General features: G+C 38.7%; 1 protein-coding gene and 1 pseudogene across 1 annotated transcript; both read right to left on the bottom strand.

Annotated features, from left to right (window-relative positions):
• Positions 1–39,546: 39,546 nt before the first annotated feature.
• Positions 39,547–132,213, bottom strand: LOC126235087 (uncharacterized). Its single transcript, XM_049943821.1, has 6 exons — positions 132,085–132,213; positions 93,314–93,409; positions 88,467–88,495; positions 57,254–57,428; positions 39,684–39,869; positions 39,547–39,627 (listed from the first exon to the last, which is right to left on the bottom strand). The coding sequence occupies exons 2-6, from the start codon at positions 93,356–93,358 to the stop codon at positions 39,547–39,549; spliced, it is 516 nt and encodes a 171-aa protein (XP_049799778.1). The 5' UTR covers positions 93,359–93,409; positions 132,085–132,213.
• On the bottom strand, positions 99,195–99,312 carry LOC126238706 (5S ribosomal RNA; annotated as a pseudogene).
• Positions 132,214–144,179: the final 11,966 nt, after the last annotated feature.

Here is a 144,179-nt window from a genome sequence, read left to right as displayed (position 1 = left end):
TTTCATTAGAAAACCGTAATTGGAAATAAAATGGTCAGATCGATCAACTCCACCCATCTTTGAAGTATAATCAATAATCACATTTGGTTTCTTTATTTCTTCCCTTTCCTTTCTGTTTCTCCTTTCTATAAGTGACACTGAGTTATTGGCTTTTGTAGAAAGCATGAGAACTGTTCATTTATCTTGCCATGCCAGAACCATCATTTTGTTGTTGTGGAGGCATTTTATTTCATGCTTCCTTAGACGCAGAGCTCCTTTCTTGATTGCAGCTGGAAGGTTTTTGTGATTGGCCTGAATCGTTCCTGTGAGATGCATGTTGTTTCAACAGCTCATCAGCTAATGCAACACTTGTATAAAAATGGCCAGTGTACAAATGATACCCTGATTGCCCTGTAGCATTTCTGATATTAGCTAGCAGGTGAAGAACTATTCTCTCAGAAAAATTCAAGTGTGGACAAATCAATGATTCAGTTATTACAGCGCCAAAATAGGGTATCAAACTGCAGATATAACCATTTGATGAATCTAAAATTAGATAAACTCTGAGTCCCCATTTTATTGGTTTTTGAGGATTGTACATTTTGAATAATACACGACCATTGAATGATACTGTAGATTCATCAGCAGCTAAATACTGATATGGTCGATAAATTTCGAGAAACATGCCAGACAAGTAATTCAGTACATTTGTCACTTTACTCAGACGTGACTGAACCTGACTGTTGACATGTGTAGCACTTGTCGGATTAGAAACATGAAGTGCCAAGAAAATTTGCATAAATCGTTGGTGACTAAAACAGTCTGGAAAGAAGCTGGATGATTGTAACCATTCTCTTGAAAAAAAGTCCTGCAAGTTCTTACACTTTTATAATGCCATATTCAGTAGCACACCATGGAAGCATTTCATTTCTTCCATGGTAACATTTCTACAGTCCCACCATGCAGAATGTTGTGGAAGTGGTGTCACTTTACGTATTTTTGATGTAGCATACCTATTCATTTCATCTGTTATTTGTTGAAATAGGTTATCTGTAAAAATTAATTGAAAGAATCTGATGGGCAATGATGGAACAGAATTACTTTCTGTTATAAAACCACACTTTGATTCATCAAAAGGAAAATCTGTGAAGTCAGTGTCAGTGTCGCTCCACATTCACCACGAATCCTCTGCTGAATCACTAGAAACATGCACATTGTCACTGTTTTCTTCGTTATTGTCACTCGAATTGTTTTGAAATGAATCACTATCATAATCAAAATCACTTTCACTCTCGTTTTCACTTAGAGATTGCTCTAAAAGATCTAAAATCTCTTCCTCAGAAAGGACTGTACGTGAAGAACTAGCCATTTCGAGCGCGTGGACTTGAACGTAATAATTACAAACTTTGACTTAACACAGCTGCTACTGTTCGACACCGAGTTAACACTAGTTCTCCTAGATGGCAGCACACCGCAGCAATAATGCCTAGTAGACTCAAAATACGTCTGAGAGCTTCGAAAAGTCGTGTCGAATGAGGCTCGACATCGGAGCGGAAAACAAATTTCGCGATGTCGAGTGGCACTCGACATTGGAGTGGAAAGGGTTAGCAGAATGGGTGTAGGTAGTATTGGTGTGATCTTTTCCACATTGAGAGCTGTCAGCTGTTCCATGTCAAAAAGTTGCTTCCTTAGAGACTCATCATCCATGATGACTCTGCCATGGAAAGCAGGAGTTGTGAAAATATGCTGATAACCTTACCAGAGCCTTAATTGACATAAAGTATCCTGCCTAGCCCATCCATAAATAGACGGGTGCCTTCTCCTTCTCTGATACTACTAAAACTGTGAACCCCAGCCAACAACTGTCACTCCTCTAACCACCTGGTATTACCCTGGACTTGAAACCCTCACCCACATCCTTCATCAGGCCTCCTGTTACCTCTCATCATGCTCTGATATGAGGGATATCTTACAGAAAATCCTACCCACATCATCAGAAGCAGTGTTCTGCTACCAACCAAACCTACAAAATATCCCTGTCCTTTCCTGCACCACCCCTGCTCCCATTCCTGCACACCATGGGTCATTTCCTTGTGGCCAGGCCTGTCCCATACACCTACCCAACACCTCTTACCACAGTCACCAACTGAAGTAGCTCAATGGTTAGCACACAGTACTCAGATTGTGGAGGACCATGGTTCAAATCCCCATTCAGATGTAGGTTTCCTGTGATTTCCATAAATTACTCCAGGAAAATGCTGAGATGGTTCCTTTGGAGAGGGTATGGCCAATTTCATTCCTCAGCTTTCTTTTTTGTAATCTGAGCTTGGGCTCCATTTGCAATGATCACAGTGTCAATAGGATGATAAAATCTAGCCTTCATTCCTTCCTTTCCTACCACAGTCCAATCATAGGCATTTTCTACTCAGTAAGTCTGCCTCCACAGCATAGCGGTACCGTTACCACCTACCAAGCAGGGGCCTGGATTTGATTCAAAGCAGGGGACTGGGTGTTGTGTGTCCTTCATCATCATTGACTCGCAAGTCGTTGATGTGGTGTCACCTAAAAAGGACTTGCAATACAATGGCCAAACTCCCCCGAATGTGGCCTCCCAGCCAACAATGCCAAATGATCATCATCATCATCATCTACTCAGCAAAACCTAGGGCCACATGTGAAAGCAGCAATGTTATATATCAGCTATGCTGTATTTACTCCTTTCCATTCAATGTGGGTATGACAAGCAAGCAACTGTCTACCTGCATGAATGGCCATCAACAAACTGGAGACTTGACCATCTAGCTGCCAAACATGCTGTGACACCACATCACAAAGGACTTCAATGGCTGCTTCGCTATGTGGGCCATTTGGATCTCCCTTCCAGCATAAATTTCTCTGAATGTTATAGGTGGAAATTCCCTCTCCAACATATACTGCACCCTCACATTCCCCTGACCTAAATCTCCCCCCTATTTCTCTCTCTCTCTCTCTCTCTGCCTCCTGCCTCCTCCAGCCTCCTGCCTCCTCCAGCCTCCTACCTCCTCCTGCCTCCTCCTGCACCCTGCCTCCTATGTCCTGACTCCTGCCTCCTTTCCCTTTCACTCTTTGTCTCCCAATTCATCTCCAACTTCCCCTTCTTTTTCCCTCCCTCCCTTTTACTCCATCTCCATCACTATATACCTCTTGTATGTTCTACTCTGTGAACTCCTTTTGTCTTGTCAAGCAGCCACTGATTCACCTGTCAAAGGAACTCTCTCACTCTATGCATCCCACTACCCCCTCTTTGTCCTGTGCATCGCATCCTTCTCTACTCTTCCCATCTCCATGAGCTCAGACAACTGCACTCAATAATCGATAATCAGTCCTGCCAAATGGCCATGGGAGTGTGCATTTGGGTGTCTGTATTGTTGTGGTTGTGAATGTGTGTACCTTTACTACAAAAACAGCAAGAAATCAAAAGCTAGTCCAAATACTGTTTCCTGTTATGTGTTTCTATACTCCACACATCAGTACATTACAGATGACTGGTTGCCTTTCCATTATTTTACATGCTGCTCTATCCAGGAATTTCTATTGTTATATTATTAGTAGTATGAATATAATAGAGGGAAACATTCCACATGGGAAAAATGTATCTAAAAACAAAGATGATCTAACTTACCAAACGAAACCGTTGGTATGTTGATAGACACACAAACAGACACAAACAGACACAAACAGACACACAAAATTCAAGCTTTCGAAACCCACGGTTGCTTCATCAGGAAAGAGGGAAGGAGAGGGAAAGACAAAAGGATGTGGGTTTTAAGGGAGAGGGTAAGGAGTCATTCCAATCCCGGGAGTGGAAAGACTTACCTTAGGGGAAAAAAAGGACAGGTATACACTCGCACACACACACATATCCATCCGCACATATCTGTACAGATGCAGCAGCTGCTGCAGATGGAGACAGAACCTTTGCCTCCTTCGCCTCCTCTCATCCTACCCATGGAGCTGGACCTGCCTGCACTGCAGCAGTTGCTGCCATGTTCATCTGGTTCATGGCAGCAGGAGGTGGACATGTACCCTTCTGATCATTTTCTGGGGGATGTTTTCACTAGAGCGCAGGCCAGATGGCGGGGTATGGCTGGAAGCTGGTCGTCCCCTGAAGCCACAGCTTCCTGCCCCTCAGAGAGTCCATCCTCCTGCAGCCCCCACTGTTGTCACATGCCATACATGATGACAGTCTGTCACTTTGGCAGAAGGGGGGGGGGGGGGGCATGTTCTGGCATAACCACAAATGCTGGATGCCAGGCACACCCCCTACAACACCTGCATAAGAACACAGCTCCTGCTAGCCTTGGCTGCACATGATCAGCACAAGTCTCGAATGTGTTTAGTGCAATGCTGTCAGTATCAAGTGTTTCCTTGGACTCTGTGCATAGCAAGAACTGTTCTGTTTTCACATGGCCTCTCTTAGTGACATTTGCTGTAAAGAATGTTAAGTACTGTCAGTTTGCTTTCTGGAAATAAAACTACTAATGTTATTTATTTGAAATTATTGTATAGCTTTCTCAGAATGTTGCATCCCGGAGGCACCCTATTAGCGATGAGTGGGCAAGACCCACATCATCTTTCTTGTGTGACACGTATTCAGTTGTGATTTAATACAGTGTGTGCCTTTAAGGTCACTCTTGTTTTATTATGGATGAAGTGGTGAGCTCCAAGATGGTCATGAACAATCAAGAATGCATTAAACACGAGGATACACAGCTGGATACTTGGTGCAATTTGGAGGAAGTGACTTCCATTCCTCCAATAGCAACAAATGCTGGACAAGTACTCCACATAATGGAGATGTTGTGTCACAGGCAGGCACAACAACAAGACTACTAAATAAGTAAGTGTTTGGCCAAAGGGCCTTCTTCTGAATTAGACAACATACACAGACATATATTCATGCAAACACAACTCATACAACTAACAAGACAACTGTCTCTGGCTTCCAAGGCCAGACTGCACATAACAGAGCAGGCAGGGATGGGGGACAGTGATGTGCTACTTCTGGGAGCATACGGGGATGAGATGGGGAAAGGGTAAGGCAGCTAGGTGCAGTAGGGAGGTTAGATGGAGGGTGAGGGCGGGAGCAGAAAATGGAGAGAAGTAGAAAGACTGTGGGTGCATTAGTGGAGTAGAAGGCCGTGTAGTGCTGGAGTGGGAACAGGGAAAGAAGTAGGTGTGTGAAGGACAGTGACTACCTAAGGTTGAGGTCAGGGGCTTACATGAACACTGGATATATTGTAAGGAGAGTTCCCATCTGCTCAGTTCAAAATAGCTAGTGTTGTAGGGAAAGATCCAGATGGCACAGGCTGTGAAGCAGCCATTGAAATGAAGAACACTACATTGGGCAGTGTGCTCAGCAACTGAGTGGTCCAGCTGTTTCTTGGTTACAGTTTGTCTGTGGACATTCATGCGAAAACTCTGCTTGTTGTTTGTCACACCAATGTAGAATGCAGCACAGTGGTTGCAGCTTAGTTCGTAGGCCACATGACTAATTTCACACATAGCCCTGCTTTCGATGGGATAAGTGATACTTGTGACCGAACTGGAATAGGTGGTGGTGGGAGGATGTTTGAGAGATGTATGAGACAGATCTTGCATCTCTGTCTATTACAGGGATATGAGCCATGAAGCAAGGGGCTGGAAGTAGGGGTTGAGAAGGGATGGACAAGGATATTGAGTAGGTTCACTGGGTGGCAGAATACCACTGTGTCGGAAGGGGTGGGAAGGATAGTGGGTAGGACATTCCTCATTTTATGGCACATCAAGACATAGTGGAAACTCTGCCAGAGAATGTAATTCACTTGTTCCAGTTGTGGGTCATACTGAGTCATGAGAGGAGTGTTCCTCTGTGTCCAGACGGTGGGACTTTGGGAGAAGGTGGGTGTCTGGAGAGATAATGCATGGGAGATATCTTTCTGTACAAATTTGGGAGGGTAATTACAGTCTGCGAAGGCCTCAGCAAGACCCTTGATGTATTTTGAGAGGGACTGCTCATTGCTACAGATGTGACTGCTGTAGGTGGCTAGGCTGTATGAAAGGGGCTTCGTGGTATGAAATAGGCAGCAGCTGTTGAAGTGGAGGTATTGCTGGTAGTTGGTAGGTTGGATGTGGATGAAAGTATTGATGTAACCATCTTTGAGGTGAAGGTCAACATTGAGGAAGGTGGCTTGATGGGTTGAGCAGGAACCAGGTGAAGTGATTGGGTAAAAGGTATTGAGGGTCTGGAGAAATGTGGATAGTGTGTCCTCAATCTTGTTCCAGCCTACAAAGATGTCGTCAATGAATTTGAGCCAGGTGAGGGTATGGGATTCTGGGTGGTTAGGAAGGATTCCTCTAGCTGGTCCATGAATGGTTGGCATACTATGGTGCCATGTGGTTGCCCATTGCCATATCCTGGATTAATTTGTAGGAGAAGTAATTGTGGGTGAGGATGTAGATTGTCATGGTGATCAGGAAAGAAATTATAGGGTTGGAATCTATAAAGCATTGGGAAAGGTAATGTTCAATAGCATCAAGGGCAGGGGCAGTGTAAATGGAGGTGGAATCTGTAGTGATGAGTAGGACAACATGTGGTAAAGATACAGGACATGGAGGAAATGGTTGGTGTCTTTTATGCAGAAAGGTAGGATGTGGGTAACAAGCTTAAGATGCTAATCTACAAGAGCAGAGATTCTCTCAGTGGGGGCACAGTAACTGGTTAGAATGGGACATCCTGGGTGGTTGGGTTTATAGACTTTAGTAAACATGTAGAAAATAGGAGAGCAGGGAGTGGTAGGGGTGAGGAGAGAGACAGACTGCAGGCAGAGGTTACGGAATGAGTCCAAGGATTTGAGGAGCGATTGGATATCTGCTGGATTTCTGGAATGGGATCACTGTGGTTGAGTTTGTAGGCAGACAAATTTGACAGCTGGCAAGAGTCTTACCACCAGGTAATCCTTGTGGTTCAGAATAACAATGGTGGAGGCTTAGTCAGCATGTAGGATTATGAAGTCAGGATCAGTTTTTACGTGGTGGATCATAGTTCTTTCTGTCGATGTAAGGATAGCTTGCATATTGAGGGATTTGGGAAATGAAGCATGTTTTGAGGTTAAGAAATTCTGTTAAGTTAACAGAGGGTGATTTGGGAGCAGTGTGGGTGGATCATGGTTAGGTGGAGGGGAGAAGTCAAGCAGGGTTCAATATTGGTTGTGGCCTAAGTATTTTTGGCCAGGTTTGTGGTGAAAAAGTCCTTCTGAAACAAAGATCAGGAGAAGGAGGCTTTAATAAGTCAAGCATGATTTAATTTGGGAATGGTGCAAAATGTAAGGCCTTTGGAAAAGACTGATACTTCTGTGGCACTAAGGCTTCTGGAAGAAAGGTTCTCAACTGACTGTTTTTTGGGTCTGCTTTGGTTCTGAATTCTGTATTTTGGTGAGGGAGTTTTTGAGGGTGGGGTAAATGAAGTAGGTCTGTGAGGCATGGTTTGTTGGCTGTCCGGGGCTTTGGGGAAGGTTTGGAGGTTGTTGTAGAGGTGGTGGATAGTGGTAGTCCAAGGTGGGAGTAGGAGGAGAACGAATTGGAGAGTTTTAGTTCTTTGAGAGAGAGAGAGAGAGAGAGTCTTTCTTTTTCACTAGTCCCTAGAGGGCAAGAGTTTCAAAGTGTGAGTTGGGATCTAGGAATTTGAGACTGCAAAGCAGGAGAATTTTACAGATGGGTAGGAGGTATTATTATGAGGTATGGGCCTGATTGATGTGCTTTTGCAGGACTATGTTGGTGATGGTTAAGGGCTGGACGAATATGAACAGATGGAGGTCATTGTGGAATGAGGGTTAACTTGATGGTAAGGCCATTTTGGGGGGATTCCATGAGCCAAGCAACAATGCAGGAACAGTATGTAGGACTGGTTGTGTCTAGGGATAAAGGAAAGTTTATCCTTATCCCTACCCAACCCCTGCTCCCAACCCCTTGGCTCATGGCACATATCCCCATATAGGCCTAGATTCAATACCTGTCTCATACATCCTCCCACCACCACCTTCTCCACTCTGGTCACAAGCCCCATCTATCCCATCAAAGGCAGTCATGTGGTAAACAAGCTAATCTGGAAACACTGTGCTGCATTTTGTGTGGGATGACAACCAAAAACTGACCACATGAATGGCCACCACAAACTGTGGCCAAGAAACAACTGCGCATGCTACCCAACGCAACATTCTTCATGTTGATGACTGCTTTACAGTCTGTGCCATCTCAGTCTTTCCTACCAACACCAGCTTTTCTGAACTATACAGATGGGAACTGCAATATATCCTATGTTCCTGTAACCCTCTTGGCTGCAACATTTGTTAGTCACTGTCCTTCACCAACCTATCACCTTTCTGGTCCGACTCCAGCACTATTCAGTCTTCTGTTCCACCAATGCACCCACAGTATTTTTACTTCTCTCCTCTTCTGCTGCCCCCCCCCCCCCCCCTCCCAAATTCTGTCTAGCCCCTTGACTTCACCTAGTTGCCTTATCCTTTCCCCACCTTATCCCTGTATGCTCCCACAAGCCACACTTTACTGGCCCCCACCCCTACCCTGCCACCCCACCCCTCCCTTCCCCAGCGTCCTCCTTTCTCCAACCACCCAGATCGCTTCTTTTATGCTCTGTTGCTCACAGTCTGGTCTCTGTAACCATAGACAGTGATCATGTGTGTAGGATTTCTGTTTGGAATGAATGTGTGTGTGTGTGTGTGTGTGTGTGTGTGAGTGAGTGTGTGTGTGTGTGCGTGCGTGTTTGTAAGTTGACTAATTTAGGAGAAGGCCTTTTGACTGAAAGCTTACTTCTCTAGCAGTCTTTTGTTATGCCCATCTGTGATTCAACATCTCCATTATATGATGAGAAGCAATCAATCTTTTTTGATAAACTTATTTAATTGGATAGATAAAAAATCTGATAGCCAAGCAGTGGCAGAATACACACATAAAGACAGTTGTAATTGGCAAGCTTTCAGAGCCGGTGGCTCCTTTTTCAGACAGAAGGGTTGAAGAGGAAGGGAGAAGGATGAAGGAAAAGGACCATAGAGAGCTAGGAAAAGGGGTAGATTTTGGGAAACTCTCCCAGAACTGTGGGTCAAGGGAGACTTACCGTATGGGATGAGAAAGAAAGACTGATTGCTGGGGACTGCATCAGACAAGATTTGAAAACCTGAGAACTTAAAGGTGGAAGACAGGGTAATATGCAGACAGAGATTACTGCTTAAATATCATGCATGAGTTAATAAGAGTTAAATGCTAAGTGCATTGTACATAACAGAGGTGGGTGGGGGGTGGTGAAAAATAGATGGGAATGTGATGTAGAAGGTCAAACAGCGTTTATATAATGGCATTTCCATATTTGAAATTGTGAATTATTTCTAGTTACTTATCTGTGTTGTCAGACATAAAAAATAATTATATATGAAAATAAATTAGTGCATTATAATTTTGATGTCAATGTCACAATTAATTGGAAACATTATTTGTTATAGTGATTAAATTTTTTAAAAATAATGTATAAATTGTACAATTTGATCACCACTATCTACATTTGTGGAAGTGTCAACACTGTCAAGGCATATAGATAGTGAGAGATAGTAATCAGTTGGAACTGTTCTTTAGTAAGAGCAGAATGACTGGTGTGGTACTTGGATCCACAGCTACATGACACGTCGTTTTACACGCGGCTTCCTTTAGTATATGTTTTGCCAGTTACAGGGCTATTATAGGTAGTGGTAGAAGGGTGCACATGGCAAGCCTTGCTATGGGGATGTTCACAGGTGTAGGAGCCACAGGATATGTGTGATGAAGCAAGCTGGGATAATTTTTGCTTCCCCACTTCTTTTGCCATCTGCTGCTTTAAAATTAGTTTTTCCATTTTTAACTAATTACCATTAACATAGGTGAATATAATATGTATTTTTGTAAAAGAGAAAGATTGGCATTTAGTTTTAAGGAATATAACACCAGATCTAATTTTGTACTTAATTTTATGTATGTAATTGATTTTCAAATTTATTTCAACTATTCCTAGTTAGTTTCTTTTGTTATAGGGTGAAATCAGTTATTGTTTCTTAACTTAAATTCTATTCTTGATGTATAAACAAATATAAATTCTATAATAATTATAAACATTTGGAAGACGAAACACTAGCATTCTTTAAGTATTTATCTGGCTCTATTCACAAACATGTTAGCAAAGCCAGCCCTTAATTAATTCCAAAGTAATTAACAGTTTTGTCAAAAGTACTGTTTGTGTAACTATATTTGTTAATTTCATGATTTAAACAAATAAATCAGCCAAACTCTTGTAGAGGAAGAAACTGTTAAAAGGAACCAATATTTTGAGGTATTCGGTTAATTTAATGAAATAAGTTTTAATTGTAATTTGTATAAATTTCACTTTGAACAATGTGTAGTTTCAGTGCCTATTATTGTGAGGATATATAAGGGCCTGATTTTTGGTCACAAGACAGTAAGTCCACAGTTGAGTTTCATACGAGGAACTTGTGTTGGTTAGAATGACAACAACGCATCAACTTAACAGTGAAATAAGTGTTAGACTAATAGGCCTTGTGTTAAAGCAATGGCAGTGTCTGTTCCATACATACCTGATTATTTTGAGAGAACTGTGAATTATATGGTTATGTTTTTATTGCTCGTTGATGTTCAACAGGAAACTCATGTAGCAGTATGTGGATATTTGCCTGTAAACTATTAATGAGGCTTATGGGAAGTTAGAACAATAGTGCACTGGCTATATTAAATGTGTATATGGGGGGTTGTGAGAGGTGAAAGCAAACTGCTGTGAAATGCAACTGTGCCTCTTTTGGCTACATCATTTAAAGTAGTCCATGTTTGACCTCCACAACCCATTTTTCAACTAGTATAGCAACGCAGTACATCAACACTAAGGACAACAAATGAAGAAACAAAGTAGGAAAACCGTTACATAGGAAGATGGGTGCGGGAAGGAGCATAGCGTCTGACAAGAATATTGCAGAGATATGGAGGGTGACAGAAAGCTATTCTAGACACAATGGATCTCATTTCAGGCCATGATTTTAGGAATTCATGGCCCTGTCGAAGTAGCTGATTAACACATTCCATACCAGGATAATACTGAGTGACCAATGATCTGCTCTGAAGCTATATTTTGGAGGGATCAGCAGTATCAGGATTTGATGTGATGGCCCAGGAAATCTGCTTTTTAACTAGGCTGCTGGGGTAATTATGTAAAGACTGAGGTGAGAATTGTGGTGTATCACTGTGAAGAGTCTGCATCCGAACAAATATATTTGCCTCAGTTGCCAAGGCTGTGTGGGAGGGACTGTTTGACATGGGAAGCATGGCAACTGTCAAAATGTAAGTATTGTTATTTGCTGTCAGGTTTAATGTGGACAGAAGCATGCAGCTGGCCTTCAGTGAGGATGAGATCAATATCAAGGAAAGTGGCTGGGATTTGGAATAGGATCATATGAAATTTAATTGGGAGAAGGTACTCAGAAATTCCAGGAATTTTAGCAGGCCAGACTCACCATGAGTCCACATGGTAAAGATGTCATCAATGTATCTAAACAAAACTTGGGGCTGAAGACTTATACATCCCAGGAACCCCTCTCCCAAGCGACCCTTGAAAAGGTTGGTATAGGAAGGAGCCATCCTGGTTCCCATGATCTAACCCCTGATCTGTTTGTATGTCTGCCCCTCAAAGGTGAAGTAGTTCTTGGTAAGTATAAAGTTGATTAAAGTGAGTAGAAAGGATGTCATAGGTTTGGAATCAGTAGCCATTGATTGAGAAAATGTTCAGCAGCAGACAGACCATGTACATGGAGGATGCTGGTATAGAGGGAGGTGGCATCAATATTGACATGCAAGCTGTGTGGTGGGAGTGGGATGGGCATGGATTTCAGATGATCCAGGAAATGGTTGGTATCTTTGATGTGGGAGGGGAGTTTTTGTGCTGTGGGTTGCAAGTGTTTGTCAACTAAGGCAGATATATGTTTGGTAGATGCCTTGAAACCAGCAACTACAGGACAACCAGGATGACTGGGTTTGTGAATCTTAGGAAGAAGGTAAAACGTGAGGGTGTGTGGTTTGGGTGGGGTTAGAAGTTCTATGGACTGCGGTGTTAGTCTTTCTGGTCAAGTACTACAGTGGTAGATTCTTTGTCTGCTGGGAGGATAATGATGGAGTCATCAGCTTTTAGGGAGTGTAGACCCTTGAGTTCTGCAGAGGACAGGTTAGGATCTTGTTGTAGAGACCTGAGGAAACGTTTTGAAGCAATGCTGGATGTGAGGAATTCTTGAGAGGCTTGGAAAGGATGATTTTGAGATGGTGGTGGTGGATCAAGTCAGGATTGTAGTATGAACTGTTCAAGGCAGGGTTCAATGTTAGGTTTGCTGTTGGAAAGGTTTTGGGATTGGGCAGCAAAGTGATATTGCCAATGGATATTACCTGTGAAGGAAAGTAGGTCCTGGAGAAGGTAGGATAGCTTTTTGAGGTGAAGTCAGGCATGTTGCTGCAGTTTGAAGCTGGCTTCAAGGAAACATGAGTGGCAGATAACTGCTCGATTTTGTAGAAGGAGAGAAGTCTGACAGAGTGGAAATTTGCTGACAAGGCATATAGCTCAGAGATTAGCCGAGTAAGAGCAAGAGATTGCTGTTGCAGTTTCAAATACAGCAATCTCTTGCTCTTACCTGGCTAATCTATCCTACCAATAAGCTGAAGTCTGCCATCACTTTACCTACAACTGAGCCAATGTGATCATTTTATTTTATATACCTACAACATTCCAGGTAATTTCATGATTTGACAGATTCCACTTTTGAGTCACTAGATTTCAATGTTTTATGAAGTGGACAGTTCTGCATTTCTAAATGTTTAAGACAAGTTGCTCAACTTTGCGCCATTTTAATTTAATTACAAAAACAAATTGTTGCCACCAGTGTCTATGTGTTAAAGAGTTCCACTCATTCTTCACAATGAAAACATACAAATTACAGATCATTAGCCATGGATGTAGGCAGTTTTCTGCGTGAATGAAACTTTCTACTTATTGGCTGATAATGAAACTGTTAATGATTGATATTTGTGTACGTATTATTTCAGCTTATCACTGCATGCACAGCTATCACAGCATTTTACGCATGATTTGGGCATCTGACAGCCAAATTCTTAGCTGTCTGAGAACAATGACTTGTGCAGAATATAATATAAAGATTTTAGTTTCTGGTATCCAAGCCTTGAGAGCTTTTTCAGGACAAATATCCAGACCTTACTGGTTGTTATCTCAGTATACTGACTGTTCACTGCCAATAGTTCATACTTTCCTTCCTTATTCTCCTGTCTTTAAACTTTTCACACTAATTATGAGTCATATCTAAGAAATGTTACACACACACACACACACACACACACACACACACACACACACACACACACACACTCTGGTCATACCGGACTCTTAGAGTCCATTACCGCAGCAACGTATTTTCGCTATCTGTCCCTGTCTTGGGCTATTTCCTTCCATTCACCTTCAATACCTAGACTCCTCAAACCAGCCTTCACATTGTTCTCCCATCTATGCCTCGGTCTCCCCACAGGACATTTTCCCTCTAAGTGCCCTACCAGTACTCTGCGCACTACCCTGCCCTCATCCATTCGAGCTACGTGACCCACCCATTGCAGCCTACATGATTTAATAATACTGATTAAGTCAGGGCTTGAATAGAGTTCGTGAACCTCTTCGTTATGCAGTTTTTGCCACTCTCCGCTAATGTCATCCCTTTTTGCTCCAAAAATTTTCCTCAAAATTTTGTTTTCAAATACTCGAAATGGCTTTTCATTTTGCACAGTGAGAAACCAAGTCTCACACTCATACAGCATAACTGGCAGAATAATAGTTTTGTATATTCTAATCTTTAAATTCCTAGACAATATCCGTGATGAAAGTAATCTATTCAGTGAGAAGTAGCTCACATTTCCCACAACATACTTCTTTGGTATTCCAAGTTCCAAAAGAATTCTGTACGATTTTGATTGCAATACTGAATCATATGCTTTTGTAAAATCTATGAAAAGATTATGAGCTGGTTTACTGTATTCCCATTTCTTTTCCAAAATTTGATGCAGGGTGAATATTTGGTCAACAGTTGATCTGTTCCTCCAAAAGCCAGCTTGGTAATCCCCCACAATTTCATATGCATATGGAGTAAGCCTGCTTAGCAGAATATTCGAGAAAATTTTGGAACATACTGGTAACAGCGATATCCCTTTATAATTACTGCAATCCATTTCGTCCCCCTTCTTAAAAATTGGGATCAGAATCGACTCCTGCCACTCTTCAGGTACATTCTCTGAGTTCCATACCTTAGTTATCACTTTGTGAACTACTTCCACCAATTTCTGTCCCCCATTTTTAACTAATTCTGCAGTTATGCAATCTGATACTGGTGCTTTATGGTTTTATAATTTGTTGATTGCATCTCTTACTTCCTTTAACATTGGCTCAGGTATCTATGGTTCTGCTGTATGTATTTCGTATGCCTGCTCATTTCCTGCTTCCTGGTGTACATTTAATAGATGCTCAAAATACGCCCTCCATTTACTTAATATAGCACTGGGGTCTGTCAGTATTCTCCCGGCATTCCCTCGAAGTGCATTTGTCCTAGCCTTGAACCCCTTCCTATACCCATTTATGTCTAGGTAAAGTTCCCTAACGTTTTTTGTTTTACCCTTTGTTTCCATTTTTTAAAATTTGATTGTTCAAATAATCTCTTTTCTTTGCCTGTAGCCTACGACCAACTTCCCTTCTCAAGTTCAAGAACTCCTCTCATTTTCTGTCTTCCATTCTATCCCAATCTAATCACACTTTTCTCCTTTCCTCTACCAATTTCTTGCATTCCTTATCAAACCACAGTTTCCTCCTGTTCTTCTTAATTGTACCTATTGTGACCTTCGCTGCCTCTTTGATATTATTTGTCACAGTGATCCATTGTTTATTTACATCCTTGTCTTGATCTTCATGTGTCCTGAGAGCATCAAACATATTTGAAATTTCTATCATGTACCTTCTTCTAAAGTTTTCATCATTCAGCTTGTCAGTGTCGAACCTAACAAGTTCTGCATTGTGACACTTTGATGTTGCTGTAGACAGCCATTGGTGAACTTTGGCAACTACAAGAAAATGATCAGAATCGCAGTCTGCTCCACTGAAAGTCCTAACATTTTCTATACTAGTGTGCCATCTTCGATCTATAAGAACATGATCAATTTGGTTTCGGGTGTGTCCATCTGGAGAGACCCAAGTCGCTTTATGAATGTCCTTCCTTTTGAAATATGTGCTCTCAACAATCATGTCTTTTGAAACAGCAAAGTTAACCACCCTTGTGCCATTATCATTCGAAATGTTATGCAAACTTTCTTTCCTAGTTGTACGCCGGAATGCTTCCTCCTTCCCTATCTTCACATTAAAATCACCTGTGATTAATTTTGTATCGTACAAGGAGAACTCATCCCACAGTTGATCTAGTTCTTCACAAAAGTCGTCTTTAACAACCTCTTCAGTGCCCTCAGTTGGTGCATGTACATTAATTACTACTAGTCTATTCCACCTGCTGGACAACACTATAACTGATAGTCGGTCACTAATGAACCTTATATCTCTGACTGTGTGAAGCACTTTTCTCTGTACTGCCTTGTTGGCTGATGGCTTACTTTCTGACAGTCTTTTGTTGTGCCTGACTGTGGTTCAGCATCTCCACTATATGGTGAGTTTCAAATATCCTTTTCATAACTTTGTTATAAAACAGTTTTCCCGACTACTGAACATGGAGAGAAGAAGGAAAGTTCTGAAATGGTCTGTTTAGCTCTTAAAGTATCATCCTCCTTCCAGACAAGCCTTTGTACTAGAGTCAAGAATTTTTATCCTTTGTTTACCCTGATCCAAACATCAAAATTGGTACTCCCATCACTTGCCACAACACTACAAAGATATATAAAATTTTTCACATTCTTAATTTTCTTCCCTTCCAAATATAGGTTACAAGTGAGTATTCAGTTCATTTGTACTGCCACTGTCTTGTTCTTACCAACAGTTAACCCAAACCCTTTGATCCAATTTTTCTGTACTGTCATGTTGGTTTTATCCCAAATGGCAATATCATTCACAAACAAGAAAATTTATGTCTTCTTTTCCACTTTTTATGTTCTTTTTTATGGTATACATGAGTGAGAGAAGAGTAATGGTGAAAGGGGACTGCACTGTTGCCCATTTCTCTTTGTTCTAAGCCATTTTGACTTTATATGTACTATTTGTACAATTCTCTCATAACTAACATACAACGTAAGAATTTTTGTAATTAGATACTTGAGAACTTTCCATGTTCCCAAGCAGTCTCATATTTTATACCTTGACAAGCTGTGTATGCCTTCTCTAAATCTATAAACACTATTATCAGGTCTTCTCATCTCTTCCAATATTTTTTCATTTTTTTGTCAGAGTGCAAAAATATAGTCAAATATTCCTCTTTTAGTTCTAAATCTACTCTGTTCTTCTAAGATAATTCTCAACAACAGCTCAAAAATCTATTCAAGATCTTTAGGCTGTGTGGCAATAAGGTGATTCCTCTATAGTTGGTACATCTATTCCCGTTACCTTCTTAAATTTTGGTGTTATAATTCCAATATTTCAGTCACTGGGTACCTCATTTTCTTTCCATATTACTCCCAGAATTCCATGCAACTAAGGTGTTTCATTGATCCCCAAATCTCTTATCACATCTACAGTTAACTGATCATCTCCAGGAGACTTAGAGCAATTTCTGTTTCTGTGCAGGTATTTGGTGATTTATCTTCCTTAAGTATATCAGTGACTTGGGGTTCATTGTCATTACTCATCCGTTAAACAATTTTTCAAGTAAATCTTCATCTCTGTTGTTGTTTCTTTCATGATTCTGATCACTGTTTTCTCTTTCTATTACCCTTATCTCTTCTCTTTCTGATTTCATACTTTTCAGTAAGCCATAAGGTATTTTTTTATTTCTCCCATTGTCTACTTTGTTTCTGAGTGAAAGCATCCCGTCCTTCTCTTTTTCTTCACTCATGCCCCTTTTAACATGGAGTTTCTTATCTCTGAATCCCTTCTTAAGTCTCAATATTTGTATTTCATCCTGTGTCACAAAGCCATTTATTTGACTTTGTTTGTCTATATCTTCTTTTTCTCTTTGCCATAATTTGGTTCTTACAACATTTTTACTAATTTGTTCAACCAATTTGTTTCTTTTTCATTAATTTCCCTTTTGTTTGGCCACATAATGTGCTAGCACATCTGAATATTGACGCTTTTAATAAATTCCATTCTTCTTCGAAATTTTGTCTCATTTTATGTCACTTTTTGCCCCATGAAATTCTAGAAGCTCTTCAATTTTCATCATCTTTCAACCACCACTCCTTTCTTATGGGCCTTATCCTTGTTAAAGTAGTATATTTCACCACACAATTTACATGTGGTATTAGAAGCCCGAGGTCAGTGTCCAAACATTCCCTTGAAGAATGTATTCTTTATGAAAAAGCAAACAATGGAAACTCCAGGTTCAAATTGAAAAATGTATGGCAAAGATACATTGCTACTTACTGTGAAGTCGACACACTAAGTTGGAGATAGGCACAACATTTCACACAAGCAAGCATGCCACATGACTTCAACCTCCAGCAGCTTGGTCCAGAATGCATTCTGGTATGAGCTGCCGGAGATGGCAGTGATGTGTGCTTGAGGTGTGCTTGCCTACGTAAATGCATGGATATGTGTTTCTCTTTCTTTTCCTGGTGAAGGCTGTGGCCAAAACCTAATGTGTAAGTGTTTTAGTTGTGCCTGTCTGCAACTTAATGTGTCATCTTTACAGTAAGTAGCAATCAGTCTTTCCTTACATTGTTGATTGCCTTATGAAAAGTTTATTTCTCAGGCAAAAATGATATAACATGCCCTAAGCATATTTAGGTACTTTACCAGCAAGAGCAGAATTAATGGTAATTAATTTGACTTGGTTTGCTATAATTAACTACAATTCTACACACTTACAATACTTCGGCAACTACTTTTAATTATGTCAGCAAAAATTATCTATTGCTGCATTATTACTGTTATACAATCTTGTGTTATTTGGCAAGTAATTCAACTTGTTTAGCTGTAATAAATTAACTATAGTTCTACACAATTATGCTAATCATGACAATGCATTTTACTTAAATTAGCAAAAACTATCTATGGCTACATTATTAGTGTTCTATGCACTTGCGTTATTTTGCTCAGTGGTGTTTGTGGTGCTTCTTTTGCACATTCCCTCTTCCTCATCACAGTAACTGTGTGCAGCATCCTAAGAAAAGTGTAAACATTGGCTTTTTAATACAACATTTAAAAATCCTGTTTTCAAGATTAACAATATAAAAGTAAAAGTTAAGTCTGAGGCACAAGACCATGACCAGGCATTGGTATGATTATAGGCAGAGTACAGACTTTTGTTGCTGCGACTCTATGGAGGGGGAAGTGGTGATCCCATCGCTCAGCCACTTTTTACCCTAAGGAGGTCCCTAGTACCCATTTGACAAAAGGCTGTGTGGACTTGGGACTTTCCTAGAAGGATTTAAGTGAAGCAATATCACCAACCCTATCTAGGATTGAACCCAAGACTTTCAAGTCAGGAGTCTAGTGCTCTACCTACTAGGCCATCATGGCCAAAAAGATTAACTATACACTATACTTAAATATATGTGTCATGACACTGCAACAAAATAATTGGAAACCTTTTAATGATTCATTAACATATTTCAGTATAAATTCTTTCACTAATATTATCTCTGATGGATACAAATATTTTTCCAGTATGTTTTGCCTGTGTACTGAAACAAAATTTTCAATTCTTGATTGATGAATTATGCCTTTTAAAACAGTTTTACTGTCAATAAATGTTCTGCTAACCTACAGATCAATAGATCCTGAGTGTCTCAGGAAGAATGGTCAGTATTCAGAGATATAACAGGAATGCCCATCTGAAGCAAAAACCTTCACTGGACAATAGCCTATTCTGAATGATTCCAGAGATAGAACACATTTAATGTACATTTGTTTCTAGGCAAGTGGTGCACACTTTGTGTCATACCCACATAAACCTTGATATTTTACTCTAGACCAATATACCTCACTGCCTTCAACTTCTTTGTTTACAATGGCTTTCTGTCATTAAACTCACCCTTTGAATATGTACTTGTCTGTGGTGTGTTGTGAGTGGTGTAATGTGTGGGATTTGGAGTGTATCAGCAAGAAATGTCAGTTAACTGTGTTTATACAAGCACTGGTTGAAATGTCACCACCTACACTAATAAATATGTGCAAATATCATGTAGGTGTACAGTTCCAGTGATGTTGATGCACCTACTACTGTTGAATTCCTGTTCGTAGAGTACTCATCTAAGTTTTCAGCTCATTGCATGAACCAGGTATTCATCCAAGTTCCTGTTCTTCCTCTGAACATGTAGTACAATAGCTTGTGGGGAACAGCAACACATTGTTTATATGGAGCAAAGTCCAACTACCAGTACATGGTGACTTTCAGAATTTATTAATGTCCAATAAACATGTATATTTTGAACATTGTATGCAAAAACTTGTACCCATTTCATGTATAGTTTATCCACAATCTTCATATCGGTGACAATGCCACATGACTTCAATTTTGTCACTGGTTCAATGACTGTTACCATTTGCTTCTGTTAACACTATTCACTGATGAAGCCCCTTTTACATAGCATGCAATTGACAACACATATAATAATCATTTTTTAATCAATGTTTGGTCCACCATGTTGGTAACATATTGATAGTCCCAGTCATTTTAGAAGAGCAAATAACAGGATAGATTTACTACCATTTTTTTGGAAAATTTGTTTGTTGAATACCTTGTTGAACACCTTTGGCCACATGAACTGCAACGTAATTCCAACATGACAGAGCCCCTGCAGATTTACCTGACGTGTGAGGAAACATCTCAACTGCTCTTAGCCTAATCTCTTGATTGGTTATAGTAGTACAATTAAATAGCCACCAAGATCTCCACACCTCACACTATTAGCCTATTATTGATAGTCTGAGTTGCACAGACAAAAGCTGATATGCAAGATGAACTGCTTGGACACATCATAGATGCTGTCGCCCTTGTTAGAGAATGTGCAGAAGCGCTCAGACAAGCAACACAACATGTTCTCCCAAGAGTGCACAAATGCACTTGAGTTAACAGTGAGATATTCAAACATTTATTGTGAACTGCACAACAGCTGTAATATGATATGTATGATAATGCTTAGAAATGAGTATGTTAAAAATGTATTTCTCAGTTCATTCTTTGTAAAATGCATGTTATAACATTTACTAACTACTGCCCATGTGTAAATCTGACAATGTGTTGAATAACACAGAACATAAAATAACAATGTACATTAAATGTGTACTAACTCAGCAAGCATTCAGAATATGAAATATGTCCATATGAAGTTTTAGCTTCAAAATATTTCACAAATAAAAAGTTAAAGTACAGAAAGTTAACAATGGTATAATAAAAATACGGAAAGGTTAGATTTCTCTCACCAAATAGAGGGTGCAGTGAGTCACAGACAGGCACAATGAAAAAGACTGCTGAAATATTAAAGCTTTCAGACTACCCAGTCCTTCTTCTGCAGTAAAAAAATAAAAATACACATTCACACATGCACAATTCACACACACACACACACACACACACACACACACACACACACACACACACACTGCTGTCATAGAGTGCTACAGCCTGACTGTCTGTGATGGAACAGCAACCAATTAAGGGTAGCGCATGTAAGGAGATGACATGAGGCAGCCAGGGGGGGGAGGGATAGCAGGGTACAAATGGGGAATATGTTAGTGCTACCTGGCGGAGTGTTCACAGACTTGGTGTTGGCAGGATAAGGCTGTTAGCAGCAATGTTAGAAGGCTGTGCTAGGGAGGAGGCAGGGAGGGAGAGGACAGAAGTTGAGAAAGTGAAAAGATTGAAGCTGTGTCAGCAGCAGATACAACATGTGTAGTACTGGAGTGCAAACATGGAAGAGGAGAGATAGGTGGGAAACATGAACTAGCAAAAGTTTACATCAGGGGTGGGGGGGTTACAGGAATGGAGGACATGGAAAACCTATCCTGCCAAAGTATTTACAAGTCCTTTCCCCTCCTCTCCTCTCCCTCCAACATATCCTTTGTTCCCACGACCTCCATGGCCTAAACCTTCACTAGTTCCTGTTCCTGTCTCCCACCTACCTATCCCCTTCCTGGCTCCCATTGAGATACTTCACATGTGATCTATCCTGCCAATGCTGCCACAATTGTTTCCCTCTTTTTACTTCTCTCTCTCTCTCCTTCTCCCTCCCTCCCCAGCACAGCCTTCTGACACTACTCCTCAGTGCTCATAACAGCCTTATCCTGTCCCTCCACCAAGTCCATGCATGCTCCACCAGGCAGCATAAGCATCTTCCCCCATGCACCCATTCGTACCCTGTTATCCCTCCCCTTCCCCAACCTCATGGTTCCTCCTTACCCCACCACTCATCCTGCTGGATTGCTGATCTGTTAGACACAGTCAGGCTCTAGCATCCTGAGGTAGTGGCCACATGTGTGTGAGTTGTGTAAATGTGTGTGTATTTTCTACTGCAGAAGAAGGTCCCTGTCTGAAAGCTTTAATATCTTACCAGTTTTTTTTTTTTTTTTTTTTTTTTTTTTTTTTTATGCCTGTCTGAGAGTCAATGACAACAATAAGTTGAGTAGTAATTTATCCATTCTTTATTCTTGTTACAAACAAAAGTTTGGTAGCTTCACTCATTTTTCTTGTAAAACTGGAAGATGGAGGCCTTTAGTGTCATAACAAGGTAATTAAAATACTGAAATATGGTGTACATTGTTAAAGAAACCTCAACTTTATTATAAAGAAATTTCACATAAAAAAATGATAATTACATGTGATGGTGGGAAAATGATTAGTTTTATTGTTTCTAAATTATTTGCAAACTTATGGTACAATTTATCATACAAATCTGAAAACTTAAATATGTCAGCATTTCCATATATGAAATTGTGAATTATTTCAAGTTACTTGTCTGAGTTGTCAGACATAATCAAAATGATTATATATGAAAATAAATTAGTGCACTATAAACTTGATGTCAATGTTACAATTAATTGGAAACATTATTTGCTATAAGCTTGAAGTCTTATGATAAGTAGATATATTTTTTTTTTTAAATCGTGTATAAATTGTACAATTTGGTCACCACTATCTAAATTTCTGGAAGTATCAACACTGTCAAGGCACATACATAGTGAGAGATTGTAATCAGTTCATACTGTCCTGTGGTAAGAGCAGAATGACTGGTGCGGTAATTGGATCCTTCTGTCAAACATCACACTCACCTTCTGACGTAACCAAAAAATTAAGAAATAGAGAGAGAGAGAGAGAGAGAGAGAGAGAGATACCAAGTAGAACAATTCATAATGGGAAGGACCCTCCATGTTACACAGTCACTCTAAAGCAACTTCTGAAGAAACAGAGACTACTGCATAATAGGTGTAAAACAAAGCATATGGCTATATATAGAGAGATTCTGAATGAAATGCTGTCCAGAGCATAATGCATGAAACCTTCAATAACTACTATAGCAGAGTGTTGTCAAATAATATTTTACAGAACCTAAAGAAATTCTTGTCATATTAAAGGCTGTTAATGGCACCAAAGTTAGTGTCCACTCACTTGTGGATCAGACAGGAACTGAAATTGATGGTAGCAAAGCAAAAGCTGAAGTACTAAACTCCAGTTTCAAACATTCCTCTATAAAGGAAAAACCAGAAGAATTGCTCCAATTTGATCCTTGTACCACTGAAAACATAAGTGAAATAAGTGTTAGTGACATTGGTGTTGAGAAACAGCTGAAATCATTAAAATTTAGCAGATCTTCAAGGGCTGATGGAATCCATAACACCTTCTATACTGAATTTGTGGCTGGGTTAGATCCATTCCAACTGCAACTTATCATAGATCACTTGAACAAAGAACTGTGTGGTAGTTGGAAGAAAGCAGAGGACACATCCATTTACAAGGAGAGTAGTAGAAGTGATCCACAAAAATACCATCCAATATCCCTGACATTAACTTGTTTTAGAGTCTTAGCACATACTTTCATCAAAAATTTAATTAGATACCTTTACAAAATGACCTCCTCCATGCCAGCCGCCATGGATTCTGAAAACATCAATCATATGAAACACAACTCACATTTTTTTCACATGACATATTGAAAGCTTTGAATCAAGACATGCGGGTAGATACAGTATTTCTTGATGCCCGAAAAGCGTTTGACTCAGTACTGCAATTACACTTACTATCAAAAGTACAATCATATGGGGTATCAACTGAAAATTGTGACTGGATTTCAGAATTTTTGGGAGGGAGTACTCAGCATATTATCTTGGATAGACAGTCATAAACAGATGTAGAAGTAACTTTGGGTGTGCCCTGAGGAACTGTGTTGGATCCCATACTGTTCGGGTTTTACTCTTCTATTAATGAGATTGCAGACAATATTAACAGTAACCTCAAACATTTTTGCAGATGATGCAGTTATCTGTAATAAAGTCCTGTCTCAAAGAAGCTTCTTAAATATTCAGTCAGTTCCTTATAAGATCTCAAAGTAGTGCAAAGACTGGCAGCTTGCTTTAAATGTTCAGAAAAATAAAACAGTGCACTTCACAATACAAGCATAGAATCCTATGCTTAATACCAATGAGTCACACAACTGGAAATGTTTAACTGGTGGAAACACCTGGATGTAACGCTTTGTGGGGATATAAAATGAAATGATCACATAGGCTCAGTTGTGGGTAAAGCACGTGGTAAACTTCAGTTAAATGGTAGAATAGTGGGGAAATACAATCAGCACACACAGGAGACTGTCAACAAATCCCATCTCAGAATATTGCTCAAGGGTGTGGGACCCATACCAAATAGAACTAATAGCAGGTATTGAATGTATACAATGAATGGCAGCACCAATGGTCATAAGTTTGTTTGATCTGTGAGAGAGTGACACAGAGATGCTGAAGAAACTGAACTGGCAGACTCTTGAAGATGTAGATGGATGTAAGCTATCCTGAGAAAGCCTGATCACAAGAACCAGCTTTAGATTATGATTCTAGGAATACACTACAACTCTGTACGTATTGCTCCAGCAGGGATCGTGGGGACAAGATACGATTAATTATAGCACACATGGAAGCATTTAAACAATCGTTCTTCCTGTGTTTCATATGTGAATGGAATGGAGAAAAACCCAATAACTGGTACAGTTGGACTTCTGCCATACACTTCAGAGTGTTTTGCTGAATATGGATGCCGATTTAGCAAGTAACCACGATGTAGTCTTTTACAGTTCAGTCTGTGAATAAAATATTCTTTGACCTTTGAAGCCAGTAAAAACCTTTTTATTTCACTACTAATTGATGCTTGTAACAACTAGACATTCAACAAAAAGAAGAAGCAACTGAGTGAGCTTTGACAATACCACTGTTACTTTTGAAACTCAGTCACAACTGTAATAAAATTTTACTTCTCAGCTGGCCGCGGTGGCTGTGCAGTTCTGGCGCTGCAGTCCGGAACCGCGGGACTGCTACGGTCGCAGGTTCGAATCCTATATTTGACATACATGTTTCTGATTCTGAGCTGCATTACTTTTGAAAATTCAATTCTATTCAGACTTTGCCATATCTCTTTGCTTCTAACAGTGTTGTAAGCCTTTTGTATGTTTATCAGTGCAATTATGTCTTTCACATATTCCCATTTCTTTTCAGCTACCTGTCTAGCTGTAAATATGGTATCTGCTGTTGGTCTTCCAGGCCAGAATCCTCCTTTTCTTCATTTGTGATTCTATCTTGTCCCTGTTTTTCTGCAAAATACTCTTTTTGTGAGTCTTCATGCAGTGGTACAGTAATGCTGTTCCTCTGTAGTTCTCACATAGCACCTTGTTACCCTTATACTATCCGAAAATTACCTCGAGCAATTAAACAGAGAACCGACTCGTGGAGATAACATCTTGGACCTACTGATAACAAACAGACCTGAACTTTTCGACTCTGTAAGCGCAGAACAGGGAATCAGTGATCATAAGGCCGTTGCGGCATCCCTGAATATGGAAGTTAATAGGAATATAAAAAAAGGAGGAAGGTTTATCTGTTTAGCAAGAGTAATAGAAGGCAGATTTCAGACTACCTAACAGATCAAAATGAAAATTTCTGTTCCAACACTGATAATGTTGAGTATTTATGGAAAAAGTTCAAGGCAATTGTAAAATGCGTTTTAGACAGGTACGTGCCGAGTAAAACTGTGAGGCACGGGAAAAACCCACCGTGGTTCAACAACAAAGTTAGGAAACTACTGCGAAAGCAAAGAGAGCTTCACTGCAAACTTAAATGCAGCCAAAACTTCTCAGACAAACAGAAGCTAAACGATGTCAAAGTTAGCGTAAGGAGGGCTATGAGTGAAGCATTCAGTGAATTTGAAAGTAAAATTCTATATACCGACTTACGTCTTACATTAAATCAGTAAGTGGCTCGAAACAGCATATCCAGACACTCCGGGATGATGATGGCATTGAAACAGAGGATGACACGCATAAAGCTGAAATACTAAACACCTTTTTCTAAAGCTGTTTCACAGAGGAAGACCGCACTGCAGTTCCTTCTCTAAATCCTCGCACAAACAAAAAAATGGCTGACATCGAAATGGAATAGAAAAGCAACTGGAATCACTCAACAGAGGAAAGTCGACAGGACCTGATGGCATACCAATTCGATTCTACACAGAGTACGTGAAAGAACTTGCCCCCCTTCTAACAGCCGTGTACCACAAGTCTCTAGAGGAATGGAAGGCTCCAAATGATTGGAAAAGAGCACAGGTAGTCCCAGACTTCAAGAAGGGTCGTCGAGCAGATACGTAAAACTATAGACCTATATCTCTGACGTCGATCTGTTGTAGAATTTTAGAATGTGTTTTTTGCTCGCGTATCATGTTGTTTCTGGAAATCCAGAATCTACTCTGTAGGAATCAACATGGATTTCGGAAACAGCGATTGTGTGAGACCCAACTCGCTTTATTTGTTCATGAGACCCAGAAAATATTAGATACAGGCTCCCAGGTAGATGCTATTTTCCTTGACTTCCGGAAGGCATTCGATACAGTTTGCCTGATGAACAAAGTAAGAGCCTATGGAATATCAGACCAGCTGTGTGGCTGGATTGAAGAGTTTTTAGCAAACAGAACACAGCATGTTGTTCTCAATGGAGAGACATCTACAGACGTTAAAGTAACCTCTGGCATGACACAGGGGAGTGTTATGGGACCATTGCTTTCACAATATATATAAATGACCTAGTAGATAGTGTCGGAAGTTCCATGCGGCTTTTCATGGATGATGCTGTAGTATACAGAGAAGTTGCAGCATTAGAAAATTGTAGCGAAATGCAGGATGATCTGCAGCGGATAGGCACTTGGTGCAGGGAGTGGCAACTGACCCTTAACATAGACAAATGTAATGTATTGCGAATACATAGAAAGAAGGATCCATTATTGTATGATTATATGATAGCGGAACAAACACTGGAAGCAGTTACTTCTGTAAAATATCTGGGAGTATGCGTGCGGAATGATTTGAAGTGGAATGATCATATAAAATTAATTGTTGGTAAGGCGGGTGCCAGGTTGAGATTCATTGGGAGAGTCCTTAGAAAATGTAGTCCATCAACAAAGGAGGTGGCTTACAAAACACTCGTTCGACCTATACTTGAGTATTGCTCATCAGTGTGGGATCCGTACCAGATCGGGTTGACGGAGGAGATAGAGAAGATCCAAATAAGAGCGGCGCGTTTCATCACAGGGTTATTTGGTAACCGTGACAGCGTTACGGAGATGTTTAGCAAACTCAAGTGGCAGATTCTGCAAGAGAGGCGCTCTGCATCGTGGTGTAGCTTGCTCACCAGGTTTCGAGAGGGTGTGTTTCTGGATGAGGTATCGAATATATTGCTTACCCCTACTTATACCTCCCGAGGAGATCACAAATGTAAAATTAGAGAGATTCGAGCACGCACGGAGGCTTTCCAACAGTCATTCTTCCCGCGAACCATACACAACTGGAACAGAAAATGGAGGTAATGATAGTGGCACGTAAAGTGCCCTCCACCACACACCGCTGGAGTATAAATGTAAATGTAGATGTAGATGTAGATACATACAGGGGGCTTGTATGTGAATACCTGTCCAAAAATGAATTTTTTAATTTCTGTCTTAAAAAATTCTCTCTAGTTTTCTGAACAAGAAAAAGTTTACTTCCAGAAAAATGAATGACAGAAAGTACCAAAATCAGAGGAATTTAAAAGTGGCTGTATGCACCACAATGTCCCCATGGCACACAGTCAGCTCTGTTAAAAATAAAGTTTTGCTCTCATTAGTTTTGTTTTAGTCTCTTTGGTTGGCTATCCTGCAAAAGCTTACAGTTGCTTATCTTTCTTTTATACAGAGAGTTTAGTCATTGTTTGCTGCTGTTTTTACTTAAATATTTTGTTTACAGCAAAGTAACTGTATGTGCATGAGTTTCTTATTGTGTGCATGAACTTCTTATTGCACTTGAAAGCAATCGGAAGAATTAAGAAGTTTGGTGTTAAACAACGGAAATTTTATGGATATTGGTTCACCGAACGGATTAACTCTACTAATATGAAATACAACGTGATACAACACTTGAATAAGCTTCAACTACTCCAAGTGATTCGAAGCAAAAATTGCAATATTTGGACAATGGGCATGACAGTATTAAACACACACGGTTAGCCGTGCAGTCTAGAGCACTGCTTTCTGGGCGGGAAGGCGTGTTGTCCCCGGCATGAATCCACCCAGTGGATTAGTGTCAAGGTCCAGTGTGCCGGCCAGTCTGTGGATGGATTTAAGACAGTTTTCCCTTTACCTTGGCAAATGCGGGCTGGTTTCCCTTAATCTGCCTCACACTATGTCTGCAATTGCTGCGCAAACACTTTCTCCACATATGCATACATCATAACTACTCTACTGCGCAAACATTAGGGTTACACTTGTCAGGTGTGAGATATTCCCAGGGGGTTCCACTGGGGGCTGAACTGCACATAACCTTGGGTTCAGCGTGTGTGGCAGCAGTGTGGTGAGTGGACTGCCATAGCCTGTTGTGGGGTTGTGAACCACTGAGGTCTATGATGGGGATGAGGCCTCTCCGTTGTTTCTAGGTCCCCAGTTCCATACAATACAATACAACGGCAATATTAATGCTGATAATATAGAGATGCCAACTATTGATTCAGGTTGTGTTATTGTTGAACTCTCTGCTCTGTCTGAACTAATAAATTAAGCTTTGCAGTGTAAGGAATTTGGCAATAGTGGTGTGAAGGTAGTTGAGGAGGTAAGTGCTAGAAGAGGTTGTGCATCAAAATTAAGAATTGTTTTTAATTTTTGTGATTTAAGCGAATGTGGTTATCCTTGTGGTGTAACTAAACAAGGAGTGTATAGCGCAAATGATAAACTTGCTTATGCTATGACATGTGTAGGCAAAGGGTACAGAAGTGCACAAATTTCCTGTGCCCTTATGGACTTACCTCCCCCTACTAGGTTTGACAGGTGCAATAAAAATTATTCTACAGACTTTAGAAGAAGTAGCAAATGATAGTATGAAAAATGCTGTTCAGGAAAGTGCAGACATGAATGACAGCACTACATGTCTGTCTGCACCCCTGGATGCACCCTGGCAGTGAAGAGGCCATAGTTCCGTAAATGGTGTAGTGACGGCTCTCTCCTTGGACAATGGTAAAGTCATTGATGTGGAGTGTGTTACCAAGTACTGTCATGGCTGTACTAGTGGAACTGAAACTCACAAATTTTTTATTCATTTTACTGGTTATAGTGGAGGAATGGAATCTGAAGGTGTTGTGAAGAATTTCACAGGTCAGTGGAGAAATATGGTGTGATGTATACATCTTACCTAGGAGATGGGAGACTCAAAAGGGTACCAAAAAGTTTGTGAATCCAAACCTTATGCTGACACAATAATTGAAAAATGAAATGTGTTGAACATGTCCAGAACACAGGATTGAGGGACTTGAAGAGGAATTTGAAGGGAAAGAAATCGGCTATTGGTAAGTGCATTAGTGGACATGGTTGGCTTAAGGACGAAGGAATAGACAGGTTTCAGTATTATTATGGTCAAGCTAAAGAAAAAAGAAAAATGACCTTGAGGGAATGAAAAAGGCAGTATGGGCTACCTTCTTTGATAAATCCTCCGCAGATGACAACCCATGTCATGCACTGTGTCGACCTGGCAGTGATTCATAGTTTGGCTACCAGAGGGCTGTTACCCAAGGTGAGACCTACAACCATAAACATTCCTTGCCATTTGCTGTAATGAAAGTTATAAAACCTACATATAGGGATCTTAGTGGCAAAAGGTTATTAGAGAAATGTTTACATGTTATGACTCAAAATCCAAATGAAATTTTTAGCAATTGTATATAAGAATGGATACCAAAAACTGTTCTAGTTGGACTAAATACTTCAAAAATAGATTCACACTTAAAATGTTTTGTACCACAATTTATAACACCACCATCTTTTCAATAGTCTGCTTTAAAGATATTAGTGTAAAGAACTTACAGGAAAAAATTAACCTTCAAGTTGGTTTTTAAGTAATGTGTACCTATGATGTACATAAATAATTTGCAAGGTTTATTTCACTTGCAACAAAAAAATACAATTAAAACAAGTGTGAGAACTAAACAGCTTTAGTTCATGCATAAAAATATTCCCAAAAGATGTCTTAAAAGATGGTAAGCATTATATGGGCTTACAAATCTTATTCCTTGAGTTACACTGTTTAGAATACTGACAATTTTTTCAAGATTTCCCCTGGTATTCATGGACCAGTCCCCTTAAGATCTCTCACCCTCTGTCGCATAAATGACAAATCCACAAGAGAAGACAGCATACCTAGGTAATATATATGTCATTTTCAACCAAGGAAAACAATTTGACATGGTTAGATAGTGCATTTCTGATCTCAAGGGACCAGTGGCTCAGACAAACTCTTATCAGTAAAATAATTCAAACATGTATGGAATATAAAATTATAAGCTAATTAATGACTCAAATGTAAAAAAAAAGTCAATAATGCAGTGTAACTGAACTGGAGGGAGATATGGAAGTGTTCAGCTCATCACAGGAAGGGAAAGCAACAAAGTTAAGGACAACAGTTAGAATAACTTATAAGAATTTTCAGTCCATAAACAGTGAAGCAGATGAATTAGAGGCAGTACCACATGATTATAAGCAGATGGAGGTTTAAATTTGAAGCAACATGTAAATGTAATCAGTTTTTCCAGAAAAATGCATAAAGGTGGCAGGGCTTTGATTTTCTCTAACTATGAATCAACTGAAGCAATCCAATACGTTATAAAAATGGTTGATATGCAAGACATGAAGCTACAGCAGTGAAAATAATAATTGCATGGAAGAGGTGTTCTGTATTAGGCTGTACCAGTCAGAAAATGATGAAATAAAAAATTATTTGGACAGTTAGAAGTTACGATCCAAGATCTTTCAAATCTGTTTATTTAACAATTAGTGTTGTTTCGAAGATACACACAACAAAAAAAGGCAGCATTATGACACTACTTGACTTGCTGGATATTTTACAGCCTAATGCTAAAAGCTGATAATCCTAGCACAGTAACAGAGCATAGTGAAACTTCTCTTGACTGCATAATAGCATAATAACAAATATACCTTTATGCTATTGCAACATCTGGTTACTACACTTAACATTACTAGAAAATTTTGCTGTCATGATAGACATTCATATAACTTAGCAGAAGATATGGGAACAGAAAAGGTACATTAAGTCACAAAATACAATTCTGTTGAAAAATATGTTAATGGCAGAAATGTGAGATGTAGTGTACACAAATAGTAATGTAAATACCAAATGGTACCAGTCTTTACTTTATTTAATTGTTATTATAATGTTACATGTTCTGTCAACAATATGTTAATACACAAGTTCTAAAAGTACTAGGTGATTGGAGAGGTAAGCCTCCCAAGAAATGAATTTAAAATGTATGATGTCCTTTCTAAGTTAAAAGAGATTGTGGTGTATAATACTTTGTACAAAATAAAAAGAAAGAGCATTGCATTTACAGCAGAGAAACAAAGCCTTTATTGCTTAAGAAGTTATAGACAAAGAAGTGAATTTCTCAAAAAACTTATTTATGATTCTTCATAAATCTAGAGAAAAAAAAGTGAAAGAATGGACAGAGGACATCTGCCTGCTGAAAGATGGTGAAAGTGATACCAATCCTGTAGTAGCAGCGAACACATTGTACAGACATTTTGTAACTGTATCATATGAATTGATAAGTCAAAATAAAACAGATGAAATACTAGACAATGCCAAAACTACCACGTACAAACCATACCATTGCACACAGGAGTTGCACACCTAATAATGCAATCAACACTCAAAGAAATGCAGAAAGTTTATTAAAATCCTTACACATCTGTTGGATGCTGCAACAGACAATTGTATTTTCCAGATGCACTAAGCCAAATGAAGGAAAATCAGTATTTAAGAAACAGAACAGAGATGAATTAGAAACATACAGTCTAATGCCACTGATTTCAACTTTTCCAAAAAATGATGAGATGATAATATAGAACAGAATTATAAGTTTTATAACAAAATTTAAAAGACTACACTTGTCACAACATTGTTTCAGAAATTTGAAGTCAATAATAATGCCATCAACAGATGTAGCTGAACGTGTTCTGAACTCACTTGACAGGAAATGGAAAAGACATGTGGGCCTTTGTGGACCTGTCTAAGGTATCTAACTCCATCAAGAAGTTAATGGAGAACTTTTTCTATCCTACTCTGTATAGGCAGAAACACAGTTTATGACAGTTTGCACTGATGGTAACATTGAGACCAGTGGAACAAAACAGACAGTTTTGGAGACGAATGACAGCAGAAATGATGAGGCAAACTACAACCAACACAGGTCCAGAGTGCAGCCACATCATCTAAAGCATATACACCCATCCAGGGAAAAAACCCAATCACAGATGTGTGTCAGGAAAGAGCAAGACTCCACTATTCAGTGACACATACCTAAAGCTTCAGTGACTAGTGAGAGACTAGGTGCAATCACCAGGCTGCCCTATATTAGTACACACTCACCACTTCACATGCTTACCATGGCAGCCACAGGCTGTGACTGTCATCTGGAGCCTGAGTACCTCTTACATGTTCTCTCTATTGATACTTGGGTTAGATGGGGAATCCAAATCACCCTTGGATACTAAATAAATTGTAATTTGAGGGAAATGGTATGACATAATATAAAGCTTATTATCACTAGGAAACAGTACACAGAAATAAGTTATACTAATGGCAAAAATATAATCAATTATGGATCTGAACTATAAACTGTCTAACACAGTGCACCACAGGTTTCTATACTCAGGCCAATACTGTTTACTTTCTATGTAAATGATTTCCCAGACAATATAAATCAGAAACTTACAATGCATGATAATGACATGGCTCATGTTTCCACAACACATTTATTGAGTTCATATTTTGAGGAGGTGGGGGATACAAAATTGCCATTTTTGATCAGTTTCAAGACTTTGGGAAGTATACTAGCTGGCATCTTAAAAAGAAAATTTGAAACTCAGAAAAAATGCTGTGATGTATATAGCACAAATATCACACAGACATTCCTGTGGACAAGTTTTTATACAACATAATATTTTGAAAGTGAACTCATTGTATACATATCACAATATTGTGGCAGTGAGAGTGACAAATCACCTTCTTAATTAAGATATACTTGGCCGTGTAGCAAGAGGAAAGGAATATTATTGCGCAAGACAGCAAAATTTCAAACTGACAATGAGTGCTCCAAGTGAAGTAGATGAAAGGTTTTTCAATGAGCTGTCTAACACAATTAAAGAAACAAAATAAATTAAAATATTTAAAAATAGCTTAAAAATGTATCTCACAGAGAAAATATATATACTAAGAGTCATTATGTAGAATGAAACTAAATTCCAGATGTTAATTTGAAAAGAAAATAACCTTTTACATGCCTGTAAAATTTTACTGTTTCTTTAATTGTACATTAATTTTCTATTCATTGCACCTAAGGGTAAATGTACTGTAAATGGGGTGAATAGGGACAGAATTTCAGGTTTTTAAATAATAAATCCAGAAATACAATCTGAATATGAGTTTTTAATCATTAAAGTGGAAGATGGTATAGTCATTCAACCTCAAAACTAGGTATATTTGGTATTGCCTAATATTATTTGTAGTAATTAGCAATTATAAAGTGTCCTTATTTACCCCTTGGTAGGGGTCAATAGGGACAGTGATAAATATAACTCACAGAACCCTATTGCAAGAGGCAAGGGGGTCTAAAGGGACACAAAAATTGCTTTTAAAAAATACAAATCAACCTTTAATACTTTGGAATATTAAAACATCATTTAAACTTATGTCTGCATTGTCTTATTAATGGTTCTTTCATGACTTGAATCACTTGAATAGAATCAAATTCAGTTACATCTTCTACAACTGGGAAAACATAAACACTATTGTCTTTGGAGTTCTGTCTCAAAAATAATGCCACATATGTTTTTCCTTCAAGCACAACTTCGGTAATTCTACCAACAAAATATTTTGGAGCCCCCTTTACGCTCTCAAATTTCACTTTCACCCAATCCCTAACATGTAACACCCTGTCAGTAGACAGTTCTTCTTGTTTCTGAGTAGATGTGGAGTCTTCTCTCTCTTCATAACTGTGATCATTGTTGTCACCATCACTATCTTCTTCTGATTCAATCACTGACTTTGACAAGTCATGTGCATGAACACTCCTGCCAGGTGGTACATTCAGTTTCCTTTTTATACCTGGTTTTGGCAAATAATCATGAGGCCACCTTTTATGCTTTAAGAATTCAATCAGACTGTCGTTAACAGTACCAGTACTGCCTTCTCCACTTTCTTCAGATGGCAACATTCCAAGAATTTGGTCTTCATTGAAAGGATAAATGCCATCTTCTTGAAACATGAACAAATGTTTCTTTCCATGGTTGGTGATAACACATCAAGGGTTTCTTTCAAAATTCGAGGAAACTACTTCTTATCAATTCCTGAACACTTGTTGTTAGTTCTGCTTTTCCAATTCTCCAGAACCTTTCGCCAAGACTGTTTCAATGGCCTAAATATTGCGACATCTAGAGGTTGTGTAAGATGAGTTGAGTTTGGTGGTAAGAAAACACACTCAGTGTCATGTTTTTTGCACGAATCAGTGACTGCTTGAGACAGATGAGAGCTCAAGTTGTCACCAATAATGACTTTTCTTCCCCCAAAACAACAAAAATAAGGTATCACTATAGACTTAAACCAATCTAAGAAACGGCTGCCATCCATCCAGCCTGATTTACATCTGTTAAACCTTGCCCCAGCAGGACCACCTTCACTCCACAGATCGTATAGGTGTTTAGCTTTATATATCACATAAGGTGGCAATAGTGTGCCATTGCCTGAAGCAGCGAACATCATGCTTACATTGGATTTTGTTCGATTCATAACACCATCAGGATATTTGCAGCCCCTTTTGTACAGAAGTTTTTCCTTCCAGGGTTGTCTGCTAGGTTTGCCTCATCATAATTTAATATTTGCCCTGGGGGAACACCATTAAGAGTTATTTTCAATGCTTCAAAATAACAAACAATATCCTTTGAGGTAACTTTAGCCCTGAATTGGGATATATTTTGACATATTCTAGCAGAAATAACTTTGTGTCTCTCGATAAAAGATTGTGGCCAATCTGGACCAAGAAGATTGTATTTAAATTGCTTTATTATTCTTCCTTCTCTGTCCCAATAGTACTTCACAAAACATCGTATGTCAAACGTGCTTAGTGGATATCCCCATCTTCCACAAGTAACAACACTTTCCACAATCTTCACTTCAGTTGGCACACCAAGAGCTGTTTGTCCTCCCTTCTTATTTCTGTTTTCAATTTCCTGCTTAGATATTTTGCTGTATCTTTGCAATGCAGATTTCACAATTTTAAAATTTTCTGAAGGTTTTCGGAGTGACATCCCTTTCTTAATGGCTTCTATAGCTCTTTCCAGGTCCTCTTGTGTAACATGTTTGTGGTGATGACTTGTAAGATCACGCTGATATTTCCTAAACATGCTGTCCCTATTCACCCCTGAAAGTTAAAAAAAGTTACAGCATAAGAGAAAATATATTACAGTTTCTACAAAAACATGATTGTATCATAAATCTCTGAGCATGTCTCTTGTGTATAGTGATAATATTTACATGGAAACTTTTTAAAAGCTTTCTCAAAAGTATGTAGTATATACAGCTGAAGTTTTACTGGGGGGGGGGGGGGGGGGGAAAGCAAGAAAGAAAACAGATGACGGGTTTGAACAAGGCTGCCAACTTCTGAAATAAGTCAAATACGAGGGCTATCCACAAAGTACATTACGTTTTCGTTTGTGTCCATTAGGAGTGGGGCTAGTACGGCCATCTTGGTGTCATGGCATTCCACTGCTCAGTCGGCATCCTGCTGTGCTAGTGAGAGGTTCGTGCTGTACTCCGTTGAGTTACTGTGACAGTTTGAAATGTCAGTGTTAATTGAAAATGCCGCAAAGTGTGAAGTGCATGCTGTAATAAGGTTTCTGACTGCAAAAAACTGTACACCGATAGAAATCTATCGGCAGCTTTGTGAAGTGTATAGGCACAGCATAATCACTGAAGGTGGAGTGCGCCAATGGGTCATAAAATTTAAAAATGGCCGAACTAACTTTCACGATGAAGAGCAAAGTGGAAGACCCCGGATAGTGACTGCCAAACTTGTCGAAAAAGTCGATGCCGTGGTCCGTGAAAACTATAATTTCACAATAACGGAACTCTCTATGAGTTTTCCACAAATTTCACGAAGTTTGTTGCATGAAATCATTACTGAAAAGCTTGGTTACCACAAGTTTTGTGCAAGATGGATACCAAAAATCTTGACAGAGATTCACAAAAATCAGCGAATGGCTGCAGTGTTAACGTTTTTGGATGCTTACGAGAAAGATGGCGACTCATTACTCGATCGCATCGTTACTGGTGACGAAACATGGGTTAAGCATGTGAAATGCGAGACAAAATTGCAGTCAATGCAGTGGGGGCACACAAATTCCCTCCAAAAACCCAAGAAATGCATGCAGACAATGTCGGCAAGGAAGGTGATGGCGACTGTCTTTTGGGACATAAAAGGTGTGATTTTTGTGTATTTCCTGGAAAGAGGTACTACAATAAACTCTCAAAGGTATTGCCAAACTCTGCACAACCTCAGAAGAGCAATACAAAACAAGCGCAGGGGAAAGTTGGGCTCAAAGATCTTGCTGATTCACGACAACGCCCAGGCCCACATGGCAAATGCCACTCGTGAAGTTCTCGAATCTTTTAAGTGGGAGCTGTTTCCTCATCCACCGTACAGTCCCGACCTGGCACCAAGCAACTTCCACTTATTCCCAGCAATGAAGAAGTGGTTGGCTATGCAGTGTTTTGATGACAACACACAGCTTCAAGAAGAGGTAACCATATGGTTGAAGGTGCAGGCGGATGAATTTTACGACGAAGGAATTTCCAAGCTCATCCATCGCTAAGATAAATGCCTTAATTTAAATGGCAACTATGTAGAAAAGTAGTATTTAAGTGTGGCATCCATCTGTATATAATAAAAAAATTTCCAATACTTTATTTATTTTTAATTCCAAAATGTAATGTACTTTGTTGATAGTCCTCATACGATAGTATTTCAGAGAAACAAACTCTTAAGGTGTTTCGGACATCAGATCTCACTACAGACAAATAATATTTCATTGCATTAGTAACACATAAAACTTTTTCCTGAACTGCTGTCCCTATTCATACCTGAATCCCTATTAACCCCAGTTTACGGTACTGTAAAATATTAAATACATTTAGACTACAGATGTTACATCTATCTTAGCCTGTCTGCACTTAAAATTATATGATACAGCTAATAATCTCAGATAGATGTTATCATTTAGTGTCCACAAGCAAAGAATAAATAAATAAATGTAATCCCAGTCATGATATGTACTGCCAAAAATAATTGATGGTTTTGTGCTTATTGTTGACTTTTTAACACCATTTTGCATATTTCAGATGCATTCACTCTTTGATACTGTTTTTAGACCCACAGTGTCAATATTTATAACCTTTTCCCACATCTACAATGTCACTTAGGATTGTAAAGAATATTATGTAACTCTAACATAGCTTGGTTTTGAAAAGTAACCTGCCTCAACTAAGAATGTTCTGTTACAGGGCCACTTTACAGAGGCACTTAGCCTCTCCAAGTCCTTCTGTTTGTAGAATATAATGAAGTCTAACATGAGCCTTATTATCTATGAGTTACAAGGAAAATGCTTCAATGCATGTGAGGTATCCTGATGCATTTATTTATTTCAGTGCTAACATATGCATTCTCAGAATATTTAAAAACATGAACTCTTCTGTTTTATAAGTGATAATATCAGCCACTAGTCCAGACAACTATTTGGAGTATATTGTTATATTCGCTAGGCTCCATTTATAATACACACAAACATAAGGAAACAGAAATTGAATCAGATGATTAAAGAGTGTTTAAAACAGTTGAGGTATAGAAGGTGTCAATAGATACTATGTATATTCAGGGACTGTGAATAATAAATTTGGGAACCAAATGCTAAAGTATAAAGGCTGATACCAAAACATGCTTGAAAATCTAGACTGTTTACAGAGAGTAGAAAAATAATAATAAGGAGAGATCAAAAAGGTTCCATTTGAGGGGGTTGCTGCAGTGTATATGTAATGAAGCATGTTTCTGATGTGGATATACAAGCGATGTAATCAAGAGATTAGTGTGGCATTTGTACCTTTCTGACACACACATGGTACTTACGGGAACGTGAAATATGCCAATGTTATTACCAAATGCATCCAAACAAGAACAACATGCTGTTATTATTTTCTTGGCTGCCAAAGGACAAACAGTGGTAAACATTCATTGGAGAATGAAGAATGTGTATGAAGCAGCATGTCTGTCATGAACTACCATTGTGGAGTGGTGCATCAGGTTCCATGCTGGTTGCTATTCAGCACAAGACAATCTGTTGATCTGGGAGGCCAGCCTCATCCATCACATACAAAACCACTTGAGTGGTGTCTGTTGGGCAAGAATGTGCAGCAGGTAGTTACGGGTGTCTTCACATGACAGAATACAGTGTTCGATGAAACGGATATCTTCAATCTGGTGCAGTGGTGAGATGATTGCCTCAGTGCTCACGGCAGTTTTAGCTGATTAGCATGCTGATTATGGGTTGTATTTCATACAAATGGAAACCTTTTAATCACCCCTCATATTTTCTATGCTACCTAGGAACTGCTAGACATCTCATTATTAAATTAATATTATTAATTATCTTTTATCTTTCAGAACTTTGTAATGGTAGCACTAGGATTTAGAGAGTAGCATCTAGAGCCTTATAAATGAGTATGTTATCTATTTTTTACAAATCTATTTTGGGAGTGTTTGGTCTGCATCAAGTGGTTAGAATTACATATGGTCTCCCAAATTAGATATTACTACATTCTGATCAGCACAGTGCAGTATTCTGTATAAAAATACAGTGAATTCTATTGACTGACTGCCCCATATCGTTTACTTGAAGGAAACAAAAATTTATGAATAATAAAGTAAGCTGTATCAATCCTAAATTTCAAACAAGTGATCACCTTATTTTTTCAGTGACTGTAAATGTTCACTAGCAAAATAAACAGAGAATTTATGCAAATGTGCTTCTGTAGCTGAGGCCATCAGATAACAACAGTGCAGTACACTAGCCAGAGGTATCCAGTAGGAAATGTAAATTTGAAAGAAACTTTCACTGTCAATAATTCACTGGCAATGGGAAGAAAATATGTGTCATCCAACACCAGACAGTTCCATGAGGACACTGTTGATATTGGCATGCCTCTGTAAAATTTGGAAATTAAGCTTAATTCCTGGTGCTGGTTAGGACAAGTAGATTAAATGCCAAAATATCCATCCTTATGTATAACAAAATAAATATTATGCCACACTTTACTAGCAACCACTATGGTCAACTATGAACTCTGTGAAAAAAGCTGCACAGCTGACATATTGTTCATAAGTCAAACACTGCCAATGAATCCCACATCCAGTAAGACAAAGTCATGACAAAAATCTTGGATCATATATTCAATCCATGTTCAGTAATGAGTACAAAGACTGAATCAGTCAGTCAATTTAGTCAAAAAGTTTGCTCTGTTTCTCTCAATTAAATGGGATTTATTGTGGCATTTCCACTTAGAATACTGGAGTGTAGCATCATGCCAGTAAAATATATTAAGATAAAGATATAATCACTTACCTTTTCCTTACAGTTCACATATCCCAGAACTTTTTTAGAGAAAGGATGGCAGATAGTCAACCTTTCCTCATCTGTGCAGAATGGGGCCTTGGCTCCTCTACAAGATTCTGATTCGTTTGGCAGTGTAAGAGACCATGCCTTAGCAAGTTTCTGATTTACACCATGTCCTTTCTCCAGTGCACATTCCTGTATACATAACAGTTTTACAGTCAGATACTTAAAATGAAATGCACATTTTGGAAATACTGAAAAGTTTGATACTGACCATCAGCTTTGACACATGACATCATCAAGATGGCAGACACAGCCGTGTTACCTTTATCCAAGAATATGATCATGGCATCACATATTCAATAAAGTCAAGCAGATGAAAACAATACCACAACACAAAGTTTGATCAAAATAATGTGAATAAGGGGATGTGACTAATGTGATATGCATGGGAATTTCAGAGTTTGGGGAGGGTAGGAACAAAACTGACATTCCTACTCTAACACACAAACACCCAGCAAAAAACTTCACAAAGATAAATTGTGCCATCATTACATAAAGCCCACTAAAACCCCACAAATTTGATCTCATCACCTCCAATTAACCTAAATAGGAGGCAGGACCAAAAAATAATAATATTGTTTTACAAAAAATTGTGTGATTACAATAACTGGTATGAAAACCATTTATCAATCACAGATTTTGGACTGTTTGCCCATTATAAAATCAGCCTGAGGGATAAAATGTGGGAGATGTTACAGTATCTAGCAATAAGGTTTACAAAATTACATTACAGTGGCAACACATGCTCTACAGCACTAATACTGATCCAACATAGATGATATATAATAAATATGTCTTGCATTAAGCCAATAATAGAAGTGGATCATTGGCCATAAGATCAGTATATGTGATAGTTGATAACATGGCCTCAGCATGTGCTCATTGCCATATTTCAGACTGAAAACTGTCTCAACAAGAGGCCTAGGGAGTCCATGTGACCTAAGAAGTCATTAGTGGTAGCATGGATCCAAGAATTGGGACATTTTATTAGAACACAAAAAAGGTTTACAAAATCATGCACGAAATAGATTCCTGACAAGCTGTTCATGGAATAAATGAATAAACATATAAAACATGAAGAAGATACAGTATCAGGTACAGTGATGCCACATGTAACATATTTTGAAACATCAGGCAGTAGCACTGTGTGATTGGATTTGTAAATAGTAAATAATAAAATTATTTAAGTGCTGTTAAAAGGTACAGGACTAAACTTTGTAAATATAATATAAAATGTAAGTGCATCCATTACCAGTGGCACCACATGTGGCATCTTCTAAAATCATTGGGTAGTAACATTATGTCATAAGCTTAAGGTATTTTATTGAAAGTAATTTGCAAATAATCAATAAGATGCAGTCATTGAAAATAATTTACAGTTTTTATGGCCAATAATCCACTTCTATGACTGGTGTAACAACACACTTACACTTATGGTGGGTCATCTATTTTTGAACAGTATTTTATTGCTATATACTGAAATATCTCCTGCTTTGTACCTCTCAGGCTATTTTGATTATGGACAAGCAGTCTAAAGCCAGTATTAATAAATAAATGTTCTTCCTTTGCAACTTAAAATGGTTTTCATAACAGTTATTGTAACCACAAAAAAAATGTGAGCCTACTCCAGCCCCAACATGCTGGAGATACAGAAGAAAACTGTGTATTTGACGGGACACTTTCAAAACCTAAACACCTTCAAAAAATAACACATCTGTTCAAACATCTTTCTCAACATTATTAACAGCTTTTAAACACACCTGAAGTTATGCTGTTTAGTGTCTCCAGCAATTCTTTTTCCACTCTTGTACAACTTGATAGTGTTTCCTTTTCAAGTGTCTTTTCCATACTTGGGAATAAAAAAAGTCACAGGAGGCCAGTTCAAGTGAGTAGTTTGGTTGAGAAATCATCGTCATTTGGTTTCTGTCCAAAAACTGACAAACACTCAATGCTATCTTCACAAGGGTGTTGTTGTGGTTCAAAACCCGGCCTCCTCATTGCCACAATGTGGTTCTTTATTCTCACTGCTTCTTATAATCATTTTAGCTCTTCATGGTAGTAATGTTGGTTAACTGTGGTTAACAAATTCAGGGTAGACAATCACCTTGATGTTGAAAGAAACAAACCAACATCATCTTGACATGGGATCTCACCTGTCTTGCTATCTTTGATCTTGGTGATGAAGGTTACTTCCACTGACTGGATTATTGCTTGGTTTCTGAGTCATATAAATAACACCACAATTTGTCACCCAAGATGACTTTTGTATCAAAATCTGGGTCAGTTTGTGACTGTTCTTTCAATTCTCTGCATATGCACGAATGACTGTATCTATCATTCTCAGAAGAAAAATTTGGAGAAAATTTGGCAGCAACAAGTTCCACATTTACATTTTCAGTCAGAATTCTTTGGCATGAACTTATAATGCAACAGCTTCCCCCAAGATCATTACAAACTGTCCGATACTACCTTTTTCTATATGCATCCGTGTATTTATTGTATGATTCTGTGCTTCCTAGGGCCTTTAATGTGTATTTTTACAGGTATCGTTCAGTTCAGTTTGCCCAAAAACCTATTCTTCTTTGTAAATACATATAGAATTTTCTGGAATGACGTACATCCTCATGATTGTTAACAGATTGTTGTCATTAACAAAAATATGTACATATGCCAAATTAAATATTGGATCATTAAATTGAGGTAATAAATGTTTAACAACAAATATTAAGAGGCTGTGGAAATGTTAGAATAAATAACTAACACCTCTAATTGCCACAGTTGCAATTGGTAAATTTGCTAACACAAAAAACCTCATTATGATTCAAATGAAAATAATGATCATTATCCAGTGATGTAATTTCATTCATTATTCATTTTATGTAATTCATTGTAATTAATGGCGCTTGTAAATTTCACAGATATTTACCTTTTGTCAGTTACAACACGCAAATTTATGAAATTCCAGTATTTAAGAAAACATGTGTGTCTATGTTATTTGACATTATATTTTATAACCTGTAAAAATGTAACAGCAGTTAGTTTAGATGAAATTGTTTTTAATTGTAAGCTACATTTTGCAATAAATTAGCAATGGTAGCAATTGTTAAAATTGTATTCAAAGCAACGCAGTGATGCTGTGTGAGTAGTAGTCAGTCAAGTTTTGTTTTACTTCAGGAGAGTGCAGTTTCATCAGTTGTTTTGCACCTATGTCAGTTCTGTTGATCAGCTGATGTCAGTAAATAATTTGTCTGGATTGAAATTTTCATGATGTTCTCATTATTCACAGCATCCACAACATCAATGAACCACAGGCCAATGAAAGTTAAGTAGTAACGTTTCAAAGATTATTAAAAACTTCAGGATATTTCAGCCACTTCCACTAATTCACCGGTTGTTCAACGACAATGAAACATGACCATAACAGGGATTTTCAAAATGATAAAAATGCTTGTAAACCATTGGCTGCCTTGAAGCTTCCTCCTCTAACCTGCCCAAAGCAATACAAGTTTCTGATGTTGATTTCACTAATATGAAACAGAACCTGAGGTTTGAACATTGATATTTAATGTCTCCATTGAAAAATTACCAAACACATAAAATAGTTCTTTAAAAAAAAAAAAAAAAAAAAAAAAAAAAAAAGCCAGTCACACTGCGCATAACAATGTTTCCACATCAATGCTGCTGGTTCAACTGCTACAAAATGCTACAATTTACATAGAAGCACTGTGAGGCAAAGCAGCCATTGGTGCACTTATCATTTAAGACATCTCAGTCACAATTTTATTATTCCAGTATGCCTTACACATAATGACATTAAGTCATTATCAAAGGCTACAAAAATATAGAGACATATTAGTATCAGTAGAAATACAAGACATGTTATATTTTCTCCCCTTAAGTGATCCCATAATACAGAAATAACAGATATTGTCTGAAGCTTACCAAATGCCTGTTGTCATTACCAATGACTCAGTAGAAACTTGTACAAATGTGTATACAGTATCTAGTCAACATTCCTTCACAACAGGCGAGTGCAAAGTGACTTCAATGATCCAGGTTGATACAAAGTGAAATAATCTGATAGGTGGTGTTAAGGCCATGATGTAATGAAAGAACTGTTTGTTAACAAGAATAATGATTAACCAATTGTATCTTATAAATAACTGTGTCAAAAAAGCAAAAATAAAATTGAAACTTCCTGGCAGATTAAAACTGTGTGCCCAACCGAGACTTGAACTCGGGACCTTTGCCTTCCGCGGGCAAGTGCGTCTGTAAAGTTTGGAAGGTAGGAGACGAGGTACTGGCAGAAGTAAAGCAGTGAGTACTGGGTGTGAGTCGTGCTTTGGTAGCTCAGTCAGTAGAGCACTTGCCCGCGAAAGGCAAAGGTCCCGAGTTCAAGTCTCAGCCGGGCACACAGTTTTAATCTGCCAGGAAGTTTCATATCAGCGCACACTGTGCTGCAGATTGAAAATCTCATTCTAAAAATAAAATTTACAATATAGTTTATACACTGAATCACCAAAGAAATTGGTATAGGCACATGTATTCAAATACAGAGATAAGTGAAGAGACAGAATATGGCACTGGGATCAGCTACACTTATATAAGACAAAAAATGTCTGGCACAGGTCTTAGACTGACTACTGCTGTTACAATGGCAGGTTATCAAGATTTAAGCAAGTTTGAACACAGTGTTATAGATAATGTAAGAGCAGAAGAGCAGTGGGACACAGTATCTCAAAGGTAGCGATGAAGCAGGGATTTTCCCATACAACCATTTCACGAGTGTACCATGAATATGAGGAATCCAGTAAAACATCAGATTTCCAACATTGCTGTAGCCGGAAAAAGACACTGCAAGACGGTAACAACAATGACTAAAGAGAATTGTTCAGCATGACAGAAGTGCACCCCTACTGCAAATTGCTCCATATTTCAATGCTGGGCCATCAACAAATGTCAGTGTGTGAACATTCAACAAAACATCATCAATATGGGCTTTCGGAGCCGAAGGCCCACTCGTGTAGCCTTGATGACTGCACAACACAAAGCTGTATGCCTTGCCTAGGACCATCAACACTGACATTGCACTGTTGATGACTGGAAACATGTTGCCTGGTCAAACAAGTCCCATTTCAAATTGTATTGAGCAGGTGGACGTGTACGAGTATGGAGACGACCTCATGAATCCATGGACCCTGCATCTTAGTAGGGGACTGTTCAAGTTGGTGGAGGCTCTGTATTGGTGTGGATCATGTGCAGTTGGAGTGATATGGGCACCTGCTATGTCTCGATATGACTTTGGCAGGTGACACATACTAAGCATCCTGTCTGATCACTTGATCATTGTGCATTCCGATGACCTTGGGCAATTCCAGCAGGGCAATGCGACACTCCAAATGTCCAGAATTGCTACAGAGTGGCTCCAGAAACCGTCTTCTGAGTTTAAATACTACTACTGACCATAAAACTCCCCAGATGGGAACACTGTTTAGCGTATCTGGGATGCCTTGCAATGTGCTGATCAAAAGAGATCTCCACCTCCTCGTACTCTTATGGATTTATAAGAGCCATGCTGGATTCATGGAGTAAATTCACTCCAGCACTACTTCAGATGTTAGTCGAGTCCATGCCACATTGTTTTGCAGCACTTATGCATGCTCGTGGGGGCCCTTCACAATATTAGGCAGGTGTACCAGTTTTTTTTTTTTTTTTTTGGCTCTTCAGTATAAAACGTATTTTTAAAATAAATATTGTGAAATGCAGTAATTATATTGAAGAACAGATGGTAGGTGTTCATGTTTTGCTATGACTGCTACTAAAAGTATAATTTCATAACAGAAAACAAATGAGTAAGCATTATACAGCAAAGGAATGTCTCAAACCAAAATCGTTCCCCAAGATACCGACTTTAAAAATGCCATACATCAGTTACCAACAGTAAAATAGCAACCATCGAGATAACCTTATACGAAACTAGTGTCAAATTAACAAACTACAGTAATGGTCCAGTGACATTTGTGTAACCTATAATAAACTCAGTTTACATTTCCATGTTATGTACTTTGAAATTCGTGGAATGTGATCTAATTCTTAAAGATTAAAAACAAATGTATAATGAAACTTCTGTTTGAATTATATGTATCATATGATGAGTTATTGAGCAACGTAATAAAAGGAGTGGGGAGAGTGGTTGCACATGACGGTGGGCAGAGGGGAGAAGAAGAAGTGTAAAGGAAAATGTAGGAACAGGATTAAAATAATTGACATATATTTAAAATAACATTTTTAAATTGCCTGTAATTCTTTGTCTACAAAACTGTTTATTTGCATTATGAAAACAACACTGCTTATCATGATTACAATCTAGTATCTTGAAAGTGTTGTGAAGTGTGTATAACAATAATATTAAGAGGAGCTTGTGGGAGTTTGGGACCTTATCAATAGATGTTATGGTACGTCAGTGTTTCCACAGAGCCACCGCCCCCCTCCCCCCCCCCCCCCCCTGCACTGCAGAGCACGAGGCTCTGGCTGTTGCTGTTGGGGTGGGAGGGTGCAAGTGTCACGCCGTCTTCATCCGGAGGGGGAACTGGGCGGGGCGGGGCTGGGGTTCGAGCCCTTTTGGATGGAAAAATGTAACCACGATGCCACACCGGTGGGAGTATGTGGTGACCGGCTAGTGAGGTGACAAGAGGGGGTGGGGGAAATAGACGGAGACATGGGGTACAACACGTACAGTGTCCCCGTGGCGCCAATGAAAGATTGAATGAGGGAAGGATCTGGGGAATTGGGGGTCAGTGAGGAGTGGAGAACAGAAAGTTGGATGGTGTCATTGTCGGTGGAGTGGAGGGGAGGGGGTGGGGGGGCGCGTGGATGACTAAGAGAGAATCATTTGTGTATACAGATGTCAGATGGTGAAAAGTGTGAGACGTCGATGGAGATGGTAGTGGGTTGTAGAATATTGGGTGAGAAGTGTGTGACAGGCATAGCAGGAGAGGGTAAGGTGAAGGGCGTGGACCCCGGACTCTGCCCAGTGAGGGTTCCCAGCATTGGGGAAGAGGGCGTGGCTGGCGTGTCATCCCTTGAGGAGGCAGCGGTGTGGAGGTCGTCGTCCATCGTGGTCTGTGGTATCGGGTCGCTGGAATGTTGTTGTCTGCCTTGACGCATGCCGGCTTGAGTCGAGACACTGACACTGTTGAGGGTTTGCTTTGATAAAGATGTCGAATGTATTCGACGAGTGCCTAAGTACCCTGTAAGGGCCTGTGTATGGGGGTTGCAGGGTGGCGCGCACTGTATCGTCCCTAAGCATCACAGCTTCACATGTGTCTAACTACTGGTGCACAAATGTTTTAGGTGGAGTGTGTGCTTTCAGAGCGGGTGCTCTCAGTGCCTGTATTGTCTGTCTTATGTTCTCGATTAGCATGGGGTATTCGACGGTATCTTGGAGTGGTGAAGGCTCGACAAACTCGGCTGGTAGGGTCAACGGCTCGGCGTAGAGCAGTTCGGCCACCGAGCACTGCAGGTCATCTTTATATACATAACAGAGGCCTAGCAGTACCCATGGGAGGGCGTGTAACCACTGTTCCTCAAGGCACATTAGCACTGTCTTTAATGAGCGGTGCCATCGTTCCACTAAGCCGTTTGATTGGGGGTGGTAGGCTGTCATGCGAATGTGGCAGGTTTAGGTAACTTAGTCAGTTTGGAATCCACGACCACTGGGTGTGTAAGAGCCACAGGTGTGGGAGCAGTCAATATGGCATCTGCCTTGGTGGAGGGGGGGGGGGGTTTAGGCCTGGGAGCCCGTAAACTGTTACACCCCTTGGATCAGTCGTTATTACTGTCTGATGTCTAGCAAAAGTGGGCGAGGTACAAGGAGAGGTCACATTCACTATACACTGTTCAGTTTGATCAGAAAATTGAGGATGTGCGTAGCCAGGTGCAGAACTGATTCAAGGCACGGTTGATGTAGCAGCCGTGTAGTGGCACTGCTCCAAAAGCTGGTGCTAAGTTCTGAGGGGGTTACGCACCCGTGAGCATGCGACATAAGTGGTAGAATGTCCGGATCTCTTTTCACACTTCGTCCTGTATGTTCTTCAAAAGAACGAGCTTGAGGCAAGATGTCGGGCGGTATGTATGCATTGTCTGTGAGTGTTGTGGTACTGCAATCCACTTGCAGGTTGGAGGGCCTCGAAACGTTCGATGTATAGAGTCCATGCATAGTGCAGGTGGGTGGCATGGTCGGATTCTGACCATAGAAATCGTACAGCGGTACACCTCATTGTGTAGGCCACATGATGATACAGGCGGTTCACTCGTACACACACGATTGTTATTGTTATGGAACTCGGGTAGAGCACGGGAAGACCGTCACAAACTGTCCTTGGGGTCACCAATGTGGGAGTTTGGGTTCTTATCGTTATAAATAACAACCACTTGATCCAATTGTTAAAACAATGAGCACATTTATTGTCACACTTCAGATATACGTCATTACACATTGAAAGTATCACATAGACAAAATATAATGGCCGCTTTGGCCACAAGCTTTTAGTTTATGCCATATAGCATCAAGTGTTAGGTAGTAGCTTACAAAGATTTATAGGTCAGAGATCAAGATGAGTGTGTGGCTCAATACATATTTACCCCATATAAAAACCAAACCACAGGGAAAAGCTACAAAAAGAAGCATAACATTTAAGATAAAATATGAAATGGTGTGATGTTAAACATATGTGAGTGCTGTGTACTGACAAAGTGTATTGAGTTGCTATCTATCTAGAAATCTAGAAATGTAAACTATAAAACTAAGTTTTAAAAAAATTACTTTGTTCATTAATGTACATTTTTAAAGTCTTTCATGAAATGCAGTAATTACATGTCCCAGTTGCATGAATATGACCACTGCCTATGTTAGACACCAATCTAGCACAGATGTCAGGTGGCAGCATCAGCAGTGGAGGGTAAACACAGTGTGTTGGGGAGTTGTGGAAAATGATGGAGCCATTATCACAATGCAGAAACAGAGCTATTTATCAAATGTCCAAAGGGCATCATCATTACATTTTGGACCAAGGGCAAAAGCATTTGTGAAAGGGCTAAGTTTGTAAACTGATTGTACACCACCTTGGTTAAAGTATAACGTGTGTGGCAAAATGCAATATCCAAAACTGGCACTGAGCCAACTGTGGTGAATTACAGGCCATGTATGACATCAAGAACGATGGCTGCAGAGATGTGTGTGTGGGCAAATAGATATGTGACTGCTGAACAACTGTCCACCCCAATGAACCAAGGGGCTACCAAAATGTCTTCCCAATGACCATTCAGCAAACATGTTGCGTTATGGGACTCTGCAGCAGGCACCTGGTTCATGCAAGCATCCTGAGTGCTGTTCATCACCAATGAAGATGGGAATTTGCATGTTACACTGCAACTGGATGTCCACTGAGTAGCAACAGGTGGTCTTTGCAGATAAACAAAGGTGGCCATTGGCAATTCTGGTGTGAAACATCTGAAAGCAAACACCCCACAGCAACCATCAAAAGGGTCCAAGCTGAAGGAGGGAGTGTTATAGTCTGGGTAGTGTTTTTGTGCCATTCCCTGGGTGATCTCATCATTCTGGAAGGCACAGTGAATCAACACAAGTATGGATCTATACTTTGGTCTCACGTCCACTGCTAAATGCAGCTTGTTTTTCCTCGGCACAATAGTATCTATCAGCAGGGCAATGCAACATGTCACACAGCGGCATGTCACACAGCACATATGTGGTTCTAAGAGTGCCAGGATGAAATTCCCATACTCCTCTAGCCATCAAACTCCCCAGATTTAAACACATTTTAGAATCTGTGAAACCATTTGATCAGACTGTTCACTGCATGGATGCTCATTTGACATGTATGGCATTTTCAAAGCCTGTGTTTTGGGAAGTAATTTTGATTTAAGAAATTCCTTATCAGTATAACACTTATTCATTGTTCCCTGATTAAATTTACTCTTAAAAACAGGCATAACAATATATAAGGCCACCTGTTTTCCAGTATAATTACTGCATTGCATGACACAAATTTTAAAACTATATGTTCATGAAGAAAATGATGTTTTTAAAATTGATTTTTTAGTTTATTCACAGTGTGCTTGTAAATATATTTCTACTGCTAGCCTGAGTCCTGATAGCTAAGTGACTCACAACACTTCACAAGCACACAACATTCACTTACACACTTTAGCTAACGAGAGTGTTTCACAATCTCCAATTCCTTCAGCAAATTCTTATTCACTAACTTTCTATTGCTAGCCTGAGTCCTGATAGCTAAGTGACTCACAACACTTCACAAGCACACAACATTCACTTACACACTTTAGCTAACGAGAGTGTTTCACAATCTCCAATTCCTTCAGCAAATTCTTATTCACTAACTTTCAAACATATAAATATCACCTAGTGGAACATCCATCCACTTTGTCAGCAGCATCTTGCCTGCCAGTCTCACACAGTGTGCCCACATGTGCTCCTGTTTTCATGGCCACTACTATTTGTATGGTGCCCCATTCATGGTTCTGCTACCAATTTTCAATTTGGATCTTCATTGCAAGTCTAAGACAACATTTTTTTCAAAAATCTTTTACTTTTGTGTCTTAAAAGCACTCCATCTTCAGGCCACAAGTGGCCCATCAGGACCATCCGACCGCCGTGTCATCCTTAGCTGAGGATGCGTATAGAAGAGCACGTGGTCAGCACATCGCTCTCCCAGCTGTTATGATGGTTTTCTTTGACAGGAGCCGCTACTATTTGGTCGAGTAGCTCCTCAGTTGGCATCACAAGGCTGAGTGCACCCCAAAAAATGGTAATAGTGCATGGCGGCCTGGATGGTCACCCATCGAAGTGCCAGCCACACCTGACAGCGCGGAACTTCGGTGATCTGGCGGGAACCAGTGTATCGACTGCGGCAAGGTCATTGTCCTTTGCGTCTTAGGTCCACACCAAAATTTCGACCATGACTAATGTGTTATTCACAGTTTCTATATGTAAGTCCCTCTTTACAGCGATGTTTTCATAGTACTTAAAAGAAGGATTACAGACAGTTTAAAAATGTTATTTTAAATAATGCCAATTTTAATCCTGTACCTACATTTTCCCTTATCCTTGTTTGTTTGTTAATTTCACGTTAATATTACTGTTGTTTGTTAATTTCACATTAGGTAATCTAACCTGGGTCATTAAAGTCAGTTTGCAGTTGCCTGTTGTGGAAGCATGTTATGGAGGAATGTTGACTAGATGCCAAATGTACATTTTCACAAGTTTCTATGGAATCATAGTAATGACAATAAGCATTTGGTAATGTTGAAACACATAAGGCATATTTGAACAATAAAACTGTAGTCTAAACATTTCAAAATACATACAAAATGGTGTCTGGTGAAGGCGCTTGGAACAAAATTTTGAAACTAGTGTACCACCGTCTGGCAGACAAAATTCTCATTACTTATGGGTCTTCCTGCATGGATAAACTGAGCCCTGTAATAGCAATGAACAAATAAATCTACATAATCTTATATTAAATAAATAAATTGTACCAAGAAACCAAATTTTGATGCAAAACCAGGTATGAAAGACATCACTTGAACTACATCATAAGAATGACGTCCATGACAGCCACCAAACATAATTAAATACCATTAACTAACAAAAGCAACCCACAAATTCATGTACTGTTTCAATGAAACTGTTTTATATGTACAACTAAATTTTATTTATTCATCATTTGGAATAAACATATGGACATACATGGTTTGGTACATTGGGCATTGAAAACAATAAAAATTAGCTACAAAAAGAGCCAGTAAAAATGAGCATGATGTAAACAGTGAGATGAGCAACTGAATCAGCATTAAAACTGGTAGTAAAAAGAACCTTTAAATGAAGAATAAAATAAGTAATAACAAAACAATAAAATGAGCAAAACATTTACACTAAAATGTGACAGTGGATTAAGGAAGCTGGGCAGCAAGAATAATCCATAAATATTAATATCTAAGCCACCCAGCTAGAAAATTGCAGCATTCTTTAGTTCATATAGATCTGTTTGGTCATCTGTGTACTCTGATTCTGCACTCACTCACAGTATGATCCATTGTCTGACATAGAGCATTAGAGACACACTGAGGGGCTGAGGTTTTGCACCATGTATACAGGAGGTCCTGGCAAGTTCCATGTAATATGTTAATCCTGTAAGAGCTTTTCATTGTTAGACATGAAATTCAGATCATAAAGGCATGGGGTCAGAGGTGGACCAGTGAATCGTCAGATTTTTTGTATTCCACTCTGTCTGCCACTGTGCATTGCTGTTGGAGTCTGGGTTTAGTTGTTGCTTCCCTAAGGCTTGTGGGGGTTGCCTGCTCCTCAGTCTTCTCAATGATTACAAGGGAGGTCCTTATACACTGGCAATTCTAAGTCATTCTAAATTCTCTTAAATTGGCAAACCAAGAGGCCTTCTCTGCAGGGCAGGAAAGGGAAGAAAGGAAGATTAATGTTTAACTTCCCCTCAACAACTAGATCAGATTAAGAAAGGATGGGGTAGGAAATCAGTCATGCACTTTCAAAGGAACCATCCCCGCATTAGCCTTAAGCAGTTTAGGGATATCATAGAAACATTACTCAGGATGGCCAGATGTACATTTGAACTGTCATCCTCCCAAATGTGAGTCCAATATGCTACCTTGCTTGGTGCAGAGTGGAGGTGGGGCAATGTGGCCCAGCACTGATAACCTTTGCAGACATGTGATTTTGATGTCGTGTAGTTTGTTATCTAGTTTCCTTACAAGGCTACTATTCAACCACACAGAGTAGCAGTATTCTATACCACAGAAGACAAGTCCTAGGAAAGAAACTCTAATTGCGGAAGCATATGCTCCCCACTTGCTCCCTCATATTTTGTACAGGGTATTGACATTTGTGTTGACTTCAGTTGCTGTTGTTTCTAGATGATTCCAGATTGACAAGATGCAATCCAGTGTGATGCCAAGGTACTTAGTAAACTGACTGTGGGAAATAAATTTATTGCTGAATTATACTTTGGGACATTTTGTGGCCTTCCCTATTATTAATGTGCCTACCACACATACAACACTTTATGAATTCAGCTTCCAGTCAATATAGCGGTTTAAAGGTGCTGTTCATATCACTGCCTGCAGTGTCATTCAACAAATGACTGTTGAATTTCTTGGTCATAGCTCTAACAACTACTGAAATTCCAAACCTCAAAACACTTACTACTATGTACCTTCAAGAACAGCTGCATTTTTTCCCCATAAATGTGCTGATTTTTACTCAAAATGGTCCTAACAGCCTTTTTTGTAAAATAAGGGAAAGGTAAGTCAACTACAGTAGGTCAATGTGTAGAGCACAGCAACTCATAACAAAAAACACCATTCACTCTAGCTTTTGAGCAGTTGCTCTTTTACAGCAATAGTACACACATTCACACACAACCACACAGACACCCAAATTCATGCCCCCATGACTGCAGCAAGACTAATTGCCGATACGTGATTATTGAAAACAGTTAGAGGGGGAAGGGGAGGGTGAGAGGACACCAGAGAGGGAGGGTGAAGGGGAATGGAGGGGGGAGGGGAGGGGAACATGAAGAGAGAGAATGCCCACTTGGGAAAGGGGAGAGGAAGAGTGATGGGAGGGGACAGTGCATGATATGCACAGAGAAGGTGTGAAATGGACAGAAGAGAGAAGGGCAAAAGGTGAGGTTGAGGCAGTGGGAACAGGTTAGTTGAGGTTTAGGTCAGGGGAACTGTCAGAGTGCAGGATGTGTTGGAGAGGCAATATATATAAAAAAACAATATATATATAAAAAACAAAGATGATGTGACTTACCGAACGAAAGCGCTGGCAGGTCGATAGACACACAAACAAACACAAACACACACACAAAATTCAAGCTTTCGCAGCAAACCGTTGCCTCATCAGGAAAGAGGGAAGGAGAGGGAAAGACGAAAGGATGTGGGTTTTAAGGGAGAGGGTAAGGAGTCATTCCAATCCTGGGAGCGGAAAGACTTACCTTAGGGGGTGTGGATGGATATGTGTGTGTGTGCGAGTGTATACCCGTCCTTTTTTCCCCCTAAGGTAAGTCTTTCCGCTCCCGGGATTGGAATGACTCCTTACCCTCTCCCTTAAAACCCACATCCTCTCGTCTTTCCCTCTCCTTCCCTCTTTCCTGATGAGGCAACAGTTTATTGTGAAAGCTTGAATTTTGTGTGTGTGTTTGTGTTTGTTTGTGTGTCTATCGACCAGCCAGCACTTTCGTTCGGTAAGTCACATCATCTTTGTTTTGCCTGGAACAGTTCCGTCCTCCGTCACAGCGGGACCCACCTCCTCTTCCTCAAAATCACCCTCTCCAAACCTTCCAGGAATTTCTGACTTCCAGCCTTGCCTCTCAATCCTTCTTAAAAAACCTTAATCCTACTCCCAACATCACCACTGCTGAAGCCCAGGCTATCCGTGATCTGAAGGCTGACCGGTCCATCGTCATTCTTCCGGCGGACAAGGGTTCCACGACCGTGGTACTTGATCGTCGGGAGTATGTGGCTGAGGGACTGCGTCAGCTTTCAGACAACACCACATACAAAGTTTGCCAAGGTAATCCCATTCCTGATGTCCAGGCGGAGCTTCAAGGAATCCTCAGAACCTTAGGCCCCCTACAAAACCTTTCACCTGACTCCATCAACCTCCTGACCCCACCAACACCCCGCACCCCTACCTTCTACCTTCTTCCTAAAATTCACAAACCGAATCATCCCAGCCGCCCCATTGTAGCTGGTTACCAAGCCCCCACAGAACGTATCTCTGCCTACATAGATCAACACCTTCATCCCATTACAGGCAGTCTCCCATACTTCATCAAAGACACCAACCACTTTCTCGAATGCTTGGAATCCTTACCCAATCCGTTACCCCCAGAAACCATCCTTGTAACCATTGATGCCACTTCCTTATACACAAATATCCCGCACGTCCAGGGCCTCACTGCGATGGAACACTTCCTTTCACGCCGATCACCTGCCACCCTACCTAAAACCTCTTTCCTCATTACCTTAGCCAGCTTCATCCTGACCCACAACTTCTTCACTTTTGAAGACCAGACATACCAACAATTAAAGGGAACAGCCATGGGTACCAGGATGGCCCCTTCATACGCCAACCTATTCATGGGTCACTTAGAGGAAGCCTTCTTGGTTACCCAGGCCTGCCAACCCAAAGTTTGGTACAGATTTATTGATGACATCTTCATGATCTGGACTCACAGTGAAGAAGAACTCCAGAATTTCCTCTCCAACCTCAACTCCTTTGGTTCCATCAGATTCACCTGGTCCTACTCCAAATCCCATGTCACTTTCCTTGATGTTGACCTCCACATGTCCAATGGCCAGCTTCACACATCCGTCCACATCAAACCCACCAACAAGCAACAGTACCTCCATTACGACAGCTGCCACCCATTCCACATCAAACGGTCCCTTCCCTACAGCCTAGGTCTTCGTGGCAAACGAATCTGCTCCAGTCCGGAATTCCTGAAGCATTACACCAACAACCTGACAACAGCTTTCGCATCCCGCAACTACCCTCCCGACCTGGTACAGAAGCAAATAACCAGAGCCACTTCCTCATCCTCTCAAACCCAGAACCTCCCACAGAAGAACCACAAAAGTGCCCCACTTGTGACAGGATACTTTCCGGGACTGGATCAGATTCTGAATGTGGCTCTCCAGCAGGGATACGATTTCCTCAAATCTTGCCCTGAAATGAGATCCATCCTTCATGAAATCCTCCCCACTCCACCAAGAGTGTCTTTCCGCCGTCCACCTAACCTTCGTAACCTCTTAGTTCATCCCTATGAAATCCCCAAACCACCTTCCCTACCCTCTGGCTCCTACCCTTGTAACCGCCCCCGGTGTAAAACCTGTCCCATGACCCTCCCACCACCACCTACTCCAGTCCTGTAACCCGGAAGGTGTGCACGATCAAAGGCAGACCCACGTGTGAAAGCACCCACGTGATCTACCAACTGACCTGCCTACACTGTGACACATTCTATGTGGGAATGACCAGCAACAAACTGTCCATTCGCATGAATGGACACAGGCAGACAGTGTTTGTTGGTAATGAGGATCACCCTGTGGCTAAACATGCCTTGGTGCACGGCCAGCACATCTTGGCACAGTGTTACACCGTCTGGGTTATCTGGATACTTCCCACTAACACCAACCTATCCGAACTCCGGAGAAGGGAACTTGCTCTTCAATATATCCTCTCTTCCCGTTATCCACCAGGCCTCAATCTCCGAAATTTCAAGTTGCCACCACTCATACCTCACCTGTCATTCAACATCTTTGCCTCTGCACTTCCGCCTCGACTGACATCTCTGCCCAAACTCTTTGTCTTTAAATATGTCTGCTTGTGTCTGTATATGTGTGGATGGATATGTGTGTGTGTGCGAGTGTATACCCGTCCTTTTTTCCCCCTAAGGTAAGTGTTTCCGCTCCCGGGATTGGAATGACTCCTTACCCTCTCCCTTAAAACCCACATCCTTTCGTCTTTCCCTCTCCTTCCCTCTTTCCTGATGAGGCAACAGTTTGTTGCGAAAGCTTGAATTCTGTGTGTATGTTTGTGTTTGTGTGTCTGTCGACCTGCCAGCACTTTCATTTGGTAAGTCACATCATCTTTGTTTTATATATATATATATATGAGCACCTTATTTTGTATTATTGCAAAAGAGAGGAGAGAGCATCACAGATGTGATGCATGAGTTGGGGTGGCAATCATTGAAACAAAGGTGTTCTTCATTGCACTGAGATCTTTTCACAAAATTTCAGTTTACAACTTTCTCCACCAAATGCAAAAATATTTTTCTGACACCTACCCACACAAGGGGAAGTGATAACTGCTTTTAAAAAAAGAGAATTCAGAGCTCATATAGAAAGATTTAAGTGTTCATTTTACCCATGCCCTATTTGAGAGTGGAAAATGGCGTGAAAGTTGTTTGATGAGCCCTCTGCCAGGTACTTAATTATGGTTTGTAGAGCAGTCATGCAGATGTAAATATAGCAAGTTTATGTTGGCTAATGTTATAAGGCTAGATTAGTCAATCATCTAGATTACTCTTCAGCTATTGAGAAGTTGCTAAACAATAGGTAATCCTGAGTTCTCCACAGATACCACTCTGCAATGGTTACATCTTCAGTGTAGCTTTCTGTATCACTGAGTCAGGCAAGCCGTCCCAACTCAACAACATCCATATAAAAGAAAGACGCATATAATACCTGTAGTCCTGTCTCTATTTTTTAATTCTAAATGTAGTATTTTTATGTACATGAATGAAGTTTTTTAATATTTCTATTTAAAGAAAGGAGAGAAATTCATGTATGTAATGAACCCACAATGCCTACCAAACACAAGTTTCTATACACCAATAAATCATCTCAAAACCATGTCAAGTGATACTTACTTGTTTGAAGTCATAACATGTCATCATAAAGTGGTTGAAATTCAAACCATATGGGCAAGAAAGTAGGTACTCCTTAAATTGAGAGCCTTGTGTTTTAGATTTTAGGCAAAGAATTAAGAGACGACAATGATCAGATCGTGGGAAAAGACCTTCCTCAGTGCATAATGAGACTTCTCTGTAACACAAATTAAGATATGTGAACGTAAGTCACAAAACAGGGAGTAGTTTGATGGGAAGTAAGATAACAGAGCTTAGTATTTGAATATATTATAAACATTTTAATTTTTATAGGTTGATTAACAGATTAGCTATCATTATTGTCATGCCCCATAATCATGTCCACAATATCTTACAGTATATTAAATATTATCTTGATTTGTCTAGATCACCACTGTATAAAATGTTATGACTGATTTCAGTTGTGCTAGCAATCATCTTTAAGTCTATAACAAACTGAAGAAATAATGTTCATAACATTTTATGAACAATATTTCTCCTGCCCATTTCAGATCTGAAGATCATTACTTGAACAATCAAAAATAATAATATCATTTAATAAACTGTATTTCTTCATTCTATTTAGGTCTGAAGATGATGGCTAGTTCAATCAAAACTGGTTGTATAGTTTTATAAACCCCTGATTTAAACAAATATGGGTTATACTGAAAATTACGATCCACGTTCAAGCTTTATAAAAATATTTTAAAAGGCTTACAGAGGACCATCCATAGTTGCTTCACAAATAAAAATAACACACTGTGTATCATAACTTATAATATAAAGAAATTTTGTTTTTCCTGTGAATGTGTATTAACAGGATCGTGTATCAGTGTTGGTAATTCTTTCTTGATAAGAGCCATTATTGTCAATTTTAAAGTTCTGACATGTATACCATTGTGGGCTTCACTAATATAGTAATGTAATTTTTTATATTTTGACTGTATATGCCACTGGGCATAAGTTTCTCAGCATAAGCGACACATGCCTTTTTTGATGTATAACTACATTATTTGTACCAATGCTCCCATACTGTTATAACGGGAGTGTTAATTTCCTTCCTTTTTACTGTTACTCTACCTAAAGATATTATTAATACTGATAATTTACACGTTGCCTTTGTATGCCAATTGGCACGTTTCTCAGAACGAGCGCCACCTGCCCTGCATTCAGAGTAACTACGCTCGCTGATTATACTCAGTCATTTGTGAGCTCTGCAAGATCCTTGAGCTATTTTATATTAATGTGACAAACCCTAATTCTAGGGCTATATTTTATTTTTGACCCATGGATCTGTGCCGACAATTGAAAAAACGGTGATGGTACATTAGTCCTTACTAATGTAAAATTGTAAGTATCAGTCATCGTTATCATACTTCTGTAATGCAAGAGTTCTCTAATTTGTCTTAAAATTTATTCTTGGCTTATAAGTTTCATACTTTTCTAATGTAAGCTATGATGTTCATTGTCCTTAGGTTACCTTCTGAAGAAGACAAATTTATATTTGTCGAAACCTAGGTAAAGAATATCTTTATCCATTGCAACTGATCAGCTGTTTATAATTTTATTATATAAAGAAAGGTTAAAAAACAAAATACAGACAACAGATATAAATCTCTAAAGATCACTTCTAACTGAATATGTGTAACAAAGAAAACAATAAAAGCAAATGGCATACACTACTAGGGAAAAAAATTTGGGCACTTGAAAAGACGAAGTCATTTTTGATCTGCTGATAGCATATGCCACCTATTGGATAACAGATGTACTGATAATGATTTCACCATTGTCCACCAGCAGATAGAGTAGTGGCATAGCTACCAGAGCATCATCTCTGTCTACTCTTTAATAGGGAATACTCACAGCCAGAAGGCTCAGTGTGGTGCAAATGTGTGAAACAAGTAGGCAACAATGCCACAGAGACAAACTCATGTGTCCTACAGCCAACTGAGCAAATCTGAAAGGGGTCAAGTTCTGGCCTTCTGAGTGGCGGGATGGTCCATCTGAGAACTGCAACCCAAGCTGGATGTGGTGCATCAGATGTGTAGTGATGCCAGTATCAGTGGTCATGTGAACATTCCATAGATCTGAAGATGATTGCTAGCACAAGGTGAGATTAGGGGTGACTACGCAGCATGGAGACTCGCTAGGATCATCTATCGTAAGGGCAGCAGTGGCGGGTATACAGCAACCACAGCACAGATAAGAGAGCTTGTGAGCCCAGACATGTCGACATGAACTGTTGTGAGCTGGTTATTAGCATGTGACTATGGGCACACGCACCTCTAGCCTGTCTTTCACTGCTGCCGCAGCATTGACGTGCATGGGTTGATACCTGGTACCTCTGAAACACTTGTACTATTGATCTGTAATGCTAATCATTTCATGTACTCCATTTGCACTGTTGCAACAATAAATCTTGAATGAATTGGAAACTCTAAAAGGTTGCACTTTTTTCCTGGCAGTATGTTTCTGTCTCTTAATCATGTCAAGCACAATAATATGTCAAAAGATTACAAGCTTAAGTATAGAAACACTGATCATCATCAACTACAAAGCAATGATTCTATTAATGAAGGTGAGAACCAACTTGATTAGTATTTGCATTCACAGTTTCAAAGTGTTTACCTCGTATGGTATGTGAGCAATGTATGAGGTCAAATGAACAGCAACCAAAACAGTTCCACAGGTCCTAAATGGCAATATTCTTTGGAAGACGTGCTGGTCACTATATACTTTGTAGCTTTGACACCTGCTGGCAGTGGATGACTAAACATGATCCCTACAGATTATCCTTATAGCTCTGGTAAATTATTTCAACTTTTTGGTCTTTTATAAAATATAGACAAACATCATGTAATAAAATGTTTGATAAGATTATATGCCATTATATGTTTTTCCCATACCACAAATTAACACAAATGTGTTTGTAGTTATGAGTACATTAATGAAAATGTGGAAATATTTGTGAATAGGTCACAGTCTGTCATATTTGTCTGTCATATTAGTTCACACCAAAAGATTGTCTTCTCTGTTATTGTGTCAGTGGTATACCTGTCTCGTGGTATGAATTTGTAGTGACACTGACCTGATTTTCATAGTTTCTTCCTTTGGCAGCACCACTCTTAGTTACCTCAAAGATGGAAATTAGTGTGGGATGGTCTCTGCTCAAAGATTTATATGACACCATAATATAGACTGCACTAACATACACATTTATTCTTCACTGAGCTTAGTTATAAAGAAAGGAGACCAGTTTGTCAACTATGAAAATGTATTAGCATACTATACCACTTCAGAACCCACAGTTTTTAACAGTCACAGTGCAATGGTGAAGTGAATTATTCAGTTGTAAAAACACAGCTCACATATTCACAATAACATTGGTGCACATATTTCTGCACAAGAAATGTGCATAACTGTGATGTGAACCAACACTGAGAGTGCACCTGAGGGGCTTTTGATCTGCGAATTTTGGGTGATCTCTGACTACTTGTAAGTGACCATAAGAATAAACTTCTAATTTGTAAACTTCATTATGCTTTTAAAATTGCTGAGACTGGATTTTACTGTTTTGGATGAAATACATCCCCCTGTTTACATGCATGAGTGCTGCATTGCAAATTATTGTAAATTACATGAAATTATTAAATAGTGAATTAGTTAATCAATGTTGTATGTCATCTTGTACAGAAAAAGTAGCATCCATAGGCAGTCCAAAGTCAGACTCTAACAGTGGTTAGTGCAAAGTGAGTGATGAAAACCCTTAGGGGCTCTGAAATTTAATTACTTCAGAAGATAATTAGTTCCACGTAATTTAAAATATGTTATTGGAAGGCCAGAATGCTTAGTTTTCTCTTGATCTGGATAACTTTTCTCAAGGAAATTGATTAACTTTTAAGTTTTTGCATGTTATGGTCTGTAGCACTAAAATCAATTAATTGTATCTTAAAATTATCAGTGCCCTAATGAACACTAATTACTTCAATGTAAACAGAACAACTAAAATCATAGCCTGAATAATAAATTCAAGTGATATTACACCTAAATAAGATTTTGAAATTGTCATGTAAGTGTTACACACCAATGAATAAATATACTGAAAATAAGATAAAATCAGCAAAAATAAGTAAATAAATAGAAATCTGATTTTTTATGGGAGTAGAAAAATCACACAGTGGGGCAAATAGACAGACACTGCTAAACAGTTGCCTATATAATCCAATGTACAGGCACTTATCTACAAACAGCTTAAAATAAATCACATATAAAAGAATGTAAAATGCTCATACTCTATGAATTCACAGAATAACAAATGTAAATGAAACATATTCTAAAAATGGTCACTGATAAATTATAAAAATACACACTTTTTACACATTATTTTAATGCAAGTATGTACACTAAATTCTTCAGGCAAGAAACAAAATTTTACAATCCTTTGCAAAAATGTGCAACAATATTCTTTTCAAACTTCTGGCTCTGTTGTTTTCTTAAGAAAATGGTTGAATTACAGTCACACTTTTCTGTTCATAGCCTTCTACTGTGCACACAGTGAATTCATTTTCAATGTCCATGTTCATTGAAGTCGCATAGAAAAAATATGTACAAAATAGCCTGCATCAGAAAAAAGAGTATGTTTTGTTTTAACTAAAGTTACTGAAAACAAAATCAGAGTTGCGGTTCTTTTTATCTGTCAGAATGTCCAAGTTTACCCATGCACATAAACATGTGCCATTCAACAATTTATCTCTGCTCCCCCTTTTCAATAAAAGCAGAGCATGTAAGATGCTTCAAGAGCAGTAACTGTAAGAAATGAATAAACTTAAGAAATTAAGTAATAATCCTATTTGGGGATAAAACCTAGTTACTGAAGAGATGTAACCAAAACTGGGATAGGGAACACTTAGAGCACAGTTGGACAAAATCTGTGACAGAAAAGGGGTAGATAAGAGGGTACCAGAAATGAAATATGGAAACACCCAGCTACAGTAAAGCACCACTCACCATGGAGTGTGCTCACCAAAGAGCAGTGGACCTTCTACCTAATTACCTTATTCATGTCCTAAAATGTTTTTCATCCCGTCAGCAAAATTTATATTTCCCAAATTTAGAAATAAGTCAGACTGGTGTGGATACTCTTTAAACATCTTACAGACTGTACATAATGTTTCAAATCAATTATATTTTTTAATCCAAATGCTCTGTTAAACTTTGTGTTAGGTAATTCATAAGCACAATGATATTCATCTCCAATAATTTTGAGCAAAGAATGGTATACATGCAAGAAATCCTTCATTTCTTCATTTGTCCTAGCAGATGTCTTTTTCTTTTCACTAAGACTAAATGTCTTGTCCTGAAGCTCGTCGGTTTTACATTTCGCTCATGTCTCTATTTATAAAGCCTTCTTTTTCATCATCTCTTTTGCTGTTCTAATCTCCTCATCCTGAGCCATCTCAGTACCAGTTGGAAATTCCATCTCTTTCCCACTGACGTTATAGAATCTTTCCCAAAAAACATTAATTCACAAAGTGTAAATGCTGTGGTTTAATTCCATAAATTATTAATTGTGATCTGAAAATTCTGTATGTGGCTGGCCCATGCAGAATGATTGTTACAATACATTCTACACAACCTATTGATTTCCTTCATGACTCAGGTTCCCTTACAGAAAATATTTCCAGATTTTTATTTGGTTAATTTCTTGCATTCGCATGCATTACCTAAATCTTTCTGAATTAAACTGTGGCCTATTGTCTGATGAGTGCTTTTGGCATACTGACACTGTAAAAGTAATTAGTTTATAATTTCTCAATTATGGTTTTGGTGTTGGAAGATGGCCTAGTAAATACATGGAAATTAGCTCTCTTGGCTCATTATGAAGAACTAAATGCATCAAGCCTTGAGCTGATACACCAGTGGGTTTCATTCTTTGACATTTATCACATCCATCCAATATCTGTTTCATCCTTCGTCACAAGTTGTTAAAAGTTAGTGGTTCCCGAATCTTGGTTACATTTTTCTTAGTGGCAAAGGGCCATAACTTTCATGAGGACAGTAAATTAACTAGTTAACATGTTCTGGAAAGCACAACTTCCACTTCTGTTTGTCTGAAGTTTCTGTTCTAAAGAATAATGCTGAATGTACTGTGTACTATTGTTTTACTTTTGAGTCTTATACTTGTATCCTCATTCTGTCTGCTTCTCATCTGTCTGCAATTTTGCCTTATAAATTACTCAAATTTTATACCCTACAAATAAAATAAAGTAATCTGAGCCCCACTGCCATCTTCACAGGTATCATCGCTTCTTCCTGCTGGCATCCTGGAAAGCGTCATCATCTACTATATTATGTTTTCCCTTAACATAAGGAAGCTGTATGTCAAAATGCTGGAGATACAAAGCTCATCTGTTTGGTCGAGTTGCTTCAACCAGTCCTGCTGTAAAATCCTTACTGCTTTATTGTTTAGAGATGCTGGAAAATCTGCAATAGCTCTTAATTATTCTGCATCTGGATGCCTTTTTTGTCACTTTAATGATGCAAAAATTAAATTTCCCTTTTTATAAATCCAGACTTACTTAATATTAATGTCATCCCTTCCTCTGTAAATAGCTTTTAGTGCCTCATTGATAATTCTGCAATTCTTTAACTATTCAGAACTAGTAACCAAAATATCTTCAGCTTAAACAGTTCCTTTATTAATCAACTTATCACCAAAAGCTTTACCAAGAGCGCTAATGAAACTACAAACAGATAAATTTAAACCAACAGGCACCACACAGTACTGATAACACTTACGTTTATGTTGAAAAGTTGAAGATCTAGACCTCTTTGCCAAGCTAATATTCCAATGAGGACAAATAAAATCAAAAGAAAAAAAAATCTAGATCCATGGAATTTATCTAAAATTGCATCAATATTGACTGGCCAATCACATTCTCTCAAAACCATTACATTTAATTGTCTAGCACCTGGAATAATTCTGATACCTCCATTCTTGTTTTTAACAGTTACCAACAGATTATTATATCTGCTGCCAGATCATTTAATTGTTCCCCATTGAAGAATCTTCTCTGCTTCTTTTGAAGTAGCTTCTTTCTTGGAATATGGAATAAGAAAAAGATTCAAGACAAATGTTTCATGCTCTTTAAACTATAGTCTGCACTCAACATCATTTATCAGTGCAGGTTTGTTTCTGCATCAACAGTTCATTTAAGCCATTCTTTAAGTCAAACATTATGCCTTCAATATTTTTTGCTCTCTCATTTATCTGTATCTGTACTTTTCCTTCTTCAGTCTTACCTGTGTAGGTTCTAGAGACTACGTATCTCAATAGTAAGTCTAACTATATCATGAAAAGGGTATTTGCTACTCACCATGTGGAGGAGATGCTGAACCTATCGACAATTCAGCATCTCCACTATATGGTGAGTAGCATGCAACTATCCTTTTTAATACTGTTAATTCCATCCTGGATTTTCCATTTTCCAATAGTAAGTCTTATTTGATGTGTCTCAGAAACCAGTGTTTCAAATATACCACATTTTGCACACTAAGCTAAATGTTCCATTGGTAAAATCTATGTTGACATTCCACTTACAGAAGAACTCTGTATCCATGATCATGTCTATACAGAGATCAGGTGCCACTAAAAATTTACACTCCAGTAACTGATCCCCCCAATTTTACAATTAATAGTTCTTCCCGTCTGATGCTCTTAAAAACTTTTCCATTGGCATCTGCAGTTCTTGTCCCTGACAGCTGCGTATCAGTCCCATCACTACCCTTAATATATTCAAAAACACTTCTGATATTCCATTTAATTCACTTCCACTCTCCAGCAGACTCCCCATATTTCTACCACTGGATTTCTCTTATCAGTTCCATTCCCATTTGGACCATTTTCCATGCAGTTATTCCTACAATCTGCTGTATTCCTTTCAAAACGTGCTTTACTCATTCTGTTTAGATGGTAATCCCCTCTGAATTGGTTTCTGGGTTCAAAAGTCCTCCCACTGTCCTTGGACATCGGTTTTATTCACTCTACCTTTCCCACATAACTCAAACAGTGATTAATATTACTTCTAATGGCAGGAAAAAGCAATTCCTGAACGCACTGGGCAAGTTTGTTTCTGATCCCCGCAATTATAGATTCACCTCCCAGATTTTTGTCCAAATATTTAAGCAATTCCCGAATGTGACAGGGAAGTTGTTTTCTAACCCATAATTATGGAGTCACTTCCCAGTTCTTTGCCCAAATAGCTAATTTTGTTAAGCCAATATTGACAAAATCCCTTAATAATACCCCTCCTTAAATCATACCTCTCATTATCCAAAAATCCACTCAGAATCCTCCTCCACTGCATATCTTTACACCAATACACAACCGAAAATAATTTATTCCCATAAATTATATGATTCTGCATCTTCAGCTACCCACCCATAGGCATCAGACATCAAATAACACCCCACAAAAGACATTTTCTCTTTATCAGTCTAATTTTCAGGTAAATCATTAAATTCTCTAATAAAATCATGAAGATGTACATGGTTTGAAAATTTAAAAGCCATATTGTTTGAAATCTTAAATGTTCTTCTAACAACAAAAGAAGCTCCATAACATAGAATGCAAACACTGCACTTGACATTTTGAACCTTAATGACTTCTTTTTTAATTTAGAATCTAAACTTTTTCCATTTTCTTTTCAAACTCTTTTTATCTCTCTTTCAACTGTTTCTATTTAACTACCGAAATCTTTTTTGGTTTGTTCATTTTGATTCTTAAGCAAATCCCTATTGTTAGAACAAAATTTATATGATGGTAGATACATATTCTCACAGGAATCATCAATAGCCTACATCCCCTTTGCACATATTTTTCTATCTCTGCATTTTTTAACTTCACAAGTGCTGCTAGTGGTATTTAATTTTATATATGTTTCCTGTATTTCTTTCTCTAGGTTATTTTCAAAACAAATTTGACAGACTGTATCTTTTTGTCCATGTTCATCAGATTAATATTAATTAAACCAATTTCTCTATTATTTTTATCCATTTCTAATTGAAACTACATATCAATATGTCTTTTTTAAATTGCTTTTTGATGTCATTACCATTTTTATTCATTTCTATTCATAAATTGTCAATGTTACTATTCTGCTTGTCCAGTTTTATACTTATACTGTCCAATAATGAACCTAACATTGACTTCATATCATTGGACCCATATTTTTATTGCACATCTTGCTTTTCACATTTCACATTCTGCCACACACCTTGCTCAGTTTGTGACAAAGGGGGCTGTGATATTTTTACATCCCATCTTGTTTTGTCATCCGCCTCCTTAACATTCATTTTTTTCTCACTTTTCTCTAATTACCTTTAATGTACATGAGTATAATCTGCATATTCATGAAAGAGAAAGGCTTGCCCTAGGTTTTAAAGAATATAACAAAAGATCTATTTTTTTGCTTAGTTTTAGGTATGTAATTGATTTTCTGACTTATTTTGGCTGATCCTAGTTAGTAAATTTTTTTATAGGCTGAAGTCAGTAATTGTTTCATAACTTAGATTCTGTTGTTGACTTATATCCAAATACAAATTCTGTACTAAATTCTGTACCCCCATGAACCATGGACCTTGCCATTGGTGGGGAGGCTTGTGTGCCTCAGTGATACAGATGGCCATTCCTTAGGTGCAACCACAACGGAGGGGTATCTGTTGAGAGGCCAAACAAACATGTGGTTCCTCAAGAGGGGCAGCAGTCTTTTCAGTAGTTGCAGGGGCAATAGTCTGGATGATTGACTGATCTGGCCTTGCAACACTAACCAAAACGGCCTTGCTGTGCTGGTACTATGAACAGCTGAAAGCAAGGGGAAAATACAGCCATAATTTTTCCAGAGGGCATGCAGCATTACTGTATGGTTAAATGATGATGGCATCCTCTTGGGTAAAATATTCTGGAGGTAAAATAGTCCCCCATTTGGATCTCCGGGCGGGGACTACTCAAGAGGATGTCATTATCAGGAGAAAGAAAACTGGCGTTCTACGGATCGGAGTGCGGAATGTCAGATCCCTTAATCGGGCAGGTAGGTTAGAAAATTTAAAAAGGGAAATGGATAGGTTGAAGTTAGATATAGTGGGAATTAGTGAAGTTTGGAGGCAGGAGGGACAAGACTTTTGGTCAGGTGAATACAGGGTTATAAATACAAAATCAAATAGGGGTAATGCAGGAGTAGGTTTAATAATGAATTTAAAAACTAGGAGTGCGGGTAAGCTACTACAAACAGCAAAGTGAACGCATTATTTTGGCCAAGATAGATACGAAGCCCACGCCTGCCACAGTAGTACAAGTTTATATGCCAACTAGCTCTGCAGATGATGAAGAAATTGATGAAATGTATGATGAGATAAAAGAAATTATTCAGGTAGTGAAGGGAGATGAAAATTTAATAGTCATGGGTGACTGGAATTCAAGAGTAGGAAAAGGGAGAGAAGGAAACATAGTGGGTGAATATGGATTGGGGGAGAGAAATGAAAGAGGAAGCCGCCTGGTAGAATTTTGCACGGAGCACAACTTAATCATAGTTAACACTTGGTTTAAGAATCATGATAGAAGGTTGTATACATGGAAGAACCCTGGAGATACTAAAAGGTTTCAGATAGATTATATAATGGTAAGACAGAGATTTAGGAACCATGTTTTAAATTGTAAGACATTTCCAGGGGCAGATGTGGACTCTGACCACAATCTATTGGTTATGAACTGTAGATTAAAACTGAAGAAACTGCAAAAAGGTGGGAATTTAAGGAGATGGGACTTGGATAAACTGACTAAACCAGAGGTTGTACAGAGTTTCAGGGAGAGCATAAAGGAACAATAGACAGGAATGGTGGAAAGAAATACTGTAGAAGAGGAATGGTTAGCTCTGAGGGATGTTAGATGTTATGAAACAGTCAAGTACAGATGAGGCATATAGTGTATTTGCATCAATTTATATGATGAACTTTGAGATGTGTTTTCCAAAGAAACTGACCAGAGTCAAGTCTACTGGATACATAAAGTCAAGTTCTTGGATGACTCTTGGAATTAAGAAATCATGTGAAAACATGAAAAAACTGAATTCAGAGTTGAGGAAGTGTACAAATATTGATTTTATAGAACATGTAAAGAGGTATAGGAAAATGTACCACAGAGTAATTGCAAATGCAAAGTTATTAAGTAATAATATGGAAATAAAACAGTCCAGAAATAAAACTAAAATAGCATGGGAAATTGTGAGAAAAGAAACCGGGGTACCTACCAAAGACAAGGAAATTATTCTAAAAGATGAGGCGAATAAAATGGTAGATAAATATGCCATGCCTAATTATATAAATAATTACTTTTTAAATGTACCCCAGACATTAAGCAGGAATCTTGGGGAGCAGATTAAGATGGAAGCACCCAAGGCAGCCAGCAGTATGATGGCAGTTACAACAAACGAAAAGGAAGTTTTAAAAGTGATTAAAAGTCTGAAGTCCAAGATGTCAGCTGGAGTAGATGAGGTGCCAATAATATTAGTAAAGAAAACAGCTAATCAGGTAGCGAAACCATTGGCGCACATAGCAAACTTGTCAATGGCTGAGGGCGTGTTTCCACAAAAACTGGAAATTTCTAAAATCATTCCCCTGTTGAAAAAGGGTGATAAACTTAAAATAGAAAACTACAGACCTGTCTCACTCCTCCCAACTTTCTCTAAAGTTTTAGAGATACTAATGAAATATAGAGTCGCACATTATCTTAATATGCACAATCTGATAAACAGTAATCAGCATGGATTTCAAGCTGGGAGAAGTACCGAAACAGCTGTACTAGAATACACAAAAGAAATAATCACTAAATTGGAAGAGGGAAATAGTGTAGTTGGGATAAATCTAGATTTGTCAAAAGCCTTTGACACTGTTGACCACAGCATACTTTTGAAAAAGCTTGAAGCTATAGGTATCAGAGGACCGGTAAAAAAGTGGTTTGAGTCTTATCTGGAAAAGAGGATGCAGGTGGTTGAAATTACAGCACCAAATATTAATCAAAAAATTAAACTAAGATCAGATCCAAGGGAGGTCACAGTAGGAGTACCCCAAGGAAGTGTATTAGGCCCCTTGCTGTTCCTCATTTACATTAATGATATTCAGGTGTCAGAGAGAAAAGCTAGAATCATGTTATTTGCTGATGATACTAGTTTAATAGTTAGTGATATGAAGCAGTCATTGCACAGTACTGTGGACCATGTCCTACAAGATGTACAAAAATGGTTTAGTGCTAACAAGCTAACACTGAATGCAAAAAAAAACTAATTATGTGCAATATGGAAAAATAAGTGAACAGGACGACCTAAATCCCACCATGGAGGGCAAACAACTTGAAAGAGTACAGTGTGCAAAATTCCTGGGTATGCACATTGATGAGAAGATTAATTGGAAGGACCATGTGGTGAACTTAGCACTAAAACTAAATTCAGCATGTTTTGTGCTTAGAATAATTTCAAGGGTTTGTAGTAATGACTGTACCAGATTAGTATATTTTGGCTATTTTCAGTCCATTGCATCCTATGGGATAGTATTCTGGGGAAAAACAAATTGCCTTCTAATTGAGATTTTCAAATTGCAAAAACGTGCTATTTGGATAATGACCCACAGCCCACCTCAAACACATTGTAGACCCCTTTTTAAAGCATTGAAAATTTTAACAATTCCATCATTATACATTCTGAAATGTCTGTTGGTGATCAAAAGAAATCAGGACAAAATGAAAACCAATACAGACTTCCATAATTACGACACACGGCAATGTAAAGATCTCCACATACAAGCTGTAACAAGGACCCGAAGCCAGAAACATGTATGTAATCAAGACATCAAACTTTTTAATGCAACATATCAAAGAGCTGGAAATTGAGGATAAATTTAAAACTGTTCTAAAGAACCACATGCTTGACAAATGCTATTACAGCATAAGTGAATATCTCTACGTAACTGTATAAAATATATGTTTAAGTTAATGTGACAAATGAAATTACATCAGTGCATAATAAATTATGTTATAAAAACACTTATTAGTTGTATATTGTATTAAACATAAGATAGATTAATATGAATTCAGCACAGATACAAATTTTGTAAAGATATTATATAGTTGTTAAAATGTTCCCTGACAAATCCTATATCACAAACATGATCATTGGGATGATAATAAATAAATAAATAAATAAATAAATAAAAGTAGTGAAGGCAGCAGAGGATCAAGTGGGTAAAAAGACGAGGGCTAGTAGAAATCCTTGGGTAACAGAAGAAATATTGAATTTAACTGATGAAAGGAGAAAATATAAAAATGCAGTAAATGAAGCAGGCAAAAAGGAATACAAACGTCTCAAAAATGAGATCGACAGGAAGTGCAAAATGGCTAAGCAGGGACGGCTAGAGGACAAATGTAAGGATGTAGAGGCTTATCTCACTAGGGGTCAGATAGATACTGCCTACAGGAAAATTAAAGAGACCTTTGGAGAAAAGAGAGCCACTTGCATGAATATCAAGAGCTCAGATGGAAACCCAGTTCTAAGCAAAGAAGGGAAAGCAGAAAGGTGGAATGAGTATTTAGAGGGTCTATACAGGGGCGATGTACTTGAGGACAATATTATGGAAATGGAAGAGGATGTAGATGAAGATGAAATGGGAGATACGATACTGCTTGAAGAGTTTGACAGAGCACTGAAAGACCTAAGTCGAAACAAGGCCCCGGGAGTAGACAACATTCCATTGGAATTACTGACAGCCTTGGGAGAGCCAGTCCTGACAAAACTCTACCATCTGGTGAGCAAGATGTATGAGACAGGCGGAATACCCTCAGACTTCAAGAAGAATATAATAATTCCAATCCCAAAGAAAGCAGGTGTTGACAGATGTGAAAATTACTGAACTATCAGTTTAATAAGTCACAGCTGCAAAATACTAATGCGAATTCTTTACAAGCGAATGGCAAAACTGGTAGAAGCCGACCTCGGCGAAGATCAATTTGGATTCCGCAGAAATGTTGGAACACGTGAGGCAATACTGACCCTACGACTTATCTTAGAAAATAGATTAAGGAAAGGCGAACCTACATTTCTAGCATTTGTAGACTTAGAGAAAGCTTTTGACAACATTGACTGGAATACTCTCTTTCAAATTCTAAAGGTGGCAGGGGTAAAATACAGGGAGCGAAAAGCTATTTACAATTTGTACAGAAACCAGATGGCAGTTATAAGAGTCGAGGGACATGAAAGGGAAGCAGTGGTTGGGAAGGAAGTGAGACAGGGTTGTAGCCTGTCTCTGATGTTATTCAATCTGTATATTGAGCAAGCAGTATAGGAAACAGAAGAAAAATACAGAGTAGGTATTAAAGTCCATGGAGAAGAAATAAAAACGTTGAGGTTCGCCGATGACATTGTAATTCTGTCAGAGACAGCAAAGGACTTGGAAGAGCAGTTGAATGGAATAGGCAGTGTCTTGAAAGGAGGATATAAGATGAACGAGGATAATGGAATGTAGTCGAATTAAGTCGGGTGATGCTGAGGGAATTAGATTAGGAAATGGTGGTTGTTGGGATGTTTAAGGGGGACTAAACTGCTTAGATTAGGAAATGAGACACTTAAAGTAGTAAATGAGTTTTGCTATTTGGGGAGCAAAATAACTGATGATGGTCGTAGTAGAGAGGATATAAAATGTAGACTGGCAATGGCAAGGAAAGCGTTTCTGAAGAAGAGAAATTTGTTAACATCGAGTATAGATTTAAGTGTCAGGAAGTCATTTCAAAAGTATTTGTATCGAGTGTAGCCATGTATGGAAGTGAAACATGGACGATAAATAGTTTGGACAAGAAGAGAATGGAAGCTTTCGAAATGTGGTGTTACAGAAGAATGCTGAAGATTAGATGGGTAGATCACATAACTAATGAGGAGGTATTGAACAGAATTGGGGAGAAGAGGAGTTTGTGGCACAACTTGACAAGAAGAAGGGACCGGTTGGTAGGACATGTTCTGAGGTATCAAGGGATCACCAATTTAGTACTGGAGGGCAGCGTGGAAGGTAAAAATCATAGAGGGAGACCAAGAGATGAATACACTAAGCAGATTCAGAAGGATGTAGGCTGCAGTAAGTACTGGGAGATGAAGAACCTTGCACAGGACAGACTAGCATGGAGAGCTGCATCGAACCAGTCTCAGGACTGAAGACAACAAGAACAACAACTAATTATAAACATTTGGAGGAACAACTAATAGTATTCTTAAAGGATCTGTTTGGCTCTATTCAGAAACATGTTAGCAAAGCCAGCCCTTAATTTATTCCAAGGTAATAAACAATTTTGTCAAAAGTATTGTTTGCTCAATGATATTTGTTAATTTCATGATTTAAAAAAATAATTCTGCCTAACTTTTGTAGTAGAAGAATCTGTTAAAAAGGACCAATTTTTCAATGTATTCAGTCAATCAAATGAGTTACGTTTCAATTGTAATTTCTGTAAATTAAACATCAAACAATGTATAGTTTCAGTGCCTGTTACTGTGAGGATATATAAGGGCCCAATTTTTGGTCCCAAGACAATTAGTCCACGGCCAGGTTTCAGATGACAAACATGTATTGGTTAGATCAACAATAATGCATCAACTTAACTGTGAAATAAGTGCAATACAAATAGGTTGTGTGTTAAAACAATAACCATGTATTACTGGGGTGGCGGGGTGGGGTGTGGGTGGGGTGGGGGTGGGGGGTGAACAGTGAACGTAAAGAACTGTGAAAAGCAACTGTGCACCTGTCAGCTGTCAGCTACATCATATACAGTAGTCAGTACTACACTTCCACCCCCTATTATTTCAGCCAGTATCACAACACAGTTGCCGACACTGAGGACCGTCAGCAAAGAAATAAAGCAGGTGAACTTTGCAAATGGTACCCTGTGGTTGAGGAACATTGTACGTAGTCACAATAAACCAGGACTCGTGAACTTTGAACAATGAACTCAAGAATCTGCAACAGCCAATCATCATTTGGGTTCTATGGAAGCAGCCATTGAGTACAGGAGCAGCCAATAGCACAGCCGACTGGGATAAAGAAGACGCCTTGCTGAGAAACTCACAACTTGCCGAAGCCCTGCAGATGACAAATCAGGATGATAACTGCAGCAGCAGCAACAGCACCAGCACAAAAAGAATGAATGAAGATAACGTAATTCATAGCAAAAGCCATTTTATATTAAGTGATACATAATGAGTAGCCTTAATCAACAAGACAGTATGACTGAGAACAACGCTATACAGTTTTTAAATGAACAGAAAGACTTAAGTGGGACTGGTTCTGTACACAATAGTAGTTATAAATCACGCATAAATGTGACTTTGAATGATGGGGATGAAAGTCTTACTGTAGGTAAAACGATATAAGTGTCATATACATTGTATGGTGGTGTGAGCGAAATGGACGAAAACGGTACTGAGGTGGATGAAATCATTAAGGTTAAGGAGTAGGAATCTAGTAGCAAAAATCAGCAAGGGCAAAAGTTTATGACAGACAGAAAAGTGGAAGTGACGTCAATGCAAATTATGAGTAGTTTGAATAGTATATGTACAAAAGAAGACACCAGTAGTATGATAGAAGACACTAGTAGGGTGGAAAGTAGTATGAAAAAAGACATTAGCAGTGTGGAAAAGAAAACTGATAGCACTGCAACTGACATGGTAAACTTAAAGGATGAAATGAAGAAAGAAATTAAAAAGGTGAATAAGGTAGTCAGCTCCAATCCTTTACAATTAAATAAGATGGTTGAAGTGGTAGTTAAAAATTGTGATGAAAAGATAAAGAAATAAAGAATACTAATGAGAAATTAACATTAATGAGTAGTAAATGTGCAGAAGAGAGAAAGAAGAGAGAAAGAAGAGAGAAAGAAGGACATTTTGAGATGAAAACAGGGTTTAACTTGAGAACCAAACTGATCAGATTAAAAATGATTCAGTAACTGAGGTATAAATAAAGTGTGCAGTAGTGGTAGAGGAAAAACTGGCAAAAGTAAATGAAAATGTACATTCAAAATGGACTGAAATGGAGAAAAGGTTGAAGACATACAAAATCTAAAGCATAGAGAAAGTGAAAGTGGGTCTGATTCTGACAGCTGTTGCAATGATGATAGCAATGACAAATCCAGTAGTGATGAGGATGAGGTGTTTGAATTTATAATTGATAATAATGGCAATGTGTTGAGTAAAGGAAGAATAAAGGAGGATAATGTTAGGCCTAATGAAGAGGTAGAATGGTACTGAGGAAGAGGATCCTTCTATATGTTATTTGACTGTGTCTGATGATTAGATTAGATTAGATTAGATTAGATTAGATTAGATTAGTTTTTCGTTCCATAGATCCATGCCAATGATCATATTAGTAAGCAGGATGATAGTTTTTCCAGGGAAAAGATTAATGAAGATTTGTTGTATGAAGAAGATCACATGGTAAGTAAAAAGGAAGTGTGGCACCCTGTAATAACAGGAAGTGTACAATGTATACATGTTACATATTTACTGGACAGTGGTAGTGATCTGAATGGCATTTCACAGGCATTTTTTGAATCTATTAAGAACACAGAGGCTATAGTGGTGATGCATGTTTCTGGAATAAGGAGGTGGAATCGGCAGGACAGCTGTTGAAGTGCAATTTCTTGGGGATTCAAAATCTCAGCATTGATGTAATATTTGGAACTTATTTCATGTGCAAATAGCAAGTAGGGGATTCAACATTCTGTGTTGCATTCATTATGTGGTGATAATGCTCACCCCAGCTGTCTGTCTCCATTTTTCATGTTTCCTGAGGCAGTCAATCTCTTCTCCTATCCTATATGTAGTTTGTAAGTGAATCAGAAACATTCTATCTTCGACTTTGTGTAATTTGGTACAGCAGCATACTTCAGTAAAGAAATATTTTAGAAAAGGTTTCTCCAATGTTATCCATGTATACATTATATTATCTTGTGTTACTTATAAGTAATGCAATCATAAGAGGATGGAAGAAAGTAAACTGGTACCACGATTAAAGAATTTCTGTCAAACAAGGAGGTAAGGTAAACAGAAAATGAAAGGTGTCATCATATGTGGAGGATAATTAACATCTTAAATAATCAGCTCATTGGTGTAGCAGCAGAGACAATAAGCAGTAAAAATCATCTTCAATACAAGATCTTAATATTAATTGTGATATAAAAGAAGTGTTTGTGTTCAGTGCAATTAGTAAATGGAGATAGCTATCTACCCATAGATCTGTGTCATGGTACAGCCTTTTTTAACATTCAGGAATTACAACTTTAAACATAGATGCCTGGAGTAAAATGTGTGTAAAGAATAAGCAAGGTTCAGGCCAGAATCTGAAGCAATTTGATGGAATACAGTGAAATAATAGTTTTTCTATGTGATAATTTTGCCCGATCAGTAATGAGAGTTAAGTTTTCCCTAGCATAAGGATCTGTAGAATGAATTTTGCATTAGGTAATTAGAGCAGGTGTTTATTTATTATATGATGAAACAATAATGAAATAATAAAATAATGAATAATGTTAGGGTCTTAGTGGTTAGGGAACCTCTCTCTGCAGTAGGAATATTTTTTGGGAATGGACTCCACTAGCTAACGAGGTAAGAAAGGTAAGTAAATAATAGAGCTAACAGAGAGGATTGAGTAATGAAAAAGATGACTGCATACAAACAAATGTGGTGTAACTGTACTGATGATCTATTTTTAAATTGGGCAACAGTGGGTACTGTGTATATTGTGCAATTCATGGCACTGCAGCTGGGAATGAGAGCTTAACAGAAAGAGCAATATTTTAGTGAGGTACAAGTCATATAACGCTGCATCATCAGAACTGTAGGTTATCTAAAAACTTCTACTGGTGTTCTGAGGGATTACGAGCTTAAAGTGGTAATACTGGTCTAACAACTTTGGATGATGATTTAAGTGTGAAGTAGATACCAAAATTTCACTTCTTTTACAAGAAGACTTACTTGCGGCCGACCTTCCTTGCTGGCTAGCCTGCAGCTGCAAACTCTCTTTCACTTCTTCTCCAAAGTTGCTACTAGGTACAAGAATCTCTTAATACTCTTTCTACTTATAAAAATAAGTAGACATATAAAGTTTCATTTGCTTCAACTAACGACGTATATTTGAACATCAGACATTTTACAAATCCCACTCTTTACATAAATGTATACTGTTTAGTAAGTCTCTCATGTCTACAAATATCAGAAACAAACTAATTTACATATAAGAGAAAGGTGGCTGAAACATTCTGTTTATTCTCAGCATGAATCAGGATATTTCTGCTTGTGTCTGTATATGTGTGTGTGTGCAAGTGTATACCTGTCCTTTTTTCCCCCTAAGGTAAGTCTTTCCGCTCCCGGGATTGGAATGACTCCTTACCCTCTCCCTTAAAACCCACATCCTTTCGTCTTTCCCTCTCCTTCCCTCTTTCCTGATGAGGCAACAGTTTGTTGCGAAAGCTTGAATTTTGTGTGTGTGTTTGTGTGTCTATCGACCTGCCAGCGTTTTCGTTCGGTAAGTCACATCATCTTTGTTTTTACACACACAAACATATATATATATATATATATATATATATATATATATATATATATATATATATATAGACACACACATGCAAAAAAATTCTGCACCTACATTCTTCAAATTTATTTAGTTCAAACCAACTGTGAGGACCAGATGTTAAATTGTCAGCTTCAAGAATGAGACCCCTGCACAAGAAGAACTGAAGCCATCTCAGCATGACAAGCTAAGTAAACGTGAAAGTTTATTGTAATCTTCATTCCTATGAAATCTTCATAAAAGACTTTCCTTCTTAATTATTTGAACTGGGCAATGTTCAATGTGGGCCATAGATGGAAGAAGGAAGGAGGGTGGAGATTGCAGGCATCTATGTGCAAATGATATGAGTGTCATTTGCTGTTAGACAGACAGCACAAGAAAACCTACAATTTATAATTAAATGAGATGTCTGTGAATCATTACACTGTACATCACTTATAATCTAATAGTTCTTGACCAGTCACATCATGCAAGAGAACTTTTTCTGAAGTGGAACTAATAAACAATTGCTTTTGTTCTATGAGGAAGCAAGAACAAGTAGCCTATCTGCCCATCTCATCAACTGAAAAAAAAGTTTCAAATAAAATAGATTCAAATGACATTATTGAGACTTTCAGAAAAATAAAGCCACCAGAAACACACTACAATGATGTTAATAATAACTATTATCTCACACTAAAGTTATGAAAGTCACTGATATTGTACTTGTACAAGATTTTTTTCCAGGCACATAAAAAGGTTTTCTTATTCTATTATTCATTATTTCTTTGCACTCTATCTGATGTTGCATTAATGCTGAGTTTTATTCTATGTTTCTCACCTATATCTTTAAGTATACTACAGGTACAATTACCAGAGCATTGAGTACACACATTATAAATACTTAACTTTTTTGCCAGCCATTACATCTATGTAATTCATTTTTTACATAAAGTACACAACAAATACATCAGTTTCTAAGCAGAACAGGGGCCTCTTTTAGTTTTGCTACCACAGGCCTCTGATGGGCTTAGTCCATCACTGTTACTAACAAGTAATGGAAGAAAATGAAAGAACATTAATTATTATGTATTTATTTATTTTTAATAGTAGCCCATTGCTAGTAGAATATGAACTATATCACACAGTATAACACACTTGGCTGACATCTGTGCATACACATCAAAGAAACCTCCAAGTGTATCACATTTCGCTGAGCCAACATTAATGTGCACGTGCTTTCTCAGACAAGTTGAGACTTGTATCGACGATGTATTGGGGCAATTTCATTTCTTTGCTGTAAGAATTGCAATTTGTTACATTTTCGCTGTAACATGGGGAAATTTGTCAAATTTTTGTGTTACATCATGATGTGACTTGTCGGACCCAGTTGAAGCAAATGGTGACGGACCCAGTTGAAGCAAATGGTGACTAGTTGTAACTATTTGAAACTGGTTGAATGACATAAGGAAGGCCATACTGTGATGTGTATGTTGCTTATGCAGGGTAATGGCAATCACCCTGTAAACTGACCATCATTGCTCCCATGCCATTAACTGACAATTATTGCCCCACAATATCATCAAGCAAGCCGTTCGGATAATGGCAGTCACTGTCAGCTAATGGTGTCACAATATAGGCTTAAGAACCAATCAATAGCTGATCCCCCCCTTCCAATAGCTGAAACTCCAGTATCTAACACCTCCAGTAGCTGGCAACACAAGTAACTGACATCCCCTGCTCCCCCCCCACCCCCACCCCCATCCACCCTCCCCCCCAATCCCCCACCAGTACCAGATGTCCCAGCAGCTGATGCCCATTGTATGTACATACTCTCAGCTATTATTGTTACAGTACTATTTAAAATCAAGTATCTGATATCCACTACACTTATACACTGTCAGTGGTAGCTGTTAGGATACTGTTGGGGGCAGCCCATTCTTAAGGGCCAGAGGAGCTTGACCCCTCTAGAAGTTTTGTGATAAACTTTTATTCTGTGTATTTTTTGAGTATTGCAACAAACAGTTAGCATATGACATGATTTTGGCATGGGACACATGACAGAGACCAGATGTAATCAGGCCCAATTTTCATCACCCCAAGCAGCCTCTGCTCTTCTCTCATGCTTCCCCTCATTGCACTTTCCATAGTTACGGGGCTGTTTTCCTTTCCCCACCCAGTACTAAGGGCCAGCTTCAATGGTCTGTACTCTCTCCTTACCCCCAGCTTCTAAAAACGCAGGCACAGTGATGTGACCAAGTTGTTTCTCTTTCTCTATCTCACCCTTTTCTATAGCATAGCTCTAGTCGACCTTGGGCAGAAGCAGTGGACAGATTAGCTCACAAAAGCTTAAAATTTACAAACAAAGAAAAATCTGAATATCCAAAAACAGCTTGTAGGCTGAGGGTAGAGCCAACAAATGAGGGTGAAGTGTTGAGAAAGTGATACAAAGCTAGAAACCCAAAATGTCAGCTGGCATAGATGAGGTGCCTGTGTCAATCATAACAAGGACAGCACCACAAATCGCAAAGCCCTTTGCACACACAGCCAATTTATCATTCAGTGAAGGAGCTTTTCCAGAAAGGTTGAAATTTTCAAAAGTGAAGCCATTACTTAAAAACGGCAACAAGTATAAGGTAAAAAACTATCACTCAATATCTCTCCTCCCAGCATTTTCAAAAATATTAGAAAAACTGATGAAGCACTGAATCAACAAATATCTAAATGACCATTATTTACTAAACAGAAATCAGCATGGCTTCCAAGCATGTAAAAATACCGAAACAGCAGTAATGTGCTACACTGAACAAATAATCCAAAATCTAGAAAAAGATTATAGTGTAGTAGGAGTAAATTTAGACCTCTCCAAAGCTTTTGACACTGTGAACCAGGACATTCTTTTAGAAAAATTGGAAGTGTTGGGTATACATGGGATAGGAAAAAAATGGTTTGAATCATACCTAAAAAACAGAACACAGGTTGTAGGACTGACATCAACTTACTCCAACCACAAAATAAATTCGGTATCAGAGGCAAAAAATGTAGAAAGAGGAGTACCACAAGGCAGCATCCCAGGGCCCATATTGTTTCTTGTCTATATAAATGATTTTCACACCTCAGATGATGCAGCCAAAGCAATAGTATTTGCAGATGATACTAGTGTGATAATAAGTGCACCAAAGCAATTGCTACCAACAACTGCTGATAAAGTACTAAATTACATCCACTCTTGGTTCAATGCAAACAGGTTGTCATTGAATGTAAATAAAACAAATTATATGCAGTTTGGGAAAAGATGTCAAAATGTAAATCTCGATCTGGCATGGGGTGACAAAGCCTTAGACAGAGTGACATCCACAAAATTGCTTGGGATTCATGTGGATGAAAACTTAAATTTTAATGACCATGTAATAAAACTTGCACAGAAACTTAATTCAGCCTGTTTTGCTCTCAGAATTATTGCAAATGTTTGTACCTCAGAGGGTGCCAGAATGGCATATTTTGGCTATTTTCAATCTCTTGCCACATACCGAATAATATTTTGGGGTTCCACAACAGGGCGCCTAAAACAATTTTTTTTTTTTTTTTTTTTTTTTTTTTTTTTTTTTTTTTTGCAGAAGAGGGCCATCCGAATAATAACTCACAGTCATCCACAGACACATTGCAAACCCATATTCAAAAAGCTTAGAATACTTACTATACCATCATTACACATATACAAATGTGTATTGTATGTCAGGACCCACATTGCATATTTTCAGAAAAATGCCGACTTTCATAACTACAATACCCGCAATAGCGCAGGACTCCATACTCAGTGAACAAAATGAACAAATACACAAAGGCATGTGAGCCATATCGGTGCAAAACTGTACAACGCACTGCCAATCAACATCAGACAGTTAGAAGACGATAACAAATTTAAAACAGAATTTAAAAAATTTCTAGTAGAACAATGTTTTTATTCTGTAAATGACTATGTAGGTCAATAAATTTTTTCTCATGATATTGACAAAGGCTAAATGGAAAATACTCTATCTGTACCTAATCATTCATTACCTAATCATTCATTACAATTACATACTTAAAGGACAGCTGTTGTGTGATGTAAATATATACTTAAGCAGTGTTATGTATGTAAGGACTTGCCATTTAGGGAGGACAAAACTAAAGCCTTATGAAAAACAGACTATGCATTTAAAATAACAAGCAGGGATGTATATAGGCTATATTCATTTCATTGTATTATTATTAACTTCACTGTATTATTTTGTTTTGTACTTTTTTACATATATATTATTTGTGTCCCATTTCTTTGAAATGGCTTACATGTATCCTTGACAACATCCATACAATATTTGTTGTCAACGGATGGATAAATAAAATAAATAAATAAATAAATAAACCCCTCTTTCACTGCACCTGAGTGATACCATGGGCCAGAGTCAGATGGCCTTCACTCCCTCCATTCCTGAGTCTTGAAACTGCAGGCCTAGTAACATGGCAAATCTGGTTCCCTTCCTCCATTTTGCCCCTCACCATAGTATAGTTCTGGACCACCTTGGGCAGACTTTTGCAGGGACCAGCTCACACATAGCCATCTTTCCCTGCACCCCTGTGAACACCCCCCCACCCCCCCCCCACCCCACCCCACCCGTCTCTCTTATGATCCCATTCTCCTGCCCTTGTCCAGCTGCCCTCAAGTCTACACAGTGTTTGAGGCCAGTCAGTTTGGGCCTGTAGTACCTACCTGTAGCTGCTGTCACATACTTTACAGCATTCCTTTCCCTCACTACTGCCATTCATTGACTGTAAATATCTCACATGGCTAACAGGGTCACCTCTCAGTAGTGTTCGATATTCTGGAGCTGTGTGGTTGAAACTTGAATGACTTACAGTAATTTTAAAATTAATAGAGAAGATTGTTTGCTAAAAATGCCTTTTAATTACTTAAGTATGGAAGAAAAGCTATAATTCAAGTGGTTAGGCATGCATAGAACAAAAGATTTTGTGACGTCTCAACATAATGGAAAGAAGAACAGATGTTTCTGCAATACATGGTTCTGCAAAAAGCCATGCTTAACAGTTGTGAAGAGAAGAAAAAGTTTGCAATGAAAATTGGGAGTCAGCAAACCATGATAATTTCTTCGACTTGTTATCTCTTCTAAGAAATGTTGACAGTGTGTTAGATGACCACTTAAACAGTTCTAGTACTTCCATCTGTAAATTTGCATCACACATTATACAAAATGAACTTTTACATTACTTATATAATGTTTACATTGAAGAACTAATTAAAGACACTAATTTTGCCTCTTTCATTTCCATGCAGGCAGAAAAACAATATATATATATTATATGCAAAAGTCAATTTTTCACACCATTATGATATATCAAGGAAAAGAAACCGATTGAAACATTCCTTTCCTTTGAAAATTTCAGCAATAGGGCAGTACAGGGGCTTGGTTAGTCTAAAACATTCTAATACTCAAGAAAAATTCATTTCTGTGCACCAAATGAGTTTGGTTTTTCAAAATGCTTGTAGTAAAAATATGAAGTCTGTTCCTTGGTTCTTTGCAGATATTGATGGATTTAAAATGTTATTGTCTTCATCACCCAAGCATAAGAATTTCTTATTGACATACTTTAATAAGACAATTCCTTCAGTTTCTACAACTATATCAAACTTCCAGTCTTGCATTGTAAATAGTGTTTGAGAAAACCAATTCTAATTATCTGAATGTTTTGATAAGATTGAGGAAGAGGATCTTGGGATGATATTAGAGAATCACTTGCTTTGAGGAATTTACTTCACAATCTAGACTTTGGTTCTTTATGAATTTTTTCTGTGATATAATGAAACATGTTGATATTTTGTACCATACAGTTCATATGCAGAGTGCAAATGTCATTATTACATTCAATGCATTACATCATTTCCAGTCAGCTGATTTGGAAATATGAGAGAACATTGCAAGGATAAAGTTTCCCAAAGTTTCTGAAGATGACTGTTTTGCTTCGTCAAGAAAACATTCTAAATATAACACTGAACTTAATCTGACAGCAGATGCTGAAGAAGTGTGTGACATTGTAACCAAAGACTGAAAAGGATATTCCAAAAGTCTGACATATTTAGTATCTTCGAAGTTATTGACCCTAAAATATTCACTTTATTCAGAGAATGTTCCCCAGTCACTTTAGTAAATACATTTTCATTAAGTTACATTCCATGTAGTTTCCTCAATAAATTATCACAAAGATATGTTTAAAGATATTGTATCGTTTTGTGATCTGTGCACTTTCCCTGTGGACCATTCCCTTGAAGTATCATTCACTGAAGTGTACAAAACATCACCAATTGCAGTAAGTACAAGTGCTTCGACAGCAGAAGCTGAGTGCAGTTTCAGCACTTTAAAAAAAGATTATGTGGGTCAAGAACAACTGAACTTAATGTTTGTCTGTTCCATTCACAAAGGGGAAATCAGTGAAATTCCAAACTTCAACAACAGTGTGGTTGACATGTTCACCACTCACAAGAATATGCTGTACAACTAGTGTATAAGTAAACTATAGGACAGACACCTCAGTGGTTATTTTTTATTATGTAAAACACACATGAAACCACTCCTAGCCAATGATTTTCACATAGTTTTCGTTTTGCCGTAAGACAAAAGCCAGGAGTGTCCCCATTTTTGCTCTTTGGTGCATTCCAGTGGGAAAGAAGTCACATGCTTCCTCACACAGTGACACCATTTTTGTTTTTACATCAAAAATGACACCACAGAAACACACCTAGAATGAGTATGAACATCAGCTAAAGAAGAGCTGTTGAACTTCAGTTGAAACCCAAACAGCACCAAACTCCTAAAGTCACAAAAGTACAAGGAAAAGCAGTGATATTGGTGAACCTGAGCAACTACAATATTATTTGCACTCACTCTTTTTGGATTAACTGTATGTTATATGATATGGCTAACACCACTCCTTTATATGGTCTTTGCATTCTTATAAAATGTGATGTAATTACTAAGTTCATAAAATATCATTATACACAGTTTTACATACCCCACTGTGACCCCAAATCCTTAGCACATGACTATCAAGCACCAAAGAAACATGTCTACATGAGTTTGTATGGTCATTTCAGCCCCAAAAAGTTTGTAAAATGTTTTTGGCTAAAGTCTACATGAGTAACATCTTCATATCATCATTCACTATTGTGTATAAAAGTCTGCAAATTGTAATCCTCCAGTTAATTCCTGTATTTTAAATAATTGGATTTCTAAGTATAAGATTTCTTTATTGTGTTGTGCAATTTAGCAAACATTTATTTAAGGAAACTTTTATGCAGTGGCAGTTGCTGTGTAAGAGAACAAGAGCATGTGAAAACCCAAACTTTCAACACCTTGTGGATTTATTGGTTAAGTTTCTTTGAATGCTGTTTAAAAGTAACAGAGATGCTGCAATCTGAAAGATACAGCACATAAATCTACCACGCTACTGCTCCTTTAGAGTATGTGAAACTTGGTATCAGGGTCTCAAGCATACCTTCATTTGTTCATGTTTCAAGGAGCTTTTGCACATGCACATTTCACATAGCATAATTGCCTTATGAGCCAAATGCATACATATTTGATCAACAGTATGTATGTTTCACAATGTGCACAGCTAGCCCTTGCCACTCAACTAGAAGTTTATTTCAGTAAAGAAGAAGGCAGCATACTGTGGCAGACATTTTATCCCTATTCGCTTGGTATAAATCCTGCTATATAATAGCACACTTCTCAGACATGCTAATTCACTTACTATATACTGTAGTAAAATTTTTATCAGACATCAGTATATGTTAAATGTGTACTGAAAGTAACCCCATTTTGTGGGTTTCTGAATGAGTTATAGTATATTAAGTTATGAATTTCATCATACAGTAATCCAAAAATGGAAAATTCAGCATGGAATATAACAATACAAGAGAAGGAAAGTTGCTACTCACCATACAGCAGAGATGCTAAGTTGCGATAGGCACAATAAAAAGATTCAAACAAATATAGCTTTCAGCCATTAAGGCCTTTGTCAGCAGTAGACACACATACACACACGCACACACACACAATCATGCAAACGCAAGTTGCAGAGGTGTGTGCAAGTTCCATTTGTGTGAGTGTGAGTGTGTGTGTGTGTGTGTGTGTGTGTGTGTGTGTGTGTGTGTCTACTGTTGACAAAGGCCTTAATGGCCGAAAGCTATATTTGTGTGAATCTTTTTACTGTGCCTATCGCGACTCACCATCTCCACTATATGGTGAGTAGCAACTTTCCTTCTCTAATTATACAGTAATCCATTTGAGATGCTGACAATGTGAACTCCCTATCATGTCCCCCTCAGATTTTGTGGTAAGAGGGCCCAGTGGACAGCCCCTCAAAACCTGAACACAGATCAAGCACGGAAACATGAAGAAGGTGTACTGAACTGTGAAAAAAAAGCAAAATAGAAACAGTGAATAGTCCAAGGACAAAGAGTGCAATATAGAGCAGCTTCATACAGCAACATCATCATGGTTAGGTTATCCCAGTGTTCGACTGCCAAGCAGGTGAGCCTTGTTGAAACTATGATTAATTAAGGAATTAATTAATCACAAAATTGATTAATACAATTGTTAAAATGGTTCCATTAAAACTGAGCTTGGCTTCCTCAACATTGTTACATCCAACACTGGTCTCCATGCATAAAGTGCTCTTCACTGATGGGACATTAAACCTTAAACTTCCTTCTTTCCCGGACATTGAATCTGCTTCATTCCCTACCTCTTTAAATATATTTTGAAATAAATTTATTTTATTTGCAAAATTGATAATCTTAGCCTCTACAATAACTGTGCTTAAGTTCAAGGATCAATGACAGGAAGAGAAGTCTTTTTTATGGAACACAGAGTCAAACACTGCTGTGAGTCTACTGCCGTATTTCACTTCTGCCCTAAGAGAACTATTGCCAATGTATAGCCAATAGAGATCCAAATAAGAAAGATTACAAAAAAATTTACAACTGAGCAGCACAAAATTAAGACACATTTCAGATCTATCTAATCTTTAAATTTAAAAAATTTGAACTTAAAAGCATATCTATTATGTGTAAAGCGGATCTTTTCTACTGGCTGTTTCCAATTACATTGAAAAATGACACTAATCACCCATCTACACAGAAAAGATGACTAATCATGTCCAAAGAATCACTACCTCATTTCCTTAATACTGATCCTGTCAAAAGCTGTAGTGCTATATATGTGCCTTCAAATTCATTTAACGTATCAGTAAACAACATTCTATGACTTTCCATATGGATTTTGATTTGACTTAACTGTGGTAATAGATAAAAACATTGTTTCCTTCACATATTCTACATTTGACTCAAAACTGTGTAAACATTAATCTTTGGATAGTGGTATATATTTGACTTCATCAGCCACAAATTTTATTAAAAATGCTGTAATTAAATCCCATTAAGTAAGTAGATTTTATAATAAAAGTTCAAACACCCTAAATATCAAACAAGATGTTCCATAAGATTCCTTGCTTGGACATTTGTTTCCATAATTTATACAAAGAATATGTCTTTAAGTCAATACTTTACGTCTTACTGCTCAAGTAGACTCTAATACACTAAACTAACAAAGTTATGAGTTCCTCAGGGTGTCTAGCATATGGTTTGGAGCAAATGAAATGCAAAATAATCTTGCTTGAATTGTAAATATTCGTTTTAGTCTAATCCATAATGACAATGATGAAACATAACCTAGGACTACTGATTTTCACTTTGATGCAGCAATAACATGAAAAAGGCACACAAATTATATAGGTTGAACCTGAGGTCATAGACAAAATTTTGGAGGCAGTCCAGTAATATTATTGTTTAATTTGATACAAGTTATTCATAGTCCCCATCTTAATAAAGAGTAGCAGCATTTTTTTTTTCATCCACATGTGTTGTTTTATCTATATGCACTGAAAATACCAGAGCAACTATTCAGTTGCTGGGGGTATGCACTGTGGGTCTTGTTCAGTTCAGTTATGTGAACACCAATGCCCACTTTATGCTTTACATTTGAGTTTGCACTCAGTTACTGCTTAATTCTGACTTTGTTTCATTTTTATTGCAGTGTTAGTTATAGATTAACAGTGATACACATCAGTATGGATGGAGTTACCAATGAAGACTTGACTGGTATGTTCTTTGTGTATGCATTCAATTAATGCAATAGAACAGCACCACAAAAATGCTATGCTAAGTTATCTCTGCTGTGATGGAAACCATATCACTGCACTTTTGCATCTGCCTGAAAATTGTTGCATTACACTGTGTTCTGTGCTGTACATTTTGGTGATTGCATAGTAGAGGCTTTTCCATGGTTGTGACTGTACTGTCACAGAAACAAAAATAAATGGGTAATAAACTAAATAAATCAGAATTACATTGTTACTCTGTAATGTACCATCAAAGACCATGGGTCGCTTATAACAAAATACTTAGAAAACATTTCTCAACCATCTCCAAAGTTTTGTTGGTGCAGTTCAGAATCACTCAAATGTATATAAAATTATCCTGTGTTACCTATTTGTAAGCAAGTTATTGCTGAAGTCTTATGAAGCCTTTTTTGCAGCTACCAAATCTATGGGCTACAGCTGTGCAACAATTAGGGAGGGGGGAGATTGATTTGGTAAAACAAAGAAACAAAAAGAGAGTGTGTGTGTGAGAGAGAGAGAGAGAGAGAGAGAGAGGGGGGGGGGGGGGGGAAGGAATAGTGTGAGAAGAAAACAATTCCTGTTGACCATTCCTTCTTTATAACTGAAAACTCTGACTGTTACATGCCTTTATAAACTCAGTTGTTTCATGCAAACCAAGGAAAATTTGAATAGACATAAACAGTGACACAATATTCATAAGAATAACTCTTATCACAGGCAAATGATTGACATCCCATATACAAGGCATAAAAGACATAACAGAGCTGAACATACATAGGGATACAATGTTTTACATGAGCTCAGTGCAAGTCTGCATGAATGGTTTCAGGAACACCACACAAAGCTGATTCAAATAAAAAGTATTTTGCTGTGTAGCAGAGTTTAAACTTTGATACAAGTGATCTCATATATTAAAACTACAGTTTGCCAAATTTTTAATACTACCAATGAGTTTTCTTTCTCTGTGTACTTCTAGTATTATATTTTAACATTTACTTCATAACAATATTCATAGCAATATTCCGTACCATTGTCCCTGTGCCTGTACTGTATATTACATATGTAATCTATAACTCATTTACTTTAACATAATTTTATCATAGCTGCTTTATATGCATATAAGCTTTAGCCATATGTTTTAAAATAATGACATCATCAATTGCATGACAATCACTATGATGAGCAAATAATTATAAAAATTAAAATCTAAAAATCATCAATAATGTAAAGGTATCTATCCTCAGTTTGATAATTATAAAAAAATGTTGTAACATGACAGATATCTGTCAACTTTTTTAATACAATGTGTGACAGCTTTCACTAATTTAACTCACAATTTTCAGGTACTCACCCATCAGCAAGCAGCTCATGGACGAACAACTGTAAAAAAAAGGAAAAATGTGTTTTGCAATGTCTGCAAAAAAAAAAAAAAATTAGGAGACTACCTTACTCATGATAAAACCGTCCACAGGTGTATTGTCAGTACCTGTTATAATCATGATGATCTCAGACTATGTAAGGCTGGCATATACCAAATCCTCTGCCAATGAGAAAATAAGTAAATGGATCAAAGAGGGCACTGTTGGAGTCCACTGCCATGAGCACCAGAGGTATAACCATTTGCTACAGCTAAACAATCAGTCACTGCAGACCACTGAAGGTCCAAATCACATGCTACAGAAAATGAACACACCAAGATCTTGGCACAACATCCAAATACTTGGAATGTGCCACTACAGAAGCTGTCCAGATACAAACCAAGGCCCAGTTACTAAGCTACGAATGAGGCTAAAATCTCAGAAAGGCCTGGGAATGTGTCCTCAGTATGATTAAAGAGAAGAATGAGAAATTCAACAACCAAAATGGGAGGACATCTGAGCTGGATGGACCACCAACAGCTACCCACCCAATACCATCTCTGAATTCCCTGTCTTTAATACCACTAACCTGACTCAGCGGGCAGACGCCTTCAGGCATGGATGGCATGCAGACCACCACTCTGGATCTCTAACGTCGATCAGTTGTAGAATTTTGGAACACGTATTATGTTCAAGTATAGTGACTTTTCTGGAGACTAGAAATCTACTCTCTAGGAATGAGCATGCGTTTCGAAAAAGACGATCGTGTGAAACCCAGCTCGTGCTATTCGTCCACGAGACTCAGAGGGCCATAGACATAGGTTCCCAGGTAGATGCCATGTTTCTTGACTTCCGCAAGGCATTCGATACAGTTCCCCACAGTTGTTTAATGAACAAAGTAAGAGCATGTGGATTATCAGACCAATTGTGTGATTGGATTCAAGAGCTCCTAGATAACAGAACGCAGCATGTCATTCTCAATGGAGAGAAGTCTTCCGAGTCAAGAGTGATTTCAGGTGTGCCACAGGGGAGTGTCGTAGGACTGTTGCTATTCACAATATACATAAATTACCTTGTGGATGACATCGGAAGTTCACTGAGGCTTTCTGTGGATGATGCTGTGGTATATTGAGAGGTTGTAACAATGGAAAATTGTACTGAAACACAGGAGGATCAGCAGCAAATTGACGCATGATGCAGGGAATGGCAATTGAATCTCAATGTAGACAAGTGTAATGTGCTGCGAATACATAGAAAGAAAGATCCCTTATCATTTGGCTACAATATAGCAGGTCAGCAACTGGAAGCAGTTAATTCCATAAATTATCTGGGAGTACGTATTAGGAGTTATTTAAAATGGAATGATCATATAAAGTTGATCGTCGGTAAAGCAGATGCCAGACTGAGATTCATTGGAAGAGTCCTAAGAAAATGCAATCCGAAAACAAAGGAAGTAGGTTACAGTACGCTTGTTCACCCACCGCTTGAATACTGCTCAGCAGTGTGGGATCTGTACGAGATAGGGTTGATAGTAGAGATAGAGAAGATCCAATGGAGAGCAGCGCGCTTCGTTACAGGATCATTTAGTAATTGCGAAAGCGTTACGGAGATGATAGATAAACTCCAGTGGAAGACTCTGCAGGAGAGATGCTCAGTAGCTCGGTACGGGCTTTTGTTGAAGTTTCGAGAACACATCTTCACCGAGGAGTCATGCAATAAATTGCTCCCTCCTACGTATATCTCGAGAAGGGACCATGAGGATAAAATCAGAGAGATTAGAGCCCACACAGAGGCATACCAACAATCCTTTCCACGAACAATATGAGACTGGAATAGAAGGGAGAACCGATAGAGGTACTCAAGGTAACCTCCGCCGCACACCGTCAGGTGGCTTGCGGAGTATGGATGTAGATGTAGATGTAGATGTAGATGTGGATATGAGGTGAGTAACCCTCATGCCCCATGTTTCTCAGTCTACCTGATGATGGTGAAAGGGTAGTTGACTGAAATATTGTGCCTATTGAACAACAACTACAGCTAGTATACTTGCTGCATTGTAAAATGTTCAGAGATATATTTGTGTTTCTAAATAACATTGCATGAACATTTGTATTTAATGGTTTGAAGCATAATACCTAAACTGGTTTATTGTTGCCAGATTTTGTTTATAGTGTGAAATTTTTGATATCTTTCACAGTGCACAATTGGCCACAAGAAGCACCATCTTCAAGTTTGACTTTGTCTCTTTGATCGAGGATCTTGTATATGTTAGCCTTTGCACAGCTATTCTCTCAAAAGTTCAGACTTTGTTTTTATGTACTACAGTTATTTAATAAAAGTAATTGTCAATGTACGTGGTGTTGGTGACCATTACTTCTTCATCATACAACTAAAGGAAGAGAATTACCACATTGGTGACCATGGACTCATTTTTGCCTTTTTGCCCATTACTTCAGTGAATGTGCATTGTGTTCACGGCATGAACAACAAGCCATACACCATAAGACACAACAAACACCATGCTCTCTCATTTTGCTTCACCAGTGGACTGTGAATCTCAAGTCCAGCACCAACCTCATGTTGCTGTTAAAATGGAACAGGAACATTTCCTCCCTTATGCAACCAAGTGGGCCATGTAACCTATCCAGGCTCACAATGGCGTGAACCAAGTGCATTGTCTGTGGTGTTTTCACAAGGTTATGTCAACCTTGACCTTCACATCTTTCACAAACTGTTGAACTCACATGTTTTGGACCAAATATCACCATCCATAGTGTGTATAATTTGAGGAATATGTTGCCATCGGAACTCAGTGGGCACCAGGCTGGAAACTATTATGTTCAACATGTCACTCAAGATGTTGTCACTGCCATGGAGGTCTTGGAAGATGCACCACATCACACTTTTGCAAGTCCTCCACCGATGTATTCGATGACCATGGTCATCCCTGCCACATCAGTCAACCACCCTCTCACGTCTACTGCATTGTGCACTGTGTATGGTCACCTTTTCAAACACCCCTCATGAAGATATTAGACAGGGATGCTCTTGGATGCCACCTGTCACTCAATCAAGATTTTGCCCTCAGTGCCTCCTCCACCTCAAATCCTCAGGTTGCACTGATTCAACTTTTTCCAATGAAGAATGTTCTCACCGACAAGTTCCCAAAGACAATCCTTAGATCTGGTTCAACCTGGTCAACAACCTTTATGAACCTGCGTGGCATTGTGGGTGAGGACTCGTGTTATATCTTCCTGGTGAGCTATCTATGTGAACACACAGACTTCATCAGTGACCTTGTTCTCTGCCTGTCTACTCTCCGGAAATAACTCAGGTGCCAGAGCATAGATAACAGAGCATCTATCATACCCTCCATCTGATGTTATTCATCACATTATCCTTGAGGAAAGCTTGGATTCACAGAGGCAAATCAGGGGTCTTTGATATGTTTGTTTTTGCACAGTTATTCTATCAAATTTTCATGCTATATTTATTTAATGAAATTGTTCTTCAACATGCATTGTGTTGGTGATTTTATTCCTTTAATATACAACTATGATAAGAGAATTAGCACAATCAATATCTCAAAATTCTGTTCTCATTTTAAAGTTTTGTGCCAACTTGTTGTATTCACTGCATTTATATTTTTCCATTATTTTTATCATTATTTAAAACTAATACTGATAATATCTAGTGTAACAAAAAGGCAAAGTCCAACTTTCAGGAAACATTCTGCAATGATAGAGGAATAAATGTGTCATGTAGATATGGTCCAGAAATGATTTATTTCCATTTTCGAGCTCATTTTCTACTTCTATTCATAATAACATTAATCATGGGAAGCATACAGAAACAGAACACACCAGAATTACATGAAAGGTTTTCTTACTTGAAATGTTCTGCAGTCAACATCTGACACCCATAGAAATGATGGAAACAAAAAAGAAAGATAAGAGTTTAATATCCCATGAACAGTGAGGTCATTAGAAATGGAGCACAAGCTCAGTTTAGAAAAATATGGAGAATGAAATCAGCCATGCCCTTTCCAAGGCAGACATTCCAGCATTTGTATGTCCTAATTTAGGGAAATTGTGGAAAATCTAAAACTGAATGACTGGACAGGGACCTGAACCATCGCCCTCCTGATGTTTTGCCCTCCGTGCTCTCTGGACCTAAAGCCACCAGACTTCTATTTGTGGGGGCATCGGAAAGCTCTTGTTTACACAACACTGTTGCAAATTGTACAGAGTCCTCATGCTCGTAGTGTGGAAGGCTGTTAAACAATATGCAAATCTCCAGGGAGCACATAAGGGATTCAATAAGAATGCAAGTAGATTTGTGTATCCTTCCTAATGGAGGATATTTTACACATTTTATTTAGGAAAGAGTTTCATGCTGCACTCACACATTCTTTTCTTGTATGTTTCTCATGATTAAGGTGTTAAAGGGTTGTATACACTGAGCTGTGACAGGGAAATAAGATGTTTTCAGACCCATGTCCATATAATATACTTTCTTCCTAAAAGTTTGGCCATACCTTTTTGTTACACCCTGTATAAGATAAAGTAATCATTGTTGACATAGCTTGTCATAATGAAACTATAGAATAAGGTGACCTTTTCATTTATGCTGCTCTCATCTTCAGTATCAGAATCGTATGAGTACCTACTAAGGTATATGATCCAGTTTTAATGACTATACAACTGTTTTACAGCACAAAAATTGTATGTTAAGCACTAAATGAGATCATATTTTACTGTGGAAAAGTTTGGAAGAGCTATTTTCATTCCTGATACATCATTTCATAGACACCTGTTCTATCTTCATATACAGTACATACCAACGCTGTCCAAGATGTGCATAGACACAGAGTTATTGCTTTCATATTCTGAATTTATGGTCAGGGTACTCATCAGAGTCAAATTTCCACCTCATTCTGCAAAAAAAAGATGTAATTGGATGAATATTCTTAAATACAGATGTTACAGTTGGATTTGTTACAGATTTATAATATATCAAGGGAATTAAATGGTGTGCCACTGGCAGATAACAATAATGCATCTGAATTATCTTCCAGAGTTTGTTATAATCATTATTTATCATAAAAAGTAGTTCACATCTGACAATAGATACAAAATCTAATTTGCGTTGTGTTTAGTGATAATATCTTTACAGCTGAATCTTAAAATGAACAGTTGTTCCGATTTTCCTTTGGCACTTAAAATAATGAAAATGTGGGTAAACTTTTTTTTATTTTGAGCAACACACACATTTAAAAAAAAAATAGTGCACAACTTAGAGTAACTCCAAAGATAACCCTTGTACCAAAGGTAACACAGACTAGTGTCACCTGCTGGATTATTATTCCTGTACAGTTGCTACCCCCCACCCTTATCTTATAGTGTATAGCACCAGGAATGTTAGGAAATTTTAACTCTGTTTGCTAGCTGGTTCTTGTCTGGGTTGCTGGCTGTGGCTTTATTACAGCTGATGAATATTTTGATGGTGTAGTCGCAGGCGGTAGGAGGGGCTAGTAATCACAGGTGAGGTTGGCACAGGTGTTTTTGAGGGTGGTGAGGCTTGTGACATAGGTGTGGTCTCTTTTACTTGTGAAGTAGGACCCACACTGATTGACTTGCTATCTAGGTACCTTCATGGTATTGCCATATTTTGCACATCTTCATGGTGTGGTATTCTCATCACAACACTGGAAAGGAACCAGTGTATGGTGGTTCAAGTGATTATTTGCTATCTGTGAGGAACGTGACACAAGTATCTAGGGTGAAATTTTCACTCTACAGTGGAGTGTGCACTGATATGAAACTTCCTGGCAGATTAAAACTGTGTGCCAGACCGAGACTCAAACTCAGGACCTTTGCCTTTCACGGGCAAGTGCTATACCAACTGAGCTACCCAAGCACAACTCATGCCCCGTCCTCACTGGCGGAATTAAAGCTGTCCACATTTATATTTTATTCCTTCACTGTGGTGGGCCATCAGTTAAGCTGGTAAGGGTTATAGTCTACATGAAGAAAAGTACACAGAACTGAAGTGTATAGAATTACTTTTTATTTTTTGTCAAGCAACACACATGCATCTTCATATGTGAAACGCATATACTCTGACAACACATATACTCTGACAACTGAGAGTAACTTCAAAGATAACATACATTACAAACAATTTCTGGGGTGTTTATTCCCATAAAAACAATGAAACATCTCAGTACACTTACATTAGTAATATGTAAGATTCCTACTATAGGTGATTTAAAAATGAAGAAACTTGTTTATTCCACATACTTTCCTTTGCTCAAGAATTACAGAATCATTTTGTGGGAAAATGCAACTTGAAGAAATAATATTTTCTTCTGTGTAAGGGGTAATTACAATCTTTGAGTTATCACCCCCAAATTAATAAAGTCACATAATTAATTTTTTGTTTGTTTCCAAGGAAATGTCTGAAGTCCTGGTTAACATTGAAATCCCCATGCCATGGGACTGTAGCCTGCTATTAGAAGAGCCAAAACAAAATTGCACGGCATATTGATAAAGTAGACTGACAAACATTAGCACCCCCATACCTAGGATAAGAGGTGGAAAACGAGGGATAAAGAGTTTCACTCAAAATTACATACATGTAACTTAACACGGAAATGCACCCTGCGGAAAAGATATTCCTAGCTTCCCTAAGAATATGTTGAGAATGGCAAGGTGTTACAAACAAATATAATCCAAGAAAATCTGTATTAGTGTCAGTTCATAACTTCTTTAGTAGTTAGACTGTTTGTCATGGGTACCGGTGATATTTGATACTGATTGGATGTGGAAAAGTGGTGCCACAAAAAATAGTAAAGAATGGCTGCTATTCATGTTGAGCCTTTGCTGTAAAAGATCTGTATGTTGATTAGTGACAGTCCAGGTGACATTTAATGCCAAGTTTAATCAAACAGAATTCAGCAAAAATTGCTAGATACATTTAAAAACATTTTCATGTACATTTATTTCCTATTCTCATAGACATACACAGATTCAGATTCAGAACTTTCTCAACAAAAATGTTTCTGCTCTGACCTTTTATGTATTGTGCATGGTCTCCTCTAAAATACTCTCCTCCACAATTGATACATTGCTCCCAACACCAGTTCCAGCCTTGGTACATGCCTCTTGCTGGATCATGTGAAGTGCCGTGTGCGAATCTTCTTTCATGTTGTCTATCCTTGCGAATGTTCATCCTTTCTATGGGGTTTGAATGACTGAAAATTTAAAAAAGTCTACAGGAGCCAGGTCTCATTTGCATAATCCAAAAGCTCATCACTGATTGTAAGGCAAAAGTCTTTCTGGTCTTGACTCATGAGGCATGGGACAAAATTGGCAGCGGCATGATTCATTTTGAGGTGCTGTGTCAGGATTTCATGATATGATCCAACTGAAATGTTACATTCTTCTGCAGTCTCTTAGACATTCAGTCTTCAATTGGCATGCACAATTTCATTTATGTTTCTGACAAGAGCATTGTTGGTTGTCATCAAGGGACATCCTGAATGGGTCATCTTTAACTTCCATCCAGCCATTTTTAAACCAAATGAACCATTTGTAACGCCAGGTATAGCTTAAGCACTCATGACTGTAGGCTTCCTGTGAATCATTTGGTATGTCTCTGTAAAGGTTTTCTTGAGTTTCATGAAAAATTTAATGCAGACTCATTGCTCCTCTAACTCTGCCATCTCAAAATCAGCAAACTGTGTGACGCATCAGTCTACTCAGCTCAGCCCTGAACCATAACTAACAGACATACAACAATGAAACTTCTGGCAACTACACATTAAACAAAGGTGTATGCAGGGATGCCAACCACCATTGGCATGATATTACAAATGTTCCAGAATTTTTTGAACAGTCCTCTTATTTGCATATACAGTTTGCCTTGGATAGGGGTTATATTCAGGTGGCATATTTATTTTCTTCTATTGCTTTGCAGGTATATTGGAAAATGCAAACATACATCCAGTACTGTTTCCCTAAGAATTTATTTGTTCTTGCAGGAAGTCAAACAAGCCTCAATATCTAGAGTCAACAGTGGCCATGTGTCTGTGAGCTATGCATGTGTGTGTGTGTGAGTGAGTGTGTGTGTGTGTGTGTGTGTGTGAGTGTGTGTGTGTGTGTGTACATCTCATGAAGGACTTATTCTGATAGCTCATCCACCAGTCTTACTTTTAAATGTGCCCATCCACTGCTCAGTGCCTCCTCTACATGGTGTGGAGTTATCTATCTTAATTAACATTGTTATTCCATCCAGGATTTTCTGTTCTTTGATTAACTCTGGTCATTTGTTCCAGTTGACTCATTCCAATTGCAAATTTCAGCTAGTTATATATTTGAATTGATTCATTCCAGCTGTGAACTTGAGCTCAAAGAAGAGCAATATGGCTTTAGAAGAAACAGAATCGTGGTGGAGGTGATATTTTTTATAAGTATGAACATATACAAACAATAGGAAAAATGAATACACATCATCTTCATTTTCTTAGATGCTGAGAAGACTTCTAACAGTGCATGCAAACATAAAACCTGTGAACACCTTGAGAATAGAAATGTACCATGTGCTTTGAACACTTACAGAGTTGTGTTCAGACAGGTAACAGATAGTCAGAGTAGTCTGAGATTAAGCAGGTTGTTCAGTGAGACAGTGTGCTTTTGCATTTTTTATTCATCACTGAAATGGATGAAATAATAGAGAAAAGCAAAATCTCTGAGCTTAAAGCTCTTGACTTTCCAGATGCTGTTGTAATGTGGGGCAAAGGTCAGTCCAAAACTTAACGGAAGTTGAATGCATGGAATTCTATTTTCAAACAATTTGATCTTGAGATAAGCATGTCAAAAATGGTAGTTTTCCCAGACAATCAACAGAATAATTCTACTAAAACCACTTTTGGCAGAAAAGTGGAACAAGTACACCATTTCAGTTATCTTTGCAGTGTACTGACAGCAGGTAGCCAACCACATGCAAAAAATCATTACAAAATCCACAATAAAGCAGAGTTTCATAATCTTGTGGGAAAGCATCTTTGGGAGAAGAAAGTTCCCTGATGGTCAACATTAATAATCTGCAAGTGCTTCTTGGTGTCAGTTACCATATACTGTCCAGAAATTTGTAGGTGAACCAACAGAGATATTAGGAAAGAAACAATGGAAATGAAGTTCTTAGTAAGTGAGATATAGCAAACAAGGAGGGAAACCACATAATGAGAAAATTTGTCTTCTTGATCAAGTAAAACAACCACATGATAAGATATGTCTTGGAAAGAGGCTGACATTGTTTTTCCATCTCAAAAGAATAGACCCGCAAAAGTAGCTAGAGTGTGATTTTGAGAAATAACTAAAAAGGAAAGAGATTTATTGATCAGCTTAGATATGATTTGCTATAATGAGGCCTGGATTTGCAGTAAATTATGAATGGAGGAGGTATGGATAAGTATGGAGATTTTATTTACAATATCCATGAATACTGATCTGCTTTAAATAATTGTATTTTTAAATATTAATCAGAAGATAAACTCAACTGAATCCATCAAAGTTTTTCTATAGTCCTTTCATCGTCAAATTTGTGTGCTTGCTGCTTTTTGCTTCTTGTTTGAATGAAAGGTATAAATAACAATCAAAACAACTTACTGATGCAAAGTAATGTGGTAAATCAGATTTTAAATTATCTGCATTGACAGGTTTCTTTAAAATATGCAGGTGACTTACCTGGAGAACTAATTGTCTTGAGTGGATCAAATATACATTTACCACAAAAACAACATGAATAATTATTATGCTACATATTTCACATCTAGTTAAACTCTTTGTAAACCTATCATCTCAATTATTAACTGTACACTGCAATGTGCAATAAGTCATCTCGACCATGTATATTCTCAAATTTACGATATTATCCTTTTTTCGATCTTATTTGAAATGTTTTCAACTGGAACTGTATGGTAGTATATGTTGTGCTAACACAATCAACCCCTGTGATAAAAAAGAAACAAATTTCATAAAATTACTGTACTGCAAAATTATATATACTTTTTTTATGTCAATATATGTTATCGAAATTTGTTCTATTGTGCTGTAGAGTAAATGTGTGTGTGTGTTTTTTTTTTTTTAATTATTTTCGATTTAATGCTCTATGTTTCAATCTTAGTATGACTATATCTTTACTCATGTACTTTGGAACAATATTAACTGGGTGCGGTTTGGCTGTATGTTGTGAGGTGGGAATGAAGGAAGGAGAAATGTTAAGTTTTCTGAAGTTGCGTACAAATGGAATGTATTTCACTGAGTGAACATTGTAAATTTATGGCAGCAAGGCATTTAGGACTATTAAATATGAAAATTATGTATGAATCTGTTTGTCATCTATGTTATTTCAAGTAACACATAAAGCTATAGGGCTCTCAGATCTACAAGAGAACCTGGTTTCCACACAGAAGAAATTCGAGCGACAAATTGAAGGAGATCCTCAAAAAACAAAAGCACTCCGTCTTCAGGCCACAAGTAGCCCATCGGGACCATCTGACCGCCGTGTCATCCTCAGATGAGGATGCGGATAGGGGGGTCGTGTGGTCAGCACACCACTCTCCCGGTCATTACGATGGTTTTCTTTGACCGGAGCCGCTACTATTCGGTCGAGTAGCTCCTCAATTGGCATCATGAGGCTGAGTGCACCCTGAAAAATGGCAACAGCACATGGCGGCCTGGATGGCGACCCATCCAAGTGCCGGCCATGCCCGACAGCGCTTAACTTCGGTGATCTCACGGGAACCGGTGTATCCACTGCGGCAAGGCCGTTGCCTCAAAAAACAAGATAAGTATTTATTCTTTAAAACTACCACTAGACCTGGTCAACAATATTTCACTCCATGAACGTTTATTACAATTAACAGTCATCCAATGTGCATAACAAAGGAGGATGTTAAGGTGGTGCCATTGTGACCCGGATACTTGTACATCTGGGTTTTTGATAGTGTTTATGTTACATGTGATCAAAAAGCATAAAATGATCCTGCAGAGAGGAATGATTTTAAACCAAATGTAATTTTACATAGTACATGTGGAGAAGTTTTGGAATGACACAACACCATGGACATACATTGTTGTAAAAGGTTGATGCATTATTACCTAAGTTGATGCCATCTACCCAATCCAGAACAATAATAAGCTAAGTACCAATTAAAACATTCATTTTTTTATTCTCTCAGTGCAGTGTTGTGTGAACATTTTGACTGGTTTTTTCTTGCATTGATAATTTATGAACAAATTTACAAAAAATGGATCATGATCAGAACAATGAAATAAATATGCCAAACCTACCAGCTTCAACTAGTGACCTTGAATAGGACAGAGCTGATAAAGACATGTTTCAGGACATATTAGACAATAGTCAACCAAAACAGTTAACTGAAATTAGTGCAGACTCAGATTTTTAGACAGTAGTGTGTTAGATTTGAGTCCAGACCATAAGAAACAAATACACTCACACATAGGTGAAACAATGTTGAGTGAAAACCCAAATAGTTAAATTTTCAAGACATGTTTACTGCATTAATGTCATCAATGGAAACAATAGTGACAAACTGGAAAAATAGTGAAAAAGTTGAAAGAAACTGTCATCAATGGAAAAAATTTGTGAAAAACTGGAAAAGTCAATAGTCTCAGAATGTAATCTCATTAGAGCAGAGCTTGATGCACAAATTTCTATTGTTAAAAAAGACTTAGTTGGTATGTTTTCTCAAGCGAATGCTATAGATGAATGTGTGAAAAAAGTAGAGGGGAAGGTAGAGGCTTCAGAGACAACAATAGGGGAAGTAGACAAGGATCTCAGATCTGAGACAGGTGCTGTTGAAGTTAGATGTAAAGATGCTGTTGGAGACACTAGGAAACAAGCTGTAACTTTTATAAATATGCGAAATGAAAAAATAGACAGTGTTGCCTCAGATGTTGATGAAAAAGTTCAGAAGATAACTGAGGTAACAGACTCAAATGTCTCAGACTTACATAGTGATGTCACTATTATCAAAAAACAGGTACAACAGTTACAAGATGGAGCATATCTAAAAACATTCTGTAATGTGTGACATCCAAGCCATCCTACTATGCCACTAAAGTGTTACCCTAGTGACAAACATTTTCATGCAGTTGATTTTATACAACATTGCCATGATAGTTTTCTCCCTGGCATGAGTGATGAATTAAAAATTAAGTTTATGAAAAGATCATTAGAAGGGGAGCCCTGTCATGGGCCAACCAACTTGACTGTAGCAATTTATCTATAGATGAATTTGAAAAGTGTTTCTTGAAAAAGGTTTGGTCTGATACTGAACAGGCAAGGTTAAAGAGTGAGTTTTTAAATGGTCCAATGTACAGGGAGCAGACAGGAGGTATGAAAGAGTTTTGCAAAGACCATATCATGAAACTTGCACACTCAGATCAACTCTTTGCTGAATTAACTCAAATAGATGCATTTAAGAGAGGACTACCAGAAATAATTCAGATGGGGTTAGTTTATGGGCCAGAAAAGTTTGTAGACCAGTTCCTGAGGGATAAAAAGAAGAAAAAAAGAAGCCTTGGTTTTCAAAATTTGCAGAAGATAATTAGGGGTCCCAAGATCTGTTTGGGACACTCAGTGGTGATGTCACTTACTCTTGTTGTACTCTTGTTGTCTTACAGTTCAAGAAATATATGGTTAACATTTTGAGAGAGTTACACATATATTTTAAGTAGAAACATTGGTGAACAGTCATTTTTGACAGTAAACATAAACATAAAAACTATACAAATCTGACCAAGTAAAATTCAGAGAGTTAACACCTATTTTATTATTTTCTGTGTGTAATAGTAATCAAGAGGGTGTTTTTGTGTTTATAGTAAAAAAAATTCAATTGTACCAAAAACGTAAGGTACTGGTAATGGAATTTTACAAAATCCACAAGTACATCAAATTATTTTGATCACCCTGAGTAACCAGTAAACATGAAAATGTAAAAGGTTGTATAATTGCAGGAGTAATGAGATTACAACACAGTGTGTACACAATTTTTGGTGAATATTGAGGAAGTATATGGTGTATATAGCCATCAGTAAAAGAGTACACTTGGGAAACTTAGTGTCATGCACTAGCTATCAAAGTGTTTGTAAAATGTAACAAGTGAAAGTACAGTTGCCTAGTGAAGTGTATTTGAATGTAATGAAGTTATTGTAGGGATTATTACCTTGCCGACCCTTAAGTTGAAGTAATTTGATTGTATACAGTAATGAGTTGTGCAAGAACTGCAGTGATTACATACAGAAAAGTAATAAAACATGTAAATAGTGTAATGTCTGTTTCTGTTGTTAGAAGAAAAGCTATACCAGTTGTGAGATCTGCTGCTATGTGATGTTATTTTGTGAGGTTGATCTATTGTGTAAGATGAAGCAAGTGATTTTTCTTAGCTGACTATTATTATGGAATATTTAGTAGAGTAATGAGGTGGTGATATGAGGATATGAGGAGAAGTTATTATGTTGATGCAATGAAGAGATATTTGATATATTTAATGAACTATTGATGTATTACTTATGGAATGAAGAGAATGATGTTAGGTGGGGTCTGGTTAGGGAACCTGTCTTTTCTTACTGTGGAGAGAGTTTATGAAAGACACACAAGGTCAGCAAGTTTTGTAATGCAAGTTGTTTTTGATCTGAAGTAACAGATGCAAGTAAATACTCAGTTATATTTATGCAGAAAGATTGATTCTATGTGGAGTGTGACATATTTTGTAATTAGGCAACATGTCAATAATCTGTATACTGAAAAGTGATTAAGCATCTTGTTGGTAATTATTATGAAGAACATGACACTTGAAATTAGGAAGTAAACTGGAGAATGTTTTTAATGGATTAACAACTATACCTATACAGCATTACATACTTGTACATGGTTGAAAAGTAATGAGAAATGAAAACTGTTTATTTCTGAACTTACGAAATTTTTTATACTTACATTGAATCATACACGGTAACTCTAGATGACACATCTGAATACTTGATGGTTGATGTATTCAGTACTATAAAATCTTTATAAATTGAACAACTTATTGTATGGGACTACATACCTGCAACATATAACTGTTTCATTACTGTTTCTGAAAATCTGATGAGAGGTGGGAGTTATTTTGTTACTTTTCTGAAAACATGATGAGGTATATACTGCACATAAGTTTTTGGACATTTTGCCCCAGATAGGAGACTCTATAGTTAATTTGTCGTGTGTTTGATATGCACCAAGTGTTGCAGACATATAGTGACTTATTGAAACATGTAATGATCAACATTTATCTAGACAGAAATTCTAGTTTTTAAGTGTTTCATCACAACCATATCCCACACAATGACTTGTAAATATCTTAGAGCTACTGCATTTTTTATTTGATGTTTTGTTATTTGTGTAACCAACTAGGAGCATGGGGGTGATTCTTGAATGATACAAAGACTACTTTGCCATTGAATACTATACCCACAACCCATAAATACTGCATAAAATTTTATCATTTTTACATTACATTTTTATTGGTCCTATTGATCATTTGTTGTACAAGGTATATAATATAATATTGGACAAGCCATTGTGATTTACAATACATACACCAATATTTACATTGATTTAGGCTTAATATTATCACAACTGAAGGTTCAGCTTCCATACATTATACTTAACCCAAGTAATTAATGTTTTATTTTTATTTTCTTTTTTTTTTTTTAGTATTTGGCAATAAATTTTTGTGCTTCAAGATATTCATCTATACTATAATAACATTTTTGCAATAAATATTTATGGACAGCAGTTTTAAATTTTGAAGTGTCTTTTATTGCTTTAATGTTTGTAGGTAGCTTATTGTATAGTCTGTTTCCTGTTTGCAGTGGTCCATTCTGTTTCAGTGTTTTGTGCGCGTATTGAACATATATGTCCTACTTTCTCCTTGTGTTATACAGGTGGACATGCTGGTTAGTTGACACAAGATTGTTGCTATTTTCTAAGATTTTCCTTAAAAATATGATTACTTGTAAAATGTACAGACATGGTAGTGGAAGGGTATGTAGTTTCTTGAATAAGGGTTTACATGAGCTTCTTTATGCAGCATTTTCTCTCTTATGGCATATAAAACAACTTTTGCTAGCAGATACGTTTCCCCAAAAGATTATGCCGTATTGCAGCAAGGATTCTGCCTGGGTGAAGTATACATCTTTTAGTGTCTCTTTCGATGTACAATCAGAAAGAATTTTAATAGTATAGCAAATGGTATTTAATTTATTTGTAATGTATTTTGTATGTTGGACCCATCTTAGATCTTCTTGGATCCATATCCCAAGAAATTTTGTAGAGCTTGCATTTTTGAGGGTTCTAGTAAACAACTCTACATCTCGTGCTAGTGGACATTTATTTTGCATTGTGTATATATGCTTGTAACGATTTTTTCTGTGTTTATTACTAAGTTGTTTCCAGAAAACCAGTCTGTAATGTGGGTGGTACAATTTTTAATCTTATATAGTAGTTCTTCTTTGGTCCTTCCTTTTAGTATCATATTTGTGTCATCTGCAAATTTTATTTAGTTACGGCATGGGATAGTTAGTTCCAAGTCATTTACAAAGAGTAGAAACAGTACTGGTCCTAGAATGGAGCATTGTGGTACACCTTACTTGATGCTCTGCTTTTCTAAGCAGTAGGACTTAATCTTGTCCCCTTCTTGGATATTAAGCTCAACTAATTAATTTTATCAATTCATAGGCCGGGCCCCTAATACCTACAGATTCAAGTATCTGAAGCAAGATGTTGTGACTGATGACATCGAATGCTTTAGAGGGGTCTAGAAATATGGCTGAGATATGTTCTTTATTGTCTATTGCATTTAAGGCTTCATTTAGGAATGCAAAGATAGCTGTCTCAATAGATTTAGATTTTCGTAATCCATGTTGAGTATCTGAGATAATTATTTTTTTCTATGAAACTGATTACTCTTTTATAATAGATTTTTTCAATTATTTTGGAAAAACCAGATAATAGTGAGATTGGCCTGTAGTTTGATACTTTAGTTTTTATCCCTTTCTTGAACAGGAGTTTTACTTTTGCTATCTTCAATTTTTCTGGGAACACCCCTTCTGATAGAGACCAGTTACTGATGTTGACAAGTGTTCTTTGATTATATTAAGTATTTCCTTTTGATTGGTAGAGTATAGAAAAATAGATTTGTTATTTATAGTACATCTGGACTGATTTACAGGAGTACACTGTAAATTTTAATTTATAAGATGTTCAGTTATCTGTGTAAAGTAGGAATTAAATTTATTTGAAATTTTTGTAGGTTCAGTTATCACAGTTGAGTTATCCATTAGGCAGTTAATGTTATGGAAGTCTATCTGTTCTGCTGCAGTTTCTTTCCTGACAATATTCCATATGGCTTTCGTCTTATTGGTGGAATTTTTTTATGTATGTGTCATTTGCCATTATTTTTGCTTGTTTGACAACATTTTTTAATATCTTTTTATAGGTTTTGTAATAAGAGTCAAATTCTGATGATGTAAGTTGTTTGGACAATCTGTGCAGTAATCTTTTTTTGTTTGAAGATACTAGGATCCCAGGAGTAATCCGTTTATTTTTTGTTTTTCTTGTGTATGTTTCCCTCTGGGTTGGAGGGAAGCACAGTTCAAAATAGTAGGAAAAATTGTTAATAAAGTTATTATATTTTCCATCTGTCTGTTTACAATTATAAATCTCTTCCCAGCTTTCTTTGCTCAGTTAATGGAGAAAATGATTTATATTTTCATTACTGTAGTTTCTACTGGTGGTTGTTAGGCAGTGTTTAAGCTGTAGCTCAATTTCCATACTCAGAGAGAGTTTTTGAGCTGTGTGATTCCCAAAGTCTGTGTTTAGTGTTTCTATTGTATAGTTCATTTCTACATTTACAAAAATCTGATCAGTTGTGGTGCATGAGGTCTTTGTGATATGAGTTGCTGTTCCTATGGTGGGTTTCACATTAAAAGTTTGCAAGAGATTCAGTAATTCATTCTTTTCTTTGGGTCATTTGCAAAGTCAATATTAAAATCACTGCATAGATTAACTCTTCTGTTTCTTTGTGTTAGTCTGTTAAGTGATTATTCCAAACTTTTTAGGAGAGATCTGTATAAACAACTAACAGCTAGTTTAATGTCTACTATCTCAACTCCTGATAGCTCTACATCTTTTTCCTTCACTATTTCAACAGGAAATTTTATATTTACGAAGTTTATATTATTTCTTATGCATATACAACTGCCACCATGTTTAAGAATTTTTTGTAAATACCTTGAAGGTATTGTCTGATAACTAGTAATATATGTACACTATTCCTTGTGTATGAACAACTTGTGCACAGTGCAGAATGCACCATGCATTTTATGTAGATGTCTATGACACAGAACTCTAAAACAAACAAATCTTATCTTCAACAAAGTTTGTAAAAGATGTTAGGAGAGTTATTGAAATGTGTGGGCACTTGTTTCCCAAAAAGCTGACACATAATATCATCTGTGTACAGTATATAATTTTGTGTATTATGTAAGTGGACATTTCCCAATTCTATCTAGTTTTATGTGAATTTTCAATCAGAAATCGTATGTAAATTTCAGACAACCCCATGATCTGGAGAGGACATTTTCTTTTTTGTGCTTTAAGTGTTAGTTACATGACATGTTTTTATGGACACTCACCATAGTGTTTATAAATGTAAATTACTTGATTGATGTTGTATAGAATCCTAAACCATGAGTTGAACAAAACTGATAGTGAACTTGACTGTGTGTTTGTTTATACACACTACATGGTATTCCCAACAGAAGTTGTGGCATGTTAGCATACAGGATTTATATTTGAAATTACTATAAACATAATCTATTATCCTGGAACGAAGTAGTGTTTACGTAGCACACAGAACTTTATCAAATGCTTTGATGTTTTAGTAGTGTCTATGCTACACACAGTATTTCATGAACTACTGACAATATAAAATGGTATTGTCATAAAATGGTGGTGTCATAAAAGCACAGAGGACTTTCTTCTGATATATGGCATCATATTTTTTGGTAGTGAAATTGGTATCAAAATCTACAATACTGCAAGTGATATCGTATTTTGCAGTTATGATGAAAGCAACAGAAAAGACTGTTTTCAAAATAGTATTAACTTTTCAAAACTTGAGTCACTTTAGGAAGTCAAGTGTATAAGAGAACAATTCATTTATCTTATTATTATTTTCCGCATCCAAGTTAAAATTTACTGATTGTTGAGTGTTAGTTTTAGTATAGTTACCCCTAATGCATTAATATTTGCCTTACAATTTTGTCTTAGTGGTAAGTATTTTTGCTTTAAATGTTGCTAAATTGTATTTGTACAAAATTCAACATCAAAATAACAGCTGAAAAAATCTATTCTGAAGCTGATACACTGTGAAATGTTGTAGGAAATACCCTGGGAGCTGTGTCCACTCCTAAAAAAAAAAAAGTCATCAAGCCCATCACCAGTATGAAGAACCATTGACACCGCCCTCCAGTTCAGTGTACACTGAACGCCTCTTTTCTAATCAGATGTTCTATGTTTTGATCTTAGTATGACTATATCTTTACTGATGTACTTTGGAATGATATTAACTGGGTGTGGTTGGGTTGTATGTTGTGTGGTGGGAAGGAAGGAAGGAGAAACATAAATTTTTCTGGAGTTGCGTACAAACTGAATGTGTTTCACCGAGTGAACATTGTAAATTTATGGTAATAAGGCATCTAGGACTATTAAATATGAAAATTAAGTATGAATCTGTTTGTTTTCTATGTCATTTCAAGAAACACATCAACATACAGGGTTTCCAAATCTACAAGAGAACCTGGTTTCCAGACAGAAAAAATTCAAGCAATGAATAATCCTCAAAAAACGAAATGAGTATTTGTTCTTTAAAACTACCACTAGACCCAGCCAACAATATTTTACTCCATGAACATTTGTTACAATTAACAGTCATCCAACGTGCATAACAAAGCAGGTTGTTTATGCAGTCACAGATTGATATTAGACTACACAGATGCGAAACTTAACTGACTGCAGGTCTCATCTGGTTGCATATTAAATGACTGCTCTTGTAGTGGGTTTTCACAGTCTAGGTGATACAGCAGAGAATTATTACAAATCTCATGCATTCTGTACACACTATTTTATTTGCACTTACTACAATACACAGCATCTATTCAATATGAAAGCACACACTAACTGTGGCACCAGAAGAGAGCATATACATCATTCATCATTGATATTGTTGTTCAGAGTCCCCACAGAGCCCAACTGTAGAGTGCAGATGTTGGGTGGAGACACTATCACTGTGATGAATGACAGCCACTGCTTGTGTGAGTTCATAGCCCCTATGGTGTTGCAGGAGGTGTCATGGTCGACTGATCAGCGAGTTAGGAGGGGGCACTTCATCGTCCACTGTTGACGGCCTATGCATGGGTGATGCAGTCATTCAGGTTCTGTCAACATGGGCAGCAACAACAAAAGTGGTGTGGCATTAGAGGAGAGATCTTCTAGTCTGTGCCAGCTTCAAGCAGTTGATCGTCACCATTGTTGATTTGCAGTTGACCTCAATTCAGAACATGTTGTTGCTACAGCTGATGACTCAATATGGATCTTTACAGGAGTGTGTTAGTGCAGGTCAGACCATGTTGTCATGCAGCATGACAAACTGTGTCATGCCCAGTCTCTTGTGTATGAAGGAAGGCAGTGCTGGGTAGGATCATGGTGATAGGATGGTGATGCGCTGAATTCTTCTCCATACTGCTTATAGTAGTTCCAGTAATGGTTGTGGGTTGTCATCTATGGGTGGCAAGAAAAGATCTGCTGGTAGTCGCAGTGTCTCTCCATATAGCAATTCAGCAAATGGCCCCTGTAGATCTTCTTTCATGGCAGTGTGCACCCTTAACAAGACCCAAGGAAGTGCTTCTGCCCATTCACCACTTTGACTCATGAGTGCTGCTTTCATTGTTCTGTGCCACCTCTCAACGAGATCATTACTCTGTGGGTGGTATGCTATCATATGCTAGCAGTCGATGCTGCAGATTTTGCATAATGTTTCAGACAGTCATGCCTCAAACAGTCATCTATGGTCCATTGTTATCATGAGTGGGCTGTTGAGCTGGGCAAGTCACGTATGCCATCATGTCAGTCTTCTGCATCGCCTCATCATGGAGAGGATGTATTTTTCTCCTGACAATTCCAGTAAAGGGCCAATGAGGTCCAAATGAATGTGACAAGATCATCCCTGTGGAACTGTGAAGTGCCGCGTGGGATTAGCCGAGCAGTCAGTGCGCTTGTGTGTCCATGCTTTACGGTCTCTTGGCCATACGAAGCAGTCAGTGACAAGCTTCATAGTGGGTCATATTCCTTAATGGGAGAGATTGTGCAGTGACCAAATAATGGCTTCACGAAAGGATGCTGGCACCAGTGGTCATTGTTTTCGAGAGAAGTATCACAGAGTGGAACTGTATTCATCCCTGGTAGTTGACATTGTTCAGTCTTCAGACTGGTTCCCAGGTCAGATGCAAGCACTGTAATTGACAGATCTGATGCCTGTTCCCATTCCATTTGGATATAGTCCACATATTGACCCATGAAAGGTATTCCATCACAATGTTATCTGCTTCCTGTAAGTAGCAGACATCTACAGTAAATTGAGAACTATATTCCAAGTACCTAAACTGTCTTGGAGCAATTCATGTTGACAGATGTAGAATCACATCTGTGACTGGTTTATGGCCTGTATAAATCAGAACCACTTACTCATCAATATCTTCATTGAAACAGGGCACAGCGTTGTAAATCGCTTGAAGTTCTCTGTCAAATACTTAATACTGCATTTGGGATTTTGAGAGCTTTATGGAGAAAAACCAGAGTGGTTGCATATTCCTGTTATAGATTTGTTAGAGTAACTCATCAGTAGTGAATGTAAGAGGCACGTCCCACACCAGTTGGGCTAAAGCCACTGGTGAAACAAAACTGTCAACTGAACATGTGAAAGACACTTGCCTGTCTTTTGTCCACGTGAGCCAGTGATGTCTGTGTGTGTTTGGTCCTTTTAAAGCATGAGTGAGGGAAGCCTGGATGTCCGCTGCATGTGGCATGTTTCTCTGGTCAAAATTCGAGATGCCCTGATACAACCGGATATTGTGGAATGTCTGTGGTCATGGAAGATTTCATATGAGAGACAACTGGTCGCCCATTGGACATATTCTTAAAGTAGAGCTGGTGTATCTTACAATTGTGACATATTTCTGGTGAAGCTCTAGTTTGTCTTTGTCGATTTCGGCCCCCCTTCATCTAAGAACTGAGAACTTGTTTGAGGTGTCTGTTATGCATTTCATTGTCTTTAGAGAACACTTTTATATCATCTATGTAGGTGTAACAATTTGAGACATTAAAAAGCACACCATCGATGAAACACTGCCATGTCTGTGTGGAGTTTTTGAGTCCATAAGGCATTACCAAGAACTCAAGCAAACCAAAAGGCATGGTGATGGCAGTTTTTTGAATATTAGCTGGGTCCATGGGAATCTGGTAGTGTGATTTCTTGCAGTCATTCATGAAAAACACAGTGGCCCCTGCAACTTTGTGGGTATAGTATTGAATGTTTGGTACTCAGTAGGAATCATGCATAGCTTGAGAGTTCAATTTGCAATAATCACTGCACACATGGAGTGATCCATCTTTCTTCAGAACTACTCTTATTTGTGAGGCCCACAGGCTGTCATATTGTCAAAGTTCACCACACAACATCATTTGATTGACTGCTTCTTTTGCAGCATTCAGTTTCTGGGGATCTAGTCTATGTGCCTTGTGTCATACCAAGGGTCCTGGTGTAGTGATAATCCTATGGACCATTCCATTTCATATGGCATACAAATACACCATTGACAGGTCATTGAGTGGGACACACATGCAGGTGAGGCAGAGCACAAAGCAAGTACATACTTGCATCTACTTGTTTACCAGGGCTGGCTGTAGGCATGATTCTAGCATGGCCAATGAGGAGGCTGTGAGTCCCATAGATCGGTGTGTGCATTGATGTTTTAATGCACTGATGGTAGTGCAGGCTGTGTTAAGCTCCTGTGTAAGAGACTGAAGTTGTAGGTGCAATGAGTGGTTTTCTCCATGTACATCCAAGAGCTGTAAGTGGTTTATAGTCACCTTGTCCACTGCAGTGAAGGTTTGTTGCATTAGATGGCACTGATGCAGGAGTGGATCAGTGGATCGTTGATGGTACATACCACTGTTGTAATATCAGAATATCAGTAAGTGCAGCCACAATGATGGTGTGTGTGTGTTATGGTGGCACAATGCAGACCATTGCACGTCAGAGGAAAATTTGAAGTGTTGCAAGAAGTTGAACTAGATGCACGTCATAGGCTACATAGAAAGTCAAGGTGTGCTTCACTCCATTGGAAAAAGTCACTGTTCTGGTCATGATGCCACATACCCATATAGGAACATCATGGTGGCCTGGAAGTGCAGAAGTTCTGAGGTGGAGTGAGCCAAGATGAGGTTCTGTGGGACTTCACTGACACTGGACGCTATTTCAGTCAGGAAGTGGGTGTTGTCTACTATGTCTGTGATGAAAACGTGTCCATTTCTGCTCTGAGTGATCGTGCCCAGAAGGCGGCTTGTTGTAGTGTGACAGGCAAGTGAACCTATTCCTGCCCACCAGCAGCATTTGCCTGTCATCATGGATATCAAAATTTTTGTGCCTTACCACCGAATGTTTGGTGGTCCCAGCACACAGCATCAGAATTGTCTGATTTAGCTCTAGTTGTTCATCCTTTAGTCTGAATGTTGATAGTGCTTGGCAGTCCAGACATCATGCTGTAGTGGGCTGTGGTGAACTGACATTGCAGTGTGGAATGTTGACACGAGGCTGTCTGGCCAGTGGTTGTCTTAACATGTGAGAGCATATATTCTGTCAGCCAGTGTGGGTCTGTCTTCCACCAGTTGTTGCTTATGGGCTATCAGTACTTTCCAGACCACATTCACCAACTTTATGAGCCATGTAGCCCACAACATGTGACCATTGATGACCTCTGTCAGTTGAGTGCTGGAGGCGGCACCACAACTGTGATGCAGTGCCGTCATCAAGACATGCTTTGTACAATGCTTGATGTAGTTGTTGTTCTGGTGAGTGTGAGAGTCTTCTCAGAATCACTCATTTCACCATCTCATATTTATTGGAGGGCTGCAGGGACAGGATGGCTTCACTCATTACTTCAGAGTGTTAATCTAAGTGACATAGTAAAGCAATAATTTTTTCTAAGACATCCGTAATGACTCAATGTGCAAAAGAGCATTTGGCTGTAGCAAACCATAACATCACCCACATGGGATGGCAGGAGGGGGCATGGTGTGCTGACCACTTGTGTGCATATTGCATATGGTGGCATGTAGTTCCTGTGCTGGGAATTGCAACATGGCACTGTGATTGTTTGCCAGTTGCTACTGTTGTCTTGATATGGAATGCTGCCTGATGTAGGTCCATGGAAGCTTGAAATGCAGGCTAATCACCACAGTTGACTGATGAAGTTGTGCCACTGAGTTCATTGCCAGTGGTAGTCGCTGTTGGAAGAAGGCCAGTTGACAATGTGAGAGCGGAAGCCCATTGTTGTTGTGTGGCCAGCATTTGTGGTGTGGTGGTCAGTCAATGTCTGGTTTGTCACATGAAATCTTCTATGCAGTGAGGGAACTGCATTGAAGCATATGTGGAGCACTGATGTAGTGTTCCTATTAGCTGTCATGCAGAGTAACTACTGTTGCAAGTCATCATTGCCAACACACAAGATACCATAGTAATTTGAGGCTGATCAAAATTTTAAATCTATTCAGTATGTCAGCAGTCACTTCACACATCTATGGCACTTGCACTGGTGTACATCAAATGTCTGGCAAGACAAGGTTGTAGTAAATGTGATCATGATCACAAATCACATATTCACAACTTGGGTTCACCAATGTAGTGGGTTTTCAAAGGCTAGGTGATATGGTAGTGATTTATTACCAATCACACTGCATTCTGTACACACCATTTTATTTCATCTTAGTACAATACATAGCATTCATTCATTATGAAAGCAGAAAGTTTACTAACTATAGCTTCAGAAGAGAGTGTATACATTATGCAGTAGTGATATTATTGTTCAGAGTCCACATACTCTTATATTCAATTTGGAGAAAAACAGCAGCTACAATATTATATCAATACAATGCAACCAATGCTCTTATGTTCCAGCATAGTCAGCACTAGGCATAGTGTACTTAAAGCCATGTGAGCAAATCAACTGCTCATGCTCTGCACAATTTTAGATGCAGAACAAGTTCATGATGCCAAAATGGCACTGTGCTTGTATACTATTGCTACAACTCATCATACTTCACAAGTATCATGCTGTAGTCTTGGCAAAATTCATTGTTTAGTGATCTTCAGTTTCTCCTGGGGTATTTGTGGATCAAACAATTAACAAGTGTACTGCCAGTTCGAAGTACCTGTTGGACACTATTAACTGGCAGTACACCCATGACCTGGTCAATAAATTTACTGTTTACGTCACTGTTGCTCTGACTACAATAACCATGCCAACAGCCAGTGGACACTGGTAATCCAAACTGGCAGTTAGTTTTACACTGAAGGTCACTTCTCTGTGCAAGTATTTTGTCACTGTTATTTATTGTGTGATAGGTATTGTCTAGTGTGCAGTAGTACATGGACGAAATATTTCCTGATACTGCAACTGCAATGCCCTACACCATTGTTTACCTAGTACAGACAACTGTTCACACTGTTATTTAATGAGTGACAGGGTTTCTAAAATGAAAGCAGTTTCTATGAGTACTTAATTGGTTGAAATCATAGTGCATCAATACTATATGATGATACTCTTTTACAAAGTTCAAGTCTGTACAAGTATTTTGTCATTGTTATTTATTTTGTGATAGGTATTGTCTAGTGTGCAGTAGTACATGGAAACAATATTTCATTATACTGCAACTATAATGCCCAACACCATTGTGTACCTAGTACAGACAACCATTCATACTGTTATTTAATGAGTGACAGGGTTTCTAAAATGAAAGCAGTTTCTATAAATACTTTGTTGATTGAAATCATAGTGCATCAATACTATATGATGATACTTTTTTACAATGTTCAAACATAATAACAGAACTCTATCTATTCAGGTTCAGAGCCATCACTAAGTTGTAATTTATAACAAAAGACTGCATTTTCGATCCTACTCTAATAATACTAACGATATTTACTGTTTCATTGTCTGTATCTGGGCATGTTCACAAAATGCACTATTTGTGCTTGTACTTGTGTCTTCAGAAATGGATTCCGTTTTGCAACTCAGTGACACTTCCTATAGCTTTGCTTTCTGGGTCTGCATGGAGGACCATTCTCTTTAAAACATCACTTAATTCAATACTTGACAAAGCCAGCAGTCTATATATTTCTTCACAAACATATACTTGATATATGATGTAACTCTTTCTACTAACCAAGTGTTGCTGTGCACATCCAAAAGTGTTTGACAATGCCATATTAAAAAAGTCTATTGTATGCAATAGCTTTTCAGGAAAACACATTCATCAAACCAGTCTATGCAAAAAAAGGAGTCTTGCGCTGCCAGTCACTGCACTCTTATATTATTTAAATAATTACTTTTTTTACATTCCTTCTAAATTTTCAAAAGAGTAAAGGAGATCTCTAAACCTAAAATAATTAAAACTTTCATTTAGTCCCTCAGTTACAGCTGCATAAATAGAGTTTTTATCATAGCATCCTATCATTCCTCCATCCCTACATTAAATAATCATAGTAACATTGAATCATTATTAAGACAGAATGGATATCAGTTCAGACTTTCTATATTCAATATGTGTAATTGCTTAGATTATTTAAAAACAATGAATAACATCGAACTTGTTAAAATAATATGTGTGTTTGTTGTTAGGCTGCCATAAAAGTTAGTCAATCAACAACTTTATCATACCTATTGAGCACTAAAACAAAATAATCAAAACTACCTTGAGTCTGAAACCATAATTAAAATATTACTGGCTATGCTTCTTGTACTAAAGAGTCTTTTATTCCTTAATCTTCCTTTTGAAATTAAACACTTCAAGTCTTCTGTTTTCTAAAACAAAATATCATTAGAAACTACACTAAATATGTGTCTCTGGATGACCACAGTGCCATTCGAAATGGGTTCTCTACTAAAGCATACACACATGCCAGTGCCCATGTATCCATGTTCTGGATACCTGGTTTTCATGTGTGTTGGATGTTCTCACTGCTTACTGACGCATAAGTGAGTGTCATACCTCTTGGATCAGCTGTTGTTGTGATGGTTATGGCTGCAGCTGCATCTTACCACACAAACTGTGACATCATTGTTTTGTCATGGAGTTGATACAGTAGTTGTAAAGTGGAGTTAGCTGAATGCCAGATGTTCATGCATTCATTTACTTTTTCAATTACTTTTTATGTCCTGTAGATCCCATCAAGGAGGAGAACATTCACAGATGTGGAACAGGACAAGGTGCACATTAACAATAGGCAAACAACTCAAAATAACTTAATTTTTATACTGTATTATCCATAAATTATCTTTGCACTATTAATTACTACAGTATTTGTTTTTATGTCAGCTAAATGTAACCTGGTAAATTAGGTGTAGTCATCAATTTGGAAAAAAAAGTTAATTAAAGCACTTGCTGTTCAGCTTTGATTGGTAGCTTAATATTTACTTGATTTAGAGGTATTTCTCAAAGAAAATAGTTACCTACATCTGTAACAACAGTAGCCTTTCTGTAATATGTTACTACTTAATGTCACTTAATAATCAACACTTCTACTTCCCATGAAGCCAACAGGAATTTTTAGTCCTAGAATCTAGATAATGAGACAATTAGCGCAGATAGTGGCTAGCAAGTAAGTTTAAATTTTATTTTGAATTGATTGTAAATTCCAGTGTCTTACTTTATGTGGCTGATCATTGTCTCAGATCAGAAGCATCAATTATGCCAAACTCACTGCCGCTCAACAGTCAGATCACAAACTACAAGGACTTTTATCAATAGAAATATTGGAGTTGGATCTCCAACTTATCCAGTTTCCACAGAGTGATGTCAAGCTGTATTGTGATACGACCACATCAAAACTGTGGTCGTTTGTATCTATTGCCTTCAGAAGGTATGTCTTCAATATGCTACACAACTTGTGTCACCAAGGTATTTGATTGACAGCTTACCTAGTGATGAATCATTACATATGGCTGGGAATACATTAAGAGTGCCATGAGTGGGAGAGGTGTTGTCTTAAATGCTAACGCAGTAAGATACATTGCCATGTGTGAGCATCGATAGGGAACTTTCCTATCATGACAACTCATTTAAATCACATACACATCACAACTGTTGGTCCATTTCCATTGTCTGCTGCCAACATTACATGCTTATGATGACAGATCATTGTCCCTGCTGGAAAGAAGCTATACTGGTGGACAATGTTACAGCAGAAATTGTGTCTTTCAATTAATGTCATTTTTGGTGCCATGTTTTGGCTGTCCATTACACATAATGACAAGCAGAGGACGACATTTTGAATCCAACCTATTTGGCCAATTTGTGCAGTTTTGCATTACACCTCACCGCAAAATGATGAGCTACCACTCGGCCAGTAACAGGATGATCAAAAGATGGCACCACTCACTTAAGGCAGCACTAACGTGCCACACCATTGAGTGGACACAGGCCCTTTCCATGGTATTACTCTTCCTAAGAAACACTTTGAATCTGACCTATTTGGCCAATTTGTGCAGTTTTGTATTACACCTCACCACAAAATGATGAGCTACCACTCGGCCAGTAACAGGATGATCAAGAGATGGCACCACTCACTTAAGGCAGCACTAATGTGCCACACCATTGAGTGGACACAGGCCCTTTCCATGGTATTACTCTTCCTAAGAAACACTTTGAATCTGACCTATTTGGCCAATTTGTGCAGTTTTGTATTACACCTCACCACAAAATGATGAGCTACCACTTGGCCAGTAACAGGATGATCAAGAGATGGCACCACTCACTTAAGGCAGCACTAACGTGCCACACCATTGAGTGGACACAGGCCCTTTCCATGGTATTACTCTTCCTAAGAAACACTTTGAAAACAGATCTAGATAGGTCTTTGGTGGAACTGGTGTACAGACAGTCAATGAGGCTTCCAGGAGAATTAGAGGAAACCAATGCTCTATCACGATCAAGGAATGGTCAACTAAAATTCCTATCCTGATTGCAGGAGCACATGTCCCACGTATGCACACATTAGCCTCACAGACATGGTATGACTACCACCTTCTTGCATAAAGACTTGAAAATCTGTTCATATGTCATATTAGTATGATGGGAGGCATCAAACTGTGATTGCAGCTGCCATACTCAGGACCCTACCATGTTTCAGCAAGGAGAAACAAGACAACTGACATTTCAGTTAATGGAAAGCCACACCTTCCAAGACTACAGCCTTGCTCAACAATCACCACATCACCAACTCCACAGCCATTGGTGCATATTGCATCAGCAGACCTGACAATATGTTACTCAAGATCCAATTGTCTCATCCACTTTCCAGAGTTTTATTTGAAACAATGCTCTGCTTCCACTATGGGGGCAGATGTGGTGACATTGCACAATTACATAGAGTTGTGTCACACGTGTCACAACACTGTCAAACATTTCACATTAGACACCAGGGGTGCTGTATTTTATATACATGTTTTTTAGTTTTGTTATTCTTTGATTATGCTGCTATATTTTGTATCTTACATGCATGTAATTAGGTTGTGCATAGTTATGAGATAAATTGGTTGTTTTTGTTCCCCACATGTTGTGTGATGTTGAATTGCAAGATCAGAATGGCTAAACAAGCTGTTATGTTTTTCACTGTCTCCTATAGCTGTGATCAATAAAGCTACTGTTAATTGTTTGAGCAAGTTTTTGTGTAGTCCTGTTATGTTTTATCAAGTACACACAGGTTCTAATAGGTGAATGACAGTCTGCACACCTAGTACTGACATCCTTGAGAATCTTGTCACTTGGAATATGTGGAAGGAATATTATCATTTTTTGTACAAATGTATTACATATCCATGTTTTATGATATGTTCTACATACTTGAGGACCTCTTCAGTATGGATCTACAGAACAAAAAGTATATCTAATGAAACCCAATTTAAATCTCTACTTATCTCTGCTGCAACATTTCTATTACTAAGATAAGTGTCTTCCTTGGCACATGGGTTACCAGAACTGGTGCTGATTGTAATTAACTCTTGAGCTGCTGGATAGCAGTAAGTCACAAGCAGGTGATCACATCATTTACAACCTTTTTTTGCAGATGGTTTCAGGGGTATGACATGTCAGCTATTTGAGGAATAAATGTTCATTGTAATAAACTTTCCCTAGGAAAGACTGCTGGTACATCACAATCAATGGCCATGGTAATTAATCAGTAGCGTCTTAATGCTGTTTGGTTGCCTGATTTCATTAATCTTAGACACTGGATGCCCAGCTCAAAAATAAGCACAGAAATTATATTCAATTACAATGTAATAAATAGTTACTATTGTATCATGTATTAAGATTTCTTCCCATTCCTTCTTCTGTAAACCCAGAGTTATGAAATCCTCAAGAATGTGAAACACTTCAGAAAAACAAAAATATGTAGTATATACCATATTTTCAAAAGCTTTGGCGTTTAATCCAGAGTGGCCTACATTGGTGAATAGTCAGCTAACCAGAGCTGAACATCACCATCTCCCTTCCCGCTGCTAGTCATACATTGGTTGGTAATGCCCCTTCTTCCACGACTAATGGCACTTTCATTCACTGCATTTACATTGGGCTGCCAGGTACAGTTCTTGTAAATTGATTTCCCAACAGCACTTCTGATTGGTCATTTAAATCCTTGAATGCTAATTCTGAAAATTTGTTTTGAGATAATAGATTTCCTGTTCCATAATCAATATTCACTCTTGTCTAAATGCTCTACCATTTCAAACAAGTTAAGTTGTCAGATTCCTGGATTCAAAAAATGTGAGCTGATGTGGACAGAGTGAGTTTTTGTGGGCTGAAGGAGAAAAAGAATTATTAGACTGGGTAAGAAGTTATCCTACATTCAATTGAATGAAAACAGCCATCACTCTGACTGAAGGTCAAGGTGTATTTACACTAGATGTAATACCAAGCAATTGTCACTTCTCGCAGCTCAGTACTGAACACCAAAGGAGAGCTTTTGGAATATTGATCATGATATAAAATGTTGGGTTGTAGTATCAAATTTAAGGAACTATTACTATTACCATCTATTACAGGGATGAGTTATTCACCAGCCTTTGATGGGCAGACTGCATTAGATGCATAACAAATTTCAATACAAATATGTGACATTATGACTAATTTTAGCCAATTACTTTGATGCAGAATATATATTTTTACCATCACATATTTCATTAACAGATTTACTATGTTTGAAAGCTCAGTAGATCCATTCACTGTCATCAGGGTCAAACATTTCCTGTCGTTAGTATAGCAGGTGTAGTTTTAGACCTTTTGTAATTTTCTTCTTGAACTTCTCCTCCAGTGGTAATACCTGCACTTCCAAGGAAAGTGAACTGAAAATTTACAGGGCAAGTGACAGGAGATATCTTATTTCCAAAAGTTGACATCTTGATATGTTTGTGGTTGTTTATATCACACCTCTTTGCTGAAGGTACTAAGGGGTTTCCTTGACATGGAAGAGGTACAACAATATATAATGGCTGTAAGCAACAATTATTTCCAATTTTATGAATTATGGACTGTAGTTCTCTTACTTACAACTCAACGGGATAAGTCTTACTGTCCTCTTTTGTAGCATCAGCAAGTCCTTGGGGACTGATGAACACCTGGCAGCTGTAGTTCATAGGCAACATGTTTGTGGAATAGTGTATGACATACAGTTACTAGACACTGGTCTGTAATTAACACTTTTCAACTTACTACATGCGACAGTTTTTGCAGATATTCTCAGATTTCTGTTCCATGAAAATTTATGGTGTATTATAAATCCTACTCATTTCACACTTCAAAGTCTCTAGATGGCCTAGGTATGTGTTTCTTCATTTACTTTCATCTTATTTGAGACAATACACTCTGTGGCCTTTGTGAATACACACTTTATTCCAAGACTGCCTTTCTAAAATTATTTCCTTTGTTTATAAAAGTAGTGTCAATGGCAATCTTGGATTAGATTATTTATGAAAATACAGAGATGGGCTGTGACAGAATCTTGTTGTACACTGTGTTCTAACTTCTGTTCTTGAAGTATTGCTCCTTGGATTGAAATCACCACTATTTTCTAAGAAATGGTGAAGGGTGGCTAGTACAGCAGCTCTCATACCATAGTATTTAACTTTTGTGTAGATCTTATGGGATATGCAGACAAATGCTTTGCTATGATCAAAAAATGTGAACACCATGGACTCTCTCCCCTCAAATGCTAACTTTAGTTTTATTAATAAATCCAATACAGCAGTAATTATAGAATTTCCCTTTCAGAAAACATGTTGTGCATCATGGAAGAGATTGTTTTCCTCAAAGTAATAAAAAAAACCTGATCTTTCATTATGGATTCCATTACTTTGTTTAGGACCAGTATGATTAAAATTGGCCAATTACTTAGCATTAAAGATGAGTCTCCCTTTTTGTAAATTGCTGCTGTCAGTACTAGTTTCAAGACGTATGGGAAAGCTCTTGTGTATAAGCAGTTGTTTATTACTGTAGCTAATGACTGAGCTACTTCAGTGATAATTTTCTTAAGAACAGTAAAGGACACCCCATAAATATTGCACACTCTGAAAGTTTGTATTCTTTCACTATTTCCACTATTCCTGTAGTCTGCATTTTCTCCCAGTTTTCCATTTTGCAGTGGATTTTATCTCTTAAGGTAACAACAGGATCCACATTCAGGTCTGGTATTTCAGCTACTGTGTTTTCTATGACTTTAAAAAAGCAGTCATTAAAAGAATTGGGGCAAGTTGGTAAGGAGGAAGCAGCATTTTTCCTGTTCTCTTTTATCAAATTCCAAGCTGTTTTGCCAAGCTAGTTTTGAAATGTGTCATAAAAGAGACAAAAATTAAGGAAAATGACAAATATATTATGAAGTCATCCAAAAAACTAAGTCCCTGTGGAAAGCTGTGCAGGATCTTACAGGGAAGAAGACAACTCACAAAAATATTGTGATATTACATGATGGCAAAAATGTCACTTACCCTAGGGGAGTTGCAAACAGTTTCAATTCATATTATGCAATTGTTGCTGGAAAATTAGTGAAGGAAAAATTTGGTAATCCACATAATACAACGTGGAAAGAACTTTCATCTACTGAAATAAATAATATATCCATGTTTCTGAGTCCTATAGGCCCAACAGAGCTCCTAAATACCATTAATTCACTGAAGAGTAATTATTCAACTGGTATTGATGATATTCCACATTATATTATAAAAATAACAGCAAGACAAACACTTTCACATTTATTGGACATATGCAATTCATCCTTATGATGTGGTGTCTTCCCACAACAACTGAAAATGGCAAAAGTAATGCCCCTATATAAAAAAGGTGATCATCAATGTATGGGTAACTATACGCCTGTGTTGATACTGTCAGGGTTTTCGAAAATTAACTACAATCTTCGACAAGAATAATATTATTCCTGGATGTCAACATAGCTTCAGACCACAGCAATCAATTGAAACAGCCATTTTCAATCTGATAAACCATGTGTCTTAAATGCAGTGGACATCCACAGAAATATCTCAAGCTTTTGATGTGACTAATCATTCTTTGCACCTGAGGAAGCTTGAACAGTAGGGGAAAGTGGGGTAAGACGGGATAGTGGGGTAAGAAGGGGTACTTGGCTTTACGGCTCAGTTAGTGCTGCAATCTAGCGGAAAATGTTCATACTGCTAGCAGGGATGGAGAAAAAGAATAGGTGTAAGCGGCAGCCATTCCGAACTGTTAGTTTGTCTTGTGTAAGTCCGTTTCACTCGACTGGAGTGATTTTTGTTGGAAAGTTTCTTAGTGAAGTTGAAGTTGATGCTGAATACAGGTAAAATACATTCATTAACTGAAGCACTGTATATATTGGTGGAAACTGTTATTTTTGGACGTTATGTTACGTATATTATAAATACTTTAAGTCGAAACCTAACTTAAAACTAGCGATAAATATTCCACAATGTATCAGTGGGGCAAGACGGGATTTTTTCTGTGGGGTATGATGGGGAACTACCCTATCTTACCCCACAGATTTTACAATTTCATCTTTTGTTTGTACAGGGTTTCTAAGATGGTAAGGACGTACAAGAGGAAGACTTTTCAAGGTGGATGGTCTCCAGAAGCAATGAAAACAGCTATTGAAGCCGTTATCACCTGTGAAATGGGATATAAAAGAGCAGCTGACACTTTTCGTGTTCTGCAAACAACTCTAGAAAGAAGAGAAAGTACCTCGTGACCAAACAGAAAAATCAGAAAATATATTTACTGCCTCATCGAGTGGACATGTGTATTCAATTATAAGAACTCCAATTTTGGTCAAGAGTCATGGGCCAATTAAAACTGTTTCTACTCCAGAGGAAGAGAATTTGTTGGTGGAATACGTACTAAAATTGGAGGAAAGGTTGTTTGGTCTGATTGCATATGACCTCAGAAAATTTGCCTTTCAATGGGCAGAGAAGTTGTGTAAAAATCACACATTTTCTCAAGAAGAACAAGTAGCTGGCAAAGATTGGTTCATTGGTTTCAAAAGCAGGCATCCTCAGATAACCCTCAGAAAACCAGAACACAAATGTGCAGCACGAGCTGCAATATTCAACAGAGCGAACGTAACTAAATTTTTTGGTTTGTTAACTCGACTTATTGATACACATCAATTTACCCCTGACAGAATCTATAACTGTGATGAGACTGGAGTAACTGTAGTACCAAAGCATAGACAAAAAATTCTGTCTCTAAAAGGTAGAAAACAAGTTGATGTGTTATCTTCTGCTGAAATCAATTCATTCTAGTAATTATGATAACATATCAACAAAATTAATAAAAGAGTCTTCATATGAGCTTAGTCATGTCTTAAGTCATTTGTGTAATCAAACACTTGTCACAGGAACATTCCCAGACTGGCTTAAACATGCTGAAGTTATACCTCTCCACAAGAAAGGGGACAAAGAAATGCTGTCAAATTACCAACCAATCTCACTTTTGCCAGCTTTTTCAAAAATATTTCAAAAAATGGTTCAAATGGCTCTGAGCACTATGGGACTCAACTGCTGAGGTCATTAGTCCCCTAGAACTTAGAACTTGTTAAACCTAACTAACCTAAGGACATCACAAACATCCATGCCCGAGGCAGGATTCGAACCTGCGACCGTAGCGGTCTTGCGGTTCCAGACTGCAGCGCCTTTAATCGCACGGCCACTTCGGCCGGCTCAAAAATATTTGAAAAGGTTATGTTCAAGCATCTACTTAATCACCTTAGTGAAAATAACATACTGTCAAAGTCACAGTTTGGATTTCTTAATGGTTCTGATATTGAGAAAGCTATTTACACTTACAGCAAAAATGTCCTTAATTCATCTGACAACAAATCTGAGGCCACTGAAGCATCAAATTTCCGTCCAATTCCACTTAAGCAAGCATTCTCAAAAATTTTAGAAAAAGTAATGTACAATTGGCTTTATAACCATCTTATCTCAAATAACATACTGTCAAAGTCACAGTTCGGATTTCTAAAGGGTTCTGATATTGAGAAGGCTATCTACATTTACAGTGAAAATGTGCTTAATTCATTAGATAAAAAATTTAGGCAACTGGTATATTTTGTGATCTGTCAAAGGCATTTGACTGTGTAAATCACAATATCCTTTTAAGTAAATTAGAATATTATAGTGTAACAAGAAATGCTGCAAAATGGTTCAAATCTTATATCTCTGGCTGGAAACAAAGGGTGTTATTGGGAAAGAGACATGTATCAAGCTATCAGGCATTATCCATCTGGGAACTAATTACATGTGGGGTCCCTCAAGGTTCCATTTTAGGGCCCTTACTCTTTCTTGTGTATATAAATGACCTGTCATCTGTTACATTACCAGATGCCAAGTTTGTCTTATTTGCAGATGATACAAACATTGCAATAAATAGTAAATCAAATACAAATTTAGAAAGGGCAGCTAATCAAATTTTTACTGACATTAATAAGTGGTTCATAGCCAATTCACTGTCATTAAACTTTGAAAAGACCCACTATATGCAGTTCAGAACTTCCAAGAGATTTCCTTCTGGTGTGTGTATAAAATATGCTGTCATGGAAATAGGAGAAGTTGAGAGTGTAAAATTCTTGGGATTACAACTTGATAATAAATTCAGTTGGGAGCAACATACTAACGAACTGCTAAAGCACCTAAACAAGTCTGTGTTTGCAATGCGAATGATGTCAGACATAGGAGGATATAAAAAAACTGGCATATTTTGCTATTTTCACCCCATTATGTCATATGGTATCATATTTTGGGGTAACTCTGCAAAGAGAGAAAAAATTGTTAGAGTACAAAAGCATATAATAAGAGTAATGGGTAGTGTAAATCCAAGAACATCATGTTGAAACCTGATCAAAGAATTGGGCATATTAACCACAGCTTCTCAGTGGAGTGTAGCCATGTACGGAAGTGAAACACGGTTGATAAATAGTTTGGACAAGAAGAGAACAGAAGCTTTCGAAATGTGGTGCTACGGAAGAATGCTGAAGATTATATGGGTAGATCACATAACTAATGAGGTGCTATTGAATAGAATTGGGGAGAAGAGGAGTTTGTGGCATAACTTGACAAAAAGAAGGGACCGATTGGTAGGACATGCTCTGAGGCATCAAGGGATCACAACTTTGGCATTGGAGGGTAGCGTGGAAGGTAAAAATTGTAGAGGGAGACCAAGAGATGAATACACTAAGCAGATTCAGAAGGATGTAGGTTGCAGTAAGTACTGGGAGATGAAGAAACTGGCACAGGATAGAGTAGCATGGAGAGCTGCAACAAACCAGTCTCAGGACTGAAGACCACAACAACAAAACAATGAAGTTTGTTGTAAATAATACATCTCTTTTTCCAACTAACGGCTTAGTACACAGTATCAATACTAGGAATAAGAACAATATACATAAAGATTTAAAATCACTTATTCTTGCCCAGAAAGGAGTCCAGTATTCAGCAACGCATATTTTCAATAAGTTACCAGCAACTATTAAGAGTTTAGTTTCAGACAAGGCACAATTTAAACAAAATTTAAAAGAATTTATGGTGGCCAACTCCTTCTATTCCATCCATTTCTCAACAAGTGCAGAAGACCATTTTAATGAAAATTTATTATACTTTAATTTTTGACAATACCTGGTTGTAATAGCCAAGTAACTACCTACTGTGCGAATGATGGATGTATGGAAAGCAGATGTAAGTCTGTAAATAGTGGAAGTTTAATTTTAAATCTTGTACATAATCTGACTGATCTTAACTGAGGATCACTGAAATGAATAATTTACTTTAACTTTTGACAATACTTGGTTGTAATAGCCAAGAAACTAGCAAATGTCTGAATGATTGATTTAATGAAAGCAGATGTAAGTTTTAAACCTTTAAATATTAGAAGTTTAAATTTAATTCATGTACTGTTTATTGACTGAGGATCATTAAAATTAATGAAACTCAAGTTTTTCTAATTACATTTTTGTAATGTGTTTATCTGACACCCAGGAGGAGTCCCTCTTTTATGGGTCTATGGAATGAATAATTAATCTAATCTACTCTAAAAAAGAGGCAACACTGTAACAATGGAAGTATGTTGCAATGCAGCTGTTTCATATATGCCTCTTCTTTTTATTTTTCCAAGGGTTTGAGCTAACGCTCAGTTAATGAATGACTGTCCTTCTGGAGCCTGGGCAGCATATCGCCCAAGTGGTTGGATGCAATCCAATATTTTATTTTCAATGGTTTAAGAAATTTGTTGACTGGAGCCAAGCTACCAAGGAGAGGCCAGTTGTCGTGACTCTCAATGGACATTTTACCCACACCAAACACATGAATGTTACTGACTTTGCAAGGGAAAATGGCTTAGTGTTGGTGTGCTTCACCACATTGCACTCATTGCTTACAGCCTCTTGATGTAAGCTTCATGAAGCCTTTGAGTGTTTTTTATGACTAGGAAGTTTCATTCTGGCTCAGGTCAAATCCAGGACATGTTGTCTCTTTGTTCCAAATTTCTAAGCTATATGGCAGGGCTTTTGTAAAGGCAGCAACTATGTCCGCAGCAATTAATGGATTTCACAAAACTGGAATTTGGCCTACCAACCAAGGCGTTTTCAGTGACCATGATTATGCCCCATCTGAGACTACAGATAGGCCTAGGCCAGATGTCACAGATAACGAACCCTCAACCCACAGGGCTACAAACACCAAACAGCTTTCTGCTGCTTTTAACTCACCTGAGCCTGCTGCTTCTGCCTATTTAGGCCTCTCAACCTTTTAGTGTCTCCAGCCCACATCAACCTGCTGCTAAATCGGATATGTCAACTCCAGCTGTTCCCTCCAACATTCTCCAGGCTGATGCTGCATATGAAATACTTGAAGTTGCTGCTCCAATTGAAAATATTCAGCCTGTTTCAAGTCAAGTTAATGTTACTACAACTGCTGGAAAAGCTGTAACCATTCCAAAATGTCCAACACCAGAAGACATTGTACTGGTTCCCTCTTGCAGTGGCCTCCATTCAAAAAAGAAGAGCCAAAAGCAAGTAAACCAGCAGTTTTGACTGAATCACCCTACAAAAATGATTTACAACCAGAAATAAATTCAAAAAAAGAAAAAAAATGAAGCAAATGGGACAAGCTAGGAAAACTTAACAAAGAGATTTGCTCAAACTAAGAAAAGAGAAAGAAAACTGGCATTCTACGGATTGGAGCATGGAATGTCAGATCCCTTAATTGGGCAGGTAGGTTAGAAAATTCAAAAAGGGAAATGGATAGGTTAAAGTTAGGTATAGTGGGAATTAGTGAAGTTCAGTGGCAGCAGGAACAAGACTTCTGGTCAGGTGAATACAGGGTTATAAATACAAAATCAGATACGGGTAATGCAGGAGTAGGTTTAATAATGAATAAAAAAATAGGAGTGCAGGTAAGCTACTACAAACAGCATAGTGAACGCATTATTGTGGCCAAGATAGATACGAAGCCCACGCCTACTACAGTAGTACAAGTTTATATGCCAACTAGCTCTGCAGATTATGAAGAAGTTGATGAAATGTATGATGAGATAAAAGAAATTATTCAGGTAGTGAAGGGAGACAAAAATTTAATAGTCGTGGGTGACTGGAATTCGACAGTAGGAAAAAGAAGAGAAGGAAACATAGTAGGTGAATATGGATTGGGGCTAAGAAATGAAAGAGGAAGCCGCCTGGTAGAATTTTGCACAGAGCATAACTTAATCATAGCTAACACTTGGTTCAAGAATCATGAAAGAAGGTTGTATACATGGAAGAACCCTGGAGATACTAAAAGGTTTCAGATAGATTATATAATGGTAAGACAGAGATTTAGGAACCAGATTTTAAATTGTAAGACATTTCCAGGGGCAGATGTGGGCTCTGACCACAATCTATTGGTTATGAACTGTAGATTAAAACTGAAGAAACTGCAAAAATGTGGGAATTTAAGGAGATGGGACCTGGATAAACTGACTAAACCAGAGGTTGTACAGAGTTTCAGGGTGAGCATAAGGGAACAATTGTCAGGAATGTGGAAAAGAAATACAGTAGAAGAAGAAATGAGGAATGAAATAGTGAAGGCAGCAGAGGATCAAATAGGTAAAAAGATGAGGTCTAGTACAAGTCCTTGGGTAACAGAAGAGATACTGAATTTAACTGATGAAAGGAGAGAATACAAAAATACAGTAAAGCAGGCAAAAAGGAATGCAAACGTCTCAAAAATGAGATCGACAGGAAGTGCAAAATGGCTAAGCAGGGATGGCTAGAGGACAAATGTAAGGATTTAGAGGCTTATCTCACTAGGGGTAAGATAGATCCTGCCTACAGGAAAATTAAAGAGACCTTTGGAGAAAAGAGAACCACTTGCATGAATATCAAGAGCTCAGATGGAAACCCAGTTCTAAGCAAAGAAGGGAAAACAGAAAGGTGGAAGGAGTATATAGAGGGTCTATACAGGGGCGATGTTCTTGAGGACAATATTATGGAAATGGAAGAGGAGGTAGATGAAGATGAAATAGGATATATGATACTGCGTGAAGAGTTTGACAGAGCACTGAAAGACCTAAGTCGAAACAAGGCCCCGGGAGTAGACAACATTCCATTAGAACTACTGACAGCCTTGGGAGAGCCAGGCCTAACAAAACTCTACCATCTGGTGAGCAAGATGTATGAGACAGGCGAAATACCCTCAGACTTCAAGAAGAATATAATAATTCCAATCCCAAAGAAAGCAGCTGTTGACAGATGTGAAAATTACCGAACTATTAGTTTAATAAATCACAGCTGCAAAATACTAACGCGAATTATTTACAGATGAATGGAAAAACTGGTAGAAGCTGACCTCGGGGAAGATCAGTTTGGATTCTGTAGAAATGTTGGAACACGTGAGGTAATACTGACCCTACGACTTATCTTAGAAGATAGATTAAGGAAAGGCAAACCTACGTTTCTAGCATTTGTAGACTTAGAGTAAGCTTTTGACAATGTTGACTGGAATACTCTCTTTCAAATTCTGATGGTGGCAGGGGCAAAATACAGGGAGCGAAAGGCTATTTACAATTTGTACAGAAACCAGATGGCAGTTACAAAAGTCGAGGGACTTGGAAGGGAAGGAGTGGTTGGGAAGGGAGTGAGACAGGGTTGTAGCCTCTCGCCGATGCTATTCAATCTGTATATTGAGCAAGCAGTAAAGAAAACAAAAGAAAAGTTCGGAGTACGTATTAAAATCCATGGAGAATAAATAAAAATTTTGAGGTTTGCTGATGACATTCTAATTCTGTCAGAGACAGTAAAGGACTTGGAAGAGCAGTTGAACGGAATGGACAGTGTCTTGAAAGGATGGTATAAGATGAACACCAACAAAAGCAAAACGAGGATAATGGAATGTAGTCGAATTAAGTCGGGTGGTGCTGAGGGAATTAGATTAGGAAATGAGACACTTTAAGTAGTAAAGGAGTTTTGCTATTTGGGGAGTAAAATAACTGATGATGGTCAAAGTAGAGAGGATATAAAATGTAGACTGACAATAGCAAGGAAAGCGTTTCTGAAGAAGAGAAATTTGTTAACGTCGAGTATAGATTTAAGTGTCAGGAAGTCGTTTCTGAAAGGATTTGTATGGAGTGTAGCCATGTATGGAAGTGAAACATGGACAATAAATAGTTTAGACAAGAAGAGAATAGAAACTTTCGAAATGTGGTGCTACAGAAGAATGCTGAAGATTAGATGGGTAGATCACATAACTAATGAGGAGGTATTGAATAGAATTGGGGAGAAGAGGAGTTTGTGGCACAACTTGACTAGAAGAAGGGATCGTGTTGGTAGGACATGTTCTGAGGCATCAAAGGATCACCAATTCGGTACTGGAGGGCAGCGAGGAGGTTAAAAATCATAGAGGGAGACCAAGAGATGAATAGACTAAGCAGATTCAGAAGGATGTAGGCTGCAGTAGGTACTGGGAGATGGAGAAGCTTGCACAGGATAGAGTATCATGGAGAGCTGCATCAAAGCAGTTTCAGGACTGAAGACCACAACAACAACAACAAGAAAAATACAACCATCACTAACCAAGTATTGCTTAAGAAGTCGAGTAGTAAGAAAAAAATACAAAAGCAAGGCAAAGAAATTAACAAAACCAACTTAAAACGTAAGCAGATAAGTTCCTCTTCATCAGAATCTTCTGACACTGAGTGTTTTTACTGTGGATACTTGTACTTCAGTCTACTGAAGGGTTGATTCAGTGTTTTATATGCAAAAGATGGGCTCATTGTTCCTGTGCAGGAGAATAAGATGAAGACGATGAAGCAGTTCATGTTTGTGCACTGTGCAAAGACTGACCCCATCATGCCCCACTAGTAACCCAATCTTGCCCCACTAGATGGAAACTTGTCATTCTATTACAAAGACAGTTTTATATTGTAATTGAAAAATCAAAACAAATTTGTTTATACTTCATTCTCAGCTATAATAATGTACAATTACACCATCATTTTTTCAAAATCTTCTGACTATGATTGTTGATTTTATGGCCCCAAATATATTAACTATCCCGTCTTACCCCACCCTTCCCTATGGTGTAAGAGGTGGGCCAAATAAATGGATTAAATCATATTTGGAATATCGCTCTCAGGTAACTGAAATTAAGTACATGGAAGGAAATGAACTCCAGGTAGACCTTTCAGAACCATGTGGACAAAATCATGATGTTCAACAGGGCTCCATTTTAGGTCATTTTCTTTTTTTGGTGTACATTAATGATTTCCTATCACAGATTGGGGACTCTGAACCAGTACTGTTTGCAGAAGACACCAGTCTATTGATTGAAGTGAATAAAAAAGAAAATCTTACTGCAACTGCAAAAGATATTACAAAAGGAGTGTCTGAATGGTTTACCAGAAATAGGCTAATAGTTAATCCCCAAAAACCGATACTCATGATGAATTTCCACACCAATCAAAATAAAAATGCAGCACAACCCGTAACATGTATAGATAACCAAAACGTTAGTGCTGTCTATGAAACTAATTTTCTTGGGATTTATATCAAGGAAAATCTTAAATGGAGCATTCATATCACATCCCTAATTCAAAACTAGCAAAAATGAGCTACGTAGTAAGAATTCTTTGCAAAAGTACTAGTGCAGAAACAGTTAGGGCTGTATACTTTGCTGGCCGGCCGGTGTGGCCATGCGGTTGTAGGCTCTGCAGTCCGGAACCGCGGGACTGCTACAGTCGCAGGTTCGAATCCTGCCTTGGGCATGGATGTGTGCATGATGTCCTTAGGTTAGTTAGGTTTAAGTAGTTCTAAGTTCTAGGGGACTGATGACCTAAGATGTTAAGTCCCATAGTGCTCAGAGCCATTTGTATACTTTGCTCATGTACATTCAGTACTGAAGTATGGTATCATTTTCCGGGGAAATGTACACCAGGCAATAACAGTTTTCAGGAAACAAAAGGCAATCATAAGAATAATAAAACAAGTGAGCAGCAGAAAACCATGCAAAACTTTCTTTAAAGATCTATTGATCCTACCTGTTCCCTGCATTTATAGACTGAAAATAGTCATGCATGTCAAAAAAATTATACTGAGAAACGAAAACCTTTTTCCTCAAAACAAAAGTGTCCATGATTACAGTACTAGGTCAGACAGACACATAAATGTTAATCATTGTAACACCACATTATGTCAAAAAGGTGTACATCATACATGAACAAAACTATACAACAGATTACCAAGACATATAAAATCTCTTCCTGAACTACAGAACTTTAAAAAGTCTGTGACAGCCTACCTTCCGAAAAACTGCTAGTATTCAATTTCACAGTATCTTATGCAATAAAAAATGTAATTTGTATCTTTAATTGTAGAAATAAGTTATAGGTAAACACTATTTTTAAAAATTTGTAATTACTAACTGTATAGGTCCAATTTTTATAAACATTTAAATAATGTGTATTTGACATTTCAAAACCCAGTAGATTAAAAGGTTTTCTGTTCAATACTCTGTGAACGATATATGTACTGAAAAAGGGATTTATATGGACAAATAAACAAATGGATTATGTGCTTCCCTTATGAATCTGTTCTTGGACTTCTTCTTACTTTCTCTGCTTCTTTTTTGCATAGCTTTCAACCTTTAACTAACTACAGCAAAGCGATTGTTTGTTTTCTAAGTCTTTGCCTGCTGTGGAACTGTCACTCAAGATTACAACAATGCTTTTTAGATTAGTTACTACAGAAATGTATTGTGCATTTTCTCTGACAATTTTTTGCCATTCTTTTGATGTGACCATGTAACTTTTCTTAGGCATCAGTGGGGCATATTGTCAAACTTGCTTTTCAGTGTCTGGAACAGGCTATTTAATGCATTACTAGGTGCAATTTCTGTAGTTCTCTATTACCAGTCAATATAAGACCGTACAGAGATATTAAAGTTGGCGGTGCATAATGATGTATTGGTAAATCGCTCCATAAATATTGGTAAATTACCATCATCAGTAAACTGCTTCTTATGCGGAAAAAAGTGATAAAAGGTGTCAGAATATGTGTAGTGAAGCATAAATGATATTCATATAATAGAGGGAAACATTCCACGTGGGAAATATATATCTAAAAACAAAGATGATGTGACTTACCAAACGAAAGTGCTGGCAGGTCGATAGACACACAAACAAACACAAACATACACACAAAATTCAAGCTTTCGCAACAAACTGTTGCCTCATCAGGAAAGAAGTCCAAGATAGCCCAGCTGTAACCAACACCTTTTCGCCTTTTTCACACCAGATCTCCAGTTCCTCTTTCCTGACGAGGCAACAGTTTGTTGCGAAAGCTTGAATTTTGTGTGTATGTTTGTGTTTGTTTGTGTGTCTATCGACCTGCCAGCCCTTTCGTTTGGTAAGTCACATCATCTTTGTTTTTAGATATATTTTTCCCACGTGGAATGTTTCCCTCTCTTATATTAATATCATTAATTTGAACCCAACAATTACGTTTGTTATTGTCACTGTTGCATTTCGAAATCTTTCCTGTCCTCTTATTTTCTCTTTGTGTTTTTGCCAGTAGTTTCACTTTGTATTCACCTTCTCCTTTTTACCGTAATCTGCTATACAATTTTATCCCGCCTATATATACTCGCGGCAACACAACCACCTAACCTTTGTGCACATCGTTGTCTACCAAACCAAGTCCAAGATAGCCCAGCTGAAACCAACACTTTTTCGCCTTTTTCACACCAGATCTCCAGTTCCTCTTTCCTGATGAGGCAACAGTTTGTTGCGAAAGCTTGAATTTTGTGTGTATGTTTGTGTTTGTTTGTGTGTCTATCGACCTGCCAGCGCTTTCGTTTGGTAAGTCACATCATCTTTGTTTTTAGATATATAAATGATATTCATGTTGTTTTATGGAAGCAAAACTTAGAAAATATTCTTGTGATTGCGTAACTGAGTACATTGGTCAACAAGCTGCTCTAGAAATGTGTAGTGCTGGACTCGAAATAACTGTAAGAGAAGAAAGACTTAAGCAAAGCTAGACAATATGCTAAAAAGTTTGATTCAGTATGTGAGCATTCCCACAGAGATGCAAAGCTGTGAACAAGAGAGTATATATATTAGGCCTAAGAGATTCTCCCACCCTGTGTTAAATGCGAACGCTTTTCTTGTTCCATTTATGAATAAATACGATGTTCTAAATGAAGATTGTCCAAAACCATGGAAAGAAAATTTCAGTGCTGCGGAAAATTGCTCAGAAGCAACCACTGACCAAGAAAGTGCCAGAGAAAACTCATTGCTGCCGCACACCGTTAAACATAAAAATCGTGTTACTGCAACATATGAAAACGAGACAGAAAAGCAAAGAGCAAAGAAAAAAGATGAAATATACATATTACCAACAAGTCTTGGAAGGGGAGTACCTACAATCAGGTCTGATATCTAGTCAGAATATAAAGTCAGTGGAATTTTGAAGTCTGGAACTCATTTACGAGAACTGTTAAAGAACTGTGAAACGACAGTAAAAAACTGCGTGAATTGTGTCATAATCGGAGGAGGAAATGATGTGAACAAGAACAGTAGCAGCCGTGAAGTGAAAGCACTGAAAGAATTGATAGGAAAAATTTCACACGCGAAGGAATTTGTCGTAAGCATTCCACACAGACATGACTTAACTGAAAACTCTTGTGTAAATAAAGAAATTATCATGATGAACAGAAAATTCAGGAAGAACTGTAGCATTTTTGCGCACCCAACTTTCATTGCAGACACCAGTTGTGTCAGAGAGCATTTTACCAGACATGGATGCACAGAAATCAGCTAGGCAAGGAGCTAGGCTCACGAAGATCTCCAGATCATAAAAATTGTAGGAGTGAACACCCATGAAAAAACTGCACTACCTGCAATATGTTTTCTGCCAATGGCAAATGAAAAGAAGAATGGACTAACACCATATGAGGGAGTAACATCTCTGGCAACACATCATGAAAAAGAAATGACATCAGCACCACATTTGAAGCATCATTGTCACCAGTGGCTTTATCAGTAGCAGCAGTAGTAATTGAAGCAGCTGTAGCATCACGATCCACAAAAAAAGTTTCACCATCAACAGTAGGCCTAACTGCAATATCAACAGGAGGAGGGAAGAAAGAGAACTACAGTTGAAGAAGCAGTGTCAAGTGTTATGGGTATGTGGAAAACAGTGCTTCATCTCTGTCTAAATGATTTTTTAGTGGAATGCAACAAGATGAACAAGCCCATAAGATAAGTATTGTAAAAGATACTACAGCTTCTCACCAAAATGGTCAGTCTAAAGGGAATAACAATTTTGAGATTATAATTTGCTACCTGAACATTCAAGGAATAAAAGATAAAGAATTTTTTTTGAATACATTTGGTCCAGATAGTAAATTTGATATCTTTTGTTTGTGTGAATTTTGGGCTACTGAGGGTGAACTTACAGTTGTGAAACTTTTCAACTATAATACAGCAAATAGTTACTGTAGAAAATTCCATAGTAGAGGTGATGTGACATTATTTTCATTCTCAGACCATAATTCTATATCCTTAAATTCTGAAACTAGATTGTCCGCTGATCAGCGTAATATTACAAGGCCTGTCCCAAAAGTTTTAATCACCATATTTATCACAAATGATAAAATTACAAGGTTTTGTAAGTCCCTTGCTGAACCGAAACTGGTTTGGACAGTGTTATGGTGACACACATTATAGCTTATGTAATAATTTGTCAGCAAAGCTAACATTTGAAAGGTTCTTAAATGACAGCAGTCCCATAAAGAAATGGGAAATAATTGACAAAGGCTTCAAAAGCAAGGCCACAAATAAACAAAATCCATGGCACAATGAAGAATTAACAAATTTGAGAAACCAAGTTATGCTGTTGCACAATGTATACAAAATTCTGAAGACTGATCATGCCAGATAGGAATGAGTATAAAAAAGCCACTGCAGAAGCCAAAAAGCACATAATTTCAGCAGTATTGAGAATTCCAGAAGCAATTGCAAAGGTGCATGGAAACTAATAAATAGTATTGCTAAAATTGAAAGAAACAAGAAAATTAATATATGTCCCCAAAAATTTAATGATTATTTTATTAAATCAGTTAAGAAAGCAGAAAATTTTATTATCAAACCAGATATTTGTTCATCAGAGATTCTTTCAAAAAATGTTTGTAAACCACCGACTAATATACACATGTCTGTCTTCTGCAAGGTCTCTACTAGTCTCATCCTAAGAATAGTAAAACAGCTAAAACCATCAGACAGTGTAGATGTATATGTCAGATCTTGTAACATACTAAATAAAGTAATAAGATTATATTGTGCATCCCGTAACATGTTGTATAAACAAGTGTATAGCAGAGGGATATTTTCCTGATAAGGTAAAAGTGTCTAGGGTACTTTCAATAAATAAAAATGGGGATACTGACTCATTTTCAAGTTACACACCAATTTCTATAGTCCAGCTTTTTCTAAAGTACTGGAATGTGTAATTTACCAACAATTATATGTTTACTTTGAAAATCCCAAGTTTCCTATATACACATATATTTTACCATAAAGACTGATACACCTGAACACTGCATGAAGCACAAAGGATGACTGGATAAAACATGGCGGCTCATGAGAGCAGTTAATGTTTCAAAGATTGTAATTTGTGTGGTCAATGTGACCTACCGCCCCCCGCAGTATGCAGTACAGCCTATGAGCCCTGAGGGGGGGGAGGGGGGGGGGTTGTATGGGTGTCAGTGTCAGCGTGAATGATGCAAGGTGGCAGGCACACAACCAGAAGCTCCATCGGGTCGGCATGCGAAGGTCGGGAATGTGGCCGCTGGTCCAACTCATAATCCGAAAAGCAGCAGGGAGGAATGATGCGTTGGCCAACTCGGGAGTAGTGGTATGGGAGAGGAGGCGGCATGTGAGCATGCCTTCCCCGAATGCATGCTGAGCCATCTGAAGAAATGAAAGCTTGAACACAAGATGGGTCGCACTCTTGTTGGAGGGACAAGCTGTGCACTATCTTGGCGTTGAGTTCCTCGGTGAGGGTCGAGTCTGTGCTGTCGGTGAGCAGTACAAGCACACAATTATCTAACACCATAATTGACACAGATGAATTCTTCTTGGGTTATCAGCTGAATGGTGGTGTCACCTTGTCTCAACGTTTCAATGAGTCCAACGCCCCCAACGTGATTCTCACGTTCTATTATGGACTCTGAGACAGTACCAGGGCTCCTTGACGGGACCAAGCCCGCGTGCTGCAGGCCATTCTTCTTCTGCACCTTCTTTAGGTGCCGCGCTTGCACGAACAGCACATGTTAGCGTAAAGTAGGGACCACCCACTTCAATAGGGAACAAGAGACACTTATCTCGCCTATCGAGAAAAGTAAAATTGTCGTTTCCCCCTTCCCACCCAATAAATAATCCTAAGTGCGAGATGGCGGACGCTGCTAGCACTTCCCCTGCTGTCACCCGCAGCAAGACTGCAACACAAGAGGCGCGAGGATCGACTGCACCCGCCGAAACTCGCGCCCCGACCGCTACCGAAGGCAAGGAAGCGGCTGGCGACGCTCGACAGCTTGGCGCGAAAGCGCAAAAGCACCTCGAGTCGCGCCGACTAATCACCGAACTTTTCGGGGCGGACGTCTCTCCCACCAAAACAACTACACTCAACATGACTTTACACTCACCTGTCACTGGACAGTCATGTACCATTCTCCCACCGACGCCGCAGCCTCAAGAGATTGAGGCAGCGGCGGCGGATGTGGACACAGAAAACCACTACACTGAGCCCTGGCAGGTGGAGGGCCCAAAACGCAGACCCAGAAAAACACCAGCACAAACAAGCGAGCAACCAAACTCGCTAGGCAACCAAAAGGCGCTGTTGCCTACACCCACTAGTTCATCTCAGGCTAGCAACATTAACACAAAACAAAACGCAAACACAGTTGTGGCGAACAACAACAAAGCACACAAAGCCACAGCGGTGCCCACACAACACAAGACTGGTTTTCCCCCAGTCGTTATACAAAACTATGGGAACCTTAGTGCCCTTAACACTGCATTCGCGGAAAGGCACATAAACAGCACATTACACGCAAAGTACTCGGGGGATAGGGCCTCACTGTACGTTGCCACAGACAACGAATATAAAGATCTTCTGACCTTCCTCAAAGATCGGAAGATCGAACATTACACGTACAGAATGCTGGACGAGATAACCCAGCAGTACGTGACCAAGGGAGTGGATCCCAGTACCCCCAACGAGACAGTACATGCGGAGCTTTGTTATCTGGGATTCGACTGTAAAAGTGCCTCCCGGATGACAGGGTTCCGTACAACGCACCGTTACCACACTACATGGTCGAGTTAGCCGACACGGCTGATTCCCGCGCCATCCTGCAGATAAAGAGCTTTCTGCGGATGGACGTACATGTAGAACTTTACGAACCACCCAACGTCCCCCAACAATGCAACAACTGCCAGCGATTCGGCCACTCGGCCCTCCGCTACGGCCTGGCAACTCGCTGCCGCGGATGCGCTGGCAACCACAGATCCAACACTTGCATACAAACACACCCAAACCAGCGACGCTGTGCCAACTGCGGTGGGCCCCATGCGGCAAACTTCAGACAGTGCAGCTCCTACAGACAGGCGCTGAAGCGTAAACAAGACAAGAGCAGGGTACTGTACGACATACCACACCCAGGGCCAGCGCCGAACCCAGTAAGGTACGGCGTAACGTTTGCCACGGTTGCACGCCCTGGCAGAACGGCACAGGCTGCGGAACCTCAGCGCCCTACACACACACGTGAAACAACCGCTGCAACAGCCACACAACAGCCACAGACAACACCTGAAACCCAACAAGCATCGGTACCAACACCTATGCCCCCAAACAACACGACCCCACTCCCGGAAATCACGTGCTGCGAAGAAACACACCATATACAGGAAAACACATCCACACAAGAACCCCCCGAACCCCAAGCCCAGAGGAGGGATAGACGTACACGCAAACACAGGGCGGGGAACACGAAATCACCACAACAGGCCACGCAGCAACACCAGAACAGCAACACACAGGAAAACAGTCAACAAGACACCGAGACTGTAACTCACACTACCATCCCCCTCACCACAGAAGTAACACAGACGCCACAACCTCTGTCACAAAACACAAATGCCGCTCCTAACAACACACCAATACCCGCACAAGCGGCCGCTAACTCCACAACAGCACCTCAGGCTGCCACACCCAACACCAACACACCACCTGGGGGAATACTGGAAACACTATTCCCCCGGCACACGACCGTTCAAATCCTTACCAAGGTGCTGACGGCCGTCACTACACTCATCACCCAGCTCATGAGCGCCGAACCCGGGCAATACTGGGCTGTCATACACACTGCCATCACAACACTCTTTCACACTCTTACATGAATAATATGCCACACCCGGCCTATAACGCAGACCCGCACACACTATCACGGATCCTGTTCTGGAAAGCAGACTCGATCCACAACAAAAGGGCAGAATTTGCCGCGTTCATGGAGCGCAAGGGAATCCTTGTCGCGCTACTGAGCGAGACTAAACTTAAACCGCACAAACAATTAAACTTTCCTGGCTACTGTGTCTATCGTACCGACCGACCGGGCGACGCCGTGGCAGGTGGAACTGCAATCGTCATACACAAAGACATTGAGCACACAAACATAGAGCTCCCTGAACTGGAAAAAATCGAGGCTACGGCCGTCAGAGTCAAGTTCAACGGAGCCTACACCACACTGATATCGGTATACAACAGCCCTGTAGGCATTTCAACACGCGATATCAGCACATTACTCAACATTTCACCGCGAGTAATAGTCGCTGGATATCTGAATGCAAAACACCCAGAATGGAATTCACGCATACGAAATCCCAACGGCAAAAAACTGTACGAACGTTCACTACGCAGAAACTACATTATACTAGCGCCGACTGAACCGACGCACATTCCCTATCAGAGGGGACACAGGCCAGACGTGATAGACATGGCCCTCACCAAGGGCATTACAGCGACACTCAACGTTGCCGTTGAAAACGATCTGCCCTCAAACCACCAACCTGTAATACTATACATTGAGGAAACACTGCAGCACATGGAACAACGCAAGATGTTGGACTACGGGCGTGCGAATTGGACATTGTTCAAGCAAACGCTCGATAGCCACATCCCACCTATACACGAAATTAATGAAACAGCACAAATTGACGAGGCGTCCAGGACGCAATGGCAGGCACCATACCTAATCGTACCTCACAACAACGCAGTGCGGTCCTGCCCCAGGAAATCCTGGCGCTAATCTCAATGAGGAATCGCCTCAGGAGACAATGGCAGCGCACCAGGCGTCCGTACTTCAAACGGCACATTAACAGACTACAGGGCATCATACACGATAAAATACAAACACATAGAACACAACAGTGGAACCAAAAACTCGAAGGGCTGGACACCGCACGACCTGGCGTGTGGCAACTAGCCCGACACTTCACCAGGGAGAAAATATACACCCCAACGCTTCAAGGGCCTGACGGACCTGCATACTCAGCGGAAGAGAAAGCAGAACTAGTGGCCCGAACACTCGCAGCGTCATTCACACTGAACCTGGTACCATCAGATCCAGTGTTCACACTTGCTACTGACCAAGAGGTTACACGCATTCTAGCCCAACCATCGCGCGACGACATTCGACATGCTAGCACAGCCGAAGTCTCCTGGGCTATAATGAATTCCGCTGCTAGGAAAGCCTCTGGTCATGATGGCATTCAAAACCGTGTCCTCCAGGAGTTCACGGATAAAGCAACTGAGTACCTAACACACATAACGAATGCCATACTAAAACACCAACCCTTCCCCGCCTTTTGGAAGACGGCCAAGGTCCTGATGTTCAGGAAGCCGGGAAAAGACCACAGCCTCCCACAAAATTACCGACCCATCAGCCTTCTGAGCTCGCTCAGTAAGATTGTTGAGAAGGCGATTCTCAAACGCATCACTAGGCACTGCATAACAAATGACATCCTGAGACCGGAGCAATTCGGCTTCAGGAATCACCACTCCACAACACAACAACTCCTACGGGTCGTTGAACATATAACACATGGCTTCAACATAAACAAAGCTACAGGGGCAGTGTTCCTGGACATGGAAAAGGCTTTCGACCGTCTATGGCACAACGGCCTCATCCGCAAACTCAGCGACGCGGGATTCCCCAACGGGCTGCTGCGTCTAATACACTCATACCTCACAGACAGGAGTTTCAACACTGACATGCAGGGAAAACAATCAACACGACACGCGGGAGTACCCTAGGGAAACATTCTAGGGCCCCTACTGTTTAACCTCTACATAAACGATCTCCCAACCACACACAACACAATGATGGCAATCTACGCGGATGACACAGCCATCCTTGCGCAAGATTGGAAACCATCAAACATTACGTCACGCCTACAGACTGCACTCAGAGTGGCCGAGCCTTGGTTGGAGAAATGGCGTGTTAGAGTAAACGTCGACAAGTGCGAAGCCGTTCTGTTCACTAGAAGACCGAAGCAACTGCGCAAACACCGCTACTGCAGATCAATAACTCTACATGCACGTCCAATACGTTTCCGCGAGAAAGTCAAATACCTCGGGGTCTGGCTGGACCAGAAATTACTCTGGGGGGACCACATACAACACATGACCAACCGAGCTAGCGCGAGGCTCAAACAGCTCTATCCTATGCTCAACAGGCGTAGCACACTGAACAGAAGGGTGTCGAGGTCCATGTACATGACACTTATCCGACCCCTGATGACGTACGCAGCTCCTGTCTGGGGATACGCTGCGCCTACACGCCTGCACCGTCTGCAGCTCATACAAAACAAAGTACTCAAAATCATAAGCAATGCTCCACGATACACACGCATGGCGGACCTTCACCGGGAATACCGACTTGAGACTCTCACGGAGGTAATCCACAAACTCACCACAAGACTATATAGAAACTCCAGATATTCGCAGAACCCGTGTATTCTGAATCTGTGGAACTACGACCTGTAAGGACATAACACCTATGGCCAAGCATACGCAAACATAACGGCACAGGCGAGCCCCTGTTAATCAGACGCCATTACTGGATATCCAGCTGAAATACACTGCCGAATAACTGGCACCACACAGGGAAGCCGTACAGTACACTGCATGCAAACAAGCTCCACACATCCCCCACACAGTTAGATGATCTATGGCCGATCTCCCACTACTGTATAACGATCTTGATTGTTCCAGGAATGTAGCAGCTGCAGCAACTGGGACACATCGCCATCGCTTGTCACGGTAATGATGCATGATACCTATACTAACAAATCCAACCTTGCATGAGCTATCGCAGCTAGTAAGCCACTACTGCTCTTACTACCCATCCCACTGTCGCAGAGGTTTTTTTCCCACGGCACGAGCCATGGCACTTTTTTCCCTCTGCTCTTCAAATCGCTACCCTCACTCGCGTTTCGTCCACTATCTATCACCTGATGGACCGTGTTAATGCGTAGTCCTACCCAGACGCACGGACAACATCACAGCCCAGCATCCTGTGATCCACTTACTAGATAACTAACATGTTTTACGGAGGTGACAGTAGAACTTTTTGTTTGGTCACCACGGTGGTGCGGGCGTGGAGGGGCCCCATCTCTATAAAAAATCTTCTGGCGAAGTGTTGGGATGCTGTGTTCTCCATATCTATATAGCTTCTTGGCCGTCGTCTGCTACTGTAGGCTGGCCAATCACGTTCCTCCGGAAGGGGGTACCGCCATCGGTGGTGGTGGGGGAGACTGCGGTGCGGCCCGGCCTCAAGACCCGGTGGCTAACCAATCTGTCTGCGGACGCCGCTGCCTTCAGATCAAAGCTTTCCTGATGTATTTTGTCAATTGTGGGATTACACGCTGCACTAAGCTGAAAACCGCTATCCCTGTTTACTAAATTGTCGTGCAGACGTATCTCCACTGCCTCTTTAAAGATCGAGTCCCAGAAACCATTGGCACTGCACAACTTCTTCGTTTTTTTCGAATTCGAAGGTGTGTCCCTCGATAACGCAAGTGGACAGTACTGATTCTGCTAATGTTGGACTTGATTCTGCTGCTGTTGTGGATGGTTCTGCTGTTGTTAATGATGGTTCTGTTGCTCTTGCTGTTGATTTTGCTGCTGGTATTACGGCTGGCTCTGCAGTTGATGAAGCTGTTACTGCATTTGTTGTTGTTACTGTAACTGTTCTTGATGTTTTTACTAGTTTTGGTGGACATACTGCTGCAGGAGTTGGCCCTGCTACTATTGATTCTGCTGCTGCTGCTGGTATCAGAGGTTATAGATATGGTCGCCGCTGCCTTTGTTGTTACTGTGATTGTTTCTGATGCTGTTAGTATTTTTGGTGGAAATACTTCTGCTGCTTGCCTTAAGACTAATGGCTCATCACAGCTTGCCCTTCTTCACATAGGATTTTTGGTTCTGCTTATTTTGTGTATTTAATGGAAGGAGTATTTGCTGCATGTTTATGCTTGGAAGAATGGGCTGTTGGAGCTGATGGTAATGATATGCTGTCATTATATTTGTTGAGTCTCTCCAACATTTCACTAATTTTCCCACACAAAAATTTCTTGTCCTTTTTGTTCAGATGCATCCCATGTTTCGTGAAACAGTCTCTCTTAAGAAAATCTATACAAAGAAAGTTTGTATTTGTATACATTTTGCATATTTTCTGAAATAGTGAGTTGACTTCCCTAATTTCAGTGTTTACACACGAAGTGTGAAAGTAGCTAATAGAACATTTTTCAAACAGTTCTACATCTACATCTACATGGTTACTCTGCAAATCACATTTAAGTGCCTGGCAGAGGGTTTATGGGAATGGGATACAATTATCGATCGAATGCAATAACTATCCCCACTAAATTCCACATAGAGATATATTTCATAGTCAGTCATAAACGTGTACACAGCTTGAGATACAGAACAGAACTAAAAACTGACATGGAGGTTCGGCAGAGCAAATAAGAGTCCAAAGATGGTGCTAATCGTGGTCGATACAACTTATCGATGACACCCCCCCCCTCCCCCCGCAGTATGGAGTACCACCTGTGAGGCTTGAAGCTTGAATGGAGGTCATGTGGGCGTCAGCGTCGGTAGTACTCGTACAAGGTAGCAGACGCACGACCAGGATTTCCATCTTGGTTGAGGTGGAGTGCAGAGGCCGATTGATTGGTGGTAGGTCCACCTCATAGTCAGTCAACCAGTGGGGGTGGACAGTGTGTCGGCCAGCCTGAGAGCAGGCATGTGGAATGGCCTGCAGTGTGGTGCAGGCGTGCCCACCCCGAATGCAGATCAAGCCATCCGAGGAGATGAACACGCGGATTTCTGATAAGTCGCACTAGCGAGAGTGTGACAGGCTATGCACTACACTGACATTTAACTGCCCATTGGAGGGTGAGGCCGCAGTGTCTGTTAGGAGCACTAGCACATGGTCATCGAAGGTGACAATCGACATGTCATCCACATGGTGTGGTGGCACGTTGCAGCACAGGTTGAATGTGGGTGAGTGAGTCTCTGAGGTTGGTGAAATGGCAGTGAAACCCACAAAAGGGATGGATGGCGACGTGCCTGGAAAACCTACGAATGGTGACGATGAATCATGGATTGGGGAAAACAGCGCCGTGGGATGAGACAAAGTATTTTCAGGCTCCACGGCGCAATTTCGTCAAGAGAGTCTGACTGAGACAGCAGAGGGGCGTTGGAGTCCATGAAAGCAGGTTTGAGCCCATGCAATGAAACAGTTTGAGGACAATCTTTAACCATAATGTTGAACGTTGTCTCGCGCTGCCCGAGTACTTTAAAGGGGCTGAGGCAGGGTGATTGCAGGGGCTGTCTAACAGAATCATCTCTGAGCATAACGTGGGAGCGAGTGTTGAGTGGGGTTGGCACTTAAGTGTCCGGTGGGGAATGGCTGATAGGCGGGTGTAGCCCTGCATGTTTGAAGTTAGTGCCGATGTGACTAATGAAATCTGGGGAGGGGGGGGGGGGGGGGAAATCCTCAGGTGCTTGAGGCAGGATAAGTTCCCCTGGTAGACTCGGTTCTCCCCGAAAACGAATTCAGAGATGGTTCCCTGTAAGTCTGGCTTAAAGGTTCCGAGTAACACCCATGGAA

Source organism: Schistocerca nitens, chromosome 2, assembly GCF_023898315.1.
Source record: "Schistocerca nitens isolate TAMUIC-IGC-003100 chromosome 2, iqSchNite1.1, whole genome shotgun sequence".
Taxonomy (NCBI): domain Eukaryota; kingdom Metazoa; phylum Arthropoda; class Insecta; order Orthoptera; family Acrididae; genus Schistocerca; species Schistocerca nitens.
Note: the sequence above shows the minus strand (reverse complement) of the source record. Positions and strands in the feature narration are given on the sequence as shown.

Coding starts and splice junctions, on each gene's coding strand:
- LOC126235087 (XM_049943821.1), bottom strand. CDS start 93,358: ATGAAAGCAATAACTCTGTGTCTATGCACATCTTGGACAGCGTTG. Junction 39,870..57,253: donor CATGTTATGACTTCAAACAA/GTAAGTATCACT, acceptor TTATGTATACAG/GAATGTGCACTGGAGAAAGG. Junction 39,628..39,683: donor ATGTGAACTGTAAGGAAAAG/GTAAGTGATTAT, acceptor GCTACACTCCAG/TATTCTAAGTGGAAATGCCA.